The sequence below is a fragment of the Leucopleurus acutus genome (genome assembly GCF_964270905.1).
Source record: "Leucopleurus acutus genome assembly, chromosome: 2".
Taxonomy (NCBI): Eukaryota; Metazoa; Chordata; class Mammalia; order Artiodactyla; family Delphinidae; genus Leucopleurus; species Leucopleurus acutus.
Genome location: NC_139143.1, coordinates 174693022 through 174837200, shown reverse-complemented (window position 1 = coordinate 174837200; position 144179 = coordinate 174693022). Strand labels below are relative to the sequence as shown.

General features: G+C 47.8%; 2 protein-coding genes across 4 annotated transcripts; one reads left to right on the top strand and one right to left on the bottom strand.

Annotated features, from left to right (window-relative positions):
* Positions 1–61256: 61256 nt before the first annotated feature.
* Positions 61257–94085, top strand: GRHL3 (grainyhead like transcription factor 3; the record flags this gene model as incomplete). Of its 3 annotated transcripts, none has more annotated exons than XM_082833001.1 (16): positions 61257–61310; positions 71449–71635; positions 74360–74421; positions 76628–76973; positions 77231–77304; positions 77764–77917; positions 78121–78232; positions 79616–79710; positions 81937–82095; positions 82686–82764; positions 82886–83019; positions 84727–84761; positions 85949–86037; positions 86889–86974; positions 89422–89486; positions 93971–94085. In XM_082833001.1, 16 exons carry the CDS (start codon positions 61285–61287, stop codon positions 94083–94085), a joined length of 1818 nt encoding a protein of 605 aa, XP_082689127.1. The 3 variants fall into 3 exon arrangements, with proteins under 3 accessions (XP_082689127.1, XP_082689128.1, XP_082689126.1); XM_082833002.1 differs by lacking the exon at positions 61257–61310 and adding an exon at positions 62605–62630; XM_082833000.1 differs by lacking the exon at positions 61257–61310 and adding an exon at positions 68358–68404.
* A 5534-nt stretch (positions 94086–99619) lies between these two features.
* Positions 99620–140531, bottom strand: STPG1 (sperm tail PG-rich repeat containing 1; the record flags this gene model as incomplete). The annotated part of the gene is made up of 8 exons (XM_082833702.1): positions 140430–140531; positions 132665–132783; positions 123341–123442; positions 118834–119004; positions 113723–113831; positions 109847–110012; positions 101481–101680; positions 99620–99696 (listed from the first exon to the last, which is right to left on the bottom strand). Exons 1-8 carry the CDS (start codon positions 140500–140502, stop codon positions 99620–99622), a joined length of 1017 nt encoding a protein of 338 aa, XP_082689828.1. The 5' UTR covers positions 140503–140531.
* Positions 140532–144179: the final 3648 nt, after the last annotated feature.

Genomic DNA, 144179 nt, shown 5'->3' with positions numbered 1-144179 from the left:
TTTCTCCTAGAAGCACCCTCTGGTCTTCATTTTTAACCTAGTTACCCTTGGTTTACAAACAAGTCCAATACGCACCACATGGTGGTTTTGAAGCCCACATTTCTCAGACGAGAAGAAACAAGCTAGAGATGAAGAAGCCCTCAAAGATGGAGAAGCACTCAGGCAGAAATGATTCCAATGGGAAATTGGGCTTCTCATCCATACGATAGGATGATAATGAAATTCAATAATACCCATGATAATGCAAGTTCTGGTAAACTGCAACTGGCTCCTGGTCCCCTGGAAGCTACGACCAGCTATAGCTACGCAGACAGCTCTAACTTTGCAACACACAATCTTGCATTTCACATGATTGATTCTAACGCCCACCACCAGCCCATGAGATGGGTTTTATCATCCCCTTATTACAGAGCAGGGTTTCTCCACCTTGGCACTATTGATATTTAGGGATGAATAATTCCTGGTGGGGGCCGTCCTGTGCATTGTAGAATGTTTAACAGCATCCCTGGCCTCTCCCCACTAGATGCCAGAAGCACCATCCCACCCCTGAGTTGTGACAACCAAAAATGTCTCCAGACATTACCAAATGCCCCTGGGGCAGAATTGCCCCCATGGAGAACCTCTGTTAGAGACTTAGGAATTGAGTGTCAGCGAGAGTGAGAGTTCCCCAAGGTCACACAAGTCCATGGGCAGCCTAAGCTCTGAGTCCCTAAAAATTACACCAAGTTACCCCACAGAGACTGTTGTGAGGCTCCAATGAGATCATATCCTGGAATAAAGGTCACAAGTAGCTGTTCTTAAGCCATCAGTGACTGACCCGAATCCTTGCAGATGACCTTTGTACTTGGGGATGTATTTCCCTGAGCTGCACCCTTGGCTTCCCCGGCCCTCTCCTCTCCTGTCTTGATAGCATCTGCATCCCTCTGGGCCTCACTCTCTGTGATCTGGACCTGGAGGAGTCTAGGTGGAGCGTTCTCTTGGGGTGTGGAGTGGGGGGCCTCTTGCACACAGAGGTAGACAGGGAGCTGGGCATTTACTGAGGTCGCTGAACCCAAAGCTGAGGGAGCATGGCATGCGACACAGAGAACTTAGCAGCGTGATGCTGTCTGTGCCTATTTCCCTCTGATCCCCCCTCCCGGCCTTAGTAGCATCTTGTTTAAAGGTTCTCAGCTGTGCTGTGGGGCATGCAGGCGAGAACTCTAAGGCCGCGCTCTAAGCAGACCGTCAAAGGGAGCACTATGGTTCCCTCCCCAAGACAGCAGGGATCTGTGAGAGGGTGAGGCTGGAACCACAGGACTTGGAGCTGCCCTGCTCTGCGGCCAACTTTAGAGGCTGTGGGCTTTGGCAGGCAGATTCCTTATAAAACACCGCCCCAGGGCTTCCCTGGTGGCGCAGTGGTTGAGAGTCCGCCTGCCGATGCAGGGGACACGGGTTCGTGTCCCGGTCCGGGAAGATCCTACATGCCGCGGAGCGGCTGGGCCCGTGAGCCATGGCCGCTGAGCCTGCACGTCCGGAGCCTGTGCTCCGCAACGGGAGAGGCCACAGCAGTGAGAGGCCCGCGTACCGCAAAAAACAAAAAAACAAACAAACAAAAACACCACCCTCCCCCAGATTAGGGGCTGGTTCAGATCTTGAGTGGGAGGGATCTGGGAAGTGTCTGAACACAACTGCACCCTTATGGCTCCCATATACACATCACAGCCCCAGGTGAACATTTTAAACAGCTCACTGGGTATGGTGGTCACAGACCCTGGATATTCAGGGCAGCTGCTTTCAAATAGTCAGGTGCTTTATTCCAAATTGTTAAATGATGAAAGTTTTAAAACAGTGATAAGCATGAACTTTTTCTTGATGTGAATTTTCATTCAACAATTCATTAAATAACTGTTTATTGAGCATATCTGTATGATGTACAATATTAGGCACAGCAGTGAATAGAACAGACAGAAACCCATACCATCACGTAGGTGACACTCTGGTGAGAGAGACAGACAATACCGAGGGAGAAAGTAAAATGGAGGACACGTTACAGTGATGGTGTTAAGGGGAAAGAATAAAGCAGAGAAGAGTTGCTGAGGGGGGATGTAACATTTTAAATGAGGGAGACGACAACGAGAAGGTGATTGTTGAGTAAAATCCTGAAGGACACGAGGGTACCAGCCAAGGGATATGAGGGGAAGAGCATTCCAGGCAGAGGAGACAGCAAGTGCAAAGGCCCTGGGGTGGGAGTGTGCCTGCCTCATAAGAGGAACGAACATCTGCAAGTCTGAGCAGAGTGAGTGAGGGGGAGGGTGGGTGGGTGGGGGCAGAGAAGTGACAGGCCCAGGCCATGTTGTGACCGCAGGGTGTGGTAGAGAATCTGAATTTTCCTCTCACTACAGAGGCCATGCTACACAATGTTAACAGTGTTTTTTCCTAGGAAGTAGAATTGTGGGTAATCTGTCTTTACTTTGTGTGTTTGCCTCTAAAAACAATGAATATATATTGCTTTTAGAGAAAGAAAGGAAGCCAAATAGCTTTTTAGTTTTAAAAATGTATATTTTTGCTGAGTTTTGTGTTTTCCCCGTTTTAAAGCAATTCTTAAGCGCATCACAAAATTTGACTTGTATTTTGAAAGATTTTTCACTTAAGTAAAAACCACCTGAAGTCTTTTATGGAATGAAGTGGGTACAAATAATTGTATTAAGAATACAAGGTAGAGTACATTTATAAGGTGGGAAATATGTTTTCCTCCAATCTAGTTATTAAGGGTGTTCCCAGAGTATAAGGGATGCCTAGCAGGGTGAATGGAGCTGCAGAGAGCCTGGGGCAGTGGCTAAGGGCACTGCTGGGAAGCTGACTGCCACGTTCTACTGCTTATTCCCACTCTGTGGCCATGGTAGTTTTCCTAACCACCTGAGGCTCAGTTTTCTCATCTATAAAAAGGGAATAATAATTATGCCAGTATTAGTACAGGAAACAAAAGCCATTCAATGTATATTAAACAATAGGGATTTAACACAGGGAACTGGGGGCTTACAGAATTGCTGCAAGGACTGAAGGCAAAAGTTCTAGGCTGGAATTCTGGGAACTGTGTCCAGAATTGTCCCACCAGGAGAGCTATAGCCTCTAAGGCCATGTTCAAGCCACACACCCCTAATTGCCAATCACAGGACAGGAAAGCAGATTTTGAAGCCACCATTGCAGTTGCTTCCTGGCACCCATGCTTAAGGGGCATAGAAATCTGCTGCAGAAAACCTCGTATTTTCGCAAACTTTGCTGGCCAGAAGAAAAAACTAAAGGCAGAGGAAAAGGGGATCCTGCCTCTCTTCCACCTGCAAATATCTCACTAGAGCAACTAATTGGCAGAATCTAAGTCATAGCCAGAACCCTAGGTGCGAGGGAGTCTGGGAAATATAGTTTTTAGCTTTCCAACCTTTTCACAAAAGGTAAGGTGGTCTAGGTCCTCTGAGAAGCAGAGGCCAAGACAGAATTAAACATGCAAGGGTTTTATTAGGGGAAATGTATGAGTAGAGAAAATAGGTAAAGAGCCAGGTGAGGTCGGGAGAGCTGTCAGGTTGCAAAGCAAGTTGACTCAAGTGAAGGGGAGATGGAGAGAAAGTTGGGTGGAAGCATGTAAGGAAGTTTCAGCAAAGCCATCGGAGGACACCTGAACCAACGTTGGTCTACAAAGTAGTTCATGTCTCCAAGGAAGGAGTCTGTCTTAGTATCCCCATTACAGTCAGTCATTAATGGAACCATCCCATGGGGATGGGTTTCAAAACACAACTCTTGGGGCCCTTAGGCAATTATACTCCCTGTAGTAAGAAGTTCTAGGCATGTTCTCATGGCCACCCCAGAATGGTGGAATGGAGGTCAATCCACAGAGCCTACCCTGATAAAAATACCCGTTTCCTAGGGTAATTTGAGGGTTAAATGAGGTAATAGAAGTAAAGCACTTAAAACAGTACTTGCCACAGAGTAAATGCTCAGCAAATGTTAGGAGCAGGTTGGAGATTGAAAACCAAGGAGGCCCCTTCTGGCCCTCAAGGCCCTCTCTGCCCTCTCAGGGAGACCATGTCAAGCATCCTGGAAACAAATAATGAGAGGACACCGTGCGACAGGCAGGGATGGTGTACATGGCTGTATGTGCTCATCAATAGGGATGCCTTTTTCATGATACAGACTATAGGCCCCACCCTGGAAGTGCCGATTCAGCTGGTGGGAGGTGGGACCTGAACATACAGACACTGATCATGAGACCTGGGGTTCTGAGACCAGCCAGGCTTGGGATCCCAGTTGTAGGTGTCAGAGGAAGGAGTGCTTAGCTGTGTGGAGGGTGAGGAAAGGAAGGTAAGAAAGACTTTGAAGAAGAGATGGAGCCTGAATAGGGTCTTGAAGGATGAATAGGAGCTGAAAGTGAAGGAGCAGAGGACATTCCAAATGGAGGGAACAGTGCACATGAAGGCAGAGTAGCTTCAAGGGCCTCAGGGTGTTTGGGAACCCATAAAGTTTGGTGTGATCAGGTCAAGGGTATTTTTTTCTTTTATTGAACATTTGCTAGTGGCCAGGCTCAGTGCTAAGGATTTAACAAGCTTTACGTCACTGAGTCCTCACAACAAGTCTATGAGGTCGGTATTATTATCCCTCCTATTTTGCAGATGAGGCTCAGAGAGGTTGAGTGACTTCCCCTAAGTCACAGAGCTATTTTAAGATGAAGTCAAGGTTGGAATCTATTTGTGTCCACAGCCTGTGCTGTTGACATTCCTGGGAGAAGAGGCTGAAGGAACAGGCAGGCATCTGTTGGGACACATGTGCATGTACAATGTGGCACCTAGGAACTCAGTCTTTGGTGTCATCAGAAGTGGGTTCAAACTGCCCCTACTGTCTCTGTGGCTTTGGGCAAGTTAGTTAGCCTCTCCAAGCCTTGTTTTCTTCATCTGTAAAATGAGGAAATAAGGCCCACCTTAGGGTAGGTCATGAGATGGAATGAGTTATGATATTAAAGCACCTAACACAGTGCCTGGTTCTTAGTAAGCACATGGTAATTGGGAGCTGTTATTATTAACTCATGCAAATGTGTTGGGACTTCAACTTGTAGAAGATGGGGAAGCTACAGGGTTTTAAGCTGGAAGATTGTAAATATCTCGAGAAGGTCCATTAGGGAGCAAAGCCCTAAGTTCAAGGAATGCTGCTCAAATGGTGAGCTTTCAGGCACTAACCAGTAGTCCAGGAGGCTTTGGGGGTAGATGTGACCATGGCAGCACATGGCGTTGTGGGTATTCTGGAAGTCTCACCACGTGGTCAGTTACCCACTGCCTGGTCCATCAGAGAGCAACTTATGTTACTTTGGAAAGTCTCAGAAGGGGCTTCCTGGGCTGAGCTGGGGGTGAAAGACATCTCGTGGTGCCCACTGCTATAATGTTGGGGTCACGACTTTGTAAAGACTCAGTTCCCCAAATATTAGGACAAACACCAAAATGTGACATATATGTATTCCTCGGGTGTTGGAATCATTGAGGATTCCTTTTCATCCCCTTGTGTTTTTGCATGTTTTCCACCCTGAGTTTGTGCTGATTTCTGGTTTTTGAAATAGCAAAATAAGTGTTACTTAAAAGGAAAAAACTAGCCCTCGCGTAGGGAGGCTGACTCACGTCGCCTGCAGCAGCCCAGTGAGAAGGACTGATCACAGCCTGCCCCTCCCAGAGCAGCTCCATCAGAGCCTCGGGGCTGGCGACTCCTTTGTCCTTATCTGCAAGCCTGTGGTGGGGTGTGTGTGTGTGTGTGTGTGTGTGTGTGTGTGTCTGTGTGTCTGTGGCTAGGAGAGCAGTTCTCAGACTTAGTCTCAGGACCAATTCACGCTCTTAAAAATTATTGAGGGGTTTTGCGGGTTATATCCATTGCTAATTTTCAAAATAGAAATTGAACCTGAGACATTTTAGTAATATTTATTTATTAATCCGTTCAAAGCAGTGGTTGCCAATCAGGGGCAATTTTGCCTCCCAGAGGGACACTTGGCCATGTCGGGAGACATTTTTGTCTCCAACTGGGGGCTAGGGGCTGCTACCGGCATCTAGTGGGCAGAGGCCAGGGACGCTGCCAACATCCTACAGTGCACAGGATGGTCCCCACAGCAGAGGATTACTGTGGTCAACGTTGCCAAGGCTGTGAAACCCTAAATTAAAGTAAGGATAATAATATCATTACATGCTAACAGAAAAACGTATTTTCATAAAAAAAGCAAAATTTTTCCATCTTAAAAAAAATTTAGCGAGAATAGTGGCATTGTTTTAGATTTTTGCAGATCTCTTCCATGTCTGGTTTAACAGAAGATGGCTGGATTCTTGTATCCACAACTGCATTCACTCTGTTGTAACATCACATGTCACGTAGCTTCTGGAAAATTCCAGAGAATTAGTTTTGTCAGAGAATGAGAGTGAAAAAGACAAATAACAACTTAAAACTATTATGAAAATAGTTTTACCTTGTAGACCCCCTCGAAGGGTCTCTAGGACCCCAAGGAGTCCAGAGACCACCTTTTGAGAACCGCTGCTGAAGGCAGACTCTCCCAGACTATTTCCAGAAAGAACCATTGTGATTTGGGTGTGAACACATCTGGCCCGCCGTCCAGGGGGGAAGGGATTGGTGAAAAGCCAAATGTGTGTTCGGTGCCCCCAAACGCAGCCCCCTTCTCTCACCGCCTTACCGTGTCAGCTGCTAGACTATCATGGTAATTTCTAATGACAGCTCTCACGTTTCACCTCGGGTGAGAAAACAACAGGCCAGACAAGTGGGGATAAAAGGAAAGAGGAGAAAGGGTGGAGGAGGTGGGCTTTGCTGGCTGCTCTGAGGGGCAGAAGCGGGAGTGGGGGTTCTCTGTGGCTTTGAGGTCCCTGCGGGATGTGGGTGTGTGTGGACGGCCCACGCCTTGGCCTTGCCTGGGAGCCCGGCCCTGGGAGCAGCCGTTGAGGTGGCCTGCCTTATCTCTGCGTCACCCACCGGAGTTTCACAGGATGCAATAGGCTACTTTGGGGAAGGAGAGAGGGAGCCCCAGCCTCGGAGACCCAGGTGGGGTAAGCCTCACCCCTTGTCTCAGAAGGAGCCATGAATCCAAGTCAGGAAGCCTGGCTCCCCGGGTCCCCCCTCTGGGCCACACCCTTCACTGTCCCCATGCCCCCGAGGGGGTGGAGGGTTCCAGCTGCCGCTCTATGGGGGCCGAGGAAACAGGAGCACGAGGGCATTTATGGAGTGCTTGCTGTCTGCGGTGGGCTCTGAGCTAATCCCTTCCAGCGCCTGGTGCATTTAACCCTCACAGTAACCTGCACTGTGGGAGCTATTATTCCCTTTCCATCTGTGAGGATACAAGGCCCAAGGAGGGAATAACTTGTCCATGCGCCAAGCTAGGGACTGGAGCTGGGATTGGTCTAGGTTTCTCTAGATCCACAGCCCAGACTTGTAACCTCTCCTCTATAAATCGCTGTGCTAAGAGTCAGGCATTTACTAACGTACCAGATTACTGAACACTGTGCTAGGCGCCCCAACACAGATGAATGAAACACTCCCCTGCTCTCCTCCCAGCGGGCCGTCTCCTTGGCCGGGATATGCGGGGTGTGTGAGGGCTGAGCAAGCGAACAGGCGATGGCACCTTGTTGTGCCAAGTGCTGTGATGGGGTGAGCCGTGCGAGGGAGCCAGAGGACGTCCTGACCCAGACTGGGGAGGGGGTGGGCAAGGATGGCTTCCTGGAGGAGGTGGCATGTAAGTGAGAGACAAGTTGGGGACCCACAAGCAAGGAGGAGGAGGCTCCGTGGAGGAATAAATAGCATCTTAGGGGCACACAGCTGGTGACCCCGCTCCCCGTTTTGACTTGTTACTGGGACACTGCCTCCTAGCCCAGGAGGAGCTCCAGGATTTCTACCACAAACCCCGTCCCCTGTTTACATTCTATTTCTGGGGTAAGAATCAGATGGGGCACCAGCTGGGACAGTAACAGCAGCCCCTTCCCCTTTATGGAAGCTGGGGGGCCAGTGGTGGCAGATGGGGTTCTCAGGGTGGCTTCCAGGCCCCAGGGTCAGGAGGTCAAGCCACTTTTAGAAATAAATATTTGTACATGGAGCCTCCTTTCATGCCAGGCACTCGCCTGGGCGCTGGACATAAAGTACCTCATTGGAATCCGACAATCCCGTGAGATTCGGGATGAATTTGTTTTAGGTGACAATCTTTTCACCGAAGACCTTACATAATTCCAAACTCGCGGGTACCAGATCAATCCTGACAAAGCTGTCTCAAGTGTTTTCGTTTATCATCCAAAGTGTACAACCGTGAGGCTGTGGTGTGAAGAGGTTACAGTTTGCTTTGCTCAGCCTGCTGTGAGATCATGTGGGTTTTGATAAGTTTTTCAGGTGGGAAGGAGCCATGTATATTCTTTCATAGTTTTGTGATGTTTTGTTAATATGTCCTTCTATCGCCTAATCTCCTTCTTTGGACCTTCACTAACATCATTTTGCAGATGAGGAAACTGAGGTTTTGAGAGATTAAGGAACCAGCCTGGGGTAAATAGCGGAGCTGGAATTGGGGCTCAGGCAGCCGGACCCCCAACCTCCCAATTTTCGCCCTGCTTCCCTTGTTCTAGAAACATCCTTGAATCTGGGAAGGCCTCCTCCCTGCAGCCTGCCTGAGCCACTCCTGGCCTAACTCTTGGATCACTTTTCAAATCTTTCTTTCCTCCGAGAGAGCAGCAGCGGAAGAGGGAGAAAAGTGTCTGGAGTGTGTTTAAGATTTTCCCAAGTGACTCAGGGGCTGGGCCCCCAAAGAACGCCCCAGCACGCCTGGGCAAGCCCCCCTGTCTTGGTGGCCCCTTTCCCCAAACAAGGAGATGAGTGTGGTGTCACTTGGGGCGAGAGGGGCTGTGAGGGGGGTGCCAGTTGCGGGGGTTGAATAAAAAAATCTTAACGCTGATCAACGGGAGTGAAGTAATTTCTTATTGCTTCAAAATAACGTCTTCCTGTTCCAAAAGTAATAAAGAAAACTTGGAAACTCCTGAGATGCCCAAAGAAGAAAAGGTAAAAACCCACAATCCCATCACTCATGCGTAAACACTGTTAGTATTTTGGGTGTGGCTTCTTCCATTCTTTTGTCTCTGCACCTGTCTATATACATATTTATAGTTATAATAAAAATGTATTCATAATAACATTTTATTATTGTCAAAATAATACGTGTTCACTGTAGAATATTTAGAGAGTAGAAAGGAACAAAAGAAGAGAGTAAGAAAAGTTAATCTCGGCTAGTATGACTTTCTAGGTTTTTCTCATTTTTCTTGTGATTGTGTTATAATGAATATTATTAATAAAAAGCTTTTCAGCATGCAGGCAGGCTTATTGAAATCATTTCTCCAAACAAACAATTTAAAGATAAAACAAAGTTGTGGATTTTAACTTCTTTTAGGTCACAGAGGCTCTGGAGAATCTAAGAGCTATGGACACACAAAAATGCACATATAATGTCTTCCTAAAACGTCAGGGGGTCCGCAGACTCTCCAGAGCACCTGCCTAGGCACGTGGGCCCCAGTTTGAAAATTCCCCAGTTCTTCATGTATTATTATCAAGTGAAGAAGGGCTTTCGATTCCCTCAAGCTGAAAGGAACATCACACCCAACACCTCTGCTGCCCTTCACCCTCCTCTTTTCCACCTGAATATTTTTTATGGGGGACATTTCAGTTTAGTTGACAGCTTAGGAGGGGGTTTCCACTGGTTTAGTATTTCATTTCTCTTTTAAATGTGAGTTTGATTTTATTTATTCTTTTGGCTGCGTTGGGTCTTTGTTTCTGTGTGCGGGCTTTCTCTAGTTGCAGCGAGTGGGCTTCTCATCGCGGTGACTTCTCTTGTTGTGGAGCACGGGCCCTAGGTGCACAGGCTTCCGTAGTTGTGGCGCATGGGCTCAGTAGTTGTGGCTCACAGGCTCTAGAGCACAGGCTCAGTAGTTGTAGTGCACGGGCTTAGTTGTTCTGCGGCATGTGGGATCGTCCCGGACCAGGGCTCGAACCCGTGTCCCCTGCATTGGCAGGTGCATTCTTAACGACTGCGCCACCTGGGAAGTCCTAGTATTTCATTTCTTGAAAAACAATTTTTTTGTTGTTCTTGTTTTGTTTTTAAATAGTCAAGTTTTAGATTGTGATGTAATTTCAAACTTACAGACAAGTAGCACAAATAGTACCAGGAGCTCCGATACCTTCTGCTTTGTTTTGCTAATTACAAATAATAATAATATATGCCAGTCGTAACACGTCAAACGATGCCAAAGTGTGTGAAGAAAAAGTTAATAAGCTTCCATTTCTCCCTCCAACACAAGGAATATAAACATTCTCTAAGTGTCTGTTAACATATACATTCATGCATATGTATTTACATGGATATGTTCCTTTTGCCTTAAAAAAAAACCTTACTTTTATATATACAGTATAGTCTCTATGTCTGAGATTTATGTTTTTGTTCCTTGAAGGCCTAGATACAGTTATCCGGGGCTGGCTTAATTACTTCCAACCATCAGCAGAGAAGATGTTCAGAGAAACATGAGGGAAAATGAAAATTTAAGCAGAGAATCACAGGAAGGATTGGGCAACTTCCAAGGAGTGCGAGTGGAGACATGGCAGCTCAGACCCCAGCATTCCACAATTCGCTTCTTACATTTAACATTCTTTCTGATCTCTCTTTAGGTCAACTCACGTTGACTTCATTCTTGCTAATAACGTCATACTTTTTCATTGTATTGCTGGGCAGGACTTTCTTCAACCCTTCCCCTATAGGTAGACATCCAGGGTGACTGAAATGGTCACGAGGCCTTATCTCTGTGTGGTTGGCAAATCCCTGGGGCTCAGCTCTCTGGCTTGTTAAAGGCAGCTGGAAGCAGAGCTGGTGTTAGAACCAGCCCCTGTTATAGGTACCCCACTGCCCTTTGGAAGCACCAGGAAGATCTTTCTAGTGTGGGCATATGATACAGACTGGGGTAGTGGTGTGTTGGCAAATGTTTCACAACCAGCTGTCCAGGGGAAAAAGTCTGATTTCTATGCTGTAAAGACTCCCTCCAGAGCTGGTTTCAAGCTACCAATCTGATATCACTGAATGTAGAGTTAGGAAGAAATGCACACACTGGCTCTTGAGAGCTGGTACCAGATGGCTTGAGCACACTGCTATATCAGAGCAATCAGTCTGTCTCACTGATGAGCGTGACTGTCAATCACATTCACTCTGGGGTTGTCCATGGACAGCGCTGTGGGTCTGTGTAGCCACTGGGGCAGGGCTGCCTCTTTCTCAGCCTCTGCAAGTCTCCTGACCCGCAGCCCAAGAGACCTGAAGTAAGACTGATAGTCCGTTACCTGTTGGCCACCCTCAATTCCCCGTCAGTAACTCTTTCTTAACATCAGAGTTTATATATACATAATACTTTCTATTTTTAAATAGTTTAAGACTCACAAGAAGTTGCAAACATAGTTTAGAGAGTTCCCGCGTGTTCTTCACCCAGCTTTCCCAATGATAGTATTTCACACAACCATAGTACATTGTCAAAACCTGGAAACTGATACTGGTGCCATACTATCAACTCAAAAGTAAGCCTCTTTGGATTTGACAAGTTTTTACACGACACGCTCTGTGTGTGTATGTGTATGTGTGTGTACGCACACATGCGTGCCCCTAGTTCTATGAAATTTTATCACGTTTAGAGTTTATAACCATCATCACAATCAGGATACAGAACTTTTCCATCACCACAAAGAAACTTTCAGAGCTTTTTCTAACGAAACTGCCCAGCACTTTTTGAGTGGAAAGAACATGGGTTTTGAGTGGAATCAGACCCATTATTTTCAAATCCTAGTCTCCCTACTATGTGACCTTGGGGTACATAGCTTAACCTCTCTGAGCCTTACTTTCCTCATTTCCAAAATGTATGGTTGACGTGAGGACTGAATTTAAAAATGATGTTTGGGGCTTCCATGGCGGCGCAGTGCTTGAGAGTCCGCCTGCCGATGCAGGGGACACGGGTTCGTGCCCCGGTCCGGGGGGATCCCACCTGCCGTGGAGCGGCTGGGCCCGTAAGCCATGACCACTGAGCCTGCGCGTCCGGAGCCTGTGCTCCTCAACGGGAGAGGCCACAGCGGTGAGAGGCCCGCGTACCGCAAAAAAAAAAAAAAAAAAAAAATGATGTTTGAAAGTGTCAGGAAGCTTGTAGATGCTCAACAAATGTTAGTTCCCTTTCTGGGTTCAGAGGAGGTTTGGACCCTTGCTCCTGCTGAAGAGTCAGGGACATGAATGAATTCTCCCTTCAAGACCCTGTTTTGCATTTACTGACATAATATTTGGGGTGTCATCTCCTGGTAGACAAACTCCAAAATCTAAGACATGCGGTCATTTGCTATTTTGGTGAAACTACAATTTGAACCACATGCACAAAGAGGCTGGAGTTGAGGGGAGAGAGAGGTTCATTCGGCTAATAAACCAAGTGAATCACCCAGGATCTGCATCTTAGCAGTGGCTTCGTTAGCACCTTGCTACGTGTGCTGGCCAAGTAAATGCAAAAAGAGTGAAGCAGTCTAAGAACGTGAAGGTCCCTAGGTTTTAGACACATTCAAGAATTAAACGCCATGGGCTTCCCTGGTGGCGCAGTGGTTGAGAGCCCGCCTGCCGATGCAGGGGACACGGGTTCGTGCCCCGGTCCGGGAAGATCCCACATGCTGCGGAGCGGCTGGGCCCGTGAGCCATGGCCGCTGAGCCTGCGCATCTGGAGCCTGCGCTCTGCAACGGGAGAGGCCACAACAGTGAGGCCCGCGTACCGCAAAAAAAAAAAAAAAAAGAATTAAACGCCAAACTGAGGAGGAAGTTGGGTCTCTAAGGATAACAACAGCCACTTGCCGGGTACTGTTCTCTGCCTTATTGTGTGACTCCAACAAATCCTCACAACCACCCTTTGAAGCAGGTACTAGATTCACCCTCATTTTATAGATGAGGAAAACGAAAGCACAGAGAGATCAAATAACCTGCTCAAGGTCATACAGTGAGTAAGTAACAGAGCCGAAAGTTGAATTCAGGCAGTGGGGTTCCAGAGTCCACATCCACAATGCCCATGCCCCACCATCCATGTGAACAAGCCCTCCTTGTGAACTCTACAGAAAAAATAAGAAGTTATTAGAGAAACTATTTCAGCCAGGGTCGCTCCGGTATGCAAAAACAAGACAGTTTTGTTGTCCCTAACACACATTTATTTAGCACCTATTACGTGCACACATGTGCTGGAATAGAATGAAGAGGAAAACAGATGTGATTCCTGCCTTCCTGGAGCCCACGATCCAGTGGAGGTGCCAGACATCAATTAAGGAGTCCCAGCAATCAGCCTAAAAATCATAAAATTGCCACAGCTGTGGGATGCAGTCCAGAGTGTTCTAAGAGAAAGTGAAGGAAGGTTCTGACCTCGTTGGGAGGGTCATCCTTGAAGAACAGATAATTGAGCAGAGATCTGAAGGATAAGCAAGAATTATCTAGGCAAAGAGGGAGTTAGGGGGCACCTCTGAGAAAGCATTCCAGGAAGAGGGAACAAGAAGTGCAAAGATCCTATGAGGAGAAGAAGCAAGGTCTGCGGAGGGAGCAATGAAAGGAGCCTGGAAGGCCGCGGTGGCAGCAGGAAGTCTTTAAGAGCAGTGGCGAGCCTTTGGAAAAGCTTAAGTGTGTGTGGAGGGGTGTATGGAGGAGCCCCAATCCAACTTACGTGATGTCAAAGATGCACTGAGTCCTGACCACAACCTTATGAGGTGAGCTCTGCTCTCCCCACTCTGTAGATGGCGCGACTGTTGACGTACATATTACAGAAGTACTGATGGCCTGGGAAGTTCAGAAAGTCTCCGCGTGTGGCCCTCATCCTGACAGTATTTCTCCACCTCTTCTCATCACAGCCCCTCTTGAAATTTGAAGAAAGCTAGTGGCCACTCTGGTGAAACCCTTGCCACCAGAAAACTGAACCCACACGCTTTTGAAAACTTTGTGTACAGTTCTAGGGGGACTCTGAACCTCCTGAGACCCTTGAGACCCCAGCTTAAGAACCCTGACCAAGCGATTTTTTTAAAAAATTTCAAACTCCAGAGGGACAGGGCTAGCAATGATGAATCCAAAAAGATGAATTATCGATGAGGGAATTTCAGGCAACAACCTAGATCCACTTAGAGGAAGAGAGAGTATTGGGACAGTTTCCTCTTGGGAAGTGAGCTCCCAAGTGTCTAGGCTCAAATGAATGAGCTGTGTCATCTATCCATCCACTTCTCAAGTAGTCAAGGACCTCTACTCTGTACAAGGCCTTGTGCTCAACCCTGGGAACACAGAAATGAATCAGACACAAATCCAGTCCTTGAGGAGACCACAGGACAATGGCGGAGGCAGACCCAGCTGCGGAGCATCACGTTGGGGTTAACGTTAAACTAAAAGTAATTACAAAATGCAGAGCAAAGCCCAACAGCCCTTTCCTTGCTTGGGCTCTTAACATATATCTCTTATAAATGAGAATATGGTGACAAACAAGGCGACTGCCAAGCAGTGATGAAACTTTATCCCAAGTTGTGGAAGAGCTAGTCACATTAGAAGCTTCCTTTGCCCATAAGATGCCTGGGGGTGAGTTGGGAGAGAAAGGCGTCAAGAAACTTTGAGTTAAAGGGCTGGAAACCTTTGCATGTCCCTAGGCTGCTGACTGCCTCCTAATGAAAGGCCACAAAGGGCAGGTGTCAGCTTCTCTCTTCCTTGTCCATTGACGGGGGTCCATCTTATCTGGTGAAAGATTAGCCCCAGATCACCGCCTGCAGGAAGTCCAGGGTGCAATCATCAGTCGCATCTCAGACCCGCACACGTCAGAGCCAAGAGGGAGGCTGGCCTCAGGGAGTTCCCTGAGTCTTCGCTGCTTCACCTGGGGCCGCAAGCAAGGAGGTGTGAAGTTGAGTAAATGCCTGCTTGCAGTCTGCCCACTTCATCCTCTCTACTTAGCATTCAAGGAGAATCGCAGGCCTTGGGAGATGGGATGGTGGCTGGGAAAGGGAACAGTCCACAGTTCCAGTTCTGTCGTTGTGATTTCTACAGTTTGTGCTATGCTGATTTGAGAGCATGTGATTATTCATTGGAGAATAATAACCATTCTTCCTATAGGTCAGGCACTGAGCTGCTTTCATTATCTCAAATAAACGTCTCAAACCTGGGAGTCTGGTGGGGTAAGATCACAGAGCTAGGAAACTGAAGAACAGGAATTTGAAACCAAGTGGACCGACTCCAAGGCTTGTGCTCCTAACCGCTATACTCCCCTGCCTCCTGTTGAGAGAGAGAGAGAGAGAGAGAGAGAGAGAGAGAGAGAGACAGATCTTGGGGCACCGGGGGTTCATCCCCAACACTCAGTGATGGCCATAATGGAGTCATCCTAAGGAAGCATCTGCTCCATCCTTCCTGCTCCAGAGTTCCAATGCTACTCCATGAAGCAGTCCCGGAGCGTCAGAGCACCCAATCTTCATTTCTTTTGAAGCACAGGTCCTTTCTACTTTGTATTCTATTTCTGCAAAAGTCTTTTTCTTTCTCCAAGGCAGCAGATGCTCTTTGTAGACACGGGTCGCGTCTGGATCATCTTAATGGTCTTCTTGGTGCTGGTAACCAGCCATAACGTCCTGTCTAGGCTTCCACTTCTTGGGCATCCGAAGTAATTTCCCCAACCTGGCCCTGGGGTCGGTTGCGCTGCTGGGCACATAAACTCTGTTCCAGGGCCTCGGACACCACCACTCTGGCCAGTGCCTCAGAACTGTGGGCATGAAGTATGGACTCGAGTCCATCTACAAGGCCAATGGCCCTGAGGAAGTGGCACATTAAGTTAGGGAAGTGAGCTGTGACTCCAGGAGTCCAGAAAGTTCTGGAGAATGGCTTCTTCCGGGCCGTGTCTGGAGGCAAACCGGTCCCTTGGGTGACCCGCAGCCCTGGCTCAGCTGATTGGTTCAAGTCACAGGGAGAGGCGTGTGTGTGCAAGGCTCTGCCCAATAGGAGAGCTCAGTGTTGGATGGTGGCAAGTGGACCCAATCAGAGCTTCCCATGATCCGTACGACCACGCGGGGCACCCTGGGACCGGAAGTTCACATTCGGGGACCCAAAGGTGGTTCTTCTGGGCCTCCATCTTGTCTCTGGAGGAAGGGGGCACTCCTCCTCACGCTTTCACGTGAGGCCCCTAAGAGGTTGTTTCAAGGCTGGTGGCATTTCTCCCCAACCCCCGACTCTTTAGTCCAACTGGAGGTCGCAGGTGTGCCCTTTGGTGGCCTTATCCGGGGAGGTTTGCTACTCCTTTTCCCTGACATGGTCTTTCCTGTGATCATACACAAGCCCCACCTGCTCCAGGAAGCGTCCTAGCACCGCATTCTCTTCTTATAAGAAACAGAGTCCTCTGAGAAGTTGAGTGACTTGCACAGAGGTGCACAGCTAGGACAGAACAGTTAGCATTCAGTCCTTGGTCTGTCGCCATAGCCTGCTCTTAACCAGGCACCTGTAGTGTCTCCTGGAAGCGATCCTGAATCCCGTCCTGTTTTGCACAACCCAGCAGCAGTTATCAGCCGTCGTTACTGAGTAGATTTCTCTTAGCTCCAGTTCACAGGCTCAGGGGGGTGAAAGGACTTGCTCAAAATTGCCACAGATGAGAGTATCAGAACACAGTTGTGAACTCCTGTCTGTATGAATCCAAGATCATAATACAGTATTTGGACTTCAAAGTAAAACTTAGCTTCTGATTACCGTTTTGTTGCTGAATATTTCGCCAGTGCTTGCCTTGGCTCCTCACAAACCTGAAGGAACAGGAAGGGCATGATGTCTGTATGCTGAGGGTTTAGCATAGGGCTGAACGCACAATAGGTCACAAATACGCACTGGCTTGGTGAAAGCATTTTCTCTCCACTCTTTGCTTCACTGCATAGTGTCATGATTAGGTCACCCAAGAGACACCACTACCCGCATATGAATCCATCAATTCCAAAGGAGTGATTGAAGGAGGAACAATGACTGGTCAGCCTATTGCTTCATTGGCAGACCTGTGGTGAATTTCCAACCCTTCAAGGCTGTTGGCGAGGCCCAGCACGTGGGAGAGAGTACAGGCAACTGAAGCAGAAATAAACAAGTGGGACTACCTCGAACTAAAATGCTTCTGCGCAGCAAAGAGAGCCCATGGGGCATAGCTCTTGCTGTGAAACCACTCTTGGTTCCAGAGCAGGGAAAATTCCTTCCTGCCCACCTTGGGAGGGACGGGCTCCCAGGGGCCGAACACCCAGGAGTCGAGGATGTTAATAGGGCCAGATGCAGGTGTGGTAGGTGGTCACGAAATTTTCCAGTCCCTTCCCCTCTCCTGGTCCTGTGACCGTCTCCATAGCCAACAACCAGTCATCCTATGTGCTGGAGTTCACAACACGCTTTCACATACATGAGCCCATGTCCAGCCTCACAGCAATGCCTTGCAGGTAGGCATGGGTGAGAGGCAGCTTGACCTGGTGAAAGGATTCAGGTTGGAAAGTCCTCAGACCTGGTTCAGATCCCAGCTCCGCCACTTACTAACCTTTAGACTTTAGGAAATTTACTAAACTTCTCTGAATCTGGGCTTCCGTTGTCTATAAAATGGGGATAAGAATAGTCCCTTCATCATAGGGTGTTGTGGGAATTTGTGTTAAAATTAGGTATGCCTTAAACCATGATGATAGAGTCTGTCGCCCATTGGATACGTGACTCACCCAAGGTCATCCAGCTCGTAAGTGGCAGATCTGGGGCTCACACTCAGTTCTCCTGGTCCCGCCTCAGGGACAGTACCAGGAGGTGCTTATTATATATTCCAGCCAAGCTGTATAGGATTGGAAAAGGGATTCAGGCCGTCCTGCAGCTTTTATCATGCTTCTCAGGAACAGGAGAGGGCAGCAAGCTAGGAAGTAGTCTGGCACTCAGAGGAGGCAGCGTGGGTGCAGGGCAGGTGGAAGGAAGCAGGGACTCCCTATGATGCGCTTGCATCCTTTCCAGTCCCCCGCTGCCTAAGGCCTCCTTCCTGCTAGTCTTCTGCCTGGTGCTGGAACTGTCCAGTCTCTTGGTGATTTCCCTAGATGAATGCACCGCACCTCAAATAAGCTATTTGCCTAAATGATAGGATGCTCTTGGTTCATCCAATGAATGAATATTTATGAAGTCTCTACAAAACCCTATAATCAGGACTGGAGGGCGGAGGTGACAGACAAAAAAAGATCTGGGCCCGCAAGAGTCTTCCAATATAGCAATGGATCCAGGAAGCAGTACCGGGTGGCCGTATTGCTGTCCCCTCCACCTAATTCCTGGTTCAGACACGCTAAGTTTCTTTTAAAATCAGTGTCAGTCCCTCTGTTTAACTTGCATGCAGTGGGTGGAGTTTGGCTTCTTTTAGTCCCCAGGGGCTGTCTGGCTGGGTGGGTTTTGAGAGAGCCAAGAGCAGTTAGCTATTTAACATTCCCTGGGAGAGGGAAGAATGAATCATAGGTTGTCTTGGGCAGTGCGTGCCAACTGGCCCTGTATTCATATCAATCCTCGGCAGTGGTAGACTACCAGAGAAGAGATCACTGCAGCCTCTACGCCCCTGGCTCTCAGGCCCTACCCAGAAGGCAGCTGGTGTTCTGGGAAGGCAAGATGTCAGGCAGAAGCTCAGATGCTTCTAGCCTCCTATTGGAGTCTTCTTGAGCCTATGATCTCCTTTGTTATAGGTTATCACCTCTATGGGAAGCAACAAATTTGAGAATGTGCTATTTTCAAGGCCTCTTTGGCCCACTTTCTTTTTCTTTTCCCCCTTAAAAAGAAATGAGTCATTTTATTATCAAACAAGTAATGCACATCTAAACAATTTGGAAAAGGGAAAATGTAAAAAGAATTTTTAAAAACCATATTTAGACCCACCACCCAAAATCAACCACAAGTTTTGGTATATTTTATTTGAATCCCTTTTATAATATCATTTAATAAAGACCCCCTCCCCTTTTCCCTTGACCTGTACCCACTGCCCCAGCACAATTCTTGAGTATAGGAGAGAGGCCACGGGTCAGATTTTGCCACCAGTGCCACCAAACCCCCAGAGAGGCCCTGAGACTGGCTTTGGCCCAGGGAGTGGGTCAAAAGTCACTGCCTCATTATCAAAATATTAGCAAAGGCCTGAGATGCTTAATCACCACGCTGAGCTGATAGCATCTTTGCCTCCCGGTGTGACAGATATCGGGGAGGAGGGGAGGGAACCGAGGGCGATGTGAATATCTATCTCCAGCCCACAATCCCTTGGGAGGGGTAAAGGAGGGGATGCACTCAACCGCTTAGTGCAGGACCTGACCCGTAGTAAGCGCTCAGTAGGTGGGAGCAGCAATTATTTGTGTTATCAATTATCATTAAAGAAAATTAACTGCTACTGAGGGGGCGCTTTACTCTGGCTGCATCTAGAAAGGATTTGAAGCCCATTGTTTCAAATCCGAGTCCATGTCACACCCCACAAAGGTGACAATAAAGATAAAAAGGAAAGATGGGGTTTGGTGCCAGGCGATCTATAAAATAGAGTGCCGGGCAGCTATTAAAACCATGCGAGTTGCCGTATTTTTTGCCAGTGTTTCGACTGCCGTGTTTAAGTGTTCAGGTGTGAAGCCAAGGGGACCTGTGAGCTTCTGTGAGTCACGTGCTCCCAGAGCCTCAGTTCCTTCTCTGTCATCCCGGGGGTTGGGGACCCCTGCCTTACAGCACTATCCTCCCTGTGGACTTGTCGAATGATTCTATGAGCGCTGGTGTCCCCAAGTCTGGCAATTGAATGAGAATCTCGGGAATAATGATACAAATACAAATCCCTGTAGCTCCAGCAAGCCCTCAGGCAGGTAGGTCTAATGCGGTGGACGGCAAACCGGCTTCGGGGAACCGTGGAGTCAAGGTTTGTAAATGAGCTTAGCACGGTTCTCGGTTCTCGGCATTAGTAAGTGCTCAGTAAATGAGAACGATTGCTGTTACCAGCAGCCTCTGAGCTGTCCTTGAGCTCCCTATTCCTCACATCTGTTGGCGGACTTCATAATTAAGTCTAAATCCATCCAGTGCTCACCATGTCTACTGCCACAACCCTAGTTACTCTAGCGCATGCCATGTGGATTCCTGCACTTGGTTTCCTTGCTTCCTCACTTGGTACCCCCTAGTCTAGTCCTCACCGCGCAGCCACAGTAATCCTGTTTTTCAAATGGCTAAAATCAGATCTTGACACTTAAAACAAAATCCAAACCCTTCTCCACGATTTGCAAGATCTAGCTCCTGCCTGTCTCTACAACTGTATCTTGATGTCTCACTCAACTCCAGCCACACTAGCCTTCTTGCTGTTCCTAAGACAGACCAAACTTGTTCTCACCTCAGGAACTTTGCACTTGCTGTTTCCTCTGCTGGATCCAGTCCAAGCCCGGCCCGTTCTCATCACTCAAGACTCAGTTCAAATGTCACTTCCTCCAAGAAGGTTTTTATGACCACCTCTTCAAATGTTGCCCCGACATATTGCATTTTCTTCTCTTAAAATTTTTTATTTTTTTTTTTTTGCGGTACGTGGGCCTCTCACTGTTGTGGCCTCTCCCGTTGCGGAGCACAGGCTCCGGACGCGCAGGCTCAGCGGCCGCGGCTCACGGGCCCAGCCGCTCCGCGGCATGTGGGATTCTCGCGGACCGAGGCACGAACCCGTGTCCCCTGCATCGGCAGGCGGACTCCCAACCACTGCGCCACCAGGGAAGCCCAAAATTTTTTATTTTTTAAAAAAATGTTATTGGAGTATAGTTGATTTACAATGTTGTGTTAGTTTCAGGTGTACAGCAAAGTGAATCAGTTATACATATACCTGTATCCACTCTTTTTTAGATTCTTTTCTAAAAAACGTTGTGTTAGTTTCAGGTGTACAGCAAAGTGAATCAGTTATACATATACATGTATCCACTCTTTTTTCGATTCTTTTCCCATATAGGCCATTACAGAGTATTGAGTAGAGTTCCCTGTGCTATAGAGCAGGTCCTTATTAGTTATCTATTTTATATATAGTAGTGTGTATGTGTTAATCCCAACCTCCTAATTTATCCCTCCCCTGCCCCACCTTTCCCCTTTGGTAACTATAAGTTTGTTTTCTACATCTGTGACTCTATTTGCATTGTTTTCTTTACAGCAGCGGTCCCCAACCTTTTAGGCACCAGGGACCGGTTTTGCGGAAGACAATTTTTACGTGGACAAGGGCGGGGGAAGGTTTCGGGATGATTCAAGCACATTACATTTATTGTGCACTTTATTTCTATTATTATTACATCAGCCCCACCTGAGATCATCAGGCATTACATCCCGGGGGTTGGGGACCCCTGCCTTACAGCACTATCTGAAACAAACTTTTAAATTTATTTTACTTTTATTGGTTTATGGCCTGATAACTCCAGTGAGGAAGAGGCCTTGTCTATTTTGTTCATTTTTATTCTCAGTGCCTAGAGAAAGGGCCTGGAAAATATTTATGGATATCATAAATATCTTCTTGAATGAATGAAGGTATTGTTACTCCTGTTATTAATATATTAAATTGTCTGTGGTAGGCTAAGGGTAAAATGTGGGTTTCAAAACAGTAGGTCGTGATTCTCCTTTTTCTAAAATTTCATTTCCAAAAGCATACACACACATGCAAAATTATACTTACCCAAATCTATATGTAAGTCTACAAGGGGATACATCAAAAAGTTGAGTTTCTTGTTTAGAGTTAAAATGCATGTATTTAAAATCAGAAATAATCTATAAAACGATTTCTATTTTGAACAAAACAGTGTTTAAAAACTCTTTTTTTTAACAAAGAGAGCAACCAACAGGAAAAAGAGGGCTCATTGTACCTGGAACTTGGGCTTTACAACATGAACCCCATATTTCACTTCATTTCCAAACTTTTTAATGCCAAGGAGGTATTGAGCTGCCCCAAGACAGCATATGTGTTTGTCCCAAGAGACACAGTCTCTCCTAGTGTTCGGCTCTGGGAGGAATAAAGCACAGGAGGAATCTCGAGGTAAGGGGCATTGTGTATCTTTTTTTTTTTTTTTTGCGGTACGCGGGCCTCTCACTGCTGTGGCCTCTCCCGTTGCGGAGCACAGGCTCCGGACGCGCAGGCTCAGCGGCCGTGGCTCACGGGCCCAGCCGCTCCGCGGCATGTGGGATCTTCCCGGACCGGGGCACGAACCCGTGTCTCCTGCATCGGCAGGCAGACTCTCAACCACTGCGCCACCAGGGAAGCCCCCATTGTGTATCTTGGTGAATAACGTCCTCGCCAGTGACACCGACACATTCTTCAGTGGCTGCTTATCCCATTCACCCTCTATAAAAACCGAGGGAGAATATCATATCGCAACTCAGCAAAGATATTTTTGCATGCAGCAAAACTAAAGTAACTTGGGTACATTGCCTAATACATGGCACTCTCAGACGCTCCTACGTTGCTAACAGCAGCATCGTGCCAGGCTGCGCTCCAAGCACTTTATATACATTAACTGCTTTAATCCTCATAGTAACCCATGAGATAGATACTGTTATACAGCTAGCATCATCCTCATTTTACTGAAAACGTTCAGCAACACGCCTAAGCTTGCACAGCTAGCAAATAGTAAAGCTGTGGTTTGAACCTAGGTGGGCTGGCTCTAGCATCCTGCATTCTTCACCACTAAGCAATACCAGCCCCTGAACTAGGGGCTTCTGGGGCAGTTATGCATCTCTTTCGACTCACGGTGATTTCTTCGTTTCCTGTCCACCTGGATATTTTGACACTCAACTGCTTTCATCGTTCGAGCCAGCTATGGTCCTGTTCTTTATTGAGGCGTGGCTGAACATAGCTGGTCCACTAGGATGAGATGGTAGGAGTGTGGGTTTGGGGGACAGACTGCCTAGTGTTTGAACCCCAGTTCTAATACTTTAACTGCATAACAAGTTATTTAACTGCTCTGCGCCTCAGTTTCCCCATCTAGGAAATGGGAGAACTTACACCTACCTCTTGTGGGGGCTGTGGAGATTAACTGAGATCACCAGTATGAACGTACTTGTTCTGATGCCCGGCTCTATTGAGCAGGCCCGTGATGAGGACGAGTTCTTCTCTGGGAGCCGAGTTCAGCAGCCATTCACTTACTCAGCTTCCTCTTCCATGGGGAATAATCTTAATACCTAGTTCATAGAGTAGTTCTGGTGATTTAACACAATAATGTACATAGAATGCTTAGCAGGGTACCTGCTACATCCTCCCTACTTAACAACCGTTAGGTACCCTCATTGTGATCATTGTGGTGCTGGCATAACAAGGTCGGTAAGAGAAGGGGCTCTCCAGAGTCACCTCACCTGGATTCTGGGGCAAAATTTCTTCACCTTTCTAAGCCTCGGTTTCCTGGTCTGAGAAGTGGGATAATAATAGTACCAAATGTGACAGGGTGTGTAATGCTTTGGCACGCTGCCCTGCAATGAAGCCCTCAGCTACCACACTTGCTAATGTGTGTTTACCCAGTGCCTACCTGGTCCTACGTACCTGTTCCTCTGGGGCAGGAGTTGCGCTGATTCTCCATCCGAGGGTCCTTGGCTTGTAGACCACTTGGCCCGTGCCTGCCACACGCTCCACAGTAACCGGCTGTCCCCAGGAAAGCTAGCCGGGGCCCTGGCCGATTCTGGCTTGAAGCTCAGGAACGAGCACATCCTGATGATCCTGTGCTTGGCAGACGCTGCTGGAAAGCGGAGGCCTACCTTCAGGGCCGGGCCCTGGCCGAGGTCCAGAGGAAGCCCTTGGTCTTGCCGGCGCCCTGAGCGCACATCGGCTTCGGGGCTGAACAGAGCTTCCTTTGTGCAGTGACAGCGGCAGGTAGCTATTTCTGGGCGGCAAGTTCCTCACCAAAGGGCAGCCATTGACTTAGTAACTGGGGAACTGCCGGGCTGAGCCAGCTGGGCTCAGGGGCTGTTACTGCACCGAGGGGGGGACCCCAGGACTTCACAGCTGGGGCCCCTCCACCCCAGGATGTCCGGTCCTCACACAAAGCCTGAGGAGAGATGAACCAGAAGCAGCACAGGACCAGGTGACAGATGTTATCCCCACAGTGGGCTTTGGAAACTTTGAGGAGGGGAGGGTTCTCAGAAACCCCGGAGTCCTCAAGCCAGCAAGTCTCAAGTTCATCAAGTCCTCACAGCAACTCCACCAGGCAGGGCTTTTTTTTTTTTTTAATTAATTAATTTATTTATTTATTTATTCATCCCACAAGCCACTCAGCTTGTGGGATTTTAGTTCCCCTACCAAGGATTGAACCTGGGCCCTTGGCAGTGAGAGCTAGGAGTCCTAACCGCTGGACCACCAGGGAAGCCCCCAGGCAGGGATTATTATCTCACCTTAGACGATGAAGAGATGATTCTCAGAGAGGTTGAAGTTGAGTGGTCCAAGGGTACCCAGCTGACTCCAAAGCCCTCCCTCCTGCCTTGCCTGGTGGTGTTGAAAGAAGAGGAAGACGAAGAGAGCCGGAGTCACTATTTCATCCTACTGAACGTTCAGTGAGCATTTACTATGTGACAGGTGCTGAGCCAAGCAATGTACGTGCATTGTCTCATTCAGTCTCAACATTGCCACTCTGAGGTGGGTACATTATCATGCCTCTAACAGAGGAGAAAACTGAGACCCATGGAGGTTATTTGTCCCAGGGCACACCACTAGTAAGTGGCAGAATCAGAATCTGGAACCAAATTTCTCTGGCCCCCAAAGCCAGGATCTTTCCTTTCCATTTTCCATTACTCTTCCACATGCTGTAGAACCTGGAAGAATGCATTTCAGAGTCAGGGGTGGTGGCTGCAGTGGTTGAGGAAGTGGTGGGGTGGAGAGTGCTGGGGAAGAGGGGGAGGAACAAAGGTCAGAGGAGGCAGGGTAAATGGGGGGTTATTACTGTATACTGATTGAAGCAGGTTGGTAACATTGTGAGTCTCTCTAAAACCCATTTTAGTAACGTATAATACACTTACATACAGAAAAGAGTAATGTACATTATAGAGAAGTGTAGCGATCATGAATTTTCACAGACTGAACACTCCCATCAGCACCTAGATGAAGAAGCAGATTTCCAGTGACCCAGACCCCTCATGCCCCTGTCCTGACCACATCTAGCCTCATCAATTGATCATATCTATTTTGTTCTTTTGCTAAATGAAACCACACGTCATGGATTCTTTTGTGCCTGGCTTCTTTCATGCAACACTATGTCTCTGTATAGCAAGTGTGTTCTTCAATGTTTTATTTTAAACATTTTCAAACACACAGCAAAATTGAAAGAATTTTACAGTGACTCCCACAAATCTGCCACCTCTATTCTGCTATGAACCTTTTAGTGCACTAGCTTTCCTTACATATAAAGCTATCCCTCTATCCATTCATTAACATGTCTATTTTATTATGCATTTCAAACAAAGTTGCAGAATTCAGTTTCCTTCCTCTAAATACTTCAGCATGCCTGTCATTAAAGAGTTTAATGTTTGTTCACAATGTTTGTCCTGTTGATACAAAATTTATATATAATGAAATGCACAAATCTTAAGTGTGCAGTTATTGAGATTTGATAAACATATACACATGTGGAACCCCCAACCCTATCAAGATATAGAACATTCCCATCACCCCAGAAAGTTCTCTCCTGCCCTATCCAAGTCAATACTCATGCTTCCCACCTCCCACTCCCCCACCCCACACCTCTAGGCAACCACTCTTCTGATATTTTTCTACAATAGATTATTTTGCCTATTCTAGAAGTTCATATAAATGGAATCATACAGTGTATACTCTTTTGCGTAAGGCTGCTTTCACTCAGCTTAATGTTCTTGAGATTCATCTATACTGTTATACATATCAGTAACTTGTTCCTTTTCATTGGGTAGTATTCTACTGTAGGAATGTACCACAGTTTGTTTGCCCATTCTCCCACTGATGGATACGTGGGCTGGCCCCAGCTTGGAGCTATTGTGAAGAAGATGCTATGAACACTCTTGTACAAGCTCGTTTGGAAATATATGCTTTTATTTCTCTTGAATAAATACTTAGGACTGCGCTTTATTATTATAAAAAACTGACATCCTTTTCCAAAGTGATTGATCATTTTCTGTTACCACCAAAAATGAATGAGAGTTCCAGTTGCTCCACTATCTTGTCAACATTTGGTATTGTCAGTCTCTTGAATGTTTCCGATAAGTATGTACTAATATCTCATTGTGGTTTTAATTTATATTTCCATGAAAAGGTGGATATAGCTCCATGTCAAGGGTCACAGCTTAGCGAGCAGAGTACATGCTCTCTTGCACAGACCACATCCTGTCCAACTGTACATGGCATCCCTGCTTCCCATCTTCCTGTCTAGTGGGCACAGTGAATAAGAGCCAGCCCTTGAGGTACCATCTTTATTTTAAAGAAAAATAGCATTTATAGGGGTTGAGAATGGCCTCTGCAGTCAGACTATCTGGATTCAGATCCCAGCCCCACCACATAACAGCTGAGTGGTGATGAACAAATTACTTAACATTTCTAACTTGTTCTCTCAAATCTACTCATAGGTTTGTTGTGAAGATTAAGGAGATAATACACATAATATGCTTAGCACAGTGCGTGGCACACAGTAAACACTAGTAAATGTTAGCTGTTTTGTTATTGTTGTATCTGACTAGAAAAGTTATATATGATTATTGTAGAAAACTTAGAAAGTAAATAAAAGTAGAAAGAAGTTTAGAGTCATCCTAACCCCACTACTCAAAAATAACTGTTATTAACACTTGGTGCTTTTTTTTTTTTTCCTACGTAAAGTTTTTTAAAAAACACAGTTGACATCATACTCTATATACAGTTTCATTTCCTCTTTCCTATATTTAACTCGACATCATTAACATCTTGCCATGTCATTGCATATTCTTTGAATATTCTACACTTAAAGGGTGTGTAATGTTCCAGCAACAGATGTACCACATTCAGAATGTGTCCTACATGTGTAAGGTGATAAGGCAGTGAGTTCAGGATCAATGACTCTAGATACAGTCTTGATTACATGGGATATTTCCTTAAGAAATTTTTAAAGGCATTAACAAACATTGCCAAATTGGAGCACCATGTTAAAAACATGTTTTCACTTTTCCCTGAACATGAATGTATGAGGCAATAAAAAACGAAAAAAAAATGTTGTAAAGAAAAAAAGTGAGACAATATACGAATGTGAAAAAATATTCTACAGTATAGAAAGTAAAAGGCTCTCCTCCCTCTCTCTACAATCCCACTAGTAAAGGACAATCACTTTGACATACATGCTTCCAGACCTTTTTTCCGTACATGTACAACCATAGGTATAAGTATACTAACCCAAGGGTATGGGGGTTCTGGAGCCTGCCCAAGCCTGGTTCCATCCTGACTCTGGCATGTGTAACTGTGTGACCTTGGGCAAGTTAACTAGCCTCCCCGGGCCCTGTTTTAAAGGTCTCAGGCTATTGTTTCTGTAGGGATTTTCAAACATCTCCAAGGCCCTCAACCTCCTCAACCCTGGATAGCAGAAGGAGAGTGGATGAGTGCCCATTCTTGAAGCTGGGAATCACCTGAGCCCCTTGGGCCAGACTTCCCTGCTGAACTGCTTCCCCAGACTCCCCACACCACAGGCAAATTTGGGGCGCCCCAGAACCGCAGCAGCTAGAATGGATTCACCTGGACAAATGGGAAATAGCACAAGTTTCCTATGCAGATGGGTGGCCCAGTGCTCACTCAGGAGGGTGTGGTTACCTGGGAATAGGTGGGTGTCTGGGCCTCACGTACCACTTAGAGGCCCAATCAAAGTCACCCTGTCCCTGTCGTGGGGGTGGGAGGGATACCACCACTTAGAGCTTCCTCAAAAACAACATCACCCTCTCCAGCCCAGGGAGTCAAGCTGTGATTGTCACTGTGGCCCAGGGGGACAGCTCACCGGACTTCTTTTTTTAATTTAATTTTTACTTTATATTGGAGTATAGTTTATTTACAATGTTGTGTTAGTTTCAGGTGTACAGCAAAGTGATTCAGTTACACATGAATATATATCCACTCTTTTTCAGATTCTTTTCCCATGTAGGTTGTTACAGAATGTTGAGTAGAGTTCCCTGTGCTATACAGTAGGTCCTGTTGATTATCTCTTTTATATATAGTAGTGTGTATCTGTTAATCCCAAACTCCTGGTTTATCCTGGACTTTTCAATAAATGTGGAGCAGGTCACAGTGAGCAGCCCTCACCTCGCTTAGGTCTTCACCAGGAATCGCCAAATGCCACCTTCAGTTTACTCGCCCAGGATCCCAGTCACATGGGTGTTTTCATCACCTCTCCAAGCTCACCTTATTCAACAACACAGGGAAAATCAATGGTGTGATTAATTATTAATCAGTGGTGTGATGAATTGAACTAAAACCACAAGACACGCCCTGTTTTGTCTGGAGACTCTGCAGAGCTGCCTCCTCCAGGGGGAGGGAACTGGGCCACTCGTTTGGCTTATTTACTTACGTGCGTGCATCTGGCCTACTACATCGCAAGTGATTCATTTCAGGACAGGTCCATGCACCCAAGGTGGAACCAGGCTGGGGAAGGATGCTGGAATCCGGGAATCAGCTTCCCTGTAACCTCAGCAGCAGAATTCTCCTGTTTTCCATTCACCCTCTCTCTCTTTCATGATGTGTTTCCTCCCCGGAAATCTCATTAACCCTGAGACTTTCTGAACATTTTCCCCAGGTAGATGGGGCTGGCCTTTGGAGGGAGGGGTTACTCAGGTTGAGTTTCCAGGAAAACCCCACGTGCTCAGGATGCATCTGTGGACCCCCGGGAAGGTTACATAACCTCCTCAAGCCTCAGTTTCCTCATCTGCAAGAGAAGTTTCCTTGTGGGGCATTGCAGGGTTTCAATAAAATGACACCGTGTGCCAAGCTTGCTTCTGGGCCTTTGCACATGCTGTTCACTCTCCCTGAGACACAATTCCCCTCTGTCCACCACAGCCCTAGCCCCGTCGCTTGATTGACACCAACAATCTTTCCAGCGGAAGGCAAATGTTATTTCTTCAGAGAACACCCACAACCTGGTCAGGTGCCCGGTGAAGAGCACCCACAGTTCCTCCCACTTGCCCTCCCCGGCCTCTTCACAGCTATGATTTAAGTAACGTCTGCCTCCTCGGCCCATACTGGGGGCCCCACAGAGTAGGGCTGGGTCTGAGTGGCTCATCCCTCCGTCCCCAGTCCCTGCACAGGTCGGAGCCTTGGCTGGCACTCAGAAAACATCAGAGTCCTTTTCAGAACCACGGCCTGTGGATCTGAAACCTCCGACACCTGCCTGAGGCCCTTAGGCTTGGCATCTTGTGGGATAAAATTTGGGCGGAGGCCAAGGAGACTGCGGCAGAAGCCTCGGGGTTCAGCCTGGGGTGCCTCGTGGCTCTGAGCCCCAGGCTGAGCTCCTCTAGAACTTGGGGTTCAGTCTGTTCCCTGATTCTGTGGTCACATTACTGGTGGGCAGGCTCAGACAGGCCAGCTCTGAAGCACAGTCCACTGGGGCGGGCAAACCCTGGGCCTCACCCTGTACCCAGCACGCACACAGGCTGCTACACGCCTGGTGAAACTCAGAGGGCTGCTTCCCCCATGCAGTTCCACCTTGTGTCCATTCCAGGAGAAAGGAAAGCGTCTGACAGAGAGTGTGGTCCCATCAGGCTCCTGCCCAGAAGGGAAAACACACAGACACACAGGCTAATAAGCACACACGTGCACCCACACACTCCACTCGGAGAAAACTCTGGAGCCAGGCCCAGCCCTCTGCTGTGGTTTTTCACGGGCCCAAATATTTCTCCTCCTTGGGTTACGGGCTGAGGAGGGTGGGAATCCTGATAAACATGGCCCAGGGCCACGGGGACCTGGCTGTCTGTGTGCCCTGGGCAGTTACACTGAGAATAAGAATAATGCCCACAGCAGCAGGCCTTTTATCAAAGACTTACTATGTGCCAGGCACTGCGCAAGGCTCTTGGGAGACAGCAATGAACAAAAGAGGTAAGAAGCTCTGCCCTCGTGCACCTTATGGTTGGAGAAGACAGCTGATAAATAACTAAATAAGTAACTTATATAGCGGGTTAGGTGACAAATCCTACGTAGGAAAATAAAACAGGAAAGAAATGTGGGGCTGGGCAGGGGACGCTGAAAGTCTAAACAGTGTGACCAGGAAAGGTCTCTCTGAGAAGGTGACCCCTCACGGTCTCACATAACCTTCTTAACAAGCTCTTGAAGTTATGACTATTTCATCCCCATTTTATGGATGAGGGAACTGAGGCTGAGAAGGGAAATGAACTTGCTCAGGACCTGTGAGGGCAGAGTCAGAATTTGAACCCGGCCTTCCTGACATCAAAGCCCTAACCTGCCCTGAGAGCCTGCCGGACCCAAGGCCCCAGCCTGCCATGCCCCTTGAAGTGCAGGTCTGCAGGACCCGGAGCTGTGTTCAAAATTCCAGCCGCTGGGTTACCTGAAGAGGGCCGGGCATGTGTCTCCAAGTCAGACCTGTTTGGGCTGGACAGCCCGGCCCATGAAAAAGTTCTTTTGTGCTTTCTCAAAGGGCCTCACAAGAGGGTTAAACACCCTCACATTAGTGCTAATTTGGGGCTGCCTTTCCTATTCAGCCAGTGACAAAGCCGGGTGTTTGCACAAGGGCCTGAGGAATGGGACCACACGCACTGCCAGGGAGCAGGCTCCGTGCCCGCAGCCACGCTGCCCTCGCAGGCACCTGTTTCTCTCTGCAGAGATTCCTGGTCTTCCTGCTCTAGCTCTGCCCCGCCGCCATCTGAACAAGCTTTGTCCCCCCACCCATCCCCGTAAAAACCCACTGGGGAAGAACAGAAGCCCCATGTACAAAGGACACCATTGGATCTTGATTCAGTTACGAACCCCCATCGACATGAACCAAAAATGTGTGTCATAAGGCAAAATGGAAACAACCTCATTGTTGTTGTCAAAGGGAGAAATGGTTAAATAAATGAGAGAACATGCACACCACAGATGTTTAAAAAGAGCGAGGCAGATCTGAGGGCGCAGAAACACAGAAAGTGCTGCGCAAACTGCTGTTACGTGAAGAAAAAAACGGCAAAATAATATATATATAGTGGGCTCTTATTTAGGCTAATTTTAAAACAGTCCCAAGTAGGTGCCTAGAGCCTTTGATATGATTGTAAACACATATGAGTCTGGTAAGAAGATTTAAAAATCATTGCACTTTGGTCAGAAAAATAATAAAAATATGTTATAAATGCTTAAAAATATAGAGGGTTTGAAAAGAATCCATCAAATTGTTAATGGGGAAGGAGCAATTGGACGCAGGTGGGGATGGAGAAATGAAGGCAGACTTTCAATGGTTTGTTGCATTTTCCCCTGAAAGTTTTAAAATATTGGGAATATATGTGTGTATATATATGTATTTATGTATGACTATATCTGTGTGTGTGTGAGAGAGAAGTACTTCTTTTTAAATAAATTTATTTTATTTATTTATTTTTGGCTGTGTTGGGTCTTAGTTGCTGCGCGTGGGCTTTCTCTAATTGCTGCGAGCGGGGGCTACTCTTCGTTGTGGTGCACTGGCTTCTCATTGCGGTGGCTTCTGTTGCGGAGCATGGGCTCTAGGCGCGTGGGCTTCAGTAGTTGTGGCACAGGGGCTCAGTAGTTGTGGTACATGGGCTCAGTAGTTGTGGCTTGCGAGCTCTAGAGCACAGGCTCAGTAGTTGTGGCGCACGGGCTTTGTTGCTCCGCGGCATGTGAGATCTTCCCGGACCGGGGCTCGAACCCGTGTCCCCTGTATTGGCAGGCAGATTCTTAACCACTGCACCACCAGGGAAACCCGAGAGAAGTACTTCTAATGAAGAACTCCCATTTTGTTATGCACAGCCAATTCTCGTTATTTGTGACAGTTACATCCTATGACGTTGACACGAACCAATGAATTGAATGAGACAATTCTGAACCAATGATCCTACAGGAAATACAGGGTTAAGTTCCTGCAAGCCTCTGATCACAATATTTTCATCCACTGATTAACATACCATCTTGTTGTGTGTGTTTCTGTTTAAATGCATCTTATTTAATATAAATCGTTGACTCACTAACATCGACCCCAGCCTGTAACTCGTGGCCAATTGAAGCTTCTGACACATGTGTGTTCTCCGTAAGCCCCCTCACGGCTTTCCTGCTGTAGGACACGGGACAGCACTTCAGCACTATGCTTGGGAGCCATTTTAAACAGCGAAATCAGCAAGAAAAAGCACAAAAATGTGAAAAGCGTGACACCAAATAGCGCACAAAAAGGATCCGTGTTTTTGTTTTTGTTTTTCTTTGCCAGCCGCACCGAGTGCTTGTGGGATCTTAGTTGCCCAACCAGGGATTGAACCTGGAGTCCTCGGCAGTGAGAGCACGGCGTCCTAACCACTGGACTGCCAGGAGATTCCCCAGGACCTATGTTTACAGTATAAGAACTGACATAAGAAGGCAGAGCCATGGCCGGGAATGTGCTGCTGGGCGAATCAGGTTTTTGTCACTTTGTGCATGTCCCAGGATGATCACGAAAGTGCCTTGAGTATTGATTTGGGGATTACAAAGAAATTTTAGCGAGTAGGCATGTTCACAAATGGGGATTGACTGTATATACTTCAGCCTTCCTCCCACACCTGGGATCACTCTCATCTTGGGTTTTTAAGGTTCCACTTGGCTTCTGCAAGCTCCCTGGTGCTCACAGCAGACCACTGTCAGGCTGTGTGATCAATATCTGAGCTCAGTTTCCTCTCCCTTGCAGGGTCGAGCGTCTGCACACTGCCTAACACAGTGCCTGACATGTAGCAGGTGCTCAAAAACGGCCAATGTTACCATCACCACCATCGTCCCGTGATGGGCATTGGGGGTTCCACTGAGGTTTGGTAAAGGGCTGTTTACACCAGAACTCCAGGCTGGCATCCTTTTCATGTATTCTTTGTCCCACCTTTCCCTTCTCTGGCTGCACCTACAAAAGCAGACAACAATCAAAATATTGGAACATTGAAGGCAATAAAATTACTTCCTAACACCAGGTTGAATGGGAACTTTTCCCTTTGAAATGATGGTCCTCTTCTCTTCTCTCCCATCACCTCAGGTGTGACCCTGGGGCTCTGCTCTCTCCTTGGGATTCCCATGAGTCTGCTTAGCACAGATCTCGCTGCTTATGGTTAACAGTAAAAAAAAAAAAAAAAAAAAAAGCTTCAGGCTTGGAGCCAGGATGGCAACTCACTAGGGCTGGGCTGCTGCTTACTCATCAATATTCCCTGTGCTCAGCACAGATCAGTGCCTTGTGAAAGGCTATCAGAGGAAAAAATAGGGCCCAGGAGTGAACGGAGCTTCCCACTCCAAACCTCCCCCAGTACCAAGTAGAAGGCAAAGAACACGTGTCAGCAGTGTGTGCTCAAGAAGCAGTATCTCACTTACTGGTATTTTCAGCTTAGTCTAGTGTATCTAAACTTCCTAAATGGCCCTAGACACATTTTTTCACTCTAACGAAACTGTGATTTCATTAGAAATTTCACCCTAATGCAACCTGGGAGAATAATGTAAATTTCAATTTTTAATTTTAAGAAACTTTTAATACTGGAGAGAATAGTCAGAAAAACGAAGGGAGCAAGGGACAGAGTTAGCACTCAAAATGTATTTGTGGAGGGGTAGGAAAAGGGAGGAGGCTAAATGCCTGGCAACTGGATGACCAGACAAACTAGCAAATGAACCAATGCATGAATGAAATGGAACCACTGTATCTCCCCCACACCTGACCACGGCTGGAAAGGGAGAGTGGTGAAGTGAGTTGGCCAATATAGAACAGGCATTAGCACAGCGGGTATACTTGCTATGTGACTGGCTCTGTGCTGTGCCTTTTGAATGTATTAACTAACTGAAACCTCAAGCCAATTTCTAGAAGATAATTATTGCTGTCCCCATCTTACAGATGTGCAGACTGAGGCCCCTGAGAAGCAAAGCAACTTGCCCAACCTCACAAGGCTGGTTAGCAGGGCAACTGGACTTGAACCCACATGGCTGGCTCCAGAAGCTGCCTTCCCAGCCACTACAAGACACTGTCCCTCTGGGCTGTGATGGCTCTCGTCCCTCAGAGACACTCCCAGGAGGCCAACACCCTACCCGGTGGTGCGAGAGAGGGGTTGTGCCCTGCTCAGGATGGTGCCTAGATCCTGTTGCCCAAATCACTGGGTCCGGACTCCTTTGCTGCCTCTTTCCCATTTCTCCACAGTCTGGTTCCAACAGAACTTTTTGCATATTATCTCCTTCTTCTTTTCCTGTACCAAGCGCTGCGTCCCAGCCCGGCTGCTCCCTGGTCACACCCATGCGTTCCTGTCTCTACGCCTATCCTACTGCTGCTCCTGCCCTGGCCCAGAATGCGTTCTATTGCAATCCTCTCCACGTCTCCAAGCCAAGCTTCCATGCTACCTAGCCCATGAAGCCCTCCCTGGTTGTCCCTGCTGGAATGCATCACACCTTGCCTGCCTTTAGGCGTCAGTAGCTAACTATCATACCCACCCCCACCCCCCCCCCCACCCCGCCCTGGTCCTCTCCCCCTCCGCCCACCATTCCCATCCGAAGAAAGTCTCATTGACCAACAGGGTGTGCTGCAACTTCACACCCCTCCCCACCCCAGACCTTAAGATGCTGGAGAGCAGGGAGCTTAGTCCGCCTCATGCCCTTGTCCCCACAACCTGGCACTGCAACTGACATAGTAAATGAACATACCTCTGACCTTTTGGATACAATGAGGGTATTAACAGTAAAAGTCGATGACAGTTTAAAAGTCATCTGCTCCATGAGTCCATGTTCCGCTGCTAGCTGCTAATAACATGCTGGCGTCCCAAAGTCCTTAATTCCAGGACTCCTTAAGACTCCCTCGGTACACACCGCTTTTCATCACGCTTCTGTGCCTTTGCCATGCTGTTCCAATATTTGGAATGTTCTTTCCCATCTCAGTTGCTCAGAGAGAGAATCCAATCCTTGTAAACTTGGTTCAATGTCCCCTCCTCTAAGAAGCCTTCGCTGACCACTTAGCGCCCTCCTTTGCCCCAGAGTGAACCACTTCTTCTTTCGAGTTTCTCTGCACGTCACACCTACCTGGGAGGTTACCAGGCTTGCTGCTGTACTGCAATGGGTATTTCCATGTGTCTGTCCCCTGATAGCTCTTTGAGGCCAGGAACATGTCACATCATCTCCATGGCCCCAGGACCAAACATGGTAATGTTCAAGCATATTTGGGGGTAGATTTCTCCAAAAGAAAATCTATGTGTATTTGGATAAATTACTACACATGTAGTGCTTAGAACAGCATCTGGCACATAATAACTGCTACAGACATATGAGCAATTGATACAGCCCAACGGAGCTGTGGTGAGGATTAGATCAGATCATACTTAAAATGTGCCCTGTCCAGAGCCTGGTATATGGTAAGAGTTCAATTCACAGAAGCTGTTATTTAGTATGAATTTAGCTCAAATTCAGCACATTACATATGAGCTCTTGGGGAAGAAAAACAAACCTGGACAGAAACTCCAAAGCTTTCGATCTCACTCTGCAATCTCCTGTGAAAGGGAAGTGGGTGTGTCCTGCTGCCTGACTCAGAGAGAGGCGCCCCCTCCCACCTGGTCCTACCCGTCTTCTTGTGTCTGCCCATCCATGCAGTGATCAGACTTGACCCTGGAGAGTAGCAAAGATCCTATCACTGCCCCAGGGTGGGGGCTGGCAGGAGGGGTTATAATTATGGGTTTCACTGAAATTGTGGATATAATGAACGCTGCTTTCTGCGGCTCCTCTAAGGGTTCTGTGGGCCCCTCCACGACCCCTCCTGCCTGGGTGCCCCCAGAAGCCAGCACTCCCAGCCCAGCGACTAACTTAACTGTGTGTGCTAAGCACTTTATGTGAAGTATCTCATTTAATGCCCACAAAGGGCATTCTTTTCCCCATTTCACAGATGAGGAAACTGAGGCTCAGCGAGGCAAAGGGGGTGGCCAAGACAGGCTCCAAGGTCTTTTTGAACCTCGGGCCCGTGATCTTAACCTCCACTTGGTACCAAATGGTACCAAATGGTACCAAAATCTGGTAGTAATCATACAGTTAGGAAACTGGGCTCTGGACCCCAAGAGCCCTGGGTTTGATTCTTGGCTCTGACCTGTGTCATCCTGGGCAGTCACATCACCTCTCTGAGCCTGGGTTTCCTCCCAGGTTTGTTGTGAGGACTAGCTGAGAAAATGTATGTAAGTGTCTGTAAGTGCCTGGGACAGATAAGGGTTCAGTAAGACTCGGATAATATTCATTCACTGTCATTGTCGTCGTTAGGCTGCAGAGTCCTGAAATCACTGTCTACATACATACAGACATCAAGACGTTAAGAAACCTCTTGGTATTAGACATGCCACATGCGACATTTCCAATTTTGTCCAGATCCTGAGTCATGAAAAAATGCACTGAGTCCTGGGCTTTCCGTTTTGCTTTTATTAAGCCATCAAGTTGTGGGATGTATAGTAAGCAACAGGATCTTCAATGGAAAGCAAATGAAATGGATGCCCGATTTGCTGTGTGAGTGGCATCCAGTCAATGAACCTCTCTGTTCCTGAGTTTCTCTCTGAGGTTCGTAGTGACCACAGGGTAGAGCCCGGAGCTCTCGGAGGGACAGGGGTTTTAGAAGCCCTGGGTCATCCTGTCCTTGTTTCCCTTTTCCTGTCTTCTGTTTCCGTGATGAATGCCTGGGAGGGGAAGATGTGCAACAGGGAGGAGGAAAGGGAGGGAACTGTTATTTACCGATCTGGGAGCACCTCTCCAAGACAAAGCACAGAGCCTCATGTCTCCTGTGACCCACTTCCCTCTGTGGCCCCGAGCAAGTAACACCCTGGCTCACGGTGACTATGCTACGATCACCTCCCTCCAATTTACTCACCTCTCCCGGCGAAGCAGGAAGGAAATACCGTGCCTGGCATTGGGCAATGCCAAGGCCCAGGCAGGGCTCCATTAAACCCCGAAATGAACCCCGGGTCCCATCTGCTGGGCCCCATCCACAAGTGTGCTGGGGCTTCCTAGGTAATTTGTGAGCTTCTTCACTTTGCCTGTTTTTTGTGTGTTTGTTTGTTTGTTTTTGTTTTGCGGTACGCGGACCTCTCACTGTTGTGGCCTCTCCCGTTGCAGAGCACAGGCTCCGGACGCGCAGGCTCAGCGGCCCTGGCTCACGGGCCCAGCTGCTCCGTGGCACGTGGGATCTTCGCGGGCCGGGGCACGAACCGGCGTCCCCTGCATCGGCAGGCGGACTCTCAACCACTGCGCCACCAGGGAAGCCCAACTTTGCCTGTTTTTATGTTCCTCTTATTAACGAGTGGGCTTAGGACATTCAGGACTTCCTTAACTATGGCTTCCTCCTTCCTGAGCATTCTGTCTTAGGATTTTTGACACTGTTCTAGACAACTCGGTCTTTCCACTGGAAACGACAAGGTGCGAGATGAGAGACGGAGATGCCAGGCCCAGGTGGGCTCTTGCTCCCCAGGGCCACCAGCCCACCACCTCCTGTCCCCGGCGGGCAAACCCCACACACAGCCAGAGTGGACCTGCGGAGATTCCGTACACACATTTCTTTTAAAATTCAGAGGCCCAACGCTTGGTCTCTAAAGGTAGTAGAGTTCTATCTGGTTCACTGCTCTTTTGAGCTTCCTGGTTTCTGAGGTAGGTCCGTGGGGCAGCTTTTAACTTTTGAGGCACTTTTCCCTCAATTTCTCTCGGGCTGAGATGGGTGGGGGGGAAGGGTTGGAGGTGAGGGGACACAGTCTCAGTGAACAAAAACGCCTTTCTTTTCATTCCATGGCATTCGACACACCAGCACGCTTAATAAAACAGGTGGCAGGCCCGGCGAATCCAGGTGCTGATTCAGCCCTGACACCACTTCCCTTTCATCTTGGGCCTCGACTGTTTAACAGCCGCTTAAGGAGAAGAGATGGAAGAGTTGATCTCCTTAATACGCCATCCTGAAACTGCTGTGCGTAAGCGTGCTCCTCTCCCCGGAGGCTGGGGGCATCGTTCCTGGTTATATTAGTAATTTATCTGGTGTGTCTAAGAACTATTCATAAGGTCATCCTAAAAAACAACAACAACAAAGATGAACCATTGATATGGTTTTTTTGGGGGAAAAAAAAGCAAGTTTATAAAACACAGTATCTGGTATGCAATTCCATTTTTTGGTGGAAAAAAGATCCACTTATGGACAGAAATACAGTTTGGAAGGTTTAAAAGGTAGCACTGAATGTTGGTATAATGCGGTTTAAAAATTTTTTAGTTATTTATTGCCTTTGGCAATTTTGAAAAATTTCTCCAACAAACATACATAATTAGAAATTTTCTTAAAAAAAGAGAATCCCACAACCCCCAGGATATCCATGGTTAATCAAACCCAGGCTTAGCTTAAACTGTCTCTCCAATGCAGACAAAAAATCTAGATGTCAGTAGCTAATTTCCACTTTTATCCCTCATTCCTCAATTCAGGCCCACCTCCCCCAAAGCCCAGGGGGTTGAAGCTAATGAGAAATTATCGTTCATCATTTGTGTTTGACTCTGTAGCACATTTTTTCCCCTAGACCTGGTTTCTCCCCATAATGAGAGCTGTCACCGAAGTACGCAGGGGTGGGAGCGGCTGTCTTTCCACAGCCCTAAAATGTTTAGTTTCTCCAGCCTCTGCTTTCTCCTGAAAGGCCAGGGATTAGAACTACTGTTCCGTTCTCAGAGGGGGTTTGTTTATAAAAATTCTCTGTTTAAACCTGGGTTGAGGTAACCAGAACCTCGAGTGTGGAACCAGCCTTCTCTCTCCCATCTGTCTGGGGCTGTATCCTCCGCAGAAGCCAGGAACAAGCGAGGCCTCAGAGAGAGGCTTCTGTTACTGTCTCTTCAGCTCTCTCGAAAATGGCCTGCCTCCCCCTCACCTGAAGTTAAGCCTGGAAAGTCTTGGCATCACGTCACTTTAAGGAAGGAGAAGGGCTTATAAAAAGATCTAGAAGATCGGGAAGATGACAACCGGTCGTTTGAGAGTAAAACAACATTTTTGGCTGATGAAGCTTGAAAACTGATTTTGAAACCTCAGGTCCTAGTTCCCAGGGGAAGGGGAGAAAAACCCTCCAGGCAGGCCATCGCTCCTCAGACGTTCTCCTGAGCCTCCCTTCCACTCACGGTCACAAAGCACTTTGGCCCGTGAGGAGGGCCTTCCGAGTGGCCCAGCGCTCCCTTGGGCCTGCTGCCCTGCTGCTGTTTCAGATGACAGGATGCAAGCTTCAGAGGGAGGCAACCTCCCAGGAGATTATATTCACCCCAAGGAAGACTTGTGCGAGGAGGGCTTGGGGGAGACAGGGTATTCGAATGAATACCACGTGCACAGTGGGCGCTCGATACATGAATCTTGGAAAGCTGTCGTTAGGAATGTGAACTTTGGAGCTGGTGGATCTGGGTTCACATCCCAGGGCTGGCACTGAGACCTGAGTGGTCCTGAGCAAAGGAGAGCTGAATGCCCATGACCTAGGGCTGCTGAGGAGATGAAGTAGGAAAGCTGTCATGCAGCGCAGAAATGAAAGCATAAAACAATAGTTGGCAGCACGAGGGAACTTAGGGAGTGTCAGAACTGTGCTGTATCTTGACTGTGGTGGAGGACACACAGTGTCACGCATTGTCAAAACCCACAGAACTGCACACCACAAAGAGTGAATTGTACTTGATGTACATTTTTAAAAAATTATCTCAAAGATTTCTTCTGGTTTTGACATTCTGTGGATTTCCTCACCTGTAAGACAGAGTTGTTATTGGAAAGGAATGATTAAACGGATATGTTTTTGCATTATGATGGGAAAAAAAGATGTGTATCCTTTTATAATTTCATTCGTTCACCTCAGTGTCCTGATACCCGTCTGCCTCTGGTCCCTTCAGGATTTACCCAGGCCAGAGATGGCCAAAGATGCCACTCAGAGCCTCTTGTGGTCGGTCACCTGGAGCAGCAATACCTCAGAGCTGCACCATCCAGTATGGTAGCCCTGGCACACGGCTATTGAGACTTGAAATGTGGCTATTGCTACTGAAGAACTGAATATTAAATTTTATTTAATTTTTCGTTAATTTACATTTAAACTTGGAAACTGAATCAGTGTCAAATATTTTCCTATTAAAGACAAATTTATTCAGACAGAGAAAGACAAATATCATATGATATCACTTATATGTGGAATCTAAAAAAATGATTCAAATGAACTTATTTACAAAATAGCAACTGACTCACAGACTTAGAAAACAAACTTATGGTTACCAAAGGGGAAAGGTGGCAGGGTGCAGGGTGGAGGATAGATTAGAAGGTTGGGATTAACATACACACACTACTATATATAAAATAGATAATCAAAAGGGACCTAGTGTATAGCACAGGGAACTCTACTCAATACTCTGTAATAACCTATACGGGAAAAGAATCTGCAAAAGAATAGATATGTGTATATGTATAACTAAATCACTTTGTTATACACTTGAAACTAACACAACATTGTAAATCAAATATACTCCGATATAAAAAAGAAAAAAAGGACACAAAAAAGACAACTTTATTGCTTTGGTAGGACTACATTTTAATTTTTAATATATTGTATAATTAATTTTAAAAACTGAGATATAATTCCTATATCATTAAATTCACTCTTTGAACATATACAACTCAATGGCTATTCATACATTCGCAAGGTTGTGCAACCATCTCCACTAATTCCAGAACATCTCTTCACCCCCAAAAGAAACCCCGTACCTATTAGTAGTCACTCCACAATCCCCCCGACTCCCAGCCCCCGGCAACTATCATCTACTTCCTGTCTCTATGTACTTGCCTATTCTGGACATTTCATATAAATGGAATCATGCAATATATGGTCTTTTGTGTCTGGTTTCCTTCCCTTAGCCTCTGTTTTCAAGGTTTCCTCACGTTGTACTTTATTCCTTTTTAAGGCTGAATAATACTGCATTGTATGAATATACCACCTTTTGTTAATTCACCGGTTGGTGAACATCTAGGTTTTTCCACTTTTTGGCCATTAGCCCTTGAAAAAGTAGCATCCAAATTGAGATGTGTTATAGTATAAAATATACACCAGATTTCAAAGACTTGTACAAAAAAAAGAATATAAGATCTCCTCATTAATACTCTATTTATACTGACTACACATTGAAACTATTTTTAATACATTGGGTTAAATAAAATATATCATTTTTTAAAAAGAGAGCCTAAGAACAAGGCAGGGGAGGTGTGAGCTGTTGAGGAGGGGGCGGGGACTGTCCCCCCAGGATCTCGCCCTTCAGTGCCCCCGCCCAGTGGTGAGCCTGAATGAGGAGCAGAGTGGGCCAGGCAGCAGGAACAGCCACCCTTGGAGTCACCCTGCCTTGGCACCGAGGGGAGCTGCAGAGAGGACAAGTCCAGGCAGGAGTTGGTGAATGATCTCCCCCTGGGAGGGGAGCCGGGACTGGAACTATTGGACAAAAGGAGTCATTGGAGCGGCCAGTGACAACAGCGCCTTCTCCTTGTATCTGGCTTGTGCCGGCCCACAGAGTTGCTCAAGTCCCCACAAGCTCCTGGGCTCCTCTCCTCGCCTGGGAGCAAGGGCAGCAATGGGAGAGGCTTGTTTCCTCTGGGCACCAGGTGGCTGGCTCCTGAGCAGCCATTGCGAGGCTGGAGCCCAGGCCCTGCTCTGTCACTACCTTGCTGTGTGTCCTTGGGCAAGTCCCTTCCAGTCTCTGGGCCTTGTCAGAACTGGATTAGATCATTTGGAAGGTGTTTTCCAGCTTTAACCTTTTAGGGTTCTGCAAAAAGTCCTGGCTTTATCCTTACCAGCTGTGTAACTTCTCTGCTCTTCATTTCCCCGTCTTTAAGATGGAGAAAATACGGACTTCCCTGGCGGTCCAGTGGTTAAGAATCCGCGCTTCCAATGCAGGGGGTGTGGTTTCGATTCCTGGTCGGAGAACTAAGATCCCTCATGCTGCTGGCGTAGCCAAAAAATAAAAATTTAAAAAAAAAAGATGGAGTAAATAATCGTTACCTCACCGTGATACTGCAAGGTTTAAATGACATAGTCATTGCTGACACTTAGCACTCACCAAGTACCAAGCACTGTCGTAATTGCTTTGCACAGATGAGTTTATTTAATCTTCCCACCAAACCCTCTAAGGCAGGTCTCATTAGTCCCATTGTCCAAATTCATATAGTGAGGATGCTTCAGAGCAAGGGTTTTGAACCCACAATGCCCAGCTCCAGAGTCTGTTTCCTTATCCACATGCCAACCTGCCTCCAGCACAGATGGGAAGCATAATAAATCCTCGATAACTGTTGGAAGGGAGAGAATCCCATGATTGTTAAAATACCTCTGCTGGAATCACTATTAAGCAGAGGGGGACACCAAGCCCCAAAGGATAAGGTGACGTGTCCTGGGCCACCGCCAAAATGGTGACAGTGTGAAACCCGAGTATCCTGGCTCAGAGCTCCCCTAAGTATTTGAAACTGGACTGGATCTCTAGTTATACATGCAAATCTGCCGGCAGATACAGAGCCCCGGCCCAGGCTGATCTCAGAACTTATCACATGTCTGATTAATATCTGAATATCAGGGCAGCGCTTCTGGAACTGCCTTTGCCTTCCTCTGTGCAGAGTCGCTGAATTTCCTCCAGGTACCATTCTTAGTTGTTAGGTTTTGCATTATTAAGAAATGGCCGTTCAGGGCACTTAAAGTCACTCTGTCTTCTGAGACTCAGTTCAGATATTTCGTGAGTGTTTATTATGAATAGAGCATGTACGAGGCATGGGAGCTACACGTAGAAGGAACTGCCTCCCTGCTCTGCCCTCTGGGAGTTCCCAGTTGAATCAAACAGATAGAAGAAATCTCCTTGCTCAAGAATAATTGCTTATAGATGGACAAAAATGATAAAAGCCAGTGTTGGTGATGGTACAGGGAAACAGCCACTCTCATTCCTTGCTGGTGGGGAAGGAACTTGGTGCAAACTTTCTGGAGGGCAGTTTGGTAACAGGCATAAAAAATCATAAAATTGTGCCTACCCTAAAAACCCCTGCAATTCTACTTCTTGAAATTGGCCCCAAGGAAATAATGATGGCTGGGCACAAAGATTTAGCCATAGTTAATTTCACGCAGCATTGTTTCTAATAATGAAATATTGGATATGACCTAAATATCCATCAATGGAGGACTGATAAATGAGGTCAGGTCTTCCATATAAAGGTCGTCATGGAATATCTGATGCTGGAAACAGATTCAGATTGTTGGCTAGTGGGGATAAAAAAGCAGGTTACAAACAGTAGCTATGGTGTGATGACCCTTTTTTTTTGGAAGAATATGCATTTGCTATAAGAGCTAACATTTGTTGAGTCACTTTTAGGCATTGTTTCAACCGTATAACATAGATGCTCTGTTGAAAATTTAAAAAAAAATTTTTATATCATAGATGCTCTTTTTATTTTCATTTTACAGTTGAGGAAATGAGGCTCAGAAAGTTCAAGAGACTAGCCCACAGGTATATAGCTAGGATTAGAGTCCAGCCAGAGAGGCTGTGCATTTAATTGTGGGGCGACGGTCTTCCTCTAAACAGAATAAAGGGTAGGAAAGAACAATGGTGGTTCTCTTTGGATGGAAAATTATCAGAATTTAATTTTTTTCTTCATTATATTTACCTGCATTTTCATTTTTTCCCCCTCTCAAAGACCATGGGTTGCTTTTGAAATGAGAAAAATCATTATTTTATTTCAAAAAACACTGACCTGTTGAATTCTACAAATCAAAGAAACCGAAAGCTTGACCTGTCAAAAGGGTTTTTCCCTGGCAAGTCCTCCACTTGCCAGAGGGTTGTTTCAGGCTGAGGGCAGAGAACCCTAAGTTCTGATCTTCAGAACTGTAATGGGGGAACCTCATCCCCCGCCAGCCCCCCTCAGGCAGAATCCCAAAGGGCAAGGTTCCAGCTGGTGGAACTTCCCATCAACCCCTGAATTCCAAGGCCTGGACTTCACCAGCAATTCAAAGGTGGGCACTCAGGTCATAGTGGCCCCATTCTTCCTATTGCAAGCCTTCCAACCAATCCACTTCAGAATGAGGTAGGCAAGGAGAAGCCCAAAGCAGGTGGCAAAGATGCTTAAAAAACAAAAGATTTTTTTTTTTTGTCCCAAATCAGCTAGGGATCCCCTGGAGTCATCCCCACCAGGGAGTTAGCTGACTTTTTTTCCTCTTGGGCTGACTGGCTGCTGTGATGTGTTTATGATGAAAGTATCTGTCACAACAGCTCTTAGAGGACTATAGCCTGGGTTTCCACCCTCTGAGGAAGGGAGGGGTTGGGAACAGGCCACAGCACTGTTGGGGGAGGGGGAGGAGGAGGCAGGGAGTTGTAATCATAGTAAAAATAGCAAAATGATAATAAGCTCAACAAACATTTACTGAGAACTCACACATTCTGAGAGGTTTACATGCATTGTCTCATTGAATGAATCCTCCCTTAAAAGCCATGAGGTAGGCACTGTTATTACACCAGTCTCGACGGTGGGAGAACCCAGGCTGAGTGATATTAAATAACTTGCCCATGGTCATGTTGTGCGGCTGATAAATGGTAAAGTTAGGGTTATAAACCCAAGTCCTCCTCTTGCTAAGTACCCATTTCCTGGAGCTGTGGGAGCCCCCCAAAGCCTTTACATTTCCCAGAAAACACACACACACACACACACACTTTCAATTTCAGGGACACTGCTGTTTTCAAGTGTCTTGGCCAGAAAGATGTCACATTTCTCCTGGATTTATGTGAAGCCACTTTGGAGGCAGTCCAGCTAAATGGATCTGAGATCAGGCAGTCCTTGGTTTGCATCCTATTTCCAGCACGACACATTTCTGTGACCTTAGGCCTCAGTATTCTCGGTGTACAATGGAGACTCATAATAATAATACATACACACACACACACACACACACACACGCACGCACATGATCACATAAAGCTTGGAAACAAAGATACTATTAACTTGCCTGTATTATAATGTAATACAGCTAAACCATTCACATTTGTTATGCATGTTTTTCTGTTTTCAGACTTAATGGCTACTCTGAATTTATCTCATGGGGGTTGTGTGTGTGTGTGTATACCTATATATACTTGTGTAAACACATGTATATATATATATATATATATATATATATATATATAATTAAATATATGTGTAAGGAACTTAGCACACAGCTTGGCACACAGTAGGTGCTTAATACATGATAGCCGTTTTTGTTGTTCTTTTTTTTTTTTTTTGGTGGTACATGGGCCTCTCACTGTTGTGGCCTCTCCTGTTGCGGAGCACAGGCTCCGGACGCGCAGGCTCAGCAGCCATGGCTCACGGGCCCAGCCGCTCCGCGGCATGTGGGATCTTCCCGGGCCGGGGCACGAACCTGTGTCCCCTGCATCGGCAGGCGGACTCTCAACCACTGCGCCACCAGGGAAGCCCTGTTGTTCTTTATTTTTATGAATCTAGCCTCAACTCAATCTCGCAAACATTTGTCAAATACTTGCTGTGTGAGGGCCTTCCATGAATAATTATGGAAGGCTGTCTATGTTGAGTGATGGGCTGCCAGTATAGACAGAGTGCTTTGAGAGAATAACAAAGGAGTGCATTCTTGGCAGGGAGATCTAACTGGTAAGATTTTAATTTTTAGATTAAATTTACAATACAGGGAAATACACAAATCTTAAATGTACAATTCAATGAATTCTGACAAATGTGCACACTCATATAACCACCACTGGAGTCAAGATATAGACTTTTCCATACCTCAAAAGCCCCTTTGCGTCCCTTCCAATCAATCCTACTCCTCAAAGGCAACCACAGCTCTGTTTTTTTCCACAATAGATTAGTTTTGCTTATTTCTGATCTTCGTATAAATGGAATCATTCATAATGTCCTCTTTTTGTGTCTGGCTTTCATTTAACATGGGTGGCGGGTTCTGAACTGAGCCTCGTTGCTAGGATTGAATAAGTATCAGTGCGGGCAGGGGAGGGAGTCTGAGGCAAAAAGAATAGCCTGAGAAAAGGCAGGAAGGGAGAAAGACAAACATGAAGTGCTTTGGGGGAGGTGCTGTGACTAGAATAAGGGGCACTCAATGGGGAGTGGTAAGAAAGAAGGATGAAAAGGCAGGTTGGAGTTTTATTTCGCAGGGTTTTAAATGCCAGGCCACGGCATGTGGACTTGATCCTGAAGGAAGCAGGTTGCCACACAGGATTCCTGGACAGAAAAGTGGACTGATGAGATCTGAGTTTTGAGACGATATATACACAACAGGAAGCGTAAAATCGAGTAGGAAGAGTCTGGAGGCCAGGATACCAATTATTTGATCATTCATTCATTCACCCAAAAAGTACTTATCTGATTCTGGGCTCTGGACTTTGATTATTCTCCAGTACATTCCATCCCTGGCTCTGGTCCTTGGAATAGGAAGTAAGTGCTGTAAACCCTGTCTGCTGGTTGTTTCAAATTCTACTCCTCCTCTTCCCAAATTCTGAAAAATCCCTGATTTTTTTCTGAAAGTAGCATCCTCATCAAATCTTAAGAGAATCTTCATCCCCATTTGGTATGTAATTCTCAAAGACCCTACTGAGCAGACATCACCTTAGATTATTTTGCACGTTAGACTAGCCCAGAGAAATATGAAGGTCAATTTTATACTTTGGTGGTGGGCTGGGGGTAGCATTTCTCTAAGTGTGTTCCACAACGGATCACTGGTTCTATGGGTTTTATAGGTATGTGGTGGAGATGGGGGCAGGGGGAGATGATTTCATGGTCATCTCAGTTTGGGAAACCTTGGGTTGAAAAAACAAACAAAACAGGATTCCTAACTGCAGAAATTTTCAGACACTTGATAGCTGTATACTGTTAATTTCTAATGAGAGCATCTGGTATGAAGCTTTTCCCAAGTATTTCGATCCCAGAACCTTTTCTGCCTGGAGCATCTTTGGCATTCTTGGGTCTCCCAGAATGCATTTGTGGGATTCCCTGACATGACTTGAGGGGACTCGGAAGCAGTTTGGGTCCAGGAGAGTTACAGAGCAAACTGCCCAGGAAGGTTGAGCCAGAGCAGGGTAGAGCCCACGGCTGTGAAGAAGAGGGAGCTACTTCCTCAGGAAGGCATAGGGAAAGGAGCAAAGGAAGTGGGCTTGAGCTGGGCCTAGCAGTTACACAGAAGTAGGAAGAGGAAAGAAACTTCCAGCTAGAGAAGGAACTGGCTCAGGGCTGGACTGGAGCCTGGAAAGGACACCCACACTGCAGAATTCTCACAGAAACTTTATCTTCAAAACTGGCTGCATCTGGACCCTGCATTTGCTGGACAGGAGGAAAAGGACCATGGTTACTGGCCATTGGACATGATAGTGATCAGGAAATAGCGTCCCCCATCGCAATATCTATCCCTAGAACCAGCCTCTTTCCCACAGACAGAGGAGCCCTGAGCTGTCAAAGGACTGAAAGATGATCAGGTGTGTCTTCCAGAAAACCAAGTCTGAGATTTCATAAAAGGTGAGCAGATCTCTGCCTGAGCAGACTTCACCAAGAAAGCTTCTTTTAAGTTTGCACACTGAAGTCATGGCTGCAGCAGATGTTCTGCAATAACACAAGTTCCAGCACCACCACTTACTCTAAGCAAATCACCTTACTTCTCTGGACCTCAGTTTTCTCACCTGAAAAATTAAAATATTTTTTCCCCACAGTGAAGCCAATATTTTTTTTTAAGTAAGGTAATGGGTATAAGATGTCTGGTACGATGTTGGGTACTCAGGGCTTCATAAAAGATACCTCTGTTTGTTAGTTACCACCAATAAATTCCTCTTAGGCCCACTGTCTCTGTAAAGGGAAATTTGTTACGTTAAAATGGTTAAGTGATGTTTTACTATAGAGGGTAAAAACTGGTAGAACGAGTTGAAACCAATTGCTTTTCATTTTCTGCAAATCCCACACATCTCATCCCCCTGCGGGTTCAGAGCATAAGAATAACTCAGTGGGACTCTGCACTAACGGAGACACAATGGGGAGGGACCCTTAGGGATGCTGAACGCCTCCTCCATTCCCAGCATCTGTCTCCTGCAGGGGGTGGCTCAGACTGCTTGGGGGGCCAAGAAGGGGGTAGTGTCAGAGGTCACTAGACCAAAAAGAAAGCGTTCTAGTTCCCTGGCGGGGCCTGTTTTATGACAGATCAGAACATTCCCAGGCTCCAGAGGAAGCATCCCTCCCTTGCCATAAACTAATCCATTCCGGTAGAGTGAAGGGTGATGCTTGCTCAAGGCACAGAAGGGTAAAATCCCAGGGTATGATGCTGGGGGCTGGCTAGTTCATTGCGATGCCTGCTTTGCTTTCTACACGGAGTCCTGGCTGTGGCTCTAGAAAGCATCTTGGGGTCTTTTTAACAGTTCCTTGGGTCGAGAAGCTTCAGCCTAGAGGCTGCTGGATGGGGTGGCTTTTGAAGATGGTGTCAAGGTCCTGGGATTTGTGAAATGTAATCTTGGCAGATAAAGGCATCTGGTACTAATTCTTTTTTCCTTTCTTTCTTTTTTTTTTTTTGTACCTTCGAAGTCACAGTTCACAGATCTTACACAGCTAGAAAGAACCCAAGTGACCTTAAAACCAAAACTTTCATTTCACAGTTGAAGAAACTGTGGCTCAGAGAAGGGAGTTAACTTGCCTAAGGTCAACACAGCCAATGAGCAGCAGAGTTGGAACTCAAACCCCAATCTGTTGACTCTGGGTCCAGCACTGTCTCCCCCACTGCAAGACAATAGTACTGATAACCACTATGTGCTGGGCACTATATTAAATGCTCCACATGCATTTAACCCTCATAACCACCCTATGAAGTAAATACTTTTATTATTCCCATTTTACAGATGAGGAAACAGACTCCGAGACACAAGTTATGAAGCTCAGGGTCCTAGCTAACAAAAAGCTGAGCCAGGTTTTGAACCTGGCTCTAGGGCTCTAGAGACCTGGAGCTTGTCATCATTAACACTAAACTATCTAATGCACAATTAAGTCTTTAAACTGAGAGCTTTAACTTTCAACACCCCAAGCCACATCATAGGCTTCAGGGAACCCCCAGGGACTGGAGAGTGGAAGAGAGTGAAACGTAAGCTCCCGAGCTTGTCCCATCCAGACAGGGCTGTGTCTGAGATGCCACTTAGTCCAAATGAAATACTGTGACCCTCTATTGCTTCATAAATCCAGAGGCCACTAGTAGTTTGGAGATATGTACAAACAGCCAAAGCCACTGGCTAGAGAGTCAAGTCACTGTCATCTGCCTATCAAGACTCTTATCTCCACAGAGGTTTCCCTAGGGCCCATCAATGGGTAAAACTGTGGGTATCTGCACATGACCTCGGAGGGTACGAATGACTGAGTTTATTGTGAAAGAGGAGTAGGTTGAGGCTGAAGGAAATCTCTCTTTAGGGAGAGCTGTCAGGCTGTGACTCAGATTTCAAAGGCTCCTGGGCAGAGGGGAACACGTATGCTCACATGCCCTGTGAGGCTGAGGAACCTGGTGACTAACTTCCATCACCAGGCACACCTGCCCTGGGCTGAGTGGCAGGAGCAAAGGAAGAGGCAAGAGAGGAACTCACTCTTTCACTGGGGAGGCCAGATAGGCCCATCCCTAATGATAGCAACAATAGCTCACTTTATCAGGACTTAGTGTACAAGAATGGTGTAAATGTTTGGCATGTGTTACCTCATTTAAAACCCTACGGGGGGTCGGGGAAGGGTAAGCTGTGACAAAGTGAGAGAGTGGCGTGGGCATATATACACTACCAAACGTAAAATAGATAGCTAGTGGGAAGCAGCCGCATAGCACAGGGAGATCAGCTCGGTGCTTTGTGACCACCTAGAGAGGTGGGATAGGGAGGGTGGGAGGGAGACGCAAGAGGGAGAAGATATGGGGATATATGTATATGTATAGCTGATTCACTTTGTTATAAAGCAGAAACTAACACCATTGTAAAGCAATTATACTCCAATAAAGATGTTAAAAAAATAAATAAAATAAAAATAAAACCCTACAGGCACTTCCCTGGTGGCACAGTGGTTAAGAATCCACCTGCCAGTGCAGGGGACACGGGTTTGAGCCCTGGTCCAGGAAGATCCCACATGCCGTGGAGCAACTAAACCCGTGTGCCACAACTACTGATCTTGCGCTCTAGAGCCCGTGCACCTCAACTACTGAGCCCGCGTGCCACAACTACTGAAGCCTGTGCACCTAGGGCTCGTGCTCCACAGAAATAGAAGCCACCGCAATGGGAAGCCCGCGTACCACAACCAAGAGTAGCCACTGCTCCCTGCAACTAGAGAAAGCCTGCGCACAGCAACGAAGACTCAAGGCAAACCAAAAAAAACAAACAAACAAACCCTACAAGGTAGGAGTGACTTTAAAGATGAGGAAACTGAGGATCAAAGAGATCAAAGGACTTGCCCAAGGTCACACAGGCAGTAAATAGTAGAGTCAAGATTTGAACTCAAGTAGTTCATCTCCAGAATCTAAGCTCTCAACTAGATGTGCTCTACCGTCTGTGCGTGTGTGCGGTGCGTGCGTGTGCATGCGCGTGTGTGTGTGTGCTGGGGCAGGTGCTCTGCAGTACAGACTCCTGCATCACCTGGAGGGTGAGATTAGAGAATTCTCATGGAATCCTCCAACACACATGAATCCGTGAAATTCGATAGCAAAAAAGATTGAGCAAAACTCCAGTTGTAGATAGAGAAACGAGGAAAGGTTTTCCCCAGTAGAGGGATTTGATGAACGTTCACCCACCAGGCTTCCTTGTGGGCAGAAAGAGACAGTATCCGTTTCTCTCCGCAGCCTGTGGTACACATGCCTGACCAGAGCAGGTCCTCACTAAATTTACTGAATGACTGCTTGTTCAGGCAACAGAAAGTGGTGGTTCGGAAACTGAGTTTTTGAGGCAAACAGCCTGAGCTCAGTTCCCAGCTTGGTCACTCTAGGGCCGCGTGACATGATGAGGTTCCTTAGCCTGTGTCCACACCTGTAAGACAGAGGTGATGGCTGTAACGAAACCTTTGGGCATTTGTGAGGATTGAGTGGAACAGGGTGGGTAATGTGCTTAGCACAGTCTGGCATATAGTTACGTATTAAAAAAATGAGAGCTACTCATTAAAGAATACCTTTTTAAATAAGTATTAAAAAAATGAATAATGTGTGAACACAGCTGGGTCAAGAAGTGGAGGAGGTTCCAGAGCAATTGGGGAATGCAACGGGGGGGTGATGGAGTCAAATAAATGAGCCTAGTCTGGGAGGGAAAGCTGGCCACAGCATGGCACGTGCCCAGGCAGCGTGGGCAGCCTGTCCAGACACCAGCTGCAAGGTGAGTTGGGGCGAGTGAGGGGCGGTGAATGGTTGGTGACCTTTGCGTGACCGCCTTCCCAAGGGCAGAGCCCGAGGGGCCTGATCCCGGTGTAAGATATGGCTCTTAGGCCCCTCTAGGCCACAGTTTCTAAATCATTCCCCTTTCCCTTCCCTACTGCTTGACCACCTTACCCCAAATTGAGGGACTTAAAATTCTTCTGGGCAGGCCAGCCGTGGATTCAGAAAAACCCTCCCCTGAATGCCCAAGGTCCAAGGTCAAGCACTTAACCTCTGACCACATGGCCTCTGCCTTCCGCAGAAGGTACTGAGCTCAGAAGGCCCTAGCAAATCCCTTCCCCTCCTACCACATCCCCCTCCAGTGAGATCAGATCTAAACAAACACCAGAGGCAGCCTAGGAAGGAAAACCCTGAAGGAAAAGGAAGGGACCTTATGGATTAACTGTGCCTATTTGAACCTCCCTGAGCCTGAAGCAGGCCACACCCATCCCATCCACCCCACCCGACCGCACCTCACTCTAACCTAGGAAGGCAGCCCTGACCCCAGACGCTCACTTCTTCCATTCAGCACTGGGGTACCAGGACCCCCTCCGTCCAAGCCAGGCCTTGGACATTTTTCCTCTGTAGTTCCGCAAGGAAATCCTCATCTGAATCCCCAAGTCCGCAGTTTGACTCCTTCAGATAGATGAAAGAGAGGGGGAAATACATTTTTAGCCTTGTTGCCAGGGTGGTAGGGATTAACAGGTGTTTCTCAGCGAAGCTCTTATTTGGAAGTGGGCAGTATCTTGTTTAATGGCCCTTTTCTGATGCAGGCTGATGATGGCCCACAGTAGCAGGTGGGCTACTAGGGCCCGAGGCCAGGTCCCTGGAAAGAGTGGACCTCAGGGGCTGAGCCAGCTGGGTTCTGTTCTTTCCAGTGGGTCCTCTCCTTCCAGGATTGAGGATACATTCTTCCTGGCACTCCTCTCTCTAGCTGCCTCCTGTTCTGTCTGGTTCCTGGCAACAGAGAAGGAATCTCCAGACAGCACTCTGGCCTCTTCTTCCTTCTCAGCTCAGGGGTAAGGCTTCTCTGATTTATTACTCTTTAATAACTGTAAATAGTTTCTTTTTTTCTATTAACGGAAGAAATAATGTCGACAGATAAGCAAAAAGAACAAGCTATAAATCACCCCTGATCCTATCACCCATGATATTCTCTGGTGTGTATCTTTCCTCTTTTTTCTCTATTCATGTAAATGGATTTTAAAAATAGGAATGGATTAATTTACTAAAGGTAGAGTAAGTGAAAGACTTAAAGTAGGGAATCAGACCCAGGTTCAAGGCCAGCTCAGAGACTCCCTGGAAATGACCCTGGGTAAGTCACTTCACTCCTAGGCCTCACTTTCCTCATCTGTAAAATAAGGATAATGGTACTTACTTCACAGCGTTGTCTTGAGGATTAAATGAGATTAAACAACTGAGCCCGGTGCCTTGCACACAGCAAAGACAAAAATGCTAACAATTGTGCTGTAAGTGTAGGAAGTAATTTCCATGGTGCTAAGGGGCCTTCTGTAGCATCCTTTTGAACCATGACTCAGTATCCAACTACAATTCAAGTACCTTAATTTACTTCACTGAATCTCTGCTGAAGGGTATTTATATTAATTCTAATTTTTCAGGATTGTAACAATGCTCTGATGCATATCCTTGCAGATAACTCTTTGCATACAGATTATTTGCTTAGGCGAAATTCCTATGAGTGAAACTGTTAGGTCAAAGGATGGGCTAAAATCTAAAGCCAAAGTTTGGACTGATTCACACTCACTGCAGCAAGGAGAGAGCCTGTTTTCTCTCACCCTTGCCAACACCAGGGCTCAGCATCTTTTCTTTCATCTTTATCAACTTGATAAGTGGAAAAAACAAACTAACAAACCCTGCCTGTTTGCTTGTTTCCAGGGTTTTCAAACTTTCTCTTGGTTTTTTTTCAGGGGAGCTTCCAGAATGGCTTTAGACCCCATGATTCCTCATGTCCTTCCATTCCTCTAGAAGGAATGTAGGTCATGTTATTGGCAGAACTGTGATAAAAATCTAAAGTACAGAGTGTAAAAGGGCCTGGAGGCTGCCTACTCCTTGTCCTGACTCTTCACGAGCACAACTTCCAGGTCGTTCCACGCCTTCAAATCAGGGCTATATTCTCTATGTCTGGTGTGTGGCCTATCCCTCCACTTAAGTCCAGTGACAGGGTAGAGAATATTAGGATGAAACAGACCTTTAGGTGAACATCCAAGATGGTACTTACGGGACCCACAGGATCCATAATGGTGTCTACGGTAACGCTTTATCCCAAACTTGAGGTTCCAATCCAAACTCCTTTGCTTAAGTAGGGGTGCTTTCTCTAAACCTCAGTTTATGTATCAAATGGGGCCAGTAACACATTGTGCCCCCACCTCTCTGTGGCCTTACCAGAGGAGACAAGCATAGGAAAACACTTTGTAAACTGAAAAGAGCTTTACACATAGAAGGGGCTCTGTCTAAGGGAGGCTGAGTGCTGAGTGCTGTGAACTAAGCTGTGTATTGAGGCTAGAAATAGGTGGTGGCTGGGGACCCCTTCCTAAGCTGAGTGCTCACCTATAATACCAGCTACCTACTACTCCTTGCCATTGGCTCTACATTGAGATCTTATTTAATCCTCAGGTCAACCCCACTGAGGGATGATGGGGACACTGAAATTTACAAAATTGCATCACTGGCCCAAAGGTATATGCTAAGAAAAGGGAGGGCAGGGATTCAAACTTTGGAGGTCTTCCCTGTGGGGTGGGGTAGAAGGCCACACAGCTGATTTGTCCAGAATGATCTTGTGTAAATTATACACACTCATTTTTCATTTATTCAACAAATATTTATTGAACACTTGTTGAGATCTGGGACAGGTGCCATGTGAGATTCACTTTTCCTTGTAGAGTTCCTGCAGTCCAGAAGCTAACAAATCCTTCCTTTCTTCCTTCCTTCCCTCTTTCCTTCCTTCCTTCCATCCGTCCATCCATCCATCTTAGGCTTTGTTCCAGAAAGGAACTCAGGAGACTGAAAGGACCGTTTCCATGGTTTTGGGGTCGGGTAGAGGTTGCTTTGATCCTATCTCTGTCACTAAGTAGATAGCCAAGTGACCTTAGATGAGTTACCTCGTCTCTCTGAGTCTGTTCCTCTTCTGTAAGGTGGGGATAATTACGACAACTACTCCACAGGACTCAAGAGAATTACATGATACGCAATAAAGCTCCTGGACTGTGTCTGGCACGTACTAAGGACACTGGGTTATCTCCTTTAATCCTCGCGGTGATCATGTCACTGAGGAGGAAACGTGGGTAATGAAGAGGTGAAGTTGCTTGTCCAAGGTCTCGGGCAGTTGACTCCAGAGTTACTCCTTTAGGAACCTGGTCAGTCTCCAGGAGTTTGCCGATCTCTGTCTGGGATGAATTATGCGATCCCATAATGCAGGGAGGAGTGAGATAAAGCATCTAAAGACAGTATCATAGAGTAAGTGCTCAGCAAATGATAATAATTCTAATTAAGATCCGATTCCTGAGCTGACTAGAGCCTGCAGGTTGGACAGCCCCCCAATCTCTACCCATGGACCTCACAGGGAAGCTCTGAGCAAGGACTGAATTTTTACTATCTTTATCTCCATCTTTACTCCAGGAAGAATAGGGACATGATGACCATTGAGTCAAAGGGCATTTATTTTGGTTTAATGACATTTACACTGGGGCTTTGTTTAGAATTCCTAATTACAAAAGCACCATCAATGCAGAAAATTTGGTGGGAGAGGGGAGATAGGGAAACAATTAAAATCCTATCATTTCAGCACCCACAGAGAAGCACTGTTGACATTTGGGTATTTGTCCTTTCTATATTTTTATATATGCCAACAAATTTTCACTAAGTTTGGGATAATCATGAAGTTTTTTTATATATATATAAATTTATTTATTTATTTATTTCTTGCTGCGTTGGGTCTTTGTTGCTGCGTGCGGGCTTTTCTCTAGTTGTGGCAAGCAGGGACTACTCTTCGTAGTGGTGCGTGGGCTTCTCATTGCAGCGGCTTCTCTCGTAGAGCCTGGGCTCTAGGCGTGTGGGCTTCAGCAGTTGTGGCTTGTGGGCTCCAGAGCACAGGCTCAGTAGCTTTGGCACATGGGCTTAGTTGCTCCGCGGCATGTGGGATCTTCCCAGATGAGGGCTCGAACCTGCGTCCCCTGCATTGGCAGGCAGATTCTCAATCACTGCGCCACCAGGGAAGCCCAACCATGAAGTTTTAATGTGTTAGAAAAGGAAGGGCTGTTAGCAGGACCATCATGCCCAATAGTGCAAGTCTCCTGCTGTAAACAGCCCTGTGACTGTGCAGTGCACAACCTTCACAGATGTACAAAGCAGCCCTGGCTCTCAGCACTCACTTACTCAGTGGTCCTAACCTTTACTCCTCCCCAACATGCCAAGAATGTCACACTCTTTTGGAACAGTGGCTCACGGGCAGTCATGACCCTGGAAAGCAGAGGGAGGAATGAAGGACTGTGCCATCCTCCAGGGGGGCAGATCACGAAGTCTGGAGGAGGAATATTTCTTTTCCAGAACTAATCTAGAAAAGAAAACCTAGGTGACGATATGTACCTCCGCCCTTACAGTGATTCACTAATCTTGTCTTATAGAGAGGGAAACCAAGGCTCTGAGAAAAGAGATTTACCCAGTCACACAGCTAGCTGGCAAGCGGCCAGCGGTTGGGCAGAACTTGAACCCAGGATAATTCCTAACTTAGTCTAGTTCTACAAGAGTGGAGGCAGAAAGATGTGGGTTCAAATCTCAACTCTTTCACTTAATTAGCTTTTGACTTTTGACAAATCATTTAACCCCTCTGAATCTCAGTTTCTTTGCCTGTAAAGTGAGGTAACAGCTTCCTCACTGAGTTTAAATGTGAATTAAATGAGGGGAAAAGAAGCTTTCCTAACAATTACTAAGTGCTCTGTGCCAGGCGCTGCACAATGCACTTCACATACATTATCTCATTTAATTCTCACAATAAGCCCATGAGGGGGATACTATTTTTATAACCATTTACAGGTGAGGAAACAGGTGAGGAAAGCTTAAGTCACTTGCCCGACATCACACAGCCAGTAAGTGGCTGGGCTGGGATTTCAACCCAGGTCTGCCAGTCTCAGAGCAATACTATCAGACGACACAGGTAACTCTTAGCACTGTGTTTGCAAAATGCAAACATGAAATGAATAGCAGCCATCATTGTTTACTATTACTGTGAATATAATTATTATGTCACATAGGATTGGATGGTCTCTGTTTTCAATCTCCTCCGCCAAGAAACCAAGAACAGGGCCAATCCAAAAAGGGGAAGAGATGCCAGCCCAGCCAAGCCCTGGGCCATGCCCATGCTACAGAGGAGAGGGCCGAGAGTGGGAGCGAAGCTTGGGTGGTGTCTACAACCTTGGCGTCTCTGAGGCTTTCAACGAAGGCCTACAACAGCCGGTACCTCCATATTGGGAGGCTCAGCTCCTGCTGGAGGGGTCTGGTGACCTTACAAACTGGCTCATGGTACCCTGCCTACCTACCCCAGACCCCTAGTCCCTCCATCTCATCCAGGGTGCCTTCTGGAGCCTTCCGTGTGTGGAGACATAGAAACCCTGGGCCCCATGATTTGGGCCTCTGCTGATCTCTGCAGATGGGTGCGGGTGATTAAAGACGCAAGATCCAGAGGTAGATGGAAAGGACCCATTTTAAAGAGCCCAGCGAGCACAGACACGCTGCCTGGAATACCAGCCTCCACCTGAGCCCAGCCAGCATGAGTCACCCCCATGGCCCTTTACCTGTGAGTTGCAACACAGCTGACAGAAACTCCACAGCCTTTCAGGAGGTGGGCGGACAGGTACACAGACAAGCGTGCCATCCCTTGGGCTATAGTAAGCTCTGCAGTTACAACTGGCACCAAATGGCCCTCCTGCCACCAATAACCCCTGTCAAGTGCTTGGGTACCCAGGCTATGCTGTCAGATCAGATCCCAGCTCCAGCTCTACCACTCCCAGGCCCTGCAGCTTGAGTAACTTATTTAATCACTTCGTACCTCAGTTTCCTCATCTCTAAAACAAGCATAACAGAAGTGCCCATCGCATAGGGTGGCTGTAAGGATTAGATGAGACAATGTATGCAAAGGCTTAGCACAATGCCTGACGCAGGCGGTACACTGAACGCCCACCATGTGCCAGACACTGTGGAAGGCGCTGAAGCTACAACAGTGAACAAGACAGACAAGGTCTCTGCTCTTATGGAGTTCACACTCCAGAAGAAGGGGAGAAAGACAATAAACAATTAGAAACATGTCCAAAAGTCATAAGGGATTTGCAGAGAACCAAATTAAGTGGCGTGATACAGTGACTGAATGTCTGCTTTGACAAGGGTGGCAGGAGAGGCCTGCTCTGAGGAGGTGGCTTCATTAGCAATTATTATTTGCTATTATTTGTCACGACCCCCTTGGCTATCCCCAACACAGCCTCCAGTGAGAAACCAACCTCTGACAGTTCTCCAATCTGCTGCCCCCTTTCCACAGGCATGACTGCACCCCAAGGGGGCTCCTCTGGATCCTTACTTTACCTTGAAAACCTCCATCAAATTGGCAGGAGTAGCTGAAACCCCGCCTTTCCCTGAGAGAGAAAGGAGTGGGCCAAGGTGAGGCTCCCAGGAGGACAGAGCAAAGAGATAATTTGCCAAAAGGGGGGTGGTGGGGGGAGAACAGAAAGAGAGAAAGGAGAAACAAAAGATACCACGATTGGCTTAGATTCAATTTCAAATTAATCCTGGTGGAAGCTCTAAAAAACCCTCTAGCATTCTCCTGTCTGTGTTTTGGACCTTCTGGGTTTACCAACCTTGTTTTTTACAGGAGACAGCTCATGGCAATCATTCACAATTACTTAGTCTAACAGGCAACTGATTTCTCCTGCGTTTCCAACACAGAATGAAGCACTTATTAGAGTTTGTGAAATGACTGGCGAGCTAAGGCTTTGGAGGTGACTGACTTGACTTTCCATCCCTTCTGTGCTGGCCGGAGGTATGTAGTTTGCTCACCCCTCATTGAGATCTGTATCACACCAAATAACAGGCTGCCTCCCACCCTACTGCCCCACCCCCCCCACACCACCAACACCCGCCCCCAGACTATAAACTCCTCTAAGAGCAGTGACCCTGTCTTTTTGGCCTCTGTCACCTCAGAACCCAGAGTAGGGCCTGGCACACCACCGGTGCTCAATAAATGTCTGCTGAATTGTGGCCACTGACTTCAGCTCAAAGGGAAAGCCAAATTTGCAGTGAGATGACTGAAGATTCAGATCTGGGCTCTGACACTCACTAGCTCATGCCCTTGGGCAAGTCACGTTACCTCTCTGGCTTCCATTTCCTCACCTGTGAAGTGTGTGTATTGGGGAGGAAGAGCGCCTGATAATCATAGCTACCACAGTGGGTCACTGTGAAAGTCAAAAGAAATCACCTGAATAACTGAAGAAGACTATTCAGAAATAAGATGTCGTTATCTTAAAGGGAAGCTCTAGGAAAAAGAAAGGGAACTTTTACAGAGACCCACAGGGGAAGATCTGCTCTCTCCTTTGAGAATTCCCTGGTGGCTGTGAAGTAGTTGATGCTGGGTAGAAGAGGGGCCCAAGGAATTTGCGGGGGTGGGGGGATGTTCCGGGGTATCCAGGATACTAACTAGAAACAGGAATCGAGGTTTCCTGCAGCCAAGTATCTGTTTGTCCCTGTACTTTTCCTCTAGCTATCTTCTCTCCAACATTTTTTTCTCCTCCCTCCTCCTTAATCTCCACCCCCCACCCCCTCACCAAGGAAGGAATTGGCCAGCTCCACCCATGGCTCCGCCCCCAGCTCGGCAGGCCAAGAGTTAACAGCTGCACCTGTTGAGGTATACCTGCTGTCGCCGGCACCTGTACCTGTAGCCAATCAGCGGCAGAGCTGCCGGGAACCTACCTGTCAGCAGAATCCCGACACTGAAACCTCAACATAAATCAAACACTTCCCTGGGCAGGGAATGTCTGTGTCAGGCAAGAATTAGAGACGAGCGGTCAGCAGAGCCTTGGTGCGCGGTGCCGATCCATCCGTCAAGCCTGCGAGCCTGGGAGCAGGAAGATGTCGAATGAACTTGAGTGAGTAAACACCGGTGGATGCCTGGCGCACCGTGAGCATGGAGTCTGGATGGGGTTTCTAGAAGGGGAAAGAGCAGGGAGGCTGGCGCCAAGATTCACAGAGCAATTTGTAAGGGTAAATGAATGGGCTGACGATCTCATCTTGGCGTGCTGAGGCAAGCCCCGTCTCAAGCTAGAGCTGAGTGTTTCCCTGGGAAAAAAAATTTTTTTTCCTTTCTCTCTCTGCTGAGCAGTTTCGAGCCAGGTAGGGAAACACAGGACTGAAACTGTGAAGGCTTTCAGCACCACTTTCTGATACTGTGAAGGGGGCCTTGGAAATCAGAGACAGCTCCAATCCCATCTAGGCTTTCTATCTTCTTGCCAAAAGGAACTTCTTTGAGGTGGTTCTAAGAACTGTCTTAGGCAGAGAGTTGGGTTTCTCTAAAGGGACTTGTTTGTTGGGCTGGAACAGTCCCAAGTGGGAAGGTGAAGTGTGCTGGTTAAACATATGCACTCTTTAGTCAGCTTGACCTAGGTTCAAATCCAGGCTCCATTCCTCATGGGCTGAGATCTTGATTTGGGCAAGTCATTCAACTGACCTGTGCTTCATTTTCCTCATCTAGAAAATGGGCACAAGAATGTTTTGTAGGATTCTTGAGAGAGTTGTGTGATAAAGGCTGTAAAATGCTTAGCACAGAGCCAAAGTCTGAAGATGCACTCAAATAGAATGTGGTTGATTTCATCCAGAGGCGGTTCTAAGGCTGAGGAGGCTGAGATGTGGTTTTCAGTGAGGTCATCTCTATTGCCTGACAGGACACAGGTGCCTTCCTGCCCATATCTGGGATTTAGAATCCCCGCTGGCTGATGATGACTTTCATCATGGACCCCTGGCTTGGGGTCCAGACCTCAGAGAAGGTGGGATGAGGCTGGGATTCTGGGCTGCCGTAGCCTGGGTTTGGGAAGCTGGCAGAAGCCAGGCTTCTAAAACACAGACTATCCTCTTCCTGCCACCCTCAGAGGTGAGTAGGCAGAGTCAAGGATTGAACAATCTTTTTTTCTAGCTACTCCTTAATAGACTGTTTTAAGAACTTGAAGACCTGAGAGCAGAGCAGTTGGTGGGTCCTGACCGCAGACAAGTTTCCACGATACCAGTCAGCTCTTGGATTCTCTGGGGTTAGCTAACTATGTTCATGGTACAATCACTGGGCATCGGATTTCTCTTGAATGGGCTCCCTGGGGCTGATAACATGTTAACAACTAGGATAAGAACAGGGGCAGTGGAGCCAACACCTGGGTTCAAGTTCCAGCTGCCACTAATTAGCTGTGTGACCTTGGCCAAGTCACTTCACCAGTCTGAATGTCAGTTTCCTCATCTGTAAATTGTGGCCGTATTGGGACCCACTTAATGGAGCTGCTGGGGTATCCAGTAACTTTAGACAAGCAATTGACTTAAAGGCTGGTAAGAAGCAATCTAAGATAGCCTTGTTACTTCATACAGAAATAACCAATCAATGAGCATTTCTGAACCTCTTGCCTTCTATTTTTCCATACTTTGAAAACAAAAAACATCTTCTGATGTGTCTCCATCCCACTCAGATCTGTTGGTTAAAACAGCAGAGGCTGCGGACAGAAATGTATTCATTGGTGCCCCTTAGGGGGTAAATGTCCTGAAGCTGGGTTACTTGAACAAAAAGGTTTCCTGCATTTCTCCTCCTTAATGATTTGAGTTTGAAGTCAGAACTCCTGACAGTAGAGGCTTCTCCGGTTGGGGTGGGGTGAGGGGAACCTGTGCCTGCTGTGTAATTGCTGGCAGACTCTGAAGTCACCACTAAAGATTACAATGACAGTGTCTCAGTGCCTGGGGGCTCAAGTGCCTTTACTGATAAGGGGGGTTGAGGGGTGGAATCCGCTGCTTGGCTTGCAAGTTTTGAGCTCCTGCTGCTGCTGCATTCCCCCCAAACGTGTAGAATTAAGAGGACTGGTCCTAGCATCCATTTTGATCCCGACAGAATCACCACCTCTTGCTGGGCCTTGGCGTAGTAGGAAAAGCCGGACTTGCACATGACTCTAAATTCTGCCACTTAGCAACATCAGGGTCCTGGTGAATCTCCTTCTCCTCCCTGACCCTCAGTTTCCTCCTCTGTCCAATAAAGATTATAAACACCCACCTGGTCAGGGAAACAGTGAGCTCCCGTATGTAGGCCAACCGGCCCGGAGGAGAAGCTCCATAAACGTGAGCCCTATTACTAGGCCACTTCGAAGGCCGGCGCTTGAGGAGCATGGAAGCCAAGGTGGTGGAGTTAAAAGCCAGCTTGAGGCAGCTGGTGGGGGGAGCGCACGGGACTTTTATGTGGACGGGCCGGGAGCATCTGCCAGCCTCCAGGACTCCGCAAACCTCGGGTACCTCCATCCCGCTTTCCTGGGCGCCGTGGGGGGCTAAAGCCGGTCGCAAGGGATCCTGGGGCGGCGAGGACGCAGGAAGTCGCTGCCGGACGCCCACTTCTCGCGGGAAAAGAGCTCCCAGATGGGCGACGGGCCCCAGCCTGGCCACCATGTTTAGAGTCCCATCTTTAGAGTGCGCGAGGGCCTACTGGGTGCCTGGCCGGCCTGCACTGTCCCGTCCAGCCCGTCGAGGATATGAGGGGATTAAGATTAAGTGATCAGCACGTAGTAGATCTATCGAATGGACGAGAGAGAGGGAAGTGAGCGAGGCGCGCCAGGATTCCCCTCTGCAGCCCCGCTCGGGCCGCAGTCTGGGCCCCCAGCCGCCGTCTGGAATCATCTTCGTCCCCGAAATCTTGGAGAGCAGAAGCGGAGGGTGGGAGGGGGACCCGACCCATCCACCGCTCCACCCAAGCTCCGGGAGCGCTGAGCTCCAGACTGCCTGCAGCGCTGAAAGAGTTAACTAGGAACGCCTCCCGCTGTGGTTTTGTGGTCGAAACCGTGATTGCCAGGAGCAAATTTTTGTCGTGCACGAGGTGTGTTATTAAAAGTCGGAGCTACGCTGCTGGTGAATGAAAAGTTAAAAATCCTCGTTAAGGCTGGGCTGTAAAACAGGCGGACTGGGCCCCGGTCCGAGAGATCCCTCGACGACCCAAACGGCGGCGGTCCCTGCCACTCGGCCCGCTGCCCTCGCCCAGGAGGCCCGGTCGGTGCCTGGAGCCAAGAGGGTCGTCAGGGGTCCACATAGAGGAGGAGGAGGGGGAGGAAGGGCCGCAGGGCTGAAAACACAAATAGCATACCCTAAGCGCCCTTCGGTTAGAACAAAAATAACAGCCAAGCCTTTTCTTGAGCTCTGACTCCACAGCGGACACAGTGTCCGGTACTTGATAAATACATCATCTCCTGTAACCCTCCCAGCAATCCACTGAAGGATGGGAGTATAAATTTAAGGATGAGGGGATTTCAGCTTGCCCCAGGCAATATCTTCCCAACATCTCACTGAAGAGCTGAGATCTTACCAGGGGCCACAAGGATGCCCACACCAATGTGCTACCCTGCTTCCTACCAGCACAGATGTTGAAAAAAGACTAAGAGTTATAACAGACTGCTACCAGTGCTTATTTCTGAGCAGAGGAATGCAGGTGAATTCTAGCCTCTGCTTCTAATTTTTCTATATGTTCCATATTTTATATACTGTGTTTTACAAATCTGTGTTACTTTTGAAATGAGGAAAGGAAGGAAAGAGAGTCATTATTTTTAAAAGAGAGAATTATTGGTTCACCTAATTAAAGAAAAAACGGTGTTCTCAAAGTGTGGTCCTTGGACTAGCATCGTCACCCGGGAACTCCTTAGAAATGCAAATTCTCAGGCCCACCCTAGACCTACTGAATTAGAAACTCTGGGGGTGGGGTTCAGCAATATGTGTTTTAACAGGCCCTCCAGGTGATTCTAATGCATGTTCAAATTTAAGAACCATTGGGGGCTTCCCTGGTGGCACAGTGGTTGAGAGTCCGCCTGCCGATGCAGGGGACACGGGTTCGTGCCCCGGTCCGGGAAGATCCCACATGCCGCGGAGCGGCTGGGCCCGTGAGCCATGGCCGCTGAGCCTGCGCGTCCGGAGCCTGTGCTCCGCAATGGGAGAGGCCACAACAGTGAGAGGCCCGCGTACCGCAACAAAAAAATAAAAATAAAAAAAAGAACCATTGGCCTAGAAGACCTGGCAGAGGATTGGAAGGCAGGAGATTCCCAGATCTACCGCTGACCTACAGTATAGTAGCTGAGTAGGCAGGCTGAGAGCTTTGCTATGGGGTCACACCTGTGTTTGAGCCCAGCTCTGCCGTGTACGGACTGGGTGACTTGGATGAGCTCCTTAACGTCCGTAAGTGTCAGTTTCTGCATATGTAAAATGGTGATAACGCCCACCTCACGGCATGTTTGAGAACGAAAAGGCACAAGGCCTGACGCATAAAATAACTTAGCTCCTTTCCTTCCCTTGTCTTCCCTCCCCTTTGTGGAACTCAGCTTCTCCATTTGTGAAATGGAGCAAATAACCCTGGCTGGCTGCCCCCTTCTTCTATTGCTTCTGCCTCCTTAAAAAGGTCAGAGCAACTGATCTAGTGAAAGTCTTGAAGGGAAATTCTCTCACAAATATTTGATGTTATTTCACTGGGCCTTCCTAGGAGGTCAGCAAGAATTGAGAACTTTTGAGGGTGGGGACAGCATGATATTTACCTTTATGTCCCAGTACCCAGCACAGGGCCTATTCAGCAGAGTGAATGAATGAATGAAAGGATGTGGTGCCCTGGGTCTAGAGGTAGATTGCAACTTCTTTCACATCTCAATTGAACAATAGAGGAAAAAAATAGGAAAATTGGACAGGAAACCAAGAGGAGAATATAGCATGAAAGAAAAATTCCCATCGAGGAAGGGATTTTCAAAGGGGAGAAAGTGAGTTTGTGGTATAATTAGAAAATGGCATATAATTAATTTCCGTGCAACTAGAGGTGTTGGCTGGAGCCTGATGGCTCTCAGTCAGCTTGCCCACCTGGATCCAGAGGATGAAGCTGGCAGTGCGTGCCCCTCTTTATCTGGGACTCTCCAAGCATCAGGTCTCCTTCTGCCGCTAGTAGAAGGAGAAGGTGAGGTTGTGAGTTGTCATGCAGTTTTCTGGGGGCTGCCCCACAAAGTGAGTGTTAGTAGTAATAGTTCATGTTACTATGTGCTGGCATTGTGCTGATCACTTTGCCTCCATTATCCCATTGCATCTTCCAACAGTAATACTTCACAAAGTTCTAAAGATTAAACAAAACGATGACTAGAAATTGTGGGGCCAGCACCTGGCACTTAGTAAGCCCTCAGTGAACAATAGCTATCATAATAACTCTGTGAGGTTAGTGCTCTCATCATCCCCCATTTTTTTACAGGTAAGAAAATTGAGGCACAGAGAGGTCAAGTTGCATAAAGTCACACAGCTAGTAATAGCAGAGATGAAACTGGAACCCAGATCAGCATAGCTCTGGGGCCCACCCTGTAACTATTAGTTCACACTGCCTCATTCAAACTGGAGTCATTATAGAGCCATGCCCTAGGCGCTGCCATTTCCCAATTGAGGCCCCCAAGTGAGCCCCAGCATGTGATAAGGCACATTTCACAACCTGTGCATCCAGAAACCAGATGGGCCACTGTCAAGCACAACAGCCCCAGAGTGCTCCTGTCATGCCCAGGGAACACCTTCCATGCGGATGACTGAAAAATGATTCCTCCGTGAGCAGCGGCGGCAGGGCCTCCCTGTGGGTAATTAGTGAATGTGATTGATCACTGCTGGTGAGGCTGGGTGGCTCACAACAGGGTTTGACAAGTCATTGGGTGTATCTGGGTGTCAACACCCAGCTCAGGCAGCCCCTGGAACTCTTCCTCCTCAGGCTGGAGGGAAGTGGGGCCCAGGTCACTAGATCTGTCCTGTGTCAGGCACCTCCTTTGGTGGGGTTTGAGGCTGCCCCCTTGGTGGTGAGTTTTCTTCCCCCATCTGTAAGATTGAGTCAGAGGCCTTACTTTTCCATCTCTGAATTATTGAAATGACTTTGAGATAAGGTAGTGATTGAGCTGAGTACTGGGCAGGAAGCTAGGAGACTTGAGTCCCAATCCAGTTCTGTGCTGTGTGTCCTTAGGCAAGTCACACCTGCTCCCAGAGACTAGATTTCTAGGGAATTCTCTGGCGGTCCAGTGGTTAGAACGCAGCTCTTTCACTGCTGAGGGCCTGCGCTCGATCCCTGGTCGGGGAACTAAGATCCGACAAGCTGCGTGACACAGCCAAAACAAACAAAACTAAAAAAAAAAAAAAAAAAGAGAGAGACTTGAGTTCTAAAGTCTCTTTGCACCCTAACTGGAACCCCAAAAGTCTCAACTAATGGCTGAGACACATTGACGTACTCTCACTGGGAGTTTTAAGTGGCTCAGCCAGAATGCAGTGAGCATTGGAGTCTGAAAGGACTTGGGATGAAACCCTACTTCACCACTGTAGGCACTTCACCACTCCAGCTTCTGAGGACGCAGCCTTGTGAAGGTTCTTGATGATGGAAGACAGAGACCTCTGTTCTAGGCCTGGCACCATGAGATACCAGCTGGGTGGCCTTAGGCAAACCAGTGGCCTTCTCTGTGGTTCATTTTATCCTGCTATCAAATGGGGATAGTCATACCTTCTCTCCCTACCTTACAGGGGCGTTGCAGGATCAGAGGTGATGACAAATGTATGAGAAGCATGTTGAAAACTATAACACGCTATGCAAATGTGAGGGATTATCAAATCTCAGACTTGAGTTTCCTTCTTAATGGGCTGGCCTTCCTTGAAACAAGGCAACATATGCAAAAAACCTGGCTCACACCTGTCACACAGTAGGCAGACAAGCTCTGGGAGCTGTCCCAGGCTTCTGCCTTTGTCTTGCCTTTCACCTGGAAAGTCCAAAATCCTCCCCACCCATCTTCACGCCCCTCTCCCCCTCCACCCCTCTCCTCAGCCAACATCTAGTCATTCCCCAAAGTTTAGGCAGGTCAGAAGTCCTCCTGCTTCTTTTCCTTCATAGCTTTCCTCACCTGATAGTAGCTGTCCATTTGTTTTTGTGGTCACGTCTGCCTTGGCTGCCACTAAAATGCAACCTCTATGACAGTAGGGATCTTGTTGTCTTGCCCGCCTAGGACAAAGCCTGGCACATAGTATAATAAATATTGATAAATTTTATTAAAGTGAAGCATAGATGGTTAGGTGGATGGATGCCACCCAGATTTATTGTTTTTTCCCCTCTCTTCTACATCCCTTCTTGGAAACTAGTGGTTGGTGGAAAAGTGACTAGTCACGGAATTAGATTCCAGGAGTCTCGCTTTGTAACTCACTCAGCCAGTCCCCTGGAACAGGTCACCTAACGTCTCTTTCCTTTGTCTATTTCCTGGTTGTAAAGTAGAGATAGTAACATGTCATGTATGTCGGGAGGCTCCACGAGATAATGAATGTGAAAATCGAGGCAAGGGGTTATTACACTGTCTCTTTTGTTTTTGATGTGGAACCTGGTTCGCAAACAGGAGGCTTGGAGAGGATGTTGGTTTAAGAGCCTCGGGCAGCGTCTCCGCTTTACTTTCTTTTGGGGGTTCTAAGAAGATGGTGATCATGATGATGATGACGGTGATGGTGCCAGTTATTTACTAAGCGATGGTTCTCTGGCAGGCTCTGGGCCAAACACATTTCTTATGTTAATGTACTTAATTCTCCCAACTGCCCATGAGATTATCCCCACTCTGAAGTAGCCAGCCCTGGTAACTCCATCACATGACTGTGCTCTAATTTTCTTCACAGCACTTATCACTAACTAAAATTAACTCATTTATCTACTTGTTTACCTGGTTGTGTCTGTCTTCCCCAATTAGATTGCAAATTCCGAAGGGAGAAGAGCCTTATCTGTCCTGTTCTTGGCGGATTCCCCAGTGCCTAGAAGAGTCCCTGACTGGCACACAGAAGACTCTCAATAGACCCCATTTAACAGATGAGGAAATAGGCTTGGAGGGGCTCAGTACCTGACCCAAGGACACATGGTTACTCGGGTCTGTCAGGCTATGACCCTGTTGCTCCTTCCTCCCATGGTGCTACAGATTCTTCTGTGCTACGGCCTGGTGGAGACCTGATGGCTAGAAGGCTGCCCAGAGCCACTTCCTCTCCCTATACCCTCCTCCCCTGTTCCCCTTTCACCTTCTGATGGCTGAGGAGTTTGGCCTTGGACAGGGACACCAACAGAGAGTTTGTGGAGGCCCTCGGGGAAGGTGACCACATAGGTTCCAGTCAGCTGGTTTCCCCTCTTTGTTCCGGCTCTGTCTCCCATTAGTAGGGCTCCCTCCTTCCTGGAACCCTTTTCACATCCTTACCCACTGGACCGTCAACTCTCAATTCTAACCTTTAAGAGAAGAGGGAGCCAAAAGTTTTTGGATCCGTGTTTGGCACTGAGTCAAGGCTAACTAACCTTATCCGTAGCCAAGACTTTCTAGAAGCCAGATGCGTAGTCTTGGAACGTGACACTGACTGGTAGCAAACTTGGGAACCAGGACTCTAGAGCTCCCAGCGCCCAGCCAGAAACTCTTCCACTCATCACACTTCCTCACTCAGTCCCTCTTGTCTTGTGTGGGTGGGAAATCCCTTTCTGTCTTGCAGTGGAGGATTGGTTCAGTTTATTCCAGAGGAGGGGAATTGCCGGAATAAAAGAGGCATTTGAAAGGAGACTAGCATGGGGTTAAGAGCTGCGTCTTGGAGTCCAACAAGTCCAGGTTCAAGGTAAGCCTCTGCCACTTACTAGCTGAGTGACCTTGAGCAGGTAATATCACCTGAGTCTCAACTTCCCCTAAACCTATTGTGCAGAGTAGATAAGATGATGCAGGATAATAGGTGGAACAGTGTCTACCTATGGTAAACTCTTGAGGTATGGTAGCTGCTGTGTATCAAGGAATCAGACTTTGGGATCCCAACAGGATGGACTGGAGACCACTGTAGACCAGAAAAACCCTCCAAATGAACAGCAAACATTGCCTGTCCTTTCGTTTCTGATGTGACTTTATCATTGTCTTCTAAAAATTAACTTTTGAATAGGGTAAGATAACTGATAGCTCATCAAAGCCGATGATGGTCATTCCACCAGAGTCAGCAAATTGGGGCTCCAGGCCCAGATCTGCCAGTGACTTTCAGGGTGACCATGTCTTGTACCACGTTGCAACCCTTTGATGTCTAGCTCCAGGCTGGGCCAAGAGCACAGTTTTTTTTTTTTTTTTTTTGGCATATTACTCCTTTATTAGAAATTATAAATGAGGAATTATTTCAACACCTGAAGACCAAACTACAGCATAAGATTCCATAGGCTCAAGATTTTTGACATTCTGGAAAGAGTGTTCTGTAAAGTATATCCTTTCCGTGGCATGGCAACATCATTCTTTTTGTATTAAGCACTTGTTATGTGCCAGAGACAGTTTTAAGCATTTTTCCTGTGATGTTGCACTCAATCCTCATCATCCTACATGGTGGGTGCTTTTATTAGACACACTTTATAAACAAGGAACAGTGCTAAGCCCTGGGATTCCTTGTTGACCCAGAGAGTGGTCCGCCAGGCCTGTCCCTGTTTCTCCTGTGCCCCCTTGGTTTAGCAGTTCCATTTAGGCTGATACTGGGAGGGGTTGGGGCAGCCACCTGGGCTTGCTCTGTAAGTTCCTCTAACCCCAGGCCCAGGAGGCAGCTGGGAGGGGCCTTCTCTCGCCTCTCCATCTTAAGGCCCTTGATTTATAGAAGCAGAAACTTGAGGTGTGCCTCCCTCTACATGCCCCTGGAGCAGGAAGGTTTCTGTCATCTCTCTTTCCTGTGTGATAGCTCCCTCCCCCTCCCTTTCAGAGCCCAATACCCCATACCCTGGGGCTCAGTGAGATGGGAGACACTGCCCTGGAAGAAACCCCTGGGAGAGTGCCACCCTCGGCCCGTCTGGGTGTGGCCTGGCTGCTGTTCCCATTCTGTGTCTGAGAATGTGGGCTTGAGCCGCCGGGCAGCAGGAGGGCACTTCCTGTGCTGTGATTTGTGAAGGTCCTTGCCCACCCACCAGTCTGCCACAGTGCCTGCAATTCCACAACTAGAGCATTTTTCTGTTGTGGTAGGGATTGCCCTCTTGCACTATGGTAAAGCTGTGTGGCTTAGTGGAAAATGTGTGGCTTTGGTACTAGACAAGCCTGGGTTTAAATCCTGGTTGTGTCATGGACTAGTTGGGTGATTTGGGGGCATTTTCTTATCTCCTCCAAGTCTCGGGTTTCTGCATCTGTGAACTGCAGCAAATGATCCTTACCTCTGAAGTTCTTGTAAGGAGCAGAGCTGATGAGTGGAAAGGGTTCATATATAGTACAGTAAATGGCAGGTGGCATTATTCCTATGTCTCTAACATTAGAGAATCTATGAGACTCACCTAGAACGGGGGGCACCGGGGCACCAGGACACCAGTCTCAGGAGTTCTCTTTTCTCAGCCTGGCTGTCCCCAGCTTCTCCCCTACCAGCATCCTTCACACATTCTTTGCTCTAAAGTGAACATAACCAGAACTTTCCCACCTCTATGCCCTTGCTCATGATTAAGAGCATGTTCTACACCAGTGATTCACAAAGTGTGGTCCCCAAACTACCAGCATCAGCATTACCAGGGAACTTAGGGGTGGGGCCTGGAAATCTGTGTTTTAACAAGCCTTCCATGTCATTCTGTTGCAGTGGAAGTTTGAGAACGCTATTCTATATTACAGCATCATCCTGCTCAAGCTTGAATCCCCTCTGGGCCACTCACTAACCCACTAACTGGGACCTTGGGCAACTCCCTTAACTTCTCAGAGCTTCAGTTTCCTCATGTATAAAATAGGAAAAATAATAGTACATGCCTCACAGTGTTGTTGTGAGAATTAAATGAGATAATCCATGAAAAGTGCTTAGCTTAGTGCCTAAAACATGGTCAGTGTTCAATAAAGATTAGACACTATTTTCATCATCATCATCATTAATCTGTATTATGTTCCTATTCCTGGGACACTCACCCTACATATCTGAGTGATATAATCCCCCGTGCTGAGTGTTCCCAACTAAAATGTCTGCCTCCTCCAAAGAGTCTTTCCTGATCTCTTGCCTTTGAGCCTATGTGGCTTGTATTTGTCCAAGTTCTCAGCACAGCGCCCAGGTTCTGCCTGCCTAGGGGTGCCCTGCAGCGTTCCACTCCAGTTCCTGGCATCTGAGCAGCTGCTTGGGCACTCTACAATAAATGTTGATCTGAAATGCCATTTCCCAAGACCAGGTTCTGCCTATGGGCTTCCTTGCTCTGGCTCTCTCTGTCCCTCACCACACTCTCTAAGTTGAAATGATCTCCAGCCTGTGTCTTTCTCCGTCTTGAGGAGAATTTCATCAGAAGAACTCATGCTGAGTTACCTGGAAATTTTATCCTTTGCAGCTTGTCATTGTTATTTCCCATCCTTGTTACACTAATTCCCCTTGAATAAGTATCTACCATGGGAGCATTTTACTGAATCTTCTCTGAAGCCTTGCAAGGTTGGGATTACAGTCTTCATGTTGTAGATGAGGGAACTGAGGCCCCAGGTCTACAGCTTCTACATGGTAACATTTGGTGGTGGCCCAAAGCATCTGGCTCGAGTTTGGATACATTCTACTGCTCCATCTGCCCAATGATGACAGAAGAAGCAGTTTCAAGTTCTCAAGGCTGGTAACTCTCTGAATTCCTGGGTGTTGCTCTGAGGCTGACCATTCGCGGAACTTCTGCTGGGACAGCCTAAATTTGACCTTCCTTATTTGCCTTTCAGTTTCAGATCTGTACGGCTGCTAAAGAACGACCCAGTTAACTTCCAGAAATTCCCCTACACTAACGAGGATGAGGCCTGGAAGACCTACCTTGAAAATCCCTTGACGGCGGCCACAAAGGCCATGATGAGAGTCAACGGAGACGATGAGAGCGTTGCAGCCCTGAGCTTCCTCTACGATTACTACATGGTACATTTGCCACCTCTGGGCATGCCCCCCTCTAACTGGCTGTGTGTCTTCGCTTTCAGGCCTCATGGCTCACTAGCCCACCATGACCACCCCTAGCCCCTCACCATGTTCTTTCACACCTCTGGGCCTTTGCACATGCTGTTCCCTCTGCCTGGTACCCTCCCCTTCCCCCTAGCTAAACCGTACTCTCAGCTTTGGGCCTCAGCCCATTCCACCGGAGGTGAGGAAGGCTTTCTGGGGTCTCCCATTCTGTGCCTCCTCTGGGCACCCTCAGCAACCACCATCCTTTTCCTTGAAGCTATCCTTAGAAACTTGCTGTTTGTGCATTTATTCCTCCATCTCCCCCCTGACACTGAGCTCCTGTAGGGCAAGAGTCATGTCATGATCATTACTGAGCCCCTAGCACCCCATACTGCCTGCCACACATTGCTCAATACATATTGATTGAATGGATCAATGCCTTGGCCTTACACACCACAGCAATACCCCCAACCTACCATCTTCTTTCTGCCCCTGTACCTTAGGTCATCCCAGTTGCCCTGTCATCCCCACCTGCCTATTCTAACCTCACCACCTAGAACATGCCTTTTGCTCTTGAATCCATTCCCTTCTTTCAGGGCCCTTCCCAAGGCCCACCTTCTCTTGGAAGCCATGCTGCCACATCACCTTTCCCTCTCCTGAGTGTCTCACTGTCGTTCATACCCTCGCTGCCATTATATGCATTGTAATACCTCCTGACAGACCATCTTTTATTGTTCTCTAATTGTTTCCTGGGCCTTGGCCTTGACTCTGGGAGACTTTCAGTTCCTGAGAACAGGAATTAGGCCCTCTCATATATGATGAGTGTGCTTAAACCTGTCAATAACCACAAGTACATAACACACGACATCACCCCTCTTCCAGTGCCTGTGCCAGACATTGCTAATGGATTACAAACTGTATTCTCACTGAGGGTATATGAGGACACAAACTCTTTTCCAACCTGGTACTCCAGGCAGCCACTACCCATCTGTCTGAACTGTCATACAGCAAGCTTTCTTACTCTTCCTAGGCTGGGTTATTGCTCCAAGAGACTTGCCCAGATATCAGGCTGGGGGACATGCATAGCTAAATGTTGTGATAACTGAATCTGAACTTGAAGATTTAAAGCCACCTTGTAAATAAGCCATCAAATTCACAGGCCCAAGAAGTAGTCTATCTATTCTACTACACAAAGGAAGGTAAACTCTGTAAATTCAGAGGCCAAGGGGGGAGTGGCCTCAGATATGAGAAAGCCCCAAATGATCTCTCTGGCTTTGGTCCTCATCCTGGAGTAGGGTGGTTACCCTACCTTACCTTCTCCCCGGCAGACTGACAACATCCTCATAGCATTTGATGGAGAAGAAATTGAACTGACTGCCTCAGCCTGGGGACATGGTAGGAGCCAGAATTCTAGGTGTGAGCTTAAACTCCAGCCTGGGATATATAGCTTGAGGTTGGGCCGTAAAATAAAATCTAGCAGCATCTCCCCTGGGCAAGAGGCCGTTCCCAGGGCCAGAGTGGTGGGGACAGGCTCTGAAGGTGACGCTCGCAGTGGTTTATTGCAATATAGTGTTCCGGTGAGATACACCTGGCCCCCTCTTCCCATCCCAGAGCATGTTAGACTCAGAGCAGCACTGTGTATAGTAAAGACATGATCTAACGGTGTGGAAAGAGCACCAAGTTGGGAGTTCGAGACCTGTTCCTACCACAAGCTGGCAATGTGGCTTTGGGCAATATAGTCCTAAAGGTGACCACTTACCATTTCTTACTGAATGCTGGTTACTGTGCCGGGCACTCTTCCTCATGCTCTTCCACGGGGTGAGACTAAGAACCCAGGCATTGGAGTCACTAGGCTGGGTCGGAGACCTTGTTCTGGCTTTATTAGCCTCAGGGAGAAATGACCTGGATGTTCTAAGATACAACAATATTATGATCATAATCATGAAAGGTAACATTTACATAGTCCTCTCCATGTGTCGGGTGCTGGTCTCAACACTCACAACAGTCCCAGGGGTTGGTATTACTATTATTATTCCTGTTTTACAGATGAGAACAATGAGGTGCAGAAAGGTTAAGGGACGCGCAAGATCACACAGCCAATATGTGGCAGATCTAGGAACTAAACTCAATAAGTCCACACTCCTAATCACTAAGATGACGGAGCCTCTCTTGCCTTCAGTTTCCTCATCCATATAATGGGGATAACATTAGTAGACATCATAGAGTTGTTATAGGGATTAGATTAGAGGACACAGAGAAGGCACATAGCACAGGGTCCAGTGCATAGGAAGTACTCCATTAAAAAACAGTGAACATTATTTTTATTAATAAATCTTCGCAATCCCTTTGAAGTAGAGTTCATAATCCCCCACTTGACATATGAAGAAACTGAATCTCAGAAAAGCACAGTCATTTATCCAGAGTCACACAGCACTTTTAAGTGGTAAAGCTAGAACTTAAGCTAGGCCTGCTTGACTCCAAATTCCATGATTCCTAACTGCTAATCTTGGGGTACTTCTCCCCACTCTGTAACTTGGGGCTCAGACTAAATGATGGCCTGACAATTCGAAGGACTGGTGGGTTTTCTCCCAGTGACCAAGGTAGCTACCCTCCCCGGCCAAGTCCCCCGCAGGGGGTTGAGGCTCCTAACAGCCAGATCTTACCCAAGAGCTATGCATAAATCCTTGCTTCCTCTCCTCTCAGGGCCCCAAGGAGAAGCGGCTACTATCCTCCAGCACTGGGGGCCGGAACGACCAAGGAAAGAGGTGAGGCTCGCCGGCGCCACCATCTCTGGCCCTTTGCCCTTCCCCACCCCCACCTCTAGGCCCCTTATCCCCTGGGCACAGGAGGTACAGTCCCTAGGGCCCACCGTACTCTTAGGGGCCCACGAAGGCATTGTAATCTATTTTAAAGTCAGAAGAAGACAATGAATATGATCCAACCTGGGTTATATTTGTATTTATACCAATGCAATTGTAAAAGGTTTTTAAAATATTTTTATGGAGGAAGGGATCTATGAAGGCAAAAGAGAGTAGGGCCCACAAAATCATAGTGAGACCTTGCTTGAACACACAGACACACACAGACACACACACACACACACACACACACACACACACACATCCTAGGTGCCTGTAGGCCATGTGAGCTGGAGTTTACTGAAAACAAACTTCAAAGCCATAGTGGTGGAAAAGCCCTGATGGAAGCTTTTCTGTCCTAGCTCCAAAACCCTCCCTGCAGCCTCAAAGGGAGGGGACACCTATGTTCCCGTATTTCTTTCCCTTGGCTCTCTTGGGCCTCTGCCTGGCATTAGTGCCTCGGGGCACTGATGTTCCTTTTCTTGTAGAAAGCAGCCCAGGCCGTGCTCATGGCCAGATGGGCACTGGAAGGGCCCTGCCCCCTTTCTCCACTTTTCCTTTCCCCGCACTGGGCAGGGCTTCTGATGGGAAACCTTCTGGTCTCCTCTCTGCCTTTGAGAACATCCAAACTGCTAAGGCAGGCATTGCGACTCTGGCAGCTGCCTCAGGGCCCCTCCACTGCTAGAAACTGTAGGCTTTGGTGCAGGAGACTTTTCTCAAAACTAATTTTTTAAAATGTTGTTAGCTTTTCTGATTATAAAATAATACCTACTTGTTATAAAATATTCAAACTCTGTAGAAACGTATAAAGTAAAAAAGGAAGGAAGGAAGGAAGGGGAGGAGGGAGGAATGAACTGGTGGATTACATAATATACTTGTTCATCTGAAGAAAATTGTTTATAGGTGTATGACAGTTTTAGGGAAATTATGAATAGACAAGTAGAAAATTATAAAATGAAAAAACTCGTTAATATCATAATTCCAATAACAACAAAAGTTGTTCTAAGAAAAGTTATAGTAAAATATTTGGCCAGCCAGGAAACAATATTTGTATAATTATAATAATTAAACTACCTATTGTTGTAACTATTTTTAAATTTAGTTTACTTTTTAAAAATAAATTTGGTGTAGTAACAAAATAAATATCCAGGGCCTCCCTGGTGGCGCAGTGGTTGAGAGTCCGCCTGCCGACGCATGGGACACGGGTTCGTGCCCCGATCCGGGAGGATCCCACATGCCGCAGAGCGGCTGGGCCCGTGAGCCATGGCCGCTGAGCCTGCGCATCTGGAGCCTGTGCTCCGCAACGGGAGAGGCCACAACAGTGAGAGGCCCGTGTACCGCAAAAAAAATAAATAAATAAAAATAAATATCCATGCTGGGGCTGGGCATTGAGAAACAGAAGTATGGTGGTGGGAATGGAAGACTGGCACAATTAAATGAGAGCACCCACTGATAATAGAATCATCTTATTATAAGGTCTGTGTGTTCACTCATTGTCTCTGATTATGTGAATCTCTGGGCCTTATGTGTGAAAATAGTCTATCTGGCTCTTTTGACAACCAAGTGAGGACCAATTCTTTGGATTCTGTAAAATTAAATGCATTAAAGACACTGTTATTTTTGCTAAAAAATAAATAAAGTAAAAAAGTAAGTTTCTTGTAATCCTACTTCCCTGCCCCCCTTAATAGTTTGGGGTATATCCTTTCAGACCTTTTTCTCAACGTACATTAACTGTACCCACAAATACCCACTCTTGCCCACACCATGGATGACTCAATACGGTTTTTTTAGTGTGGAGACATTTGACTCTGGATAAGAAATAAATAATTAAACTTTCAGTTTTTTAAATTACCAAGTACTGTAACGGATAAAGCAGACATTTGCCCCCTGAACTCTGAGCCTGTACTTGGTTCCATTCTTGACACCCTCCTCCCTGCTCATCACACTGGCTTGCTTCAGTATCGTGTTTCACACATGTTGGTAAGACCTAACATTACAATGGATTAAAAGAGGTCAGTATGTCAGTGTGATGGTCACCCTCCAATCTAGCCAAGGAACCCCCGCCCCTCAGAGAGAAGAGGTGCACCCACTTATCCCTCCTGTCTCTCCTCAGGTACTACCATGGCATGGAGTATGAGATGGACCTCACCCCCCTTGAAAGTCCCACGCACCTCATGAAATTCCTGACAGAGAATGTGTCTGGAGCCCCAGAGTACCCAGATGTGCTCAAGAAGAATAACCTAATGAGCTTGGAGGGGGCTGCACCCACACCGGGCAAGGCAGCTCTCCTCACCCCAGGCCCCAGCAAGCTGGAAGCTGGCTCTGTGGACGGCTACCTGCTGCCCACCAGTGATGTGTATGATAATGGCTCCCTCAGCTCCTTGTTTGAGAGCATTCATGGGGTGCCTCCCACACAGCGCTGGCAGCCTGACAGCACCTTCAAAGATGACCCACAGGAGGTGAGGGCCCACCCCCATATCCCTCACAGCCTCCCTGGGTCTAGTCACACGTGTACAGAAGGAGAGAAGACAGTGAGGCGGTCAGAGCTTTGGAATCCATGGGAGAAAGAGTCCTTGAGCTGAGGCAGGGCTGCCATGTACTGTTGTCCAGGTTGTACACTATACAACATTCACAGTTGTATGCAGTGGCCCTGGGCTGAGGTCCCAGCAGAACTGAATGTGGTCATTTATTTTCTCTGGATTATGTTTCTCTGCAGTCGCTGCTCTTCCCAGATATCCTGAAAACATCCCCGGAACCCCCATGTCCAGAGGACTATCCCAGCCCCAAGAGGTAAGTCAGCCTCCCTGGACCCTTGGCCACCTGGGCAGTGGGCTGCAGAAAGACCCTACTGTCCCCAGAACAGGGATCGTCAGTGAATGAAAAGAGGGGAGTAAAGGCACATAAAAGAAGAGAGTCATTTCTACATCCCTTTCCTGGGCTGTGACAAGGACCTCAGAGCTCAGCACCCTGTTAGAAAACCAGGGTTCTGTTGTCCTAGTCGTCCCTATAACTTTGTCACCCCTCAGGGGTCTCTGGTTTCCATTATTCACTATTCAGGAGGATTATGGCTCAACAAAGCCATTAAATAGAAACTCTGAAAAAGAGGAAACTGAGGCCCCAGGAAGTAAAGTGATTTACTGAGGTCACATAATAAGGCCATAGCAGAGCCTTGGGCTTCCTGCCCTACTGCCCTTTGGGATACTCCTGCCTGGAAGCCCAGCCTCACTCTCCTCTCCCTCCTGCCCGCAGTGACTTTGAGTACACCCTGGGCTCCCCTAAAGCCATCCACATCAAATCGGGTGAGTCACCCATGGCCTACCTCAACAAGGGCCAGTTCTACCCTGTCACCCTGCGGACCCCAGCGGGCGGCAAAGACCTTGCCTTGTCCTCCAGCAAAGTCAAGGTACTTGGGCAGTAGGTGCGGGGGTCGGGTCAGCCCTGCCTGCCAGGGACCCCAGGGAGAGGGTGCTGTTGTATGACTGCCCATTGCCACGGAGTGGGGGAAACTAAGCCAAAGGGCCGGGCCACTTGACCCGGGCTCTGGCAAGGGATGAGGCTGCCTGGGCCTCTTCTGAGGCTGGGGTCACAGTGACTGCTGTGTTGCAGAGTGTGGTCATGGTGGTCTTCGACAACGAGAAGGGCCCGGTGGAGCAGCTGCGCTTCTGGAAGCACTGGCATTCCCGGCAGCCCACCGCCAAGCAGCGGGTCATCGATGTGGGTGAGAGCCCGCCCAAGCCCTCCATCCCAGTCTCCCTTCCTCTGTCTCACAACACACACACACACACACACACACACACCCCACTTAGGCCTTGCTTGCTGTGCCCCTTTTTCCCAGCCCCCTCTGACCTCTGCAGGACTTATTTCTGACTCCAGCCTCCTGCCTGGCCCCTGTCTCCAGGTTGAACGCTGTGAGGTTTGCAGGGATTTGCATCTGTTGGCTGGAAGCAATGACCTCTTTTCTGTGTTGCTTTGGGATAAACAGGACCCTGGGGACCCTAGTAGTGTCAGATAAATACACCCCTGGGATGCTGACCTGCTTGTCCCCATCAGGGGGCTTGGCCAATTGAGACACAAATGCATAACAGTGCAGGCAGTGGGTGATTTGGAAGGCTTGAAGCACAGTGCAAGGGCAGTTCTGCCTTGGAAGCTGGAACCTTTGGGCTTTGTCAGAGGGAAGGGGATGGGGGAAAGGCCTTCTGTGTGTGCCACCTTGTCCCGGGCCCCAAGATGAGTGGGAGGCACAGTCCATCCTCAGATCTCCAGGTTCTGGCTCTATCACTCTCTTCCCGGCTGTGTGACCTGTGTCACCTCCCCTTCCTGGGCCTTGGTTTCTTCAGCTGTCAATTGGGAAAACGGCAGCTGCCCTGCCTGCCTGCAGTGCTGTTTCTGCCTTGGAGCCACGTGTACTAGAGAACATAATACAAATAGGGATGATTCAGTGACTTATCTGAGAGGCCAGTTAGTAAAGTGGTTAGGAGCCTGGGTTCAGGAGACAGACAGAGCCGGACTCCAGTCCTTACTCTACCTTTTATTAGCTGTGTGACCCTGGGCAAGTGACCAAACTTCTCTGAGCTTTATTTTCCTCAGTGTAAGCTGAATATTCATAGCATTGTTGTGAGGATTAACTGAAGGCTTGCCATATTGTAAGTGTTCAATAAATGACAGTAGTACTATCATGTATTTAATATGACTAGTTCAATACTAGTAGTACTGGTACTACGACTGTGACTATGGCTATCACTACCACTATTACTGCGATTATTACTACTACTACTACTGCTTTGTCTGGGAGATGTCCTAAATCACAATCCCATGAAAAGTATAAGCTCTACCACAAAATCATGAGGGCCCTGGCCTAGTTGGCAAAGTGAAGGAGTCCCTCTGGAGTTTGGACAGATCTGCTTCTCAGGCTGGACCTCAGTTTTTCCACCTGTAGCCCAGGGCACAATTACTAATTTCCTCCCTGCATTGAAGCATGGTCCTTGGGGGAGAGGATACAAGTCCCTGCCAAGAACAAGGCCCACCCCCTAAATGACCCCTCCCCATGGGGCCCCCAAATCCCTTCCCTTCTGACGCTCCTTCTGGTCTCCTGTGGTTTCAGCTGACTGCAAAGAAAACTTCAACACTGTGCAGCACATCGAGGAGGTGGCATATAACGCACTGTCCTTCGTGTGGAACGTCAACGAGGAGGCCAAGGTCAGTCCTGGGGCCGTGGCCAGGATGGGGCTAGGCTGCCAGGAAGTCCCCATCCTGGGAAAAGGCCTTACCTGTACCTAGGATTGTGGCAGCTGCTCCGATGAGGGCACCAGTGGAGGAGGCAGGATACATAGTGGTGGAGAAGCCAGAAACGCTAGGCCCACTTCCCAACTCTGTGACCTTGGACAGATGCCTTAGCTGAAAATTGGGATGTAAACATAGCACCAACTGATAGGTTGGCGTGAGGATCGGGTGAGATAAGGAAAAGGTAGAGCACAGCCTGGCACATGAGCAGTGGCTGTTGTTAATTAATCCAATCCACCTATTTACCAGGTAGGAAAACTAAGCCTTGTGCGTGGCCGCACGGCAAGCTGCCGCTGACACCGGGTTTCCTGACTTGTGGGCAGGGTGTTGCAGGAGAAGTGCTTTGGAGTCTGGTAGATGAGGGCTTAAACCCATGACCTCACTTCCTGAGCGCATAGGAAGGGAAGAATAATCTGCCTCCTAGAGCTGTGGTGGAGATCCTATGAGATCACGCACGTCAAAGAGACAGGCACGATGCCAGGCCCATCGGAGATGCCTGAGAAATGGAGCCTCTGGTGATTCTTTTTCACACCAGTGATTAAGCCGTTTAGTGCTTGAGACCAGACTTGAAGTCACCTGTGCTGCAGTGTCCCTCTGCGTCTTGGTTTTCTGTTTGGACAAGTGGCATCATGGAAAGGGCACTAGTCTGCGTGTTGGGGACTCAAGTTGGGTAACCCTGGGCCTGTCCCTTCACCTACCTGGGCCAGACTTACCCCATCAGACCAAGGTTGGGTCTGGCTCTTGGCAAGGGCCTTTCTGGCCTAGAAAAGCTGGGGACCTAATCCCTGTCTCCCTGGCTTGCCTCATGGGGCGGTCCAGGCTGCCTGGAGAAAATGGAGGTGAAGGGACTCTGAAAACAACAAAGGGAGGCACAAAGGCGAGGGATTATTATTATTCAAACAGACACCAGGGACTGGGGGAGGAGCTGGGGCCTCCAGTTCAGGGAGGGGGGGAATGAGTTTCGTGGGAAGGGAGAGGTGGGTTTCGGTTGGGATTTTCTCACAGCCTCTTAAGCCCCCAGGCTTGGGTCTTTCTCAGGCGTGTGCTGGGTGGGGGCTGCATTAGGGCTGAGCTGGCTGAGGGGGAGGTATGTCTGGCATGCACCTGTGGGCCTGGCCCCCCCAGCCAGGGAAGGAAGGGGGTCTGCTCAGGTACCACACTCCACCCCTACTTGTGCAAGTCAGGGTCATTTCCAAGGGAAATGCCCCAAGGAACAGGGGCCAGCCTGGAGTGGGGTCTGGCCTAGGGTCCCACGGAGGAGTTAGCAGTAGGCAATCACTAGGTGAGCTTGCCAAGTGATGCCCAACTAAGACTGACCCCAGACTGCCATCAGCTGCACATAGGCTTCGGGTTGAGACTCCAACTGTCCCACTTACAACAACAGTTACAAAATATCCAAGCCCCCTAGGTGTTCTGCCAGCCTCACAGCCACAAGAGGTAGGTTTAATTGTCCCCATTTTGCAGATAAAGAAACTGAGGCCCGTGAGATTAAAGGACTTATCCAAAGCCACATGGCTTGAGTGGCAGAGGTCTAAGTGGCCCGATGTCCAGGCTCATTCCACCACGCCGCCCTGCCCAACTCCCTGTGGAAATGTTAACAAGTCACGTCCGTGCTCAGAGCCTCCGTTTCCTCAGCTGTACAATGGGGGTGACTGGTTCAGCTATGGCTAGAGCTGGTGGTTGCCGTGCACAGGGGCAGTGTCTCACTCGCTGTGGCCCAGGGCCAACAGGAAAGCCGTCTTCTGAGCTGGCGGGGAGGGAGATTTGGCCGTTCTCTACCTCCTTGCTCTGAGTTGCAAAAAAATGGGCTCTGGATTTTAAGCTCCTAAAGGACTCCTAGTCTCCCTCCCAGGGCCTTGATCCTTTGGGCTGCCCTTGGCAATCTAGTGGAAGCTGCATTGTCCACTGATGAAGACCTGAGCCCAAACTCCGGTTCCCTTATACATTCCCTGCGTCGCCTTGGGACAGCTGCCCCCCTCTCTGAGCATCAGTTTCCCCGTCTGTAAACGAGACGTGGTGATGTTTGCCTTCCAGGGGCGCTGTGAAGTTAAGGGTGGCCGCCGGGCACACAGTAGGCTCCATAATTATACAGGGGGGCCTGGTGACCCGGGTCAGCTGTTTAGCTCCCTCTTCTGTCCTCAGGTGTGTATCGGCATCAACTGTCTCAGCACAGACTTCTCCTCGCAGAAGGGGGTGAAGGGTGTTCCCCTGAACCTGCAGGTCGACACCTACGACTGTGGCTCGGGCACTGAGCGCCTGGTACACCGAGCTGTCTGCCAGATCAAGATCTTTTGTGACAAGGTGGCTGCGGTGGACCCTCTGCTGGGCCCTGGGGGGGAGAAGGGCCAGCCCCCACCTGTGCATCCTCCCCAGCCATTCTGGGCGTGTCTGTCTCTGTTTCTTGCTCTCTGAATGTCTCTCCTGTGTGCTCGTCATTCGTCTGTCTTGGTTTCTCTATGTATATTTTCCTCTGCTCTCTGCATTTCTGTCTCTCATCCCTTCCTCTTTCTGAAGACCTCTTTCTAGATCTCTGTAAATAGTTCTTCAGGTTTCTTTTTCTCTGTGTCTGTCTGTCTTTTTCACATTTCTCATTCTTCTTATCTCTGTCCGAGTCCCTTTCTCTTTTCTGTTTCTCTCTCTGTTCCTCTCTCCCCACACCTCTCTGTCTCTCTCAATTTCTTCTTTCTCCGTCTTTCTATTTCTCTGTCTCTCATGGTCTACCTGACCTCAGGGCTGGGCTGCACTGGGCTGGGCCGAGTGCTGGTACCTTCCCATCTCCTGGTCTCACTCTGGGGAGAAAGCAACACCAGAGGGCTGGCCCACATTTAAGAGGCAAAGCAGCCAGCCCCTCCCAAGACCATTGGTGACCACCTTTCCCTTATCCCCCACAGGGAGCGGAAAGGAAGATGCGGGATGATGAGCGGAAGCAGTTCCGGAGGAAGGTCAAGTGCCCCGACTCCAGCAACAGCGGTCAGTGGGGATGGGTCACAACGGGGCAGGGTTGGGGTTAAGGGTATAGGAGACTAGAGGGCAGTGGTCGGAGGCGTAAATGGAGGGACTTCACGGCACAATGCCTTCCTTTTCCCATCAGGCATCAAGGGCTCCCTGCTATCCGGCTTCAGGGGCAATGAGACCACCTACCTGCGGCCTGAGGCAGACCTGGAGACCCCGCCAGTGCTGTTCATCCCCAACGTGCACTTCTCTGGCCTGCAGCGACCTGGAGGGGTGAGGGTCTTGGGCTGAGAGAGGGTTGTGGCCCCTGGGTGGGGCTGTCTTAGCACAGACCAGCAGGGAGCAACCTGCTACTCAGCTATTACAGGCCAATTTAGATGTTGATAGGTCCTGATATCATCAAATTATCTTTATTGACTCCCAGGGAACTAAAAAAATGTATATATGGCCATATAACTTCAGTGACCTTTTCTACTGAAGAGAAGAATGTTAATAAAGAAATGGACCTCATACCCATCGAAATGTTCACTCCTGGGGCACACACAGGGCAGGTTTCTAATATCAGGGTCCCAGGTTAGACTGTAGCCGCATCAAAGCTGGGTGGATAATAATCGTCACAGCAACACCTGTGAGCGCTCACTTTCCTCCAGGCGCTGCTCTAAGTGCTTTCCATGCATTATCTCCTTTAGCCCTCACTACCTCCCTGTGTTGCTGATACGATTCTCCCTGGATTCATGGCATGGAAATTGAGGCTTTGAGACCAAAATTACATAGGACGTGGCAGAGCCAGGATTGGGACCCAGGCAACCTGGCTTCAGAAACAGTGCCCGTTACCATGAGTTACACCACCTCTCAACACAGGGAGCCGTTTACCAAGCACCTTGACCGGCCCGCGGTGCTGGGCCCAGCCTTTTGCTGCATTGTCTCATTTCCCCCTCACCTCACCTGGGCAGCCCAGCCCAGCCATCCTTTGAGGTAGAGACTGTTATTCCCATTTTCCAGGCAAGGTCACTCAACAAGTCAGTGGCAGAGTCAAGACCCCAGAGCCTGTCTGTGAGTTTGCTTCCATATTAAACAATCTGACTGTTGCCTTCCACTGAGCTCCCACCGTTTAGGTGGGAATGTTTGCAGAAATGGCCCTCGGTGTACGGATGTGTTCAGTGCAGTGACTTCAAACAATAAGATAGATTATGGTGCTGAAAGAGCAGCCAGTCCTGAGGTCAGCCCTGGCTCACATTCAAAGCCTTCTCTGTGTCTGCCGCACCCCCTTCGCTGCCCTGAAGTAGTTCTGTGGCCCCCATAGCCCAGGAGGCTGCATTAACCCACTCTCTCTCCCCAACCAGAGGCCTCAAGTAGGGAGATGACCACTTGGGCTCAAAGCTCCCTGTGCGAGGAAGAAGTGGGGCGCCAGTGCTTGTGCCTGTGAGCCTGAGAGAGGGCACCAGGGGTGCGGGAAGGCAGAGAGCCCGGTTCTGAGCCACGGTTCTGCCCCCATGGTGGTCCCCCAGCGACCCTGCCCTCTCGGGGCCTGGGTGTCCTACCTCACGGGGCTGGTGATAGCTGCACCAGGTAGTACAGTGCCAGGCACACGTGAGGGTTCAGAAAGACTGCCTCTTCCCCCTCCACTTCTTTTGCCTCAGCTCCAACCACCTAGTTACCAGCTGCAGGACAGTCTGCAGTTCCAGCCCTTCTGGGCCTGCTGGGGCTCAGGTGGGACTCACTGATTCTGCCACCCTTTCCTTAGCACCTCATGTGTTCACTGAGTCCTGACTCATCCAACTGGGGCTTGGTACTTCCTTTCAACTCAAGGTCTCAGCTCACTTGAGGGGACACATCTGAGCAGAATGAGCTAGAAAGCCATTGAAACTGCATTCCCCCGTATCTCCCCACAAGGATTGTTCATCCCAGAAAGCCTCCAGCAGCTGAGGGCTACTCTCATCTTCCTGTATGTGATGGAAAATGTCTTTCTCTTCATTGCAGGCAGTGCCCTCAGCAGGACACGGCACCTCCAACAGGTAAGGAGAGAAGCAGCCAAGGGCCTCATCTCCCTGCCTGTCCCCCCTTTACTGCTCGTAAGCTCCCAGCCTGCCCTTCCCTTTGCTGTCCCCCAAGCCAGAGGCTGGGCCCGGAGGAAGCAGCCTTGAGACTCTGCCCCCAACCCCCAAGCTAGACATGCTCCTTTCTCACTGAAATTGCCTGAGTTTTTATGGGTTTGTTTTATTTGAAAAGTTGGAGAATCTTTGGCGAGACACCTGCTTGTAAAATGGGAAAGAGAAAGCCTCTGAGATGGTGGTACAGATTCGGAGAGTAGGGAGGGGAGCTGTGTGGGAGGACTTAGGGGAAGCGACCCCGTGTCCCCTCCCCCCACACCCACCAGACTCCAGGAGGCCAAGGGGGTGGCCCTTGGCCCTTCAGCCCAGGATGGACCTCCACGTCCCTCCCTCTGTCAGCCACAGTCCCTTCACCTCGTCAGGCCTCAGCTAGAAATCTGTCAAAGGAGGAAAATGGCCTCATGAGAATGAGGCAGATATGAGAAGCTGCATGTAACAGAATCTTTGTAAATGGGAGAGTACTTTATGAAGATCGTGTATTGTTGATATCAGTCTCCTCCTTATAAACAAGAAGTACTTTTCATAAGGTTCTTTCACACCAAATTATGTCACTTATTACCTCACAACAGCCCCAGTGAGTCAGGCGAGCAGGGGTTATTGCTCTACTTTATAGATGAGGAAACTGAGGCTCAGAGGAAGTGAAATGACTTGTCCAAGGTCACACAGCTTTTAGGAAGCAGGGGCAGGCTGGAAGCTAAGTCTCACTCACTCTAAAATCCACAAGCCTCCCTCCTCCCACTGACTCACGTCCAACTTGATTCTTTCAAAAAAGAATACTATTGATGATGAAACAATAGTCCATATTTATGGAGGGCCTGCCGTGTGTCACACACTGTTCTAAAAGCAGTGTGCATTATCTCCTTCAACCTCACAACTTTATGCAGCACCCTGCTATAGATGGGGACACTGAGGGGCTGTCACCCTGCTAGTGAGGGGCAGGGCTGGGATTTAAACCCATGCAGTCCAACTCCAGAACCTGCTCCTGTAACTTCTGTCCCACTGCTTTGTGCCCACCCTCATAGGGTCTTCTTCACCTCTGGGGCCCCTCAGACTCTGGGTTCCTCACAGGTCTCTCCCTGCCATCCCCACAGGCTGCCTCTGAAGCGTACCTGCTCACCCTTCACCGAGGAGTTTGAGCCTCTGCCCTCCAAACAGGCCAAGGAAGATGATCTACAGAGAGGTAGCCTCACTCCCACCCCGTCTGTCCTCTGATCCCAGCCCCAGCCCTCCATGAGGCCTCCCCAAAGCCTCAGACTGATTCTGGTCCAGGCAGCCAGGGCAGCGCCCACCCCAGTGGGGAGAGCACGAGGGGCTGCTTTACTCCCTGGAGTTTGGGTCTGGGCCAGGATTTGAGTGAGGGGTGGAGCGGGTAAGGAGGGCATCCAGGGTGCTTGGAGGGACAGCCACGGAGCTGGGGGGCTTCTGCCTCTGACCTTGTTTGAACGTGGGCGTCCTGGGGCAGCTGGTAAGGCAACAGGCTCATGATGTTGGGCAGGTCCTCCCCACTTTCTCTAATGGGGGTAGGAGTGGGGTGGGTTTTCAATACCTGGCTTTCTGTCTTTGACACAGTAAGTCTGTGACTTCCTGAGAGAGGGGTGCTCTAGCTAACCATCAGGAAGAAACCAACCAGCAAGCAAGATCAGAAGCTTCCAGCAGCCTGGAACTGAGCCTTGCACCCCACTTGGTGTTCTATCAGTACTGCCCACAACAACTCTGTGAAATAGTGGGTGGAGCTGTCTCCATTTTCCATCTGGAAAAAATGAGGCTCAATGATATTAAAAGAACTTCTTCAGGGTCACAGAGCTGGCAGGTGGCAGAGCAGGGATTCAAACCCACCAAAATCAGCAAAGTCTGAGCAAGTGTGTGGGACCCGCAGAGCCAGGCGGGGTGTTTCCCAGCTGCGTACACACCCTCAGCAAGGATTTGCTCTTTTTGCAGAAATCTATCTTAGGTTACAAATAATATTTTTTAAGATTCTCCCACCCCCAGATGTTCCCTTGCACCACTAAAAGCCACCCCTTTGCTTCTCAGTGCTGTTGTACGTGCGGAGAGAGACTGAGGAGGTGTTTGATGCCCTCATGTTGAAGACCCCGGACCTGAAGGGCCTGAGGAGTGCGGTAAGAGGCCTTGTGGACCCTGGTCGTGGCCCTCTCTGCACTCCCATCTCCCCCGACTCTTCGCCATATAGTTCCGATTTCCCACAGGAAGACTCTGGGAAGGAATATGCTGGAACGCTGGCTTTCTGGTGGCCCATCCGTCCCACCCATCTGAGGGCGCCTGTGGGGCCCGGCTGGTGGAGGTGTGCCTCTGAGATGTTATCTCCCAGCCAGAACCCGGGCTCCACCCTGGGAGTCGCACACACCATAAATCCTCCTTAATCTGATGGCTGCTGTCTGACAGGCCAGAGCTTTTTGTTGGCTTTGCAAACCTGTTTCTATTTTAATGGGAATGAAACCCCAAAAGGCCAGGCCCCAGAGATACCCTTTTTTCTTTCCCAGAGGGCCTCATTCCTCCAGCTTGTGGTTGGACGGGGGGCGCTGGCTGGGGCGGCTGAAGGTGGCGTCTGGGCAAGGAGACCTTCCCCAACCCTCCAAACCGCCAGAGAGCAGGTGAAACAGCCCCGAACAAAATCCACAGCAGCTTTGTGGTTCAGCTAAAAACTGAGCAAACACAGCCTCCGCCAGGGCCAGCTGTGTTTCAAGGTCGAACCACACAGAAAAACCAGCTGGTTCTAAGATGTCAGGTTGGGGAAGGGAAAATGAATCAAGTGATAACATAGCTATCTTTTATTGAAGCCCCACTACGTGTCAGGCCTCTTGTCAGGCGTGCTGCATTCGCTAGCTCACCATATTCTCTTAACAGCCCTGAAAAGTGGGTGCTATTAGGTCAGGTGACTTGCCAAGGTAACTAGAAGTGACAGAGCTGAGGTTCCAGCCCAAGCTCTCTCCACTCGGCTGTGTTATCCTGTTCTCTTCACATAGCATCAGCCCTGCTTGGCACCAGCCCCAGGAAGTTGGGCTCGCAAAAGGCCATTAATGTCACCAGAATATAGACTCAGAATCTTTGGGTTGGACAGTACCTTAAAGGGTCAGCTCCCATCTGGTGCCCCAGCTCTCTCCTCAGTGGCTCTTCCAAGCGGGTGCCCACTCTTGACCTGCATACTTCAGGGGTGGAGAGCTCATCGCTTTGGGGACAGCCATACAATGCAGTTGTCTTGGTACAACATATAGTTAGAAAGCTCCTAAGTTCTTGCTTAGACTGACTTGAGATCTTCCCGATAGCCTCTAGCCACATTGCCTGCCATTAAGATAAGTAGTCTAAGAACTTTTCTTGCCTGGAGAGATCTCTGTCAAGGCAGAGACCAGTTGAGGAGCTGAATCGGCTCCTCTTCCTGAAAGGCCCAGAGAGGACAACCTCAGCCTGAAGCTTGTTGCTTGCCGCTCCCTGCAGCTCCAAGGCAGCCAGTAGTACTAACCAGCGGCATTTGACCGAGCTTTCCCCAGGGATGGCGCTGGGCCGGGCCCTTGACGTAAGCGTCTCAATTCCTGTGCAGACCCACCTGTGTGTACATCCCATCATGGCGCCCATTTTACACATGAGGAAACTGAGGCTCCATGAAGTAAGGTGACTTGTTCAGAGTTCTGTAACCCCAGGTGGTGGAACTGGAACCAGACCAGTTCTGTCCGCCCCACAGGAGACTTCAGGAGGTCTGGGGAGAAATGGGCTGACTCTGTGTGAGCTCAGCCAGGTTGCTGAGGCCTCTGAGCTGCAATTTGCTCACTTGTAGACTAAGCTCCAATGTTCTGGGATGTGATGGGGGCAGGAAATCTGGGTTCTAGGCTAGGCCTTGGGTGCATACCTTATCTTCTTCGAGTTCAGCATCCTCACCCATCAGATGGGGTAAATAATTCCTGCTAGAAAGGGAAAGTGTTTGGGTTATCCACCCCTCCCCCCACAGCAGGACAGGAGCATCCCTGTCGCACCACTTCTGAAGTAATAATGACCATTTATTTTAGTACTGACATTTATTTAGTACATACCAGGAGCTGTCCTAAGTGTTTTACATAGACCAATTCATTTAATTCTGTCAACAACCCTATGAGCTAGGCACCATTTCCATCTCCACGAGTGGTTTGCACAGCTGGTCAGCTAGCTGGTGAGTGGGGAGCTCCCAGCACTGGAACAATCCAGTCTGATGATAGGCAAGGATTGAGGGAAATGGCAGATGACCTTTGGAATAGTTTACAACCACCAAACATGCTGTTGGTCAAGAGTTTGTTGTGATATGGGAAGGCTTATAACATACAATGATAAGTAAAACTATCTACGTGGGATATAAAAATACCCGTGTACATGGCCAAAAGACAGGAAGGAATACACTCAGATGTTATTAGTGTTTATCTCTGGGATACAGGATTATGGATGAGTTATAATTTTCTTCACTGTATTTTTCTACAATATGGGTATATATTTTATAATCAGGAAATTAAAAGTCATGATAGAAAAGACTGGTATAAACCCAGTTTGGGCCGCAGATGGTGAATCTCCTGTCATTCTCTTCCAGATCTCTGAGAAGTATGGGTTCCCTGAGGAGAACATTTACAAAGTCTACAAGAAATGCAAGCGGGGGTAAGTGCCCAGCACAGCTCTCCCTCCTCACACCCCCACCCTTCCCCTTTCCCTCTAAAACGTTGGCTCAGGGAGCTCCCAGAAGGTTCGCCCTGCCTGGCAGAGGCCTGCTGCTCGGAGCTGAGCTGTGTTTGTACTTGGCTTTGTGGAGAGGTAGAGGCGATGTGGAGTTGGGGTGGAGAGTGCCCTATCAGGCCAAGGCCACCTGCAGAGACCAGACACTGATCACTGTTGGGAAGGAAAGGAGTGGGAGCCGGATGCAAGGGTCTTCATACGCCACCTACTCAGGGGGAGAGGGAAGCACAGGGCCACATGTCAGGAATAACCAAGGTAACCAAGTCATTTGACTATAATGGTAATGATGAGGGTGACAACTATCTTCACTTAACCACCTACTACGTGCCACATACTAGGCTAAGCTTATCTCATTATCTCATTTAACCCTCATGGGTTAAACCCTCATTTAACCCATACCGTGAGGTAGATACCATTACACACATTTTACAGATAGGGAAGTTGAGGCTCAGAGGTGATAAGCAATGTTCAGAGGGGCAGGAGCAGTGGAGGAAAGACACAGAAGCAGAAGGGCCCAGCAAAGTTGCTACCGGCTGAATCAGAGGGTCCGAGAAAGAAATGGCTGGCGATGAGTCTGGGAAGGGAACTGTGATTGGATGTCATTTTTTTTTTTAATTTATTTTTGGCTGTGTTGGGTCTTCATTCCTGTGCAAGGGTTTTCTCTAGTTGCGGTGAGCGGGGGCCACTCTTCATTGCGGTGCGCGGGCCTCTCACTATCGCGGCCTCCCTTGTTGCGGAGCACAGGCTCCAGATGCGCAGGCTCAGTAATTGTGGCTCATGGGCCCAGTTGCTCTGCGGCATGTGGGATCCTCCCAGGCCAGGGCTCGAACCCGTGTCCCCTGCATTAGCAGGCAGACTCTCAACCACTGCGCCACCAGGGAACCAGGGAAGCCCCCTGGACTTCATTTTGAGGGAGCCCAGCCAGGGATGCTCCACAGGCCTCCTCCATCTTCAAGTCTGGATGAGGCAGGAGGGAGTAAAGCTTTACCTTCCAGGGGGCCGGGCAGTGACTGCCACCTGCCACGGGCTCCAGAGGATTAGTGCTAAGGACCACAGTAGCCTTTGCTCTCTGCCCAGGAGATCTCTCCTTGGCAGGGGTGGCATGGGGGGGTGGAGTTGGAGGGCCATGTGGTGACGGCCCTCCCAGGCTTCCACCCCCCGTCAGAGCCAGTGAGCCGGGCCTCTGCAGCCCTTGCTGCCTAGGTCGCTTCACCAGCCCAGCATGGGGGCCCCTGTGCAGTGAGGAATCGTGACTGCCATTACCTGCCTAGAGGACCCTGGACTAGGGCCCTGGGAAACACGCCCAGCCCCTCCCCGCCCCCGAACAGCTCGGACTGACCCTCCAGCTCCGGACAGCCTGAGACTAAGTCCCGCGGCTCCTCCTGGAAGGTGCTCAGGCTTTGCCCTGGGGCTACTGTCTGTGGCTCTTCTTTCAGGGGACTGCAAACTGACGCATGTTTTGTACTCAAGCTGAGGGCCATCCAGTCAGGCCCAGGGGCCACCTCCTTCCTCACAGACAGGCCTCCTTCCCTCCCCTTTTTGGCTCCCACCCAGCCTCCCATAGAAGGGCCGGCGGTGGGGGGAAGGTGTGCAGCCCTGCAGCCCCTGGGAAAGGATCGTTTGGTTTTGGTTGTATGAATGTCTAGGGTTCTTTGTGTATTTTTTTCCTTCCAAGTTTCGGTTTCAAACTGGGAACTGGAGCTCACATGCTCTGTGGAGCGGAATCCACCTCATAGCGGAGGGCAGGCTCTGCTTTGCCCAGACAAGCCCAGCCCCACTTCCCCTTTGGTGCCAGTGTCCACACCCCCTGGCTGCCACCCCACCTGCCACTGCCGTCCTCCCTTACAGTTCCCACCTCAGGCTGCGCTGAGGGGCTGGGAAATGCCTTGTGTGTGATTGCGTACAAAGAAGCCCCATAGCCCCACTGGCGGAGCTGCAAATCTTTCCCTTAAGCCCCAGCCAGATATTTCAACTATAATTATAATAACTTCCATTTGTGGAGCACTTCCTACATGCCATGCGCTGGGTTAAGGAACTCCCAAGCATCATCTCGTTGACCATTTGAATTTGGTATGATTATTTCTACAGATGAGGAAACTGGGGCTCGGGATAGTCCCAGGGTTACAAAGTTAGTAATGGCAGGAGCAAGCATGGCCTGTCTAAAGCCCATGCACGCACCCACTGTTTTATCTTGCCTCCTGCTTGTTCCCTTAACCGCTAAGCAATGTGCAAACAAAGGCTGTGGCCAGGCCAGCAGATTTATATTTGCCCAGCTCTATAGCCCAGGGCATCACCCAGCGGCCCTTCAGAAGCACCCACACCCCATACACACCCCAGCTATGAAACCTCAGGCCTAGGATTGTCTGCGATGCCTAAATGAGAAGAATCCCCCAAAAAACCTGTTGGGAGAGCAGAGGCAGGCTCATCTGCTGCTTCCCTCATCTGAGGAACAGGAAACTGTAATCACTGGCTTCGTTTATTTTCACAGAACCCTCCAGAAAGTCCTCTGGACAAAGGTAGATACAATCAGCTTTACAAGCACCACTGAGTGTGCTTGAAAGATTAACAAATACATTGTTTTTGCTGGCGGCTGGCCAGGGGTTCTATGCGAACTAGGACAGAAGACAGCCAGAAGCTGGCAAGTGACAGGAGGCCCCCATTCTGGGACAGCGGCTCCTGACAAGCCCCTGCCTCTAGGGCCCGGTTGTCATTGACCTCTGAGAGGAAAGGGTCTGTGGGCCTGTGTGGGATCCCCTGTGCGCGGGCATGCGCTCTGGGCCTTCTGGGAGGCCCTGCCTGAGAGTAGGCCTTCAAGTTAGTGCACGTAGGGCACTCAGTAAATGCCACTGTAGGAGACGAACAAAAGCACCGTCACCGACAAAGCGCCCACCCCTCTGCCCCAGCCCTGGTCTCCTCTGGTCTGTTCCCAGCCGGCAGCTCCCAGACAAAGATCCCTCTGTGAAATGAAGGCACTGCACACAGGACCCAGGGAAGCAGGATCTTATAATTAGATGCTGGCAGTCAGCACCCAGGCCTCGGAGCCTGAGCCCAGACCTCCTTCCGGAAAGCAGCGGCTGCTTGGTGCTACCGCAGAGACGACTGGACATGGGCCGCAGGCCTCAGCCTATTGCTGTCTCCATCACACCTCCTGGTCTGGGGGATGCGGGGTGGGGGGACAAAGCCACTGCCTCTCCTGGGGTCCCCGGGGAAAGCAGATGGCTGGCTACCTGCCAGGAGTAGTAGTCTGGGATTCTCACCGCCCTCCCTCCCGTCCCACTTAAATAATCTTGCCTTATCTTGAACTCTCCCCCAGCCCTGGATTTTCCCTTCCTTTTATATGCCACTTCCTAACTTACAATTACAGGGTTTTGGGTTCTGTTGTTGTCTTTCTAAAAAAATGATGCAGTGGAAAGAGACAAAAGTCCAGATTCAAATTCCAGTTCTGCCATCTCTTAACTGTGTGATCCCAGGCAAATGACTTTGCTCAGCTACCCCGTCTGTGAACTGGTCTAATACGGTTATAAGGATCCATTCTCCCGACCCCTAGTAGATTCAAAACTCCTGGAGGGCGGGACCTAGGATCTCTATGTGGCCCTTGTTTTTGTTTGGAGCAAGGTCTTGAACATGGAAAGACCTCAGCAGATGCTGGTGAAGTGGATGGAGGGGTGGATGGAGGAAAACACCTGCCCCATTACAAAGAGGAAGCTGCTGTGCTCAGGTCACGTCACAGCCCGGTGGGTCCTTCACTGGGGAGGCAGCTCCTAGAGGGCTGCCCTTGGCTACACTATGGCTTTGACCCTCTGCAGAGGGCCACAGCCACAGAGGCTCTGTCCCTCTCAGGTTGGCCTAGGTCCTTGCCTGAAGACTGTGGGGGGAGAGAGCCAAGCCCCTCAAGTCCACGATGCCATCCCTGAGATTTCAGCTTCCTGGGGTGAAACCGAGGGGGCCTTGCGTGGCACCTGCTTGTGGGTCAGGCGGGCACATCTGAGTGCCACATTGCAGCCTCCTGCTGAACCCAAACCTCACGGGTCCACCCGCCATGCCTCCTGCAGTTGAACTCACTCCGCGTCCGAGTGCTCAGTCTGGCCTGGTGACTAAGGCGCACTGTGCTGGTTGTGTCCACGCTCGTGTGTGTGAGGAGAGGCAATCTGGTGCAGTAGGTGGGCGTGGCTGCCAGCAGGCCTGGGTTTGAGTTGGGCTCAGCCACTGGGAATTGTGTCCTTCCCTGTAAAGTGGGACAGTGAGTGCCCACCTTGTGGGTTGTTATGAGGGCCAGAGAGAAAGTCCAAGAGGTGCCTGAAGTGCTGGGGGCGCCCGATAGGTAGCAGCCATTACTGTCCCCCTTTACTCAGAGGCCCTGTAAACAAGGGGCCCAGCCCATTCTACACACACCTTCTCTTCTCTTCCAGAATCTTGGTCAACATGGACAACAACATCATTCAGCATTACAGCAACCACGTCGCCTTCCTGCTGGACATGGGGGAGCTTGACGGCAAGATTCAGATCATCCTTAAGGAGCTGTGAGCCCTGGGCACCCACAGCCTCAGACCTCTTGAAGTGGACCCCAGGCGAGGAGCCAGCTGGGAAGTGGCCCCGCGCCACACACAACCTCTCCGCATGCCTCAGTGCTGTTACTTGAATGCCTTCCCTGAGGGAAGAGGCCCTCAAGTCACAGACCCACAGACGTCAAGGCCAGGAAGGGACCTGGGAGGTGTCCTGATCCGAACCCTCATCTCGTGCTTGAATCTATTCTCTGAACTTCCGGCCAGGGCCTGCCCAGCCAGAGACAGTGTCATGTTGGTTAACAAGCCCAGCAGGCTGTTTCCTCCTCGGAAGACCTTCTCTACAGCCCCTCTCCTGCGGGCTGCCGTTCCGATGGGGGAAGTGGGCCCTGTCTCCCCAAGCTGACTTCACTCTTCCCGTTCTTGACTCTTCCATCAACTTCAGACCAATGAGTCCTCACCCTTTGGTCAGTTGTTAACTTGAAAACACTTGACTTCTAGTGCAAATGACTTTTGAAAGACACTGTAGTGGATATACTCTCCTCATAGATGTACTTCCTCAACACCAGACAGCAGTCAGAGCCGGCCGACTGGAACGAAGTGGCCTCGGTGTAAAACGACCGCCATGCCTGCTCACTACTGTATACATTTCTTATTTACAATTTTCATTTATGTTTTATATATATATAAGTGTATATTGTATATATATGCAACATTTTATATTTTTCATGGATATGTTTTTATCATTTCAAAAAATGTGTATTTCACATTTCTTGGATTATTTTTTTTAGCTGTTATTCAGTTATGCATTTTGTATACTCGTATGGTATTTAGTAATAAAATTCTACGTATGTATTACTTCAAATGCTACACTAGTTCCTTTTGTGAAAGTCTTCCAGAAGGACAGGGTGAAAGTAAACAAGGCCTCTCTCCTTCTCATCCTGTAAGTGCTTTGCCTCGAACTTGAAGGGTGCTGGTAAGTGCTGGGCCCTGGTGAAGCAGAGGTGCCGCCATGGAAGGCGGCCGAGTCCTGATGCCCAGCCTGTCCTGTGTGGCCTGTCCTGTGCGGCCTGTCCTGTGCGGCCCGTCCTGTGTGGCCCGTCCTGTGTGGCCCATCCTGTGTGGCCCGTCCTGTGCGGCCCATCCTGTGTGGCCCGTCCTGTGCAGCCTGTCCTGTGTGGCCTGTCCTGTGTGGCCTTCCCTGTGTGGTCCCACAGGCTGAACGTTATGACGTCAGGATCACTGACTCTGGAGGGGAAGAAGTCCCAGGATGCCCTTGCCAAGGACCTCACAGCTGGGGCAGTGGGCAGAGCCCAGGGCTGGGAGCCGTGTGACCACGCTCTCCTGCCAGTTCTGCCCCCATGCTCTCGACCAACTCACTTTTCCTGTTGCCGGCTCCTACCCGCTCACAGACGCGATCCAGCCGTCTCTCCCCGACTCTGAGGTCAGTGACGTCCTGTCGGTATGTTGGAGGGAGTGTTTACACCACAGGAATTGACAAATGCTACAAGTCAAGGCCTTATTTTCCCTAGAGAACAAATGGCAAGTCAGAGCTTCCTCCCTCCCTCGGCCCTTCTGGCTTACCAGCACACCACCAGCTCTAGTCCTCAGCTTCTTTGGCTGTAAAATGGGTCATTGGGTAGCTATCATCTTTGGAGCCCCACGGTTCACTGGTGGGTCTCAAAGGCCCCTACAATGTGGGGGAGGAGACAGCAGGCAGCCCTTAGGCATCCTCCCCAGACTCAGTCATAGCAGCTCTGCTTTCCTTCGTTTACACACTAAGATTTCTCGTATTAACTTTTGTCTGAACTAAACTTAAAAAAAAGAAGTATGAAGACCGTGGATGTCTCCAAGGGCCTTCCGGCTCTGACAGGAGGTCTAGAGTCCTAATTCTCAAGGCCCTGTGGCCAGGACTCAGATCAGGCAAGAGAGGCCCTAGCCTCAGGCACAAAATTAAGAGGAGCCAAAGAGCTCAGTAACCAAGTTAAGTCACAGTCCAATGCGATGCTTTTTGAAATTAAGGCCAAAAAAACATGATAACATATCAAAATTTTGACGTGAGGGTCAGTATTACTGATGTTTCCTGTGGCTCTGACTCCAATACAGCTTGTCCGGCACTGCTGGAGTGACCCCATGGAGCACCCAGAGCCGCTCTGCCCACTCCGGGCCTCGCTGCTCCGTCCCCCTGGGTGCCGCGTGAGGGTGAAATGGCAGAGCGTATGCAGAGTACCAGCACGCGGCCAGGTACGCAGAGGTGTTCCGCGCCTGTTCGTTTCCTTCCAGAGCCTCCAGAAGCAGGAAGGCATCTTCTCAACCTTGATCGCACGTGGGAATCACCTAGGCAGCTTTCATCCCCACTGCCCAGACCACACCCTGCAGCAATTAAATCAGAATTTCTGGGGTTGGGGCCCAGGCCTCAGTACTTTTCAAGCCCCCCAGGTGGTTACCATGTGCACTCAAGGTCGAGAACCACTGCTCTATGGCCGTCGTTCCATAGGCCTTGCTGCCTTTGCAACCTGCCAGTGTCTGGCTGACTAATGCATGCAGGGAACTATGGGGACCAGTGCAAAGCCTGCTGCCGAGCTCAGGGGTGGGGCCTGCAGCTCCACATCCACCTCCACCCATGGCCTCCAGCCAAGATGCCAGGGCCCGCTTCTCTCCCCTCCACACGAGCAGACAACAGATGAGGCCGTCTATGGCTAGGAAGGCCATTTGGACCTCAAGCAAAGAGAGCTCTGAAAGGCTTGAGGAAATTCTGTCCTGCCCTCAGAGAAGGTCGGGGGGCAAAGGGCAGCTCCTGAGCCCGACAGCAGCCATGCCGGGGTTGTCCTTCTTCAAAGAGTGGAAAGGTGAAAGGAGTGAAGATAAGTCCTTTCCAAACGGGAGTCACTACAAACGCAGCTGGTGGCTGGTAGAATTGCCATCCCCTGCCTGCAGGTAGCTTTGCACGGTAGACAGCGAGTGAGTGAGGGGAGAAAAGGATGGATGAGGAACGCAGGAGTGAGGGAATGAACAAATAATGAGGAGAAAGAAGGAGGGAGGGAGGGAAGGATAAATAGGTTGACAGGCAGTTGGATGAACACATGGAGAGCCAGATGAAGAGCTCCACAATCAGGTGTATTTACTAGACCTTTGCTGCTCTAAGTGTGGTCCATGGGCCAGCAGCATCAGCTTCACCTGGGAGCTTGTTAGAAACACACCTAAAACCAATACAATGTTCTACTTCAATTATATCTCGATTTAAAAAAAGAAAAGAAAAAATACGTAGACTCTCAGGCCCCACCCGAGATCTTTTAATAAGATCTCCAAGTGATTTGTATGCACATTAAATTTAGGAAAATACTATGAGTACATCCTAACCCTAACTAGACACTTTGCAATCACACCAAGAATGTTAATAAAGATACCACTGCCCAGACCCTACCTCAGATCAGAACTTTGAGGGTCGGGCCTGGGCAGTCTCTATAACAGCTCCCCAAGTGATCCTACCATACAGATGGGGCTTGAGAACCACAGGGCTGGACAGGGCTGTGAGCAGCCTATGACATCTTCAGAGAGGCTGGGTACAACCCAGACGGACCCTCTGAGCTCAGGGCCTCCCTCAGCTCCAGCCGTGTCTTCTATGGAATACCCCGATTCCGGCTGGCCAAGAGCAGCCTGGCCATCCTCTTCCCAGACTCTCCACTTTCCTGACCCCACTTGGAGCGGTTTCTATAGAGACAGACCCCACCTGCTGGTGCTCAGCCCAGCTGCCCCAGGGAGGAGCGGCCTGTTTTGTTTTCTATGCAGTCCCGCCAGCCTCTGCCTGCAGTGATCCCAGGGCCGGCTGCTTCCAGCCCAGTGGCCTGCTAAGGTCTCCTAGGGTCAGAGGGACCTAAAAGCCAAGGCCTTCAGGTCTGGCCCTATTGTCAAGAGTCTGGGTTCAAAGAAAGGTGCAGCTTCAAGTGTCAGCCTTAAAGGGGTCTTCCAGAATTTCTAGCGCCGAAGTGGACAATTGATGGTTAGCAGAAGAGTTTCCTTTAGCCCGAACAAAAAGTTTTTAATTGAAATATGGTTGTTAACATCTCCAATCAAGAAGTTTCACATTTTAAAATTTCCCAGGTTCTTTTGAAAAATCTGCAGATCTGGCAATAGGTAGCTGGCCTTTAGATGGGCAGCCTCCTCAGCTCCTGGACCTCCTCTCGCCTCACCTGTTTTGCTCCCTTGCCTTGCCCACCCAACCGTGGAAGTGCTTGACCTTGAACCTCCAAATTCGGATCCGACTCTTGACCTCTAGGAGAAGCTAAGGGCCTGAGCAGACTCAGCACAAGGTGTCCACCTTTAGGTCCAGACCTTGGTCGCTCTTGGCGCCATGCTCCAGGCCGCCTCCCGCTCATCCCAAAGCAGTGGGGCACTTGCGGGAATATGAGGTTCACAACAAGGCCAGCTTTTGTGAGAAATGAGAACTCTGTTTAACTGGACCCGTTGTGCCATCCTTCTCCCTCCCTCTCCCTCACCCGCCCCTCCCTGAAGGGAGAGGCAGTCAGCGGCCAGTTCTGGACTAACAGTCGCGGAGGAAAGTCCAAGGAGAAAGCCAAGGGCAAGGGAGGGACACGCGGAGGGGAGGAAGGCGGCACAAGAGGCTTCCACTTACAAAAGCCCCAGACGCGCGGGGAGCTGGGGAGGGAGCGGGTGTGTGGTTAACTGCAGTTCCTCTTGGTTCTTTGAGAATCTCATCCTCTTGCTGAGGGGGACCGACTTGGCAGGCCAGAAAGGCTCCATTAAAGATCATATTGGACTTGAGCATGAGGTGGGAGGGACGGAGACCAGGCCAGGGAAGGGGAAAGGCCGGGCAAACGTAAGAACCTGCAGGCGCCCCTCAGAACCGCTGTGCCCAGGGCTCTGGCCCCAGAGGGTCCTGCCCACATCTGCCCTTTGTGCGCGGAGCCAACAAATGGATGTGGAGGCCTCTCCTGAAAGTGGGTGATGAGCTCACGTGACCATGGTGACGCTGCCATGCTCTTCCTAGGGCGAGACACGAGGCTCAGCTGGGGGCGAGGGCAAGGCAACCCCTTCAGGTCCCTGTCACAGTGCCTGTGGGCCTTCCCGGCTCCTGGAACTCCGGGAGGAGTCTGGAGGTCAAGGCCAGAGCATGGGAGTGTGCCGGGGCCGCGGCCTTGCGCTGCCCACCCTGTGGCCCCAGAGCCCTGGCTCAGCAGCAGGCTTCCAGACGGGGCATCTGCCATCGGCCACCACCTCCTGGATCCTGAGCTGCACGAGCTCTGAGGGCTGAGGGCAGGCGGGCCGAGCCAGGCCGGAGGGCACGTGGCCAAGTAACCCGGGGGGCTCTGTCTGCTCAGGAATCCAGGGGGGTCCGTGGGGTGGGGGTCCACGCTCCAGGGGGCAGCTCAGGACAAGGACAAGCACGGCAGGCCAGCTGTAACACCAGGCAGGGGGCAAGGATGGCCCAAGTCATCAGCCGTCACACACGAGATGGGCGCTCTCTGAATGACCGTCCGGGGTGCCTGGGGTGACAGCTGGTGGCCGGGGGGGTCTCCTTGAGCTCGGATGAGGTGACTACAACACTGGGATCCATTTCTTGTCCCCATTGTAGAGAAAGGACTGCTTTCCGGGGAATTCCGGCTTGTATGTGGCTGTGAGAGGAGAGAGAGAGAGACAGTGTTGAGAGAGAAAAGGCCAATTCTCAAGGTCCTGGCACTCGGCGTTGGAGCGGGTGAGGCTGGCGGGACCCCTGCACCTGACATGTGGGGAGTCAGGGAGGGAGGGACTGGGCGTAGGTCATCCGGCTCTGAACTGGCCCAGGCGGGACTCGAACTCCGGCTGCCCACCTTCTTCAACTCACTAACTTTTTTAACAGAAGGAAATTTACAAAAGAGTTTTGTAGGAAATTTGAAAAGAAATGAATAGAGCAACACTCTTATAGAAGCAAGGTGTCAGCTTAATGCGGGTTTGCTTTGATTTAGTTCAGAAATTTCGGGAAAACTGAAAGCCATCACGGTAGCGGCCAGGACCACGCAGGGCTTGGGAACCACAACCTGGGGTGGCTGGAAACTCTCACGCTGATGCTGATTTGTTCACGAGGGCCACGCACGGCCTCCGGTACACCCTCAGGAAGCTGCTGAGGTGTCCAGGTAGATCTGTGCCCACTGGAAGCCAAGAAGGCAGGTGTTTGCATGTACTTACTCTGGGAGGCCCTCAGGGAAGCCCACCTTGGCCTAGGTGATCACAGCAGCAGGCCCTGGCCTGCACCTGCCCTCCAGGTGCCCGCATGGAGAAGATGCTTGGAGAAAGCTCCTGGAGGACTGGACCAAACAGGGTCAGACGAGGATCCGGCTGGTCTCTGGGGTCCTGGCCCCACCACTCCATGGGGCATTCGTACATTTGCGGGACCAAGCTGAGTTCTGCCTGGACTGACCAGATGACCCGTAGGTCAAACCTGTGCCATCTTATTGGCTTATCACTACGTTTCCAAGGACAGAGCCATGAGGATGATATTCTCCCTCTCCCGCCTACCTTACATGTTACTCACCTGTGTGTGTGGAGGGAAGGGGGCGCCTCGGGGGCCAGCACGGAGCCTCAGTCATCTTTGCCTCCGCAGGGTGGGAGCATCAGCGATGCTCACTGAGAGCCTGACCTTCACAGGCCTGCTGGCCACCTCAGCTCTTGCCTTCCCCCTCCCACGCCACCAGCCCATCAGCGCACCTGTCATTCCCCAATGCCATAAACTCTGGCCAGTGTCGGGGGTGGTAAAGAGCTAGGGGCTCCAAGTAGGCAGGGGAGTGCAGGGACCACCCACTGGAACAAGTCCCTCAGACTATCAGCTCTCAGGCAGATCCTGGGGGTAACTATATGGCTTGAAAGAGCTGCTCAGGTGGAGCCCTGTTTTATTTCATGACAGACAAGGCGTCGAGGCGAGAGAGTCTCGGCCTCTGCCCTCCGCTCACCCTCTGCAGGGCTATGACACCTTGCTCTCCGGGCCTTCCCCATCTGGGAGGTGACCCCGCCAGACTAGACCTACGATTTAAACATTCTTAAGAACATGAACTTTTTAGACAAAAGCTGTGGCTCTTTTCCACAGAAAATAATATCTGCACGCTCCAAATTTGCAGACGATTTCAGGGTCACAGACCTCCTGGAGCCCAGCTTTGTGTCTCTTGAAACATTCATGGTCCTCAGTTATAAATCCCTGACCTGGATCATCTCTAAGAGCCCTTTCACCTTAAAAAAATAAATTAAAAACAAAAACAAAAACCCACCTTTCATACTCTGACAGTGTAAGCCGAAAAGTCTTCTAGATCCACTCTAACCCCTGTAAACTGTTTGGCAAACAGCCTATAAATCAGTGGTATTTGATGGCCCAGGAATGACAAACAATTCCAGGTTTGGTTTTTACAATCACTGAAAGCAATCCTCTGACCTGGGCCAGGCGAGCCGGGCAGGCCTGGCTGGGATGGCGCCACTGTCCACCGGCTGGTGTTGGACACGAAGGATGCACTGGAGACGAAGTGCTTGGGGGGCCCCGTGTAGTCCACGATCTCATACTGCCCAGGGCCTGGAAGAGGCGGCTTCGGGGGCAGAGGCAAAGGCTGGGCAGAGAAAGTTAGGATGGGGTTTCTCCTTCAGAAAAGACAAAAATGGGAAGATGTCCCTAAATCAGTCTATTGGAGAAATGGCAGTTTTTCGACATAGCCAGGACCTGCCCAGTGCCCAGCCATCTGCAAGAGGACTGGACGAGGCACTGGGAGACCTATTTCCTCTTCCGGCTCCACTGCTAGTGATCTGGGGACCCTGGACCCCAGTCTTCTCGCCTGCACAAGGGCAGTCATAACGGTACCTACCCTGTAGGCTTGTTTTCAGGGTTAAAGGAGATGACACACCTAAAACACGGTAGTCAGGACAGGGCCCAGCACAAAGTGAGAGCTCAGTACATTCGTCGTTGTGGATGACGGATGTCGTTGAGCTAATCAGGAATGGCAGAAGACATCGATGCCATGTGCCAACTCTGATCGCTTGGTAGTGCCTGGCTGGAGCGCCATGTAAAGAACTGAGGCCTCGTTTGGGCTCTATGGGAAGAGCACTGGTGAGCCACTTGTGATGTCTGCCATGGCCAGGAAATGGGAAGAGGAATCCCAAATTCCAAGGATTTGCCATCCCAAGACTAGTAGATCTTTAGAGGCCATTCTAGCACTGACATCTCAGAAACTTATTAAACATGTTTTTGGCAAGGCAGGAGGTAGGAGTGGAAAAATACTGGGCTGGAGGTCAAGAGACCTCTGAATAACGATCACCACTTAGATTGCAGTTGTTTTCAGGTCTGTCTTCCCCCCTTCAGGAAAGGGAGTCTTTTAAGCCTGTTCTCGAGAGAATAAATGAAAGAGAGAACCTGTATTCGAGCCCTCACTCTGTTACTAATTCACTCTGGGACTCAGTCTCCCCATCTGTAAAATGAGGGGGTTGGACATGACGACCTCTGAGGTCCCTTCCAGCTGTGACCTCCCATCTGGCCTTGATTCAGAGAGGTCCGCTGGGTTGCCCAGGAATCCTGGGATTGTTAACAGGAAATGTCCTACCCTCCTGGCCATGCAATAGAAGGGCTGCCCACTTCTGCCTCACATCTGAAGCTTCTTCTAAGGTCTTTCACCAAAATGAAAGAGAGATTTCTCAGAACCTTGAATGGCCCCAGGAGACTCACCACAGCTCAAAGCCAACCCATCCAAACAGAGGAGGGAACTGGGATGCCCAGCCACTGGAACTCTGCTGCCCTTTGGCCAACACCTTCTGAAGCAGAGGCATTCTTAGACTCGGAGAGCTAGAGGAGTCCCAGAGATGTCTTATCCAACATCCTTATTTTGCTTAAGAAGTTGGTGCCCAGAGAAAGTGAGTCACCCAGTGTCACAGAGCAAGTTCATGGTAATGCCAGCACTGGAACTCAAGTCTTGGTGACTAGCAAGATGGGGACGGCATTGTGGCAGAGGAGAATTTTCGAGTTTTAGAGTCACACAGACCTGAGTCTGAATACCGGGCAGCCAAGTCCCTGGACCTCTCTGTTCCTGGCAACAAGGAGTAGTAACACTCACTCCTTATATGCGGGTTGATGACTGGAGAAAAGCTATGTAAGGTGCCTAGCAGAGCGTCCGAACACAGTAAGTCCTCAGTAAAAGCAGTTGTGTTATTACTACGATCCCTTGCAGCACCACCATCCGCTGCCTGGACGGGCAACGGAGCCTCAGGAAAGTGAGGTTAGGGGGCCTCTCACCAGAGTTACCTTGGGGCGGGGTGGACACTCCCACTGCCAGCGGAGGCTGCTGGCAGCCATCGTAAACCTGCGAGAGGCTCACATCTTGGGATGGAGGAACAGCTGGCTTGGATGTATATATTTAGGATAAAGGTGCCCACAGGAAAATGGGGGAAAAACGTTGCCTCCTTTCTTTCCCTCCAGTCTGCGTGGAAGAACTGGTTACAGTGTGTGATCCACCACTCTCCCCTTACAAATAAAAGCTGGCGTCTCCTTGTTCCGGCTGCAACACCCCTTCAGAGCACCCTCAGAAATTTGATCATTGAGAGACAGGCTTGACTCCTGGAAGTTAGAGGTGGAATGAGCCAATCACCGCATGAGGTTACTCCATGGGTCCGGGTCACCCTGAGTCTTTGAGGAAACTGTGAGATGTCTACTCTCCTGACCAGGGACAGCCTGCAGGGAGCTGGGCAGGGGGGGTCAGCATCTCACCAGATTCTTTTTTTTTTTTTTTTTGCGGTACGTGGGCCTCTCACTGTTGTGGCCTCTCCCCTTGCGGAGCACAGGCTTGGGACGCGCAGGCTCAGCCGCCATGGCTCACGGGCCCAGCCGCTCCGCGGCATGTGGGATCTTCCCGGACCGGGGCACGAACCCGTGTCCCCTGCATCGGCAGGCGGACTCTCAACCACTGCGCCACCAGGGAAGCCCATCACCAGATTCTTGCTGAGAGTGAGTGAGACAGGTCCCTCACCCTCCCCTCCATCCACATGTCCAGGAGAGGCTTTGCCCCACCAACTCAGCTCCCCAGATCTTCGGACAGTGTCAGCCCCGTGTGCAGCTCTGTGCCAGGCACTCTGGGGAGTCCAGACTGTTCTGTGCTAAGACACAGACCCTGAATGCCCCGGAGGGCTTAACAATCCACTGCCAGTGACAATCATGGCCGGTGACAACTTACAGGCTTTGCACTCAGACAGACTTGAGTTTGAATCTCTGCTTCCCCATCCACCAGCTGTGCATCCTTAGAAAAGCCTCTTAATCTCCCTAGGCCTCAGTTTATCTGCAAAACAGTGGATAATAATACCTGCCTCCCAGGGTTGTTATGAAGATTAACGAGTGCTTTACTGGTACCATTTTTTTTTTTAACATGAAATGTTAGATTATAGGTGAGAGAGACTAATTCCAACTGGGTGAATCCAGAAATCTACCTAGAAGAGGTAACATTTGCTCTGAAAGGTAAGCAGGAATTCTTTGGCTAGAAAAGGTGGAGGTAGGGGCATTTCCCACAGAGGAAACAGCAGGGGCAAAAGCCTGGAAGAGGGACAAGCCGTGCTCCGTGGGGCCGGGACTGGGGCACAAGGAGCCAGAGGCTAAGCCCCTGGACCGCCTTCAAGCCTCCTTCCACCCGTGAATTCTGGGTTGTTCGCTTGGGTTTCTGACCAACCCCCGTTACAGGCCCTGAGGAGGAGCTAAAGGAAAACTACCAGTGGCCTCTCAGTGAAGCCTAACTCCCAGGTCACCTCCCAGAAACACCCAGCACAGGGACTTCCCTGGTGGTCCAGTGGTTAGGACTCCATGCTTTCACTGCTGTGGGCCCAGGTTCGATCCCTGGTGGGGGAACTAAGATCCCGCAAGCTACCCTGTGCGGCCAAAAGAAAAAAAAAGAAATGACCAGAAATACCCAGCACAGCGTTGTCCAACGACTCCATGCCTTTGCCGTGCTGTTCCTTCTGCCAGGAGCACCTCCTTTCCCTGCCAACTCTGATTCCCTCTTTGCTTCTCACCTCCTCCAGGGAAACTCCCCGGGCCACAATCCTTCCCCTTCCCCGCCTCCCTTCCTGGGCTCCATAGAGGAGCACGGGTTTTGGAGTCAGGTGGACCTGGATTCCACCCTCTGCTCTACCACCGGGGAGAGTCTGCGTCCCCTGTAAACTCTATGTAACAATCCTGACCCGTGGGAGAGTTGGAAGATGAAGCTGTAGGAAGTCTGTGAAAACTCTGAGGGCTGGAAGCTGGCCCCTCAATACACTGTAGCCATTCGTCTCTTCTCTGCACAAAACACATTACTTTTCTATGCTTTTTACTTGTCTAGCTCTTTAATGCAGGGGATGGTGTCTTATCCATCACTGAGGCCCTGGTCCCTATGCCCGAGGACATTTGCCTAACTGCAGAGAGGAGCAGAGGGGTTGAAGCAAGTAGGGGAGCCCAGGCATCTGAACCCCACCTGACAGTTTTATCAGCACCCGGGGATGGTCCTTCCATGTCCTCATGGGGCTGGGCAAATCACTGAGGTCAGACTGAATCAAACCCGGGGCAGCCACAGTGCATTGTAACCAGGGATTTTTATGAGCCTCATCGCCCAGTTTTAAAAGCCAACCTGGTCCTGCCCCGTGGAAAAAAACATCTGTCAAAGGCTCTGACTTGGCCACAACTGGATTAAGTTGTGTTTGCAGCTTCCAGTGTGAGCTGTTTGCAAATCACCAAAGAATAATGAATGTCTCAGAGGACTCAGCAGGTCACTTGGGGAGGGCATCCGAGACCCTCGGGACACTCCCAGGCACAGATTCACTCTGCCTCAGGGATTCCCAGGGTTGGGAGGGATAAAGGGGCAATTTTTTTCTCATCATTAAAGGGCAGCCGATTGCCTCTGGGGTGGAATGCGGTATCTGTTTAACAGGGGAGTGGGTGACAGATTACAGCTGCTTGGGAAGAAGCATCCCATATCTAATTGAAAATCCCAGGGGAACTTTAGGTGGGTCCAACGTAATTACCCAAATTGGAGTGGGGCCCGTGGGGCTCTGGCTGTGACAGGACAGCGTGTCTGAGCAAAACCAGTGGTTTACAAACTCCAGGAAGCAGATCAAGGGTTAGAAAGATGTCAGTGGGTGTTTCACCTCCCTGCTGGCGTGAGTCGGAAGGCAGCACCTAGGAGGAAGTATTCTGATCTCCAAAAGCCCTTCCCCTGACTCACCCTGATCCACTGAGTCAGCACTGTGACGGATGCTGAAAACCTACAGAAGTGAAACCCCGGCTGATAGCCTCCTCCAGAGACCCCCGGAAGCTGGTAAATCCTCTTAGCCTTTGAGTCAGCAAAGTGGCCATAACAAAGGCACTCTGTGGAGGAGCCCAGAAACGGCCACGCCAACGACCCTACAGCCCCTCACCGCATCTGTGCGGCAGGGCCACTCAGGAAACATCGGGTGAGTGCAGAGGGCTCGCTCACACGTTTCGATGAAAGTACAAATCACGCACATCAAAAGCTTACAGTTTGCCAGACCTGGTGAGTTATGTGAGTCATCTTTTTTTATCCTTGCAAGCGTGTTGTAAAGTGTGCTTGTCCCAACTCACAGAGGATGAATTTGAATTCCCAGGGAGTTAAGTGACACCCCCCCCACTCCTACCCCCAGCCTCCCAGGGCTGGTGAGAGGGGAAGGCGGGAGTTTCAGCGGCCTGACGACTCCCTGCCTGTGCTTATGCCCTCGGTGCCACGGCCTCTGTAGCCGGTTCCCAGCTCAGGAGGCCAGCAGGGGTCGGTAACACGGCACCAGTGACCCCAGCGAGAATTAACATCTCCCCCGTTCTCCCTGCATCCTGAAGAAAGCAGAGCCGAAATACCATCTTTGCAAACTGGAGCCCCACCCGTGAATGGGGAGCCACACACTTCCAAGCAAGAGAAACAAGGGCAGGCCTCACATCCTGTCACATGCGTGTGACGCCTGGGCGGCCCGTGATTCCACAAAAGAGACACTGTGATGATTCTCAGATTCTCCACCACTGCCCCATGCAGACCCCGGAGATCTGAGTATGATTAGGCTTGATGTAGACAGAGTCTCAACACATCGATGGGGAGGAAACAACGCAGACCTTCTCCGGGGCCTGACAACCCCAGGATGGGCCCTCAGGTGCTCCTGCCCCTCTCCTCCCTCCAGGGTCACAGGAAAGGAAACAGAATTTGAATTTGAGAGACTGGAGTTTGGATACTCCTTCAATACTATCACATTCGGCTGTATCTCTTCTTTATATTACATCCCTTTCTCCATCGTCCCACATAAACAGATGGATGCTACCTTGGAATAACCAACAGCACACTTTAGTTTTATCTCTTTGCTTTTAAATGAAATTACAGATTTCTCAACCTCACCCTTTCCATGCCAACTCAACAATATATACTGGACTTCCTCTGTGGGTCCTGCCTGGCCCCATGTTCACTGCCTCCGTATGCTCTCCGAAGTGACATGGTGAGCAAAGCTGGGGTCACAGAGTGTGAGAAATGGAAAGATTTCCCCTCTTTTCACAAATGGAGAAACAAAGGTCCAGGGAGGCGCTGAGAGAAGCCCCAGACCACAGAGCCTGCCGTGGAGGCTGGGGCACTGTCCACTCACCAGGGTGGGCCCAAGTTTAAGAGACACCGGGTTTGACAGGTCTCTTTACTGCGGGCCTTCTCAGAGCCTTTAATAAGCTCATGTATACTGTGATGCACCCGGGGGAGAGGGATTGTATGCAGTGCTTCCTAGGTTTATTAACCCAGGAGCCACCATTCACGAAGCATCACAGAGAGCCAGTGCGCCCCAGATACCCCCAGACACACCAGCACTACTGCACTGCTCCCATCAGAAAGCTGGCACCCTTGGTGGGGGAGTGTGGTCATGCAACCTTGGGGCCCACACGATCCAGCGTTTTGTGGCACGTTCCTCTGCCTTGCTCTGGAGTTGTTGCCAGGTGAGCATGAAGGTATGGATGGTGCTCTGTCCATGTGAGCTCCCCCATAGCCCTCAGCACAGCACCAGAAACCTCCAGGGCCTGCTGACTGACAGATGCGAATGCCATAAAATGAGGCTATTTCAAACCACTCATCCAAACTCGGACGCAGGCCAAATGACACCGCTCTGGGGAAGGCGGTTAAACACCGAGTGCCCCTCACCCTCCTCTCATCGTTTCCCTGAAGAAGCTTCCAGAGTCAGGGTGGGGGCTTGAGCCTCCATGCCTCAAAACAGCTGCATCCTCTATCGTCACATATCCTCTCTAGGATATAGAATAATAGCTGCTGTAATAAGAAGAGTGAGAGCTATTTTCAAGCACTTTCTCATCTAATCCTCACAGAACCCCCATGAGATAAGGTTCTTATCTCCACTTAATACATGGAAACATGGAGGCTCAGGGAGGAGAAGTCTCTGCTAGAGACAGAGCTGTGATTCTCACTCAGGTCTGCTAACCCCAAAGCCCATCCTCTCTCCCACTCCATTTGGGGGCAGCATAGGGAAAGGTTGTGTGTAGTGGTGCCCAAGCCAACCCAGAGGCAGGAAGTCCCTGACGTTTGGAGAGAGCCTGTTCCTGGAGACTTTCCCGCCCTGGTCCCGAGTCCTGCAGCCTATGAAAGGTCAGCCTGCAGAACCCCAGATCCGAAGGGCAGAAGGGACTCAGCTGGTGGACTCCATCTGAGGTCTGAATCCCTTCCCCAGGTCCTGGGTTGGACTCAGCAGGCTCATGTCTTGCTCCTCTCCCTCACCCCTGACCCCTTGCCCTGGGCTCATGGTCCGAGTAGACCCAGTTTGCCAGCCTCCCCGGGCCACCCAGCCTCCTAACCCCCTGTGGCTCTGCGCCCAGCCAGCTGCCTGAGCTCTCTGGAGGCTCCCAGGTGGCTATACCCTTGGTCCCAGCCCTGCTGGTCAGCCCTCACAACAGCCAATCCTGTTGAGTGACAGGACGGCTGACCTTCACGGCACTTAGCTCTAGAAGTTCTAGACCCATTTGAGGAATATTAAGCCCCGTGAAGTTTTGAGCCTCTGAGGTGAAAGTAACATCAATGTACAGGAGATTAAAAACAGTAACACAAATCCCTGTCTTTTAAAATTTGTGTTATTGACTCACTATTTGTACCTACTATATCAAATATATTTTTTAAATCAGAAAGCAACTTTCGGATAAATTATCCCCACTTTACAATCGAGGGCATGCAGGCTCAGAGGGGTTAGCACAGTGCTGATGGTCACACAGCATGAATATAGCAGAGCTGACGTTCAAATCTAGCAGGGCTGACCAACTCCAAAGTCTAGGCTGTTAACCTATCAGTACAAAGCTATGAGAGTTTTACCGCTTTCGTATATCCTGCCACCCCAGTGGAGATTTTATATTATAAAGATAGAATAATACCAGCACCAGGAGAGTACAGCATCATGGGGAATGTTGGAAGATGCAAACAGTCCTGAGCCTGAGTCCCAGGTGCATCTCAAGTTAGCTGTGTGGACTTACGCAAGTCTTTCAGCCTCGCTGAGGCCTGGCTTCCTCCTCTATGAAGTAAGAATAATCATGCCTACAATAGAGTTGTTATGATCATTGAAGAAGATGTTAAGTTCCTGGCATACAAGAGTTACTCAGTAAATACTACGTATTCAACAAGTATTTCTTGAGCACCTGCTATGTGTCAGCAAGGGCCCCAGGAGAGCAACTCGGCCTGTGTCTGCCAAGCTGTGACACCCCTTCCTTTTCTCCCCAGGTTTGGGTCCTTCCCCAGAATACCTTTCAGAAGAAAGACCAGGATGATCAGGACTCACGGGATAAGAGTCTTTTTCTGAACTTCGATGTGACCTCCTGGGTTGTAATAACCGGGTCCTGGGCCTGTCGACATCAGTTTTAATCCACGGCCAGTTTTTGATTTAAAACAAGACATTAATATCTTCGGCGACTGCTTCACAAGGGATTCGTTGACATTATAATGCCCTGAGCAGAAAGAAATTTTAAAACAGAATAAAGAACTTCTCTCAAAAAAATAAAAAGCAGTAAGAATACATTTAATGACTCTAAGGCAGTATCACTCCAGGATGGTCAAGTAGAAGGGGCCTGGAATAACTGAAAACAACGCTCACCATTTAGAGAACATGTGTCCGTGCATCACGTATGTGGCTCATTTAATCCTCACGGCAGCCCTGCAAGGTGGGTATTAGCACCTCCATTCTAAACATGAGGAAATAGGCTCAGAGATATTCAGTAATTTGCCAAAGGACATTCATCTAACCAGGGCCTAAGCCCAGCTTCCTCCTCCATAAACTAAGGATAATAATTCTTCCAACAACTGGGAGGCTATGGTAGAAAAAGAACATTTTAGGTTCCTGGCACATGGTAGCTGCTCAGTAACTATTATGTAATCAACAAATATTTATTGAGCACCTGCTATGTGGACCCAGACCCACCTTTCTCCAAGGTCCATGCTTCCCCACCATGCCTTGTCTCAAGAAACTGTCAGAATATAAGTAATTTGGCTGTGCACAAAGCTTTAAGGAAGAAGAGAATGATCTGAGCTGGGGTAAAGAGGGAGCAGTCTCACCCTAAAGAGCAAGTAACCCTGTAAATGGGGGCAGGCATTTTGGGGTGCAAAGCGGCAGTACTAGGCAAAGGCCTTCAAGATGCTGCACACTTTGACCCTGGCTTCCTATTACTTGGAAGTTAAGGAAATTATTCAACATAATGGAAAAGCTCTAAGCCTAAAGATGTACACAACAGCAGTAGCTACAGTGTGAGAAACGATGAATAGCCCAAAGGTCCAAGTACAAGGGCACAGTTATGGGAAAACAGCCTAATCTGGTGGAATATCAGCCCTGAGGGTGGCAAATGCAAAGGCCATGAAGCCTATGGCAATGTTCTCAAAAATAAAGGTGAGTGAGAAAAGTAAAATAAAGCCTGACAGTCTATACTGTATACACTATGACGTCAGTGTGCAAATGGATACATGTGAGTAAAAATAGGTGGGAACCCAGAAAAGTGGGAAAAACTATATTAATGGTGGCATTGTGGGTGGGAAAAATATTTCAAATTTTCTAACCACTGTAAAGTTAATTTTTAAAAAAATAAAATCGACTTTTTCATTGCAAAAGCACTGAAAACAACAATATGGGACATATTAGCAAGATTTTATTGAAATGGTAATACTCATTGATGGCAAAGGTGAGGGAAAGCATATTTCTCATAGAAGCAGGAGGATAAATTATCTCTGTGCTGAAGGGCAATTTGGTCACAAATATCAAAAACTTTAAATATTTTACATACCTTTCGACTTAGCAATTTCACATTAGGCAATTTATGTAAGGAGATAATCTTGATTGTACACAAGTTGTGAGCTATGAGGATGTTTGCTCCCACTCTATTTATATGAGTGATCCATTTAAAACAACCTAAATGCCAGCAAGAGGGCATTTGTTCCTTAACTGATGGTACCACCAGATAATGGAATACTATGCATCCATTAACAGAAGATGTTCTAGGAGGATTTTTAATAACATGAAAAGATGGTCCCAATATATGCTAAAGTTAAAAAAAAAACAAACAGATGTCCAGTTAGCAGCATTTATAATACTGGTATATATCTCTAAAATTATCTTTCTGGGTTTTTTACATATACCTATATTTATTTTTTATTTTTATTCCCCCTACCAAAAAAATAGTTTAAAGCAACGCTTGATTATAAAATGTTAAAAAGCAGAAGCAAGGGGGAAAGGCATTCATGCTCTCAAGGCCCAGAATAAACCAGGGTTGAACTCTCTGCTGTATTTACCCCGGTCTTTCTATCGTGCACTGGACACTGTCTCATGGTGTTGGGTCCACAGAGTGGATTCGACCGTGTCACCCACGTTTTTCAAGTGACACTTTACCATAGTTGTTTCCCCATGATCTAATAACTTTTTTGTTTTTAAGGAGAAATAGAGAGGAGGATGTTGGGGAAGTGCTTGGCCTTGTGTTTGCTGCAGCCAGACTGTAGAAAATCCAGCCAGCCAATGTGTAAAGGTGAGCATTTTGCTCAGAACTGAAGGCAGACCAGACCCGGCCCTCAGCCCCTGAGCCTGGGCACGCTGGGTGGGCGGAACCCAGCAGGGATGCCAATCATGGCTCCACATCTGGTTTCTTCCCACAAGGGGGAGAAGCAGAAACCACAGCGTTTTTCTGAGAGGTCAAAGCAGATTGTTTCTCTCAGAGAAGCAGATTCCCCAGGCTGTGGCCCCTGGCAAATTTGGGGGATGCGGGGAGAGTCCTGAAGGCACCAGGCATCGAGCTGGATTCAAATCCAGCAGTGGGACCCTGGACTAGTCACCTGTTTTCTATATATCATTTTTGCTTGTAAAGTGGGGATATAATAATATTAATAATAACCCCCACTCTCGGAGCACATATGTGCCAGGCAACCCTCCATGGGGTTTTGAAAGCTCCTGGCACACAGTAGGAGCTTAAAAGATGCTGGTGCCCACCTCTCCCCTTCCTGCTGTGTTACAAGGGGCCCCTCGGGACCCTCCCACAGGGAGGAGCTGCCCACTTCCCAGGGGCTTTCTGGTGGCACCTCTGGCCAAACCCCAGGGGTGCTGGCTTTATTCTCCTGTATAAACAAACAAGGTGGGGTTTTGCCCGTGGTGATGCAAGGCAGGGAGCTTTAGCCAGGCTTAGCCTCCTAATTAGGGCTGGTTTTGTTATTCAGCCTCAGACTGATCTCAACTTTAATCTGGATTTGCTGAAATCTGACATGCGCTGCGATTTTGCCCACACCCCCATCCGAGAAGCATTATTTGCAGAGGTAAACCCTCCCTGCTCCTCCTCTGGGCTCTGGGGCCCAGAGCTCCCTCGGGGGTCTTGAGTATGGACTGCTATGTCACCAGACCCCTCTGGAAAATTTTCACTGAGGCTGGGATGGGGAGGAGGTCTGAGGGCACAGAACAGGTGCAATGCCTTTCCCCAGCCCAGCAGGGAAAACATCTGCAGGTGAGCCCTTGTGTGTTCCTGAATCCTGGAGGCTTCAGAAGTCACACTGGGATGACAGGGTTAAGAGGTTCCTCAGTCAGACACCTCTGGGCTTAGGCCGGCCGTTTATTAGCTGCGTGATGCTGAGTTGCTTCAACTCTCTGGACCTCCATTTCCTCACCTGAAACACAGGACTAAGAGTGTGGCCCTATGAGGACAGATGTGTGAGGACCGCGTGGAAAAACATAGCACTGAGTAGGCGCTCTGGAAACAGAGCTATTTCGCATCATTTGATGATAGATGATGAAGCCGCTTTGTAGACATGGGAGGAAAGGAATATTGCAGCCAAGTGTCCAAGGATCAGAGCGTATTGTGTGCCCCGCCTCCCCCCAGCGCCTGGGAGGGCACCTGGGGTACGCGCATGGGCACACTTCTGGCATGAGAAGCCCCTCCCCAGCTGGCTGCCCAAAGCAGGTGCTCTGGGTCTGGAAGGCAGGCTGACGTGATAGGCCGCCCTGGGGTCCATTTCCAGAGCCGCCGTTCTTCCCCCGAATGGGGAGCCAGTCTTCTCCTCTTTGTGCAATACCTGCCTGCACCCCCTCTTCCCTCAATGCCTAACTCCTTCCAAAGAGACTCCCTGAGAAGTGCCCTGCTGATCAGATCTGGTACAGGAAGACTTAAGTCAAGGCCAGTGCGAGGCAGCTGCTTACCTGGGGCAGGTCCTGTTTTAGTAATAGTGAAAAGTCCTCTCTGGGTTTTGGACATGAACCCGGCTCGGGCACAAACGTTGTTTGCCTGTTTGCAGCAAGAGACAGAGGCCTGGGGGAGAAAATAAGCACGGTGTGCTCAGTGTCTTGCCTTTCTTTGTCCTTGTTGTGTCTGGACGAGGGGCACTTTGGGGTTAAAAAAACAAACAAATTTAAACCTGTCTTCAGAAAATGAGCGCACGTGAGTGGAAAACGTCACATTGGCTAAGCCTTCCCCTTCACCGCAGCTGGACTGGCGGAAGAGCTTGTCATCGCTAGCCAGTGTCTGGGGACCCAACACAACACGGAGGACGGTGGCCTGAACCAGCCGGCGGCCCTGGCTTCCGGGCTCGCTCCCCGCACACAGGGCAGCGTATCCTGCTCAAACGGATTAATTTCTCTGAATTTGAGTTTTCTCATCTGTAAAATGGATCAGATAATCCCTGCTCCACTTGAGGCAGAGTGCTGTTGGGTTGGGGGTAGGGGACAGCCGGTCAACACAAATCATCTGTTTTTCTAAAAAGTGTGTAACATTACATAGGCAAATTATTTTCATCATGTTTTCTACGATTTTCTTTCTTTTCAGAACACTTAGTCCTACATATCCCCACCCTGATTCCTCACTGCTCAGATAATCCTTCAATACATGTGGGATTTAGGACACACAAAGAAATTGTGTAACTTAAGATTAGGATCAGATTTGTAAGCACTGTCTTGACTCTTTTGGGCTGACCAGAAATTTAGAATTTTGGTTGACCCAGGCAATATACATTAGAGAGTGTCCAGTGAGTTCAGAACGCTAAAAATAATTTTGGAAAAAAAAAAAAAGAACCCTGAGATCGTTCTTATGATGAATCATAAATATTTTAAAGGCTAATTTGCAGTCAGTCTCCTGTATTCATTAGATAAAAGATGCAATAAAAATTGTGCCTGCAATGGCTGGAATATTTACTGAATGAGTGAAACTATTTGCTGAGGCCAGGATGCTTGATTTTCTGTGCTACTCCTTTGTCAAAAAAAATGTTTCTCGAGAAATGCAGATGGCATTTTGATTTTGTGTTGACAAAGGCAGAGGAATTTCGCTTTTCCCAGGGTCCTGACGGCCAGACTGCCTGCAGAGAGGGCAGACAAAAAGATCAGGTGGACCAGGCTAATTACTGGACACGGGGAGAAGAGCCAGGACGCCAGAGAGGAAGTAATAACAGGTACCAAGGGAAAGGCTTCCAACAGAGAAGCGGGGGATCGCAGTAAGCAAAGGTAGAGAGGTCTTGACAGCCTCAAAGCACAGTGTGGCTAACAGGATTACCGCATTTCTGCTCCTCGCCAGTTGACTCAACCATTGTTCTCCAGGTCTGAAAAAAGCCTCCTGTAGACAAAACACTACTTCAGCTTTATTCCTCGCCCAGACAGAAAAGCAACAGAAAAAGGGGGCATTTTTGTATACACTGAGTGTGGGTGTTACTGGAAGATTTCACCATTAGACTAGGAAGAGTCAGCTCCACTGGCAGGTTAAAAAAGAATGAAGCAGATTCATTGTATTGCCATGGGCAAAAACAAATCCCAGATATAATTAAGTAGAAAACGCACGCATACTGTGGACAGCATAATCCCAAAACCAAGGGAAGGACCACTGGAGGAAGAGAATACGAACAATACTGCCCCTGGTTTTTTTTTTTATTTTTTTTTTGCGGTACGCGGGCCTCTCACTGTTGTGGCCTCTCCCGTTGCGGAGCAACAGGCTCCGGACGCGCAGGCTCAGCAGGCATGGCTCACGGGCCCAGCCGCTCCGCGGCATGTGGGATCTTCCCGGACCGGGGCACGAACCCGTGTCCCCTGCATCGGCAGGCGGACTCTCAACCACTGCGCCACCAGGGAAGCCCTGCCCCCGGTTTTTGATGTTTGTTTGCAGAGCATAATGATGAGGGACTTCCACTTTCTGGCTCATGGGTTTCTGTGATGTTCGAAGATATTTTATGATGAGCACGTATTATTTTCAGAGCCACATTAAAACAATAATGAACAAAAAACCTGCAAACTAAAATTGATCTGGTGGCAGAGTCCTGACGTGGGGAATGGTCATTTCTTGATTAACAAAGGAAGTTATTCCTTTGGAGTCATAAACATTTATTGCATGATTATTGCATGCCAGGACCTGAGCTGGGCCTTGGAGATAGGAAGCCAGGGTGAAGGAGCAGTGGGCTGGGGAGGTGAAGGCACGAAGCACTAACACCACAGTGCCCTTCAGCAGCCCCCAGGAGGACGCAGAGCGGGCGCTCACACGGAGACAGCCTGCACTTGTGTCTGTCTCCCAAGGAGCCCAGCCCTCTCTCAGGAATGGCAACGGCGCAATGGCCAAGCACATTCATTATCACTTGCCTGGACCAGACCTCGACCTCTCTTTTGTTATCATGACAGCTTCCTAACTGTTTTTTCAAAATCCACCCTTAACCCACACTGCAGTCCATTCTCCACACAGCAACTAGAGGAATCTTTTTTAAAAGGTACATCAGAAGACATCACTCCACACCTCCTATCCTCCTCAAGGAGGGCTTCCCAGCACACAGAGAACAAAATTCGAACTCCCTCCCTTTAGGGCCTTGCATGAACTGGTCCCTGCCTATCTGTCTGGCCTCTCCTCGTCCCCTCTCCCCCGAGCCCCCCTAGTTCATTCTACTTTAGATACTTTGGTTTATTTTTGGCTGCGTCACATGTCTTACAAGATCTTAGTTCCCTGACAAGGGATTGAACAGGGGCCCACGGCAGTGAAAGCGCCGAGTCCTAACCACTGGACCACCAGGGAACTCTCTCTAGCTACCTTCTTACAGTTCCCCATGGGCTAAGGTGTTTGCTGTCCCAGGACCTTTGCACATGCTGTTCCCCATCCCAGGACCTTTGCACATGCTGTTCCCCATCCCAGGACCTTTGCACATGCTGTTCCCCCAACTCTGGCTCTTCCCTCAATCCTTGTCTCAGGACCTTCTCTGACCACCCAGTCTAAAGTACGTGGTATTGCCAACCTCCACACCCCACACATACTCTCTTTCTCAGGCTCCAACTGTTTGACTCCCTCAGAGCTGGCCACACAGTAATTATTTTGTTTGTCTGTCTCCTAGTTCTCATCTTGAGTTCCCCACTGGGATCTAAGCTGTATCACTGGTCTGGCACAGAGCAGCCACAGGATTTATGAAGGGAAGCCCGGCAAGGCTGGAACATGGGGACTCTGATCACTCCCCAGCTTTATACCTCGGCACCTGCCCATGCTCACCGATGTGGGAACAGTCCCTTCAAGCTGGGTAACTTTGGGCAAGTCCCTTCCCCTCTCTGAGCCTCAGCTTCCTCTTCTGTAAATTGAGAATAAGAGAATCCACTTCCTGGGTTCTTGTGAGTATGAAATAAGTGAATACACAACTCTTAGAACAGCACATAGACCGTGAAAACTGCTTCATCATATCATCATCATTCTTATTTTCAGGCTCTGATTACCCTAAGAGAAGAGTATCTAGAGCTATACTACCCCAAACAGTAGCCACTGGCCACATGAAGCTATTGAGCTCTGCAAACATGGCTGGTCCACATTCAGATGTGCTGCAAGTATAAAATATACACTGAATTTTAAGGACTTAATATGAGGGAAAGAATGTAAAACATCTAATTAATAATTTTTATATTGATTAGATATTGCCATATCTTGAATATATTGGGTTAAATAGAATCTATAATTAAAACTAATTTCACCTGTTTCTTTTTACTTTTAAATGTAGCTACTAGGAAAACTTAAATGATGTATGTGGCTCCTGTTATACTGAGATTCCTTTTGGACCATGCTGGCCTAGCAGGCACTTGTATTGCTTTGAACATGTTATAATTGATTGGATTCATCATAGAAGGTAGGCAGGATCTTTGTAGTCAGAAAAATCAATATTATTTATAAATATTATAAAAGAAAAAGGAAATTTAAAATGAAGTATTCTAAGACCAAAATATTCTTAAATATAGTATAATAATATTACTACCTTATGTACAATTCATGTCTTAGGTATTTCAGAGTGCTTTCATATTTGTAGTCTCATATGCTTCTTATGATAACCCTGTAGGGCAAGTATAATTAATTCCCTTTTACAATTGAAACTCAAGAGGTAACGGGGCTTCCCTAAAGACAGTTCTACCAGTTTTCATGCATTGTAGAGTCCTCGTGCACCAGATATTGTGCTAGGTAAGCACTCAGCCTAGACTATCTCATTTAATGTTTACATTAACACCATGGAGTAGACATATAACCCCACTTTACAGATCAATAAACTGAGTCCTGAAAGGTTAAGAGACTTGCCCAAAGCCATACACAGTTAGAAAATGGCAGAGTCGAGATTTGAACCTGAGTCTGTCTCTTACCTGTTAACCACACCATTCTGCCTCAGTCACTACAAAGTGAGGGGAAATGGTGAACCATTGCTGTTAAAAAACCCCAATTTTCTGATATGGGAAGACAGAAGTTTATTTTCCCTGCAAGAATAAAATAGTGTCAGGGCTTCCCTGGTGACGCAGTGGTTGAGAGTCCGCCTGCCGATGCAGGGGACATGGGTTCGTGCCCCGGTCCGGGAAGATCCCACGTGCCGTAGAGCGGCTGGGCCCGTGAGCCATGGCCGCTGAGCCTGCGCGTCCGGAGCCTGTTGCTCCACAACGGGAGAGGCCACAACAGTGAGAGGCCCGAGTACCGCAAAAAAAAAAAAAAAAAGAATATAATAGTGTCTGCAGATAAAGTGGTACGTAATATAATCATTGCTACAGATGAGAAAACTGTCCCAGAAAACTTATGTGATAAGAGTAATTGCAGTAAGTATTTTCCGGGGCAGTGGTCTTCCCACTGCTCTATACTGACCTCCGTGTTGCCCACATTTTTCTGCAAATTCCCTATGAGAGTTTTGTCCAGCCTCATGTAGCCACTGGGTAGTCAGCAAATGCTAACTGGCTTACCAATTGCAGAAAATGCTATTCCCCAAAGCTCCCCCCTTCCTTTCTTTTATTTTAGCAAACCATTAATTCAATATATATTTAAGAAGCACAGGCAGTGTTCTTACATTGTAATGGTTTGGTGCAGGAGTTTCAAATTTGAGAACTTTCACGAAGCTTGGCAACTGGAACATGCTGGAACAGGAATTACTGAAGTCTTTCTTCGAAACAAAACGTGATGATATAGTGTACGCGTTAGCTGCAGGGTATTTAGAGACGATGGTGTCCAGTCGTTCACACTGTGAGGAGAAAGTCAAGGGAATCCACATCATCACGTATCTTATGGCTCTGAAGGGCCGATGTCAAAAAGATGGTGCCCAGCACCAGGTCTAAACACATTTTATAAAAGGTGAAACCCTGGCAGGTAACAATGATAAAATGACCTTGGGCTTTGAGAATTTGCTCTTGGAAAATGCAAGTTCAGACCTGTGTTAACTTCTGTAAACTAACTCTAATTATTCATCTTATGTTTGGGACTTGGCAAAGATAGTTCTTCCATAAAAGCATTTCCACCCAATCTCATTTCAGGACACTTATACTTGACTCATCAGCTGGTGGGTGATTTATATGATGGGACACTTTAGACTTGCTTCTTCCAACCTTGGTTTTCCTTTGAGTAAAACCCTCACTTTTTGTTTCTAAGTTTAAATAATCCAAATTTCCTAAATAACAAGTTTGCTTCTAACATCTTAAAGGTACAAGGCTCCATAGGGCTTGCCTCCCACCCACATCTCCTATCCACCACCTAATCACTGATTTCATAAAACTCTATGATATTTTTGCTGTTTCAACAGAAACCAATACTACTCCTTCCAGGAAGCCATGATAAACTATTTTCAGTTAAAAAAAAACCAAACAGAATCAATGTTTGCCAAATGAACAGGGACAAAAGCCATAAAAACTCGGCGATAACATCACCTTACCCTGGGATAGTATGGCAGGTATTGAAGTCTGATAAGACAACAACAAAAAAATGTCATTATTTTATGGGTAAAAGCTTGAGAACATTGCCCTGGGTCTCCTCCACTTGACAGGGGTCAATAAACAAGCGCAGAAAGTGGAGGAGGTGTGGGAAGGCATCAGCCCCTCGCCTGACTTCACTCTGTACGTGGCGGCAATGGTCCTCACCATCTGGTTCATGGACCACCAGTAATGTGGGTGGATGTGCCACCAGAAGCAGGAGTGTTCTTTCCAGAGTCTTAGCTGCCCTGAGTCTAACCTGGGTTCGAGTCCCAGCTCCACCTCCTCCTAACGGTAAGGATTCATTGATGTTCCCAGAAGTAAGGTCACCCCAGCCTTGGACTCACCTTACCTTTGCATTTGGGGCAATAGTTAACCCAGTACTTTGCAGGGGCGTTGCATTGGATCCTCATGACAACCCTGGCTCGAGGATATTATGAATATCCCCACTTTACAGATGAGGACCCTGAACTTCCTCAGCTAGCGAAGTGTTGGAACCAACATTCTCGCCTCCATGAGAGGATATGGATCAGATATCCATTCTGAAGAAGAATGAGCCGAGAGGAGTCACAGCAATGCGTTTGCATCTACAAGACGAACAGCTGATAAATGCCTGTGGGAGGTTTTAGCTCTGGAAGAATCACTACCCGAAATCTGCTGTGCCCGACGGGGCAGACACACCTCTGCTCTTTCCTTCTAACTTCCACAGAAGAAGGGTGGCAAGGTCAGACCTTCCTTGGTGCTGCCATTTGTAGCGTGTCTATCCTGAGTCACCCAACAGAGTGGGCAGAGGGTGTTCTTCTAAAGCGCTAGTTCCCGAAGTGTGTTCCTCGGCCTTCCAGGTCTGTGAGATAAGGTTGTGTTGGTGGTAGCAGCAGCAAGGAGAGAGTTCCAGGGTCAAATAAATTTGAGAAGTTTCACACCATGTTCCCATTTTGAAGATTCATAACACACGTTGGTGTAGTAAGTGCTCTGGGAAGGTCTGCAATAAAGAAACCTCTCTAGCTTTGGGTTTTTTTTCTTTTAATATTTATTTATTTATTTATTTCAGTTGCACTGGGACTTAGTTGCAGCATGCAGGATCTTTGTTGTGGCATGTTTAGCTGCAGTGTGCAAGCTCTTAGTTGCAGCACGTGGACTCCTTAGTTGCGGCATGCACGTGGGATCCAGTTCCTGGACCAGAGATTGAACCCAGGCCCCCTGCATTGGGAGTGCGGAGTCTTACCCACTGGACCACAAGGGAAGTCCCATGTCTAGCTTTGTTTAAACAGCCTTCCCCAACCTTCCTCCATCATAGAATCTTTTGGCTTAAGATACCTACTAACATACCCTTTGGGAAAAACTGTACTAAAAAATTCCTATTTGAGGCAAAGTTCCATAAAGCATTGCAGTAGAATTAGTCTGAGTCTAGTTGAAATTGACGGTCACTCAACAACCCTCCCCGCCCCTTGGCTTTCTTTTCATTGCCAGGCCTCCGGTCTCCAATTTGGCCACATGCTGGCATTTATGAACCTCTGTCCAGCTCTTCCAGAGCCGCTGCTGCCACCACACAACTACAGAAAGGCCATGGACGCCTCCTCCCACCTGCCCCATTTAACTTTCTAGTCCGTCCCGTGAATAATTCTGGAGCAAAGCTTTGGAATACCGTCGTGAAGCTCTTCAGATGATTTGAATTTAGGCGGATGACAGGTCCTCTCAAAAGGCTGGGCGCTGTTGCTCCAATAGTCATCAGGAAGTTTTTAAAGCGTGTTGACCCGCAGAGTCTTTTGGTCGGCCTCACCCAGAGAGACACGCTCCTGCTGGCCATACTGGCTCCAGTAAGGCAGACCTTTCTCTGATGGGGACTACTTTTAATTCCCTCAGGGAATTGGGATCCGGAAACAAGAGGCACTGAATGTGAAAGGCAGCAAAAGAAGGGGCGGAGGAATGAAATTCTCATCCAGTTTGGGAAGGAACAAGGCAAGATGTGGGGATCTCCTGACAGACTTCCACCAACCACTTAAGGTCCCTTCCCAAGGATATAGGAACTTATGTGTTTACAAACAGAAATAGAAACCCCCATATCCATCACAGCGGGCAGAGGAAGCCTCAACAACTCACCTTCTGCCTTCTTTTGGGTTTGGTCTGAATTTTTTAAAGACCTGATTAGATCCTGTCACACACAGAGCTTCCCTTGGACTCCTTCTTCTCCAGGTGGCCCAGCCACGTCATTTGGAAAGTTACTACATGTAAAGCCTAGCAGGGAATTGATGGTGTGCTCTGATTCAGTGCCTTCTCTGGCACCAGGCAGGGATGGGCAGTGCCATTATTTGGCAACGTCTCAGAGAGAAAACCTAGGTGCTGCAGGAAGTCTTGTTTGTGACTCAGGTGGTGACAATCATAACATTCAACATGTTTATAATGCTCTGCAATTTCAAAGTCTATTTTACTCATTGCAACGTCAATTTGCCCATCGCCTCCAGGGAGTCTCCACTCGATGAGGCAACTGGGACACAGAGGGTGACGTGCTTGAGGTCACATCGAGAACCCACGGCTGAGTCAAGATTGGGTCTCAAGTCCTGTCTCCTGTGCCAGGCCATTGGGAGGGGGCACTTCTTCTGCAGATCGCTTTGGAGTCTCTTTACTCACAGGGCTTGGGACAGAAGGAGAAGCAGAGGCGTGGTTATTCTGTGAACTCACGGTGGGGGGGGCATGTGCAGCCTCAACGTCTTTGTTAATAAGGAGTTAACTCCAAAGTCGGTTTTCTCCTTGAGTATTCAACCCTGCCAAGCTTGAATTCCAATAAGTGGCTGCATTCAGTGTGTCTTAAATGGTCTCTTTGTGTGTGGTTTTTTTTTTTAAAAAAAATCAATTCCAGTGTCAGGTATCGTAATACATTTTTGGAAGAGATTATTATAAGTTTTAAAGGGACAGACGGCATATGTGTTTTGTTAATGCTGGAGTTTGGGTTTGCTTTCTTTTTCACTTTCCTCCCTCAGCTAGTCTTACCCTACTTTGACCCTTTCTCCTTGTTATATCTATTTTTCTTGGCAACTGAGAGGTGTTCAAATAAAGACTATCCTTGCCCAGGTCTGGTCGGAGACATTGGAACTTCGTTTAGCTACTTGACAGCTGTAGCCTTCCACAAAGATAAAGACCCACATCTTACAAAGGAGAGAAATGGGGAGGAGAGGAATATCACTAAATTACCTGCCTGCTGCCTGTTTTCTTTTTGGTCCCATCAGATTTCTCAGTAACTCGAATAACCCAATTAGATTAAGCAGTGTAAAAAGTCCTATTAGGGCAAGATGTATAATAATAACTTTTTTCCTGGTCTGCCTAAAAATCTCAAGAAAACATCTGTAAGTCCATTCCACACTGACAAAATTGGTTTTGGATGATCAGGTTCTGAATATTCTTCTAGCTTCTCTTCCCATTCTGGCAACGTTAGCAGTGGGGAAAAAAATTCCTTAAAGACATAGGCTCCAGTTTACCTGCAGGAAATTTGAGGAGGCAGTTACTCTCCTAATTAGAACCACGGGCCTTTGGAGAGAAGGGATCAGTTGTCCAATGTATGATTATGCAATGAATGAAGGAAAGTACCGAGCAGTTAATGTTCAGAGAAGGGGTTCTCACCATAGAGGGAAAAGTACACGTCCCTTTCCTAGACAACGACACACTGTCAAACACAGGCGACTGGTGAATGACGTTGTAGAACCCAGGACCTGGGATATCATCCTGAAAGGGAAGAGAACGTAGTGTCATTGGGATACTTTCAATTCCATGGTGCTTTTCTGCAAGTTTTACATCCATTAACACTAAGCCTTACTGTAACCCTCTGGGACAGGCAGGGATGCCACCTCGTGGATGACAGCCGGGCTCCACCAATTCCTGACCTGCCCAGTCACCATCTCAGTTAGCAAGCGCTGGGGCTGGAATTCCACCCCGGGTCTGGGACCCGCCCCCACCCCAGGGCCCTTGCTCTTTCCACTGTGCTGTACTGCATTCCAGGAGAATGCTGTTGTTTCTTCGTGCCATTAGAGATATGAGCAGAAAATGCAATCCTGAGTGCGGCAGCGGCTGTGCAGTGTGTGTGTGCAGTGTGTGTGTCAGTGTGTGTGTCAGCGTGTGTTGACTGGGTTCACCAAGCCCACGGCGAGGGAAGGGTGACCGATTTCATGTTCACCACACCCCACCTGACTCAGCTTCCTCTCCAGCCTTTCAGAAGAGAAACCAGGGAGTGTTTCTGTTTATAAAGCAAAATGAAACAACAACAACCTTCATCCCAAACAAGACCATTTCTAACTCTCAGACAAAAAGAGGCGGGTTCATGGGGCTCAAGTCCTAAGTGATGCGGGTACGTTAGAGAGGAACAAGCAAAAGCTTGATTTCTAAGCTCATTTCTGCCGTCGCAGTTAATTGGGCTTGGGTCTCATTTCCCATGCTAGTTACCAGGGGGAAGTAAGTGTTGACCAAAGTTGGCCAGGCAAGTGACATGAAAGGATAAGGATGCCCCACCGTCTCGAGAGTTTACCGGGTGCCTCCTTGGTGCCAAGAGCTTTTCAAAGGTTGTCTCGTTTAATCCCCCGGTGAGAAAGGGATGCCCCCATTTTATAGATGGAGACACTGAGGCACGTAGAGATGAACTTGCCCGAGGTCCCACTGCTGTCCGTGGCAGCACCTGAATTCAGCGCTTCATGATGGTGTACACAAGCCTTTTGCAGTGGGGCTATCAGCAGGTCCATTTTAAGGAAAGCGAAGCCCGGAGACGTTGGGGCCGCAGCTAGTAAATGGTGAAGCGCAGACTTAAACCCAGGCAGCCTGACTCCAGAGCTTGCTACCTCTAAGACCTGCCACCCAGGCTCCTCCTGTCCCCACCATCCCTACTACCTTCCTCAGAGCAGAGAGAGAGCTCAAGGCACCATCAGGGCCTTCAAGGACTCTCCAGTGTGGCCCAAGCAGTGTGTGATTATGGTTTAATCTAAGGGCTATTAACAGGTTCTTCTGTGCTGAATTTTAAATGCAGTGAGCCTTTGAGCCTTGCAGGTGGAGGCAGGGGAGCTGATTCCTGCCTTGTAGGTGATTATGGTCCCTGGTGGACAGAGGGGGAGCTGACTACCAGGAGAGTGAGGCAGGAGATGCAGGAGATGCAGCCCGACCAGAAGAGCCCTGGCATGTGGGTGCAATTTGAGGTGCTACAGGAAGGAACAGAAAGAGGTTTTTCTAGGGGGCTGTTTGCAGGACTGGCATATGTTTTTTTTTGTTTGTTTGTTTTTTTAATTTATTTATTTTATTTATTTATTTTTGGCTGCGTTGGGTCTTCATTGCTGCACGAGGGCTTTCGCTAGTTGTGGCAAGTAGGGGCTACTCTTCGTTGCGGTGCGTGGCTTCTCATTGCGGTGGCTTCTCTTGTTGTGGAGCACGGGCTCTAGGCACGCAGGCTTCAGTAGTTGTGGCACGTGGGCTCAGCAGCTGTAGCTCGCGGACTCTAGAGCGTAGGCTCAGTAGTTGTTGCACACAGGTTTTGTTGCTCCACGGCATGTGGGATCTTCCTGGACCAGGGCTTGAACCCGTGTCCCCTGCATTGGCATACGGATTCTTAACCACTGCGCCACCAGGGAAGCCCATGGCATATGTTTATTGATGGTCACTGCATGCCGGGCACTGTTCTGAGTACTTTATACACACTAGCTCATTTAATCCTCATTTTAAAGATGAGAAGACAGGGCCCAAAGGGATAAGGACCAAGGTCACGCAGCAAGTAACAGAGCCAGAATTTGAACCCAGGCAGTGTGAGGACAGTCGACTCTTGACCACTAAGCCAAACTAACTCTCAGACGAGTGCAGGATAAAATGTGCAGGATAAAAGGAAAAACAATCCCGCTGAGTTTTGAATTAGGATTCTAGCATCAGTGCTGCTACTAGCTAAGTAACCTTGATCTAGTCACCTCTCTAGACCTCAGTTTCCTCATGTGTAAATCGAAGATGTTGCACTAAATGACTTCGGGCACCTTTTAGCTTCCAGAGTCCCTACAGTGAGGGAAAGCTGAAGCAGGAAGTGTAACTGCGACGCTTCTAGGTTGAAAGAATAAACAGTCTTGGACATCTCCAGCCCCCAGTCTGCTGCCACACTCCCAAAACCAGCATCAGCCCACAAGAATTTTCTGGGCACCTATATGTGTCTGAGGATCTAGGGCTGCCAGATAAAACACAAGCCTGCTCCATCCCACCCTGCCCAGTTAAATGTGAATTTCAGATAAACAACAAAAAGCTATTTTAGTGTAAGTAGGTCCCAATCAATATTTGGGATATACTTATACTAAAGTAGTTTGTTATTTATCTGAAATTCTAAATTAAGAATCCTGTATTTTTATCTGCTAAATCTGGCAACCCTACTGGACCTTAATCACATTTTAATTCTGCCACATTGCAAACTGGTTTGAGTCCAGGACAAGTAGGAAGAGAACTGTCACCTCTTAGCCTGGAGGGAGAGCATGCTGCCTGTTTGCTCTTAATGACTATCCAAGAAGGGTCCTCCAGGCAGCAGGATGCTGGGGCTTGCCAGTGGTGGCTCAAGAGGGCGACTGTTAAATATTTTCAGAAATGTTGCTCGTGGTAGCTTGAAATTGAAAAGGTTGGGGGGCGGTATTTACACCACAGAGATTGGCCAATGCTCTAAATCAGAACTTTCCTTGTGGAGGAGAGAGCTGGTTTACCAGCACACCACCACCTGCACTCCACACCAAGTAAGTTTCAAAGCCGCCTGGAGGGAAAGGTCCAGCTGTAGGGGGTTCAAGCTTTCTCCTGCAAAAGCTAGAGGTGGTGGATGGCTCCCTGGGAGGGCAATAAAAGTCCAGCCTTTGGCCTCTGGGATAACAGCTCATGTGACTAATGTTATATGAGGTTGATGAGTTCTGGCTTCTCAGCATCTCCCAGACAGCGAGAATCCAAGTCAAAACTGGTGTGAACTCAGCCAGCCCTTGGCTTCCTGGCCGAGACCACCCCAGAAGGCAAAAACCAAATAAACCAACCAAATAAAATGGGTCTGGGGAGGGAGAAGGGAAGAGAACTATTCATTTGAGCTCTGCTGACTGCCTGTTGTGTGTTCCACGGGGAGCTCTGGGCCAGGGCTACACCCGTTGTCCCCTGTGCACGTGAGGACTGAATGAGTCAATGCACGTCCCACCGGCCTCATCATTACCAGTCCTCAAGTTGCCACAACAGCCTCAAGGGAGCCAGGACCTTCCCTCGGCGGTTAAAGGCCCTCAGAGTGGGATGGAGCAAGAGATGATTGATGTTGCTGGGCAACAATTGGTGGAACTGCACTTTGAGAGCTCTTTTGAAGGATTAAAGTCCCAAATGGGCAGCACGTGCCAAGGGCGGGACACAGATTGACATTCACTTGACCTTGGGATAGGTTTAGAGAGGTCATGAGGAGGAGGGGAAGAGAGGGAGCTGGCATTTACCCCCTCACCCCAGACAGCTCCTCAGGGTACGGCAGGGCCTGGTGTCCACAACCGGGACCCGGTCACATCTGCACACAGCCTGGATTTTCTAGTCCCGATTTCATAGACTCTGTCCAATTAAGACTTTCAGGTTTGTCAACCCATTTCCGGGTTGGAAAATGCGGTCTCTGCTGGATCATTGGCCAAAGCCCACAACACTAGAGCTGCCTTTTGACTCTTCAGGGATGTTCCGCTCTGCTTTGGTCTCTTATGGGGGCGGCCAGCTGGGGTTCTCAGGAGTGCACAAGATGAATGAAAACTAAGTCTGCGGAAGGGCTAGCGGTATATTACAGGAGGAAGACACGCCTGAGGTGGAAACAGAGCCCTGTCCTGTGGTTAACCCACTGGCACAAGCGCCCAGGAATTTGGGGTTCCTGCGGGAACAATTTCCTCTTACAAATACCTCTGGTCTTAGGGTCTCAGGACAAGGCATCCATCCACACTTTTCTCAGGCTGATGTGGCCAAAGTGCTGATAGCATGGGCCAGTGTCTGCCCCCAAGGCGCGTCCCCTCACTGGGCCTCAGCCCTCCCATCTGTGAACCTGCAAAGAGGCAAGTGCGGGTGTGGAGATCTACAGTTTTCAACCCCACTCCGGGCCTCCATGAGGAACTCAGGGAAAGGGGGCCCGATCGGCAGTGGCTTCGAGCAGCAAGTCCCCTTTACCCGCGCCACCGACGGGCCTCAGCATGGGATGCTGTCACAGATGGGGCCCCTCTGCTGAGCCCAGGGATTTCGGGGTCACTGAAGCCCTTCTGGTTCAAACTGTCTACAACCCTGAGAAGTGCCCCTTGTAAGATGCCCTGCCTCCTTTCTGCTTTCTCCCCTCTCCCCGCCCCAGCTCCATACACTCATGTCTGGCATCAAAGTTTCCACGCCTCTGATAGCAGAGGAGAAGGGACAGGCAGGGAGCGTACTTCAAGCAAGAAAACGACACTTTTTTGTTCAGAATGGGGATCTCAGAAATGACAGATCCCTGGGCGCCCTCAGGGAGCAACCAGGAAAAGTGGGATGAGTTCTCTTGAGGAGATTGTTTCTTAGTGGCCCAGGTGAAGAGCAGGTGTGGGGGAAGCCCAGGGACACTGGCCACCTGGGCAGATGAAAATGGGGACCAGGTCTTTGCCCATCGCTGGTCTGGCTGGGTTGGAAACACAGTCAGACAAGAGAAGCCAAACCTGCATTTTCAAAGCATCGGTTTACGTCAGCAGCGTCTCTGAGCACCGTGGTCCTCTTTTGCCGACCCCTCCTCTTTGTTAACTCTGGAGTCAGCTCATTAGCAGCCCTTGGAAATCCCCTGAGTGGAATGTGCGCCAAGACTCAATTCAACAAGCACACACTGAAGTCTGCTGTGGGCCAGGGCCCGGGCGGGGCCACCAGGATACAGGCGGTTGGCAGCTTAGATGTTCTAGGAATGGGATGGAGGAGACGCAGCAAAGCAATGCAAGATGGGTGGGACAAGTTCCTGTGGCTCGCAGACTTGAGTTGGGATCATTCATTCGACCCACTTTTGAGGGGCTTTGGGGGTCTGGAAAGGACAATGACTGCTGCCCGAGGAGTTCCGGCTGGGTGGAGACAAGATGCGCATGCCCATTACCACCCTGCCAAGCAGAAGGTGCTCGGGCATTCAGGGGAAGGTGTGCTGGCTTCCACCCGGGAGACGCGAGGAAACAGTCTGGGAGCCTGGAGCTGCTGCCAGGGTCGTCCTCACTCTGCCTGACCCTGGCTGTGCCACTTACTCAACCCTCTTTGTGTCCCAGAGTCATTATCTGAAAAGTGGGGATAATAACGGGACTTAGCTCCCAGGATAATCGATTATGGGGATTAAATGAGTTCATAAAGGCAACATCTTCAAGGGGAGCCTGGCACACTGTCTGTGCCAGCCAAGTGTTTGCGATTTCCACCAGCATGTCCTGCAGACCCCTGAGGAAGGGGTGCTGGTGACTGATATGGAAGTGGTCAGGCTTCTAGAGCAGGAAGGTCGGGCAGACCCCACTGTGGTTCAAACACGCAGCTGAATGCACATGTGGGGAAATTATCCCCCTGAAGGTGGCGGTCTCTGCAGACTGAACTTCCTTTCATTGAAAAAGCTCTGACATTAAAAAATTCATTTAAATCAAGGCAATAAGTGAACCGTATTAACTTTGTACAATTTCACCACAAATTAAACACTGTCCTGCTTACCGCTGGGGAGGGTGGATTTGCTGTCAGGCTATGTCTGAAATTAACATGTATTTTAAAATTGTGCATCTAGAGGAAAGGGTGTCTGTATCCTACCAGTATCCCTTCATGTGTGCCTGGAAGGGATTAATCAGGTTTAGGATCATGGAATAGTCATCCCTGGCAAGGGCCTACCTATTATAACATCCTTATTTTTAAGATGAGGAAACAGAGATGCAAAGACTGTAAGGGAGTGTCCTTAGTGTTACACAGCTTGGGAAATAGTGACCACAATCCAGGGTGGCATGGGGACAGAATCGGGAGGTGGGGGAGGAAAGTGTCCCTCGGGTGGCTGGGCTATGCTCTGTCCCAGATTAGGCATGTCTCTTCATGCACCCAGTGTCAGCAGCACATCTGTACATAACTGTAACATGTTCAGGGAAGCAGACTTCCTTTCTAGCAGCCAAAATTGCCAGCCCGGACGCCGAGCCCAGTGAAGGATTCCTCGTACGCAGCAGTCAGAGTCTCATGGGGAATGGGAGCCGGGCAACAAGGCCCTGAAGTTTCTCTCCAAAGTCAGCCTGATAAGGTAAGTGCACATTTCAGAGGGCACTGATTCTCTGTGTTAAAGGTGTGCTAGATGGGTCACAGAACGAATGTGAGGACACAACCAAGTCATGAGATGAGGCACAGGGTGTGTACGATTAATGTCATAAGAAGGGTGGTGAGACACCAGAGTTTTAAAATCTGCTTTTAATTTGTATTGCCTCACTAAATTATTGGGTGATGTTAAACAGAATTCTTAACTTCTCAATGCCCATTTCTCTCAGGAAGAATGAGAATAATGAGGAGGCAAAAAGACATTTTCTTCCTGTTTTTATAGCTTGAAGAACCTAAAAAAGTATAATAATCCAAATTGTACATTTCAGATGAGGAAACTGAAGCCCGGAAAAGTCAAGTGATTAGTCTAAACCCGGTCAGCTAGTAACAGAGCAGAAGAAGAAATGGAGGGAGTCCTTCAGGCAAGAGAAAAATGATACCGGTTGGAAATCTGGATCTACATAAAGGAATGAAGAGCTCTGGAACTAGTAAATATGTAGGTAAATGTAAAATGTAGAACCCTGAGTATAAATTGATGCATTTAGATATAAACATAAAATTTTATATCTAAAAATGCATCTAAATTGATGCATTTAGATATAAACGTAAAATTTAAATCATTTTTTAAATAATTGACTATTTAAAGCAAAAATAATAACCCAGAGGCCAGGGTTTATGGATCCCATGCCCTTTCTAAAAAATTCCATACTTATTTACAAAATGCTTTCAAGTGCTTAGATGAACGTTTTCACATCGTCAAACCAACGCAACCACGTTTGAAAAGTACTAATCAAATTTCTGAGCTATTTCCCTCTGTATCGGATGCTGCCTATAGCTTTGGCTGGCTGCCACCTTGGTTCCTTCAGCAGAAAAATTTCTGAAAAGTAATAGTCGTTTAAAATGCAAACTTTAAAAGCCAGACCATTCAGTTTCTGGATTTGAGTCTTCAGAACATGATCATGTAGAATGGGGTCTACACACACGACATCTTCCCCTATCTTGAGTTTGGTCTGTTTGGCGGAGGCATTTTCAGAAACGCACTCGCTGACTTTCATAGATGGACTTGATGGCTTTGGGGGCCACAGAGGGAGGTGTGGTGCCAGGTGTGGACAGAGCATGAGGCTTAGGAGTGAGCCGGGCCTGGGTTTGAGGTCTAATTCTTTCAACGTTGATTCAGCAGATATTCATGTGGGGCCTCTTATGTGTCAAACCCTGCATTGTGAGACCTCGGGTGGGTCAGTCATTTAACTTCCCTAAGCCCGGGTTTCCTCTTCTGTTAAATTAAGGTATAAACCCTTCCTCTTAGCATTGTTCAGAGGATTAGAAATATGGTCTAAAACTGGTTTCACACATAGTAGGGATCGGTAAATGGTGGCTGTCATTATTTTTATTGGAGGTTGGCTGCAGATATCTGAGAGATGGACAGTATATTGTCGGTAAATTGACAAATGGAAAACCAGACAAAAAAGAGACAGAGAGACAGACGGACAGTTAAAACATAGAGAGGAAACACCTGAGCGGATAGCTTATTTCTCACCGTTGGAGAAAACCTGCAAGTAATTAAAAATATATGTGTGTGTGTACACACACTATATTCTTTACTATTTGCTTTCTTGGAATCCTAAAATATCAGAAGTGGAGGGAACTTAAACATTCTCTAGCTCAGCGCTCTTATTTACAAAGGAGGAAACAGGCCAAGGGGCACAGGGCTTGCCGAGGACTCACCTGCGTCCAGGACCCAGCTCTCCCCATCCCCTCTCGCCATCTTGGCGAGGGGGTAGGATGAAAAACATTTTTAGAATGCAGCAAAAGGTAACTGACATGATGACTCCCCAAAAGAATGTTATTCTAAAGGTCCTAGTTAAACGAATAAAGGAACGAAGATGTTAAAAGACTCTTGCGTCTGCGAGTTGCGTCCTCCCCCTGCTGGTGAGAGGGGAGAACATCAGACCTGGGCTTTCAGCCGGTGAAATTACAGAAGTTAGGTGAGGACCCACCAGGACCCAAGCAGAACGTTCCAGATCAAAGAGAAAAAGAGACACAGGTATTTGGGGAAGAGGGTAAGGAAGGGGGAAATGCAGGAACAGTTCTAACACATTGTCAAAGGAAGCTTAAAAAAGAGGGGGGTGTCATCACAAAGGTAATTTTACGTTTATTAGACTCGTTTATTTTTCCTTTTATGTTATTTGAAGAAAGTCTTGTTCTTCCTGTCATGTTTTGAGTGAGGCTGGGGGCGGGGGGAAGGATTTTTATCTTTTACTTCATACGTCTGGGATTTTTGCATTTTTGATTTTTATAGTAATTTTTAAAATACATTTCTTGTGAAAAAATGTTTGGTTTCAGTGTGGCCCCATAAGTCCAGACATGTTTTCCACTGGATTTAATATCTTTCCAGCTCATTCCTACAACCCAGTCAGAGCGCACAGCTGGAGAGGGTGCTGCAGCTCCTTGGATGACACTGCCCTCTACTGGTCACAGAGACAGACGCACCATCCAGACTCGCGTGTCTGTCCCCTGAGGCTAAAATCCAGACTAAAAGTAAAGCATCTCTAAGACAACGCCATTACCTTTTTTTCCCCCCTCGGTTTTAAAAACTCATTTAATGTGTTACTTTTCGACACAAAACATACCACAGGCTAAATTGATACAAACAACTACTACATTTGATTTTAACGAAAACGCCAAGAGGCGCGCCATTACCTTTTTATGGTAAAACCTCTTGGCTTGACTATTAAATCCTTTTTTTTCTGATTCTGGAATTCTGGAAGGCTGATATTTAACAGGAATGGAGGATTGTGTTGTATACACAGCAGTAAAACCTAAACAACAAAAATAGAATAAAAAATAGCACAAAACAGAGAACTGACGAATGCACAAAACACAGAGCTATCTGTTAACATTTTATTTAAATGGAATAAAAAGAGAAACTTGCCTTTTGACAAGAGATAAACATGAAACTGGGTTTTTTTTTTTTAAAGACCCTCTCGGTAATTTATTGGTTCCCGCCCGGCCATCCACCCCACCTTTCCAAGCACCTCCAGCTCTTAAACTTGTGAGACTTGGTCACACAGCTGAAGCATATTATCAAGGGAAGAGGAAGGATCCGACAGGAAAGGCGTTCTTGCCAAGGAGGAAGGGGACACAAAACCATTTGGAGCAGCCTTGGAAGAGAGCCAGGCAGGGGAACAGAGCAAGAGACCTCACTCATCCTCAGCCCAGAATCACAGATCAGCGAAGCACCGTAAAGATACAGAGAGGTCAGGAAATCCCAGAGCAGAGTGGGGCTCGCTCTCATTCTTCAGGACACAGTGCAACACAAGTGTAAGTTTAGGTTTCTGAGCAGACTTGGGGTGAAAAAGCAGAAGGATCATTTATAGAAAATCAAGTTAAAATTTTATATGTCTGGGTTGTGATGTATAAATGATATACAAACTCCCACTTTTACATTCCTTCCAGTGAATGGTGCAGAGAACCAGAGCAAAGAGAGCTATACAGAGAAAGAGTTCCGGAGACGTGCACTAGGTTCCCCTCAAGTAGTTTCCTGAGTATCAATCAGCCCAGGCATGTGAGAAAACTCCCCAAGGCTGGGGAAAGATTCACCTGAAAAAGTTAGGGTAAACAATACCTGAACACTGGGAACAGGAATAGCTCCTGTTCCCACAAGTCAGAGTGGAAAACCTCATAATTCATGGGACACAAGGAGAATATGCAGAAGGGTTTTGCCTCAGAAATAGGGTAAAATTACCCCTAGGCTAAATCCTTCTCTGGTTCCAGCTAACAAAGCTTAAAAGCAAGACTTGAAAAGATCAAACTTCCCAAGTAACTTAACTGCATCCCAGAACAAAGCACAAGAATTCATAGGACTGCGAAAATGTACAGCACCCAACAGGTAAAAATAACTGGCATTTGATAAAAAATTAATGGGCATACAAAGAAGGGAAAAAATACAATTCACAATGAGGAGAAAATAAACAATCGATCAAATCCAACTCAGAAATGATAGAGATGATAGAATACAAGAACATTACATTACAATAATAATTGCATTTGATATGTTCAAGAAGCTGGAAAAAAGATTGAACTTATTAAGTAGGTGCATGGAAGATATAAAGAAGATCCAAATCAAACTTCTACAGATGAAAACTAAAAAGTCTGAGATGAAAAATACACTAGACACTACAGAAAAAAGACTAGTGAACTTGAAGACATTGAAATACAAACCAAAACAAAACACAGAGAGAAAAAGGACTAAAAAATACAGAGTATCAGTGAGCTTTGTGAAAACTTCAAGGAACCTAATATACGTTCCAAAGAAGAGAGGTGGGAGAGAGGAAATAGAAAAAAATCTTTCAAGAAAAAAGTGGCTGAAATTTTCCAGATTTGATTTAAAAAAACATAAACCTGCAGATCAAAGAAAGGCAGTGAAACTCAGCACATGAAACAGGAATTTAACTCCACCAAGGCACATGATAATCAAATTGCTTTTTGTTTTTTTACTTTTAATTTGTTTTTTAAAAGTTTTTGGCCTGGGCTTCCCTGGTGGCGCAGTGGTTGGGAGTCCACCTGCTGATGCAGAGGACGCGGGTTCATGCCCTGGTGCAGGAAGGTCCCAAATGCCGCGGAGCAGCTGGGCCCGTGAGCCAGTGAGAGGCCCGCGTACCACAGAGAGAAAAAAAAAAAAAAGTTTTTGGCCTCACCACTGTAGCATGTGGGGATCCCAGTTCCCTGACCAGAGATCGAACCCGTGCCCCCTGCAGTGGAAGCACAGAGTCCTAACCACTGGACCGCCAGGGAAGTCCCCATCAAATTGCCTTTTTAAAGTGATAGGAAGTCATAAAATCAGGCAGAGAAAAAAAGACACATTACACACAAAGCAACAAATGTAAGAATAACAGCAGATGACCATCAGAAACAACGTCTGTTAAGGTACCAGAAGGGAAAAACTGTCGCCCTAGAATCCTGTACCCTGTAAAAATATCTCTCAAAGATGAAAGCAAGATAAAGACTTTTGAAGATATACAAAAACTAAAAGAATTAATCACCAGTAACCTGGAACTACAAGAAATGGAGGGAGTCCTTCAGGCAAGAGAAAAATGATACCGGTTGGAAATCTGGATCTACCTAAAGGAATGAAGAGCTCTGGAACTAGTAAATATGTAGGTAAATGTAAAATGTAGAACCCTGAGTATAAATTGATGCATTTAGATATAAACATAAAATTTAAATCATTTTTTAAATAATTGACTATTTAAAGCAAAAATAATAACTATTGTGGCATTTATAACGTATGTAGAAGTAAGATGTTTGACAGCAACAGTGCAAAGGCAAGGAAAGAAAAAATAAAAATATACAGTTGTAAGGTTCTTCTACTATATGTGAAGTGTAATAATATCACTTGATGGTAGAATGTGATAAAATTAAACATGTATGTTATAAACTCTGTAGTACAGATCAGCAAACTTTTTCTATAAAGGGCCAGATAGTAAATATTTAAGGTTTTGCAGGCTATACCGTCTCTGTTGCAACCATTCAGCTCTGCCATTATAGAGTGAAGGAGCCACAGACAACACATAAACAAATAGAGGTAACTATGGTCCAATAAAATTTTATTTATAGAAACAGGCAACAGGTCAGATTAGGCCCAAGGGCCAAAGTTTGCCAACCCTTGCTCTAAAGCAACCACGAAGAAAACACTGCAAAGAGTTATTCCTAAAACGCCAACCAAGTAGACAAGATAGAAACACAAAAATATTCAATACAAAAGAATCCAGAAAATGTAAATAAAGAACAGATGGGACAAATAGAAAGCAAATAGATAGATGGTAGGCTTAAACTCACACACCAATAATCACATTAAATTTAAATTTAATGTGATTATTAAACACATTATTTAATTTAATGTGATTATTAAACACACTAAACATCCCAATTACAAGACAGAGATGGTTGGATTGGCTAAAAAAGACAGACCTAACTACATGATGTCTACAAGAAATATACTCAATATAAACCCAGGAATAGGTTAAAAGTAAAAGTATGGGGAAAAGATACACTATGCTATCAAAAGAAAGCTAGGTATTAATATCAGACAAAGCAGATTGCAGAGCAAAAAATATTACCTGCAATAAAGAAGGTAATTTCATAACGATAAAGCGGCCAATTCCTCAAGAGAATGTAACAATTCTAAGCACTGATATACTCAATAACAAGAAATTCAAAATACAGGAAATAAAAACTGATAGAACTGCACGAAGAAATAGAAGATTCCACAAAAATTGTCAGAGATTTCAAAATCCCTCCCTCAATAATTTAAGCAAGTAGATAGAAGATCAATAGACATACACGACTTGAACAATACTATTACCTAACTTGACCTAACTGACATTTATAGAACACTCCACCTATCAATTCTATACAATCTATCCTAGAAAACTGAAGAGAAAAAGACATTTCCCAAATCATTCTATGAGGCCAGTTACTACCGTGTTACCAAAGCCAGACAGAGTCATTACAGAAGGTGAGAGGGAATCACTATAGATCATTAACCCTCATAAATATACGTGCAGAAATTCTTATAAAAATGTTAGCAAATTAAACTCAACAATATATAAAAAAGATAACACATCATGATGAAATGAGGTTTATCCCAGTGATCCAAAGATAGGTTAACATTTGACAATCAATGTAATTCACCATACTGACAAACTAAAAAAGAAAAACTATATGATCATGTCAATAGAGGCAGAACGGAATCATACAATATGTACTCTTTTTTGTCTGGTTTCTTTCACTGAGCACAGTTATTTTGAGATTCATCCATGTTGTTCAAGTATCAATACTTCATTGTTTTTTATTGCTGAGTAGCATTCCATTGTATAGAAATGTGACAATTTTTTATCCATTGTTGATGAAAATTTGAATTGTTTCTAGATTGGAAGTATTACAAGTAAAGCTATCAACAACATTCAATCCCAAATCTTAAAATGGACATAAGTTTTCATTTCTCTTGGGTAGATACCTAGGAGAGGAATGGCTGGATCATACTTTAACTTTTTTGAGAAGCTGCCAAACCCTTCTCCAAAGTTGTGGTATCTTTGTATATCTCCACTATTAGCGTGTGAGAGTTACTGTTACTTCACATCCTCAACAACAATGGGCAGTCTTTTTTTAAAAAAATTATTTATTTTTGGCTGTGTTGGGTCTTTGTTGCTGCATGCGGGCTTTCTCTAGTCGCGGCGAGCAGGGGCTACTCTTTGTGGCGGCGCGTGGGCTTCTCATTGCAGTGGCTTCTCTTTTTGCGGAGCACGGGCTCTCGGTGCACGGGCTTCAGTAGTAGTGGCTCATAGGCTCAATAGTTGTGGCTCGCGGGCTCTAGAGCACAGGCTCAGTAGTTGTGGCGCACGGGCTTAGTTGCTCCACGGCATGTGGGATCTTCCCGGACCAGGGCTCGAACCCGTGTTCCCTGCATTGGCAGGCGGATTCTTAACCACTGCGCCACCAGGGAAGTCCCATGGGCAGTCTTTTTAATTCCAGCCATCCCATTAGATGTGTAGTGGTATCTCATTGTGACTTTAATTTGCATATCTCTAGTGACTAATGATGTTGAGCATCTCTTCATATGCTATTTGCTACCTGTTTATCTTTTTTTTTTTTTTTTTGGTAAAGTGTCTGTTTAGTAGATGGAGAAAGCACTTTGTAAAATTCAGTGTTCTTTTATGATTAAAAGAAAACCCTAGCAAACTAGAAATAGAAGCAAACTTCCTTAATCTGATAAAAGGTATCTATGACAAAAGCCTACAACCAAACATGATACTGAAAGCTTTCTCTTGAGATAGAGAACAAAACCAGGTTGACTGCTTTCATACTTCTGTTCAACATTGTACTGAAGAACTCTAACCTGTACAAAGGCCAAGAAAAATAAATAAAAATACATAGATCAGAAAGGAAGGAAATAAAGCTGTCATTATTCATAGACAAGATTGTATATGGAGAAATTTCAAAAGAATCCATAGATAACCTATTAGAGGTAATAACTGAATTTAGCAATGTCAATATACAAAAATCAATTAATTTTATTTCTATGCCAGCAGCAAACAATTAGAAAATGAAATTAAAATAGTACCATTTACAACAGCATAAAAATCAAATGCCTAGAATAGAGATATAGAAGATATGCAAGGCCTCTACATAGAAAACTATAAAACATTATTGAGAAAAATTTAAGCAGACTTAAATAAAAGAAAGGATACACATGGATTGGAGAACTCAATATTGTAAAGATGTAAATTATCCCCAACTTGATGTCTAGAATCAATGCAATCTAAATCAAAATGACAGTAAAGATTTTTTTAGGACATTAATGTGATGATTCTAAAATTTATATGGAAATTCAGTGTGGCCAAGAGTAGCCAAGATAAACATAGTACATAGCTGAAGGACTTATACTAGATAAGAAAAAAACCTGTTATAGAGTTACAGTAATTAAAGGTGGTATTTGAACAGCATAAAGAATCCGGAAGCAGACCTGCATATACATAGACATGATTTACAACAATGATAGCACTGCGGAGTAGCAGAAAAAGAACGCTCTTTCAATAAATGGTGCTGGGCAATTGGATATACATACTGAAAACAATAGATTTGGACATCTTCATACCATGCACACAAACAATTCCAAGTGAATCGTAGGTCTAGATGTGAAAGGTAAAATAATACAGTTATTAGAAGAAATTATTTTGGGATAGGCAAAGATTTCTTAAATAGGACAGACATTATACACTAACTATAAGGGAAAATATTGATATAATGGCCTACAGTAAAATCAAGAGCTTCTCTTCATTAGCACGCCATTAAGAGAATGTAAAGGAAAGTCACAGACGGAGGGAAGACATTTACTTTACCTATAGCCAACGGATGGATACATTTCTAGAATGTTTTCAAGAACTCCAAAGAAAAGAAAAACCCAATAGAAAAAAATGGGTAAAAAACGGGAACAGTCACTTCTCCAAAGAGAATATCCTAAAAGTCGGCCAACACATGAAAAAGTGCTCCATCTTTTTGATCAAAGGACGATGCAAATTAAAACCCTGATGAGCTAAAAGTGTTGGTGAGGATGTAGAGCAACTGGAATGATCATACATTGCTTGTAAGGAAGTAAAATTGGCACGCTCACTTTGGAGAACTAGTGGTATCAACTGAGCTGATCATAAACACACTCTATGACCCAGCAATTCTCCTAGGTATAGACCCAAGGAATTATACATACATGTCCCAAAAGACATGAACAAGAATAGTCATAAAAGCTTTTAGTCATAGTACCTCAAGACAGGAAATAATCCAGATGTCCTTCAATAGTATAATGGATAAACTAATTGTGGTACATTAGAACAAAGAATGCTATGCCATTTTACGGCAATGAAAATGAACTAATCACTGATACATGAAACATGAAGTTAAATCTCTCAAACATGAGAGAAAAAAGTCTGAGAGAAAAAAGTTCATATTGTATGATTCCAATTTATATAAAGTTCAAAACAGACTAAAGTAATTAATGATATTAGAAGTCAGGATAGCCGTAGTGTTTACCTTTGCAGAGAAGGGGGATAATGCCCAGGAAGGGACAAGACAAGGGCTTCTGGGATGCTGGTGTTTACCACGGGGTCTGAGAAGTGATTCCATAGGTGGTGGTTTCTTTGTGAATATTCATTAAGCTGTACAATTATGATTTATTTTCTGAATATATATTAAGCTTCGATTTAAAAGTATTAAAGAAAAAGAGGGAGTACTAAATCAAAAGATGGGAGGAAGAAAGAGAGGTCCAGCTGTGGGTTTGAGAGCAGCAGGGACTCTAGAGGCCCACCAGGGAGGTGGTAATACCCCTAAAAGAAAAAGCAGTGGAGTGAGTGAGGATCTTGGAACGAAGTTTCCAGCCTCAGCAATGATTCCCCAAGCCCAGAGGTAGTCCCGGATTAGTGCATACTAACAAAACCAAAGGAACACATGGGCTGAGACAGTGGAGCTCTCACCTGTCTGGATGGATGACCCATGAGCTGAGTACCTCTCCCCTCCCTCACCCAGACTCCCATCATCACATCACCTTTTTCTACTGAGAAAGGTCCAAAACTTGAAATAAGGAGGAATAGCATTTGTGCCAGTAATGGCTGGAGTTTAACTTTCCAACAGCCTGGCAGAATGGGGGCTTGGGTTAAGTTTTAGGAAATAAAGTAAGATCTCTTCCTCCTTCTCCCCCCCACCACCATCCTTTCTTCTCATAGTTTCTTCCCAATCATCACCCTAGAGGCACTGGGAGAATGACCAAAGCAATCTATTTGATATACTTAAGAGTGGCCTTGTGGGTATAACCCAGGATTTACTATATCCCCCTAGAATTTGCTCTTATGTACTAAAATGAACATATGTCAGGAGCTCTCGTCCCCAAAGACCTCTGTTATAAAATTCACTAGACCTTTCTGTACTTTGTCAGTCTTTCTGGAATATTTTTTGCCAGAGTGTTGGTCTTTTTGCATGGAGTTGTCCATCTTAGCAAAGTTCTGTGATATATTCCACGTGTTTGATGAAAAACTTGACTGCGTGTTCTTCTAAGCACCTGAAACAGCAAAATACAGCATTTGTAGGGATCACTTCACAATCTTGGTAAGTATGTTGATTGGGTTCTGTTGTATCTGCAGGATAAACTGAGAAATCTTGTGGATAGAGGCTGAGATTTACCAAGTTCCACGACCCCAAATCCCCAATACATTGCACTGCTTGTAGTAGGAACTCTGTAAGTAGTCTCTGTTGATGTTGCTTACAGAGCTCCTGTAGGCTTGAATTTTATAAATTTATTTCTACTGAGATAATTTACATACAATATAATTCATCGGTTCAAAGTGTACAGTTTTAAGTTTTGGCAAGTGTTTACAATTGTGTAAAATACCACAACAATTAAGATACAAATATATCCATCCTCCGCCTCCCCAAAGCTCCCTATGTCTCTTTGCAGTCAATACCCTCCTAACCCTGGCATCTGGAAACCACTGCTTTTCTTTCTGTCACAATAGTTGCCTTTTCTAGAATGTCATATATGTGTAATCATACAGTATGTATACTGTTTTGTGTCTATTTTTTTTCACTTAACACAATGCTTTTGAGATTCTCCCATGTGGTAGCATGTATCAATAATTTGTTCCAGTTGCTACACATTCTCACCAACACATTTGGTAAGTCTTACTAATTTTAGGCATTCCAGTGATTGTATAGTGGTATCTCATTGTCATTTTAATTTGTATATTTTCATGTGCTTATCTGCCATTTGTTTACCTCCTTTGGTTAAGTGTCTGTTCAAATCTTGACTATTTTTTAAACAATTGGGTTATCTCACTATTGAGTTATAGAAGTTCTTAATATATTCTGGATACAAGCCCTTTATCATATATGTGTTTTAGAAATATCTGCTCCCAGTCTGAGCCTTGCCTTTTCATTTTCTTGACAGTGTCTTTTAAGCAGAAGTTTTCATCTTGATCAGGTCGAATTTATCGATTTTTTTTTATGGTTTGTGATTCTTTTTTGTCTTGTCTAAGAAATCTTTGCCTAACTCAAGGTCACAAATATTTTCTCCTATGTTTTCTTCTAGAAGTTTTATGCTTTTAGCTATTATGCTTAGGTCTAAGATTCATTCTGAATTAAATTTTATATTTGGCATGAGATATAGGTCAGGTTTGTTTTATTGCATTTAAATATTCAGTTGTTCTAGCACCATCTGTTGAAAAGAATATCCTTTTCTCTATTGAATTATTTTGGCATAGTCATCAAAAGTCCAAGAATTCTGTTCTTTTAAACTATATGTATACCCTTATACCAACAGTGCACTATCTTGGCTTTATAAGTTTTGAAATCAAGGTAGTTGCAACTTTGCTCTTCATTTTCAAAATTATTTTGACTATACTAGTTCTTTTTAAAGTTATTACTATATAAGTTTCAGGAGTACAGAATTGTAATTTGACATCTGTGTACACTACAAAATGATCACCACCACAGGTCTAGTTACCATCCATCACCATACAGTCGATGCCCTTCACACATTTCACCCACCCCCCCCCAACACACTTCCCCTCTGGGAACCATTGGTACTAGCCCTTATAAGCTCTTTCGAATTACCATGCAATTTATACAACTAGCAGATCAATTTCTACCAAAAAACCTCTTTGGATTTGAATTGGGATTGCACTGAACCTATAAAACAATTTAGAGAATTAATATCTTAACTTTGTCGAGTGTTATGATCCATTAATGTGGTATATTTCTCCAATTATTTTCAACATTAAGTATGACGATGTTAATTGTAGGTTTTCTTTTTTATTTATTTATTTTTAAATTTTTTTTGTGGTACGCGGGCCTACTCACTGTTGTGGCCTCTCCCGCTGTGGAGCACAGGCTCCGGATGCGCAGGCTCAGCGGCCATGGCCCACGGGCCCAGCCGCTCAGCGGCATGTGGGATTTTCCCGGACCGGAACACGAACCCACGTCCCCTGCATCGGCAGGAGGACTCTCAACCACTGCGCCACCAGGGAAGCCCTGTAGGTTTTCTTATAAAAGCATTTTATCACTTCTAATTCTAGTTTCTTCAGAGTTTTTAACAGGAACAGGTGTTGAATTTTATCAAATACTTTTTCTGCATCTATGGAAATGATCATATTATTATTATTTTTGAGTATTCTAATGGGATTATATTGATTGATTTTCAAATGTTAAAGCAACCTAGTATTTCTGGAATAAATGCTACTTGATCATGATATACTATCAATTTTGTATATTGCTGAATTCAGGGCAGGCGGACTCTCAACCACTGCGCCACCAGGGAAGCCCAGTGGGAAGGTTTTTTAATGACAAACTCCATTTGCTTGTTAGATATAGGGTCTTCAGATTATCTATGTCTTCTTGAGTGAGCTTTGGTAATTTGTGTCTTTCAAGGAAGATTTTCCATTTCATCTCTGTCGTGTAATTTATGGGCATTAAGTTGTTCATAATAGTCCCTTATTATCCTTTATGTCTGTAAGTTCTGTAGTAATATCCCTCCTTCATTTCTGATATTGGTAATTTGCATCTTATATCTTTTTGTTAAGACTGGCTAGAGGTTTATGGATCTTTTCAAAAGAAAACAGCAAGGGGTTTCATTGAGTTTTTTCCCATTTCTGTTTTCTATTTCATTTATGTCTACTATTACCATTATTATTTCCTTCTTTCTATTTACTTTAGGCTTCATTTGCTCTTCCTTTTCTAGCTTTTTAAGGTGGGAGCTTAAATCATGGAATTTAGACCTTTCTTCTTTCTTAATATAAGCATTTAATACTGTGAATTTTCCTTTAATCCCTGTTTTAACAGCATCTCATGTATGTTGAAATGTTGTGCCTTCATTTTCTTCCTAAACTAGCTTCTATTTTCTTATTTTTTATTTTTATATATATATATATATATATATATATATATATTTTTTTTTTTTTTTTTTTTTTTTTTTTTCGGTACGCGGGCCTCTCACTGTTGTGGCCTCTCCCGTTGCGGAGCACAGGCTCCGGACGCGCAGGCCCAGCGGCCATGGCTCACGGGCCCAGCCACTCCGCAGCATGTGGGATCTTCCTGGACTGGGGCACGAACCCATGTCCCCTGCATCGGCAGGTGGACTCTCAACCACTGCGCCACCAGGGAAGCCCCTTATAATATCTTTTGACATATGGTTTATTTGGAAGACTGCTGTTTAATTTCCAAGTAGCTGGAGGGATTTTGAGTTTTTCTGTTGTTATTGGATGGAGGTTTTTTAAAATAAATGTCAATTAGGTCAAATTGGTTGATAATGTTGTTCAAGTCTTTTATATCCTTATTGATTTTCTCTTTATTCATTCTATCAATATGGAGAGAAAAGTGTTGAAATCTCCCACATTATATTATTGGGAATTTGTTTATTTCTTTTTTAAGTTTTGTCAGTTTTTGTTCCATGTATTTTAAAGCACTGTTTGGTGCATGCACATTTATAATTTTTACCTCTTCTTGGTGAATTGAACCCTTTATCACTGTGAAATGCCCCTCTTTATCCCTGGTAATATTCCTTGTTCTGAAGTCTATTTTTTCTGATATTAATACAGTCACTCCAGTTTTCTTTTGACTACTGTTAGCAAACTGTATCTTTTTGCATCCTTTTACTTTTAACCTATCCGTGTCTTTA